Source organism: Musa acuminata, chromosome BXJ3-10 (genome assembly GCF_036884655.1).
Source record: "Musa acuminata AAA Group cultivar baxijiao chromosome BXJ3-10, Cavendish_Baxijiao_AAA, whole genome shotgun sequence".
NCBI classification, from domain to species: Eukaryota; Viridiplantae; Streptophyta; class Magnoliopsida; order Zingiberales; family Musaceae; genus Musa; species Musa acuminata.
Window position 1 is genome coordinate 30,304,714 of NC_088358.1, and position 110,850 is coordinate 30,415,563.

The window sequence follows — 110,850 nt, forward strand, 5'->3', positions numbered from 1 at the left end:
GAGAGAAGCTGAAACAGCGGTGGCAGGTTGGTGAAAAGTGGTGGAGAGGGGGGAGGAAGAAAGATGGTTTAGTCGTTTTGGATTAAACTTGTTCGCAGTTCCCTCACGATCTGAGATGATTCTTGTCCTTTTGGAGTTGAATAGTAAATGTGAATGAGGCGAAACAGTTCCACGGTAAATAAAAATGTAAGGAGTTTACACGAAAAAGGAAAAACCCTAAAATAAAGGCAGAAAGTAAAGTGTATGGCATGCCGAAAGGTGAAGGACATTGTCCTCGAAAGGAGCCTGTAGGAATGGTCATTTGTCTTTCACACTTATTGCAACCTATCTCTGTCCCTCTCCAACTGTGCACGCGATGTGCACTGCTTTGATCCAAGGATCACGTCCTGTGTCTTGCCGTTGTTGCTTGTGTTTGGCGTTGCAAGTTTTACTTGGAGCTCCGACGAGGAGCGGCAGAATTTTAGGTGGATTAATTTGTCTCTCAAAATAAATAACTACACAAGTAAAACCAGTATGTTATCACCTTAAATATGATTCAAGAAGAAAACAAATTAAAGATTAATTAATATTTGCACAATATAGTTGTGGGATATCAAGGCATGCATGCTTGTTATTGTAGGTAACCGAAAGAAAAATATGAGAGACGATTTGTCATTCGACATCAAAGTAATATTATTAATTCGTGAGTACTTTGGATTATTAACGATCACCTCTCGGATTACCGACATCATTTCCAGGTGCTGTAAAATTTATTTTTCCATGACCATAACATCATATCAAACGCATATTCTGATGATTCATTTATCACATGCATGTTTCTCAGCGCTGCACTGCATGAAATAAATGATAGGAACAAAAATAGTCGGAACACAAAACCAAAGAAAAATGAAAAGGTACCTTTACCCATTCTTCAATTGACTTTTCACTCTTAGATAAACTTTCTAGTCAATTGTGCGTGTGCGTGTGCGTGTGTGTGTATATATATATGTATATATATATATATGTATATATATATATATGTATATATATATGTATATATATATGTATATATGTATATATATATATATATGTATATATAACATTTTTTCAGTTGGAGGAGAATTCTAATTATTTCAAAAGGAGTACATAACAGAGATTATTACAGAGCTAAAGGTCGACACTTGGATATGACACAACAAATTAAGAGAGGCAGTGCAATTCTAATCTTAGGAGAATTGACCACAGATATTGACAGAAGGCGGAGACTGGATGAACAATATATAGAATTACCATACTACATTTCCGGGAGTAGCTGTCCGTGGCATGGCTTCTTGCTTTGTCGGTGCTGCTCATAGGAGGAGGAGCCCAAGCAAGGATCAAACGCTGTCAAGTCGAGTATGTCCCTTTCGGGAAAGGGTTTCAGTCCCAAGAAGTCTCTGGTCATCCCATCGTTCCCACCGCTGCCACCACCTCCTTCCTCAACCATTCCGTGGCTTCTTGCAAAGCCCCCCATGCTGTTATTACTTGCTTCCCCCTTTGATTCCAGCATCCCCCTGAATGCATCTTCGAAAGGCCCATCGAAACCTGGAGTCGAGGAGAGAGAGGGCGTAACCATGTCGTGAAGAAGGAGAGGAGGCGATTCTGGCCCAAAGCCACCAATTACACCGCCTCCCCTCCCTCCACTAGCATCACCATCGCCGGAACAATTACCCATTTCTTGGTGCGAAGACAGGCCTAAAGCAAAGCTGGCAGTGTTGTTGGGCGGAACAGCAGAACTCGTAGCGTGAGCTGCTATCAGACCTAGGTGTTTAGGTCTACTCATGGTTGCACCCATCTCGGCTGCTTTCTGGAGTAATGCCGTAGCTGACATGTGAGGAGACGAGGCCGAGGCTTGGAAGGCTGGAGGAATAGGAGGCCGGTGAACTTGGGGGTTCCCACGTGAGCACTCCTGTTGCAACCTTACGGAGTAGACAGAAGAAGAAGAAGAAGAAGAAGGGAAGTCCAAGTGGTTCAGGGAGGTGGCTATGGGTCCCTGGCAAGTTAGCCATGGCGGGATATTCGATCTCATGTCGAACTGTCGAGGCTGGTGTTCTCTTTCCGGTGAGAGCTCCCCTTGCATCCCATGGCCGCTGACGATGCTGGTGTTGGCCTCATTGGCTCTCATCATGTCAGGGAACTGGCTCCGGAGTATGGTTGGTTGGACTTGGACGGTGGAGGTCTCACAGGAAGCTGTAGGTTGTGAGAATAGGTGATTGGCAAACGGGCTTGCTGCCATAGCCCTCGCACTTTCTTCCGCCAATGCGTCACAAAAGGCTCTGTGTGTGATAAAGCTATCCCTCCTGCGATCAGCAGCCAACATGAGAACACAGAAGAACAAACTTACACGGAGACCGGACAGCAATAACTAAGAAAGGCACTAAACTTCCATCAGGAAACACAGGAGAGGAAAAAAGATGAACGATGAAAACAACATAAAGCCAAGGGTTATATGCATTATGATTTCTGAGTCTCTCTCTCTCTCTCTCTCTCTCTCTCTCTCTCTCTCTCTCTTCTTTGAGACTCGCATAAATGGCAGATGGGTTTCGGGCAGTGTTATTTTAATGGAGCCTAGTTCGGATAACATTCTTCGTCTATTCTGATGCTAATATCGTCTGGAATTGGATAATCGAATGAGTGGTGGTGCTACCTCGAGAATAGCGTGCCACAATCGCATCTGTATTCCCTGGTGCCGCAGATTTTGGAGTGGGCTTTCCAGTCGGATTGAACAGCATACTTCTTGGAACACTTGTAGCACTTCCACTTCTTCTCTCCATGCTTCCTGCTGAAGTGCTTCTTGATCCCAGTAAGGTCGCCGAGTGCCCTTGAAGGGTCATGATGCACACACGTCGCCTCTGGGCATACGTAAACCTTCTTCCTCACCTCCTTGCTGCTTCTTTGCTTCAGCTTCCATGGGAGGTTGTGGCCCCTCCGGTGGAGCTGCAGGTTCTGGTCTCTCTGGAATCCCTTGTTGCAGATCTCGCACGCAAACCTATTGGTCGCCATCAGCGTCTTGGGGGACAATGCTATCACCTCGGCATCCGGGTCTAATCAAGGTGCACGAGACCAGAATTAACGAAACAAGTAAAAGACGATCTCCTCAGGACAACACAAGTATTGAGCAGACAACAGCAAAGATCAGAAGAAAGCATAGCAAGAAACCATAATTTGGAAGAGAAGGCGATGCTGATCTGAATGCAAAACCTGGATTTCCCGGCAGGTTCCTCTTTTTCTTTGGTGGATTTGGGTTTGGGGAGGCGAAGGTAGACTGGTGGTTGGAAGAGACGCTTGCTTCCCCGGAGGCAGAGGTAAGATTCGACATGTTCTCATCCACCAGTTGGTGTTGGTGTATTAGCATCCCTTCGATCGTCTCCCAAGATGCTGTACAGTGCGTTGGTTTGTTCTGGAACGAGAGGAAACGATCAGAGGCTAGCTAGGGCTGATGACACAGCACCGATCAGTCCGAAGAAAGCGAGCAGATCTATAGATGCGTAGCACATCTGCAAAAAGAAAGCACTGAGGATGGCGAAGCTATGGTAAAAGAGACATCATCACTCCATGTCCTGACACGCATCTGCAAGGGATATCCCACAAAAACATACACACAAAAAAACAGGTGGTCCTGATGCAACAACACATCTCTGGGATTTTTGTGTGCAGGAAAACCTGGATACTGAGGAAGATTTCAGATCCTTGAGATCGAAACCAGGAAAATAAAAACAAGGGAGCAATTCAAGTGGAAAGGATAAGAACAAGATGTCACCTGCAAAGGACTATACAGAATTGCTTGTCAAGAGAAAGACAAAGCCACAAAAACCTAGTAAAAATTTTGAGGTAAATCCAAAAGCTAACCGATACACAAAATTGAAAAAGACGGACAAACGCCGTGGGAAGAAGAAAAGGAAAGCAGTCCTCCAGAGAGAGAGAGAGAGAGAGAGAGAGAGAGAGAGAGATCTATCGCAGATGATGAGATGAGGCCTGAGGGAAGGCAGCGAATGTGCAACCCTTGAACACCCACAACATGGAGCCAACCCTGACGTCCTACTCCCTGTCTTTTCCTTTGCTCCTACGCATATCTACAAATTCCTTCCACCTATTTAATCTCGTGTGCGCAGTAAAAGCAGTGGTCTTTTATCATCTCGCCTCTGCGGTGATCAGCGTGTGCACAGTAGCATGGGAAGAATATTGCAGTGAGTGTGAGTCACTCGTCTGGTGGAGTCTCAGTACTGCTCATCTTTTCATCTGCATTACACACAGATCAAAGTGGTAGGCCACAAACCCCCCATACGTTGTATTGGACAAGATTCCTTGGTGATTTGGTTTCGGTGTCTCCACGAACGTACCGGCTTTTGGGTGGGTATTAGATTAGTGCCAATATCTCTGTCCTCAAAAGGGAAAAAGCGAGAAGAAAGGCGAGTATGATTTCAGAAGAATGATGGGCGATTGATTTATTATTTGTCACTGCGAAAGGGTTGCGAGGAGTGTGGGAAAGAAAGCAAGTCATGCACCAGCTTTTTATACTATGCCTCTAGAATGATTGGAGCATTGATTGGAATTTACACTGCCATGCCTCATGTCTTTTCTACCCTTCTCCTCATCCCCCTGCAACCCATCATTTATTATATTATTTCTGTGCCTTTTTCTTTTCTTTTTTGCTCAATGCAAATAAATTGATATTTCAAAGTTTCCTCTGAAAGAAAGAAGAAAGAGAATTGTCGATGTCAATCAAACACCTAAACGAATAAATCGTATGGAACGACGATGCGACAGAAATGTCGTTGCCTTGTAATCGAAGGGAAGAATAAAGTAATTTTACGTGTTCTTTTGTCATTATCTGCCACCTTCTTGTTGGATTTCCTATAATTTAACGCCATAATATGCCTGGCAATTTGCGATCACAGCTCATCCGAATCCTTTGGCGAATACGGTACACAATAAAACTCCATAATATATACGATCGACCTATTGATGTTCATGCAGGAAAGAACCAACTTAGTACTGTTTCTTGGGAAGAAGCTTCTCGGAATCCAAAGACGAAATTTCTTTTGAGTGTGTGATGAGATGTGCAGTGAAAGAGAAGTAGCACTTGAAATTAATGTACAATGTATATACAATGATAATAATAATAATGTATTACAATGTTTTGGATCCTTTTTATAGATTTAAGTATCAAATTATAATCGTATCAAATCAAATGTATAGTATATTTCCTCCTAAGAAAGTAATAATTCTGATTCGATTTGAAAATTAATCTTTCATGATATTCTCGATCGATAAACTTGATAAATCTTCAACCAACAATCAAGAACTAATCATATATATATATATATATATATATATCATTGAATAAATGTTGTCACATGACAACTTATTATATATGCAAAACATTTTTAAATTTATTTTATTAATAAATCAACTAAACTTGTTGCCTTAAATATGCATATCCACAAGTCTTAATGAACAGACATCCAATGACATCCAAGTGTCGTTCAACTAACGCACGCCTATGTTTCTCAATCAAATTCTTCATCCTCAGCAGGGATGCACAAGGTACAACAGGCTCACAATCTCAGGGATGCACAAGGCACACAACCAGTCCAAGACACAAAGCACACACCCACATCAGCAGTTGTATCAAGATGAATTAGCTCGCAAACCAATTGATTTGATAATTTTCTCCATTTCACACACATACCATGCATACCACAACCAAACAAATCAGCACATAGGAGCTTATTAACTCGGGGACACAGTCACTTCCATATGACAAAGCAAATGTAAGTGCATTACAAGGAAACACTTTAAAAAAAATGAAATGCTTCACTGAGGACAAGAAATGTATGTATATACTTCGATTATTTCCATGGCGCTTTGAGTCAAAAATGTTTATTTATGATACAGATGATAGCCTATGAATCATTCTTGAAGAACAACAACAGATGAATTAGTGAAGAAGAAAAATCAAGAACCAAAAAAATTACATAGCAGAAGAAAGTCCACTGGCTAGGGCTTTAAACATCTTATGACTGAGCTTGGACATTCACTGATGAGACTTTCCTCTGAAACTTTTCTCTTAGCTGTCTGATCTTGGCGTCCACTCTTGCTGTAAAACCAATTTTGGTCTTCTGCCTTGCTTTGGACCTCTCCCTCTTCCACATATGCTGGTCCTCCACATCCTTCTTATAGTATTTGATCTCTTGAATCACATGATGATCAAGTGGATTTAAGGCTCTCTGGAAGGAGATATGTGCCAGATAAGGAATGTTGCAGGCAAGAGTCACTAAAAGTGTTGCAGCCCAATATACAGGAGCAGGGCCGAGGGCTTCCAAGAGTATCTGGTAGGCATTTCCAGATATCAACGGCGAGGATATTCCATAAGCGACCAGAAAGAGGTACCATGTGGCCACACTGCCCCAGACAAAGAGGTGCTGGATCCATGTTAAGTGGCTCATTGTTAAGGCAATTTGCAAGTTCACAGCCCAAATAATGCAGGTGAACATGGTTGTTCCAACAGCAGCCATGTCTGCCGTCTGACCCTCAGTGCGAAATGCCTGATTGTAGAAAATGTGGATGTTTAGGAAATATATGACAAGGGATGAGTAGAGACCATTGCCCATCCAACCAAAAATCCTATACCAATCGAAGAAAAGATTCCTCGGCCCTTGCTGGTATAATGCTGGGAACTGCAGATGAAACAGTCATGACAATGAAGGTTTGAAATTGAAAGTGAATTTGCATAACTAGAAATTATGATAATTGTCCTGAAAGAATGTAACAGGAGGCATAATATGGATTACATATGATAAATTGCTTGTGAAAAAGAGCAACAAATATTTTGGATATCAGAAACTTATGGATCTGAATGGAGGTCTCACAAAGAACACACTGCCACTTATACACTGCTGTATGACAAGCATACCTGTAAGCATACTTCAGAAGAAACATCTTGTTCGAAGACTCCCAACGATATCACGGGTAATGAGGTTAGAATGACATTGAATAGTAGCATATACCAGTCATCATACACCGACTGCCCAGAGAAGCCAGTATATGCCTCAAAATAGAAAATCGTGAGGCCAAAGGCTATGTTTTTGTAGAAGAAATAACAGACCTGAATGCAGTAGTGAAATTGATTCAGATAATGACATGAATGCAAAGATGTCGTGAAATTGTTACCAACACTCACCATCTGTGCTATCCTCTTATAGCACCAGTGGCCATGGACAACAAGGAGCCGTTCAAGGAAACGGAACTGGGAAATGGAGAAATCACTAGCCATCACAGCCTGCAGAAGTTCAATAATTACGAGCATGTTAGCAACTTATGTCTGCTCCCATCTGCCTTAGATGATTCTGAATTCCTATGGAAGAGTAGGCATTTAAGGTGCAGAAGGCATCCTGATATAACACAACAAACCTGCATGCCCTCTACCCCACTAATTCCAACACCAACATCTGCCTCCTGAATCATGCCCACATCATTAGCACCATCGCCAACCGCCAAAGTAGTCTTACCTGTTCCTTCTTTCACCAACCGAGTCACCTAAACCAAGAATAAGCATCACTAACTAAAACTAATATTTTCATTTAACATTACTCTTTGATTATTATGAAAGAAAAAACATGTAAAATATTAAATACTACCAATGCTTTCTGTTTTGGGGAGACCCGGCAGCATATGACGGAAGAACAATCAACTGCTAGACTCAAAAATTGATTCTTCAAGTCATCCTCCAGAGCATATGTTAAAGTTTTACCATCAATTATCAAAGCAAATGCTGCATTAGGATCTTTCTCTAGCTTGATCATTTGAGAGGCATTAGTTATTTGCGTCAAGATATTCTCCTTTGCAACCTGAGCAGTTATTAAACACAAACACAAAGATGCATGAAATCAACATATAGCAGCGAACCAGACTCAGTGCAGTAATTGGAAAGATATGGTTGGTGAAATCATGAACCTTTTTTGTGTCTTGTGACAATATGCCAGTGCTCTCGATGGATAAACAAATGTGTCTCATGCCTTGTCTCAATAAACTGCAAGCAAACCTGCAATCGATATTGGAGCTTTATTGGAGGCCTGGGAAAGATATTGACACCATTTCTAGCGATCGTTTTCTTTATATGTGAGTTACTAGAGACACATACCCTATATTTATTGCAGTCTCCATCTTATCACCTGTAAGAACCCAGATCTTGAGACCAGCTTGTGCTAACTTATCTATGCATTGAGAAACCTGTTAAGAGAGAGTATGGTCAAAGAGCATAAAGAAGCAAAAGTTGGTAGTAAAAGTAAATAACAACGCATACGCCTTTTTGTAATTTGTCTTCTACGGCAGTTGCACCAACAAGAATCAAATCCCTCTCGATCATGTCAGAGACTTGCTCAAGCTCTGTTTCTCTGTCAGGTCCAATTGTAGTTTTTGCTTTAAGAAACTTGGTGTTCCAATCAGAATACTCTGATTCCCCAAGTACCCTGTAAGCCAGTGCCATAGTCCGCAAGCCTGCTTCCCCATATTCATTTAGATGTTTAATTGTCTCTCTCTCATATATTCTGCCGTTTTTTGATAGTTTATCCAAAATGATGCTGCTCGGTATGAAAAATAAAGAAAGGTTTCTTTAGGCACTGAAGCTATGAACTCCTATAGATATAAACTTGATAAAATGGGTCTTATGTGCACTATGATATGCATGACATGATTTTAAGATAAATGAACTTAAAACAATAGGTAAGATATCCCAAACGTCAAAAGTAGTTGATGACATTACAAGAGTTATTTGATTTTACCTGTCAGCACCTTTGCATAAAAGAAGAATCTGCCCAGTCTCATCACGCACGATAACCGACATTCTCTTCCTTTTGCTGTTGAACTCCAAGAGATTCAGAACCTTGAACTCCCTAAAAGAAAAAAAGACAAAAAAAGAGGGGGAAAACTCACTGAAAAACATTGCAAGAATCGACGATCATTAGACTGATCAAACCATTAAGATTCAGCTCTAACCTTTCTAGAGGATCCTCAAAAGGAGAATATCTCTCTCTGATGAAGACACTTGATTGAGTCCTCTTACAGAACTCAAACCCAAATTCTCTGGCTGCAATAAGAAATGCTCCTTCATCCGGTGATTCCGCTTCATATGTGAAACCACCAGTTTTTTCATTTGGCTCAGGTATCGCAGCATGACAGAGAGCAAGTGTCCTGAAGAACAAAAGAATGGTACCTGCATTAGGTTCTTTTTTCCAATTTCCATGCGTAAGGCGATCATCCTCAAAGCTGAAACTCTTTTTTGCAGGCTTTTGTGGCTTCTCGACCATGCAAGCATTCCCATTTTCAAATTCAATTTCTGATGAGACAAAACGACCCCCGCTATCCTCCCAAAAATCTTGAGTGCTGCTATGCTGCTCAGATGTGCCTGATGCTTCTGATGCAAAATGCTTCACAGCGGCAATTTCAACTTCACTAGAACCAACACCATATGAAACACCAGCAATTGAACACTTCAAAAAATCCATTTCGTTGCAAGTTAAGGTGCCAGTTTTATCTGACAATATCGTATCAACTTGCCCAAGCTCCTCATTCAAATTTGATGTCCGTGCTTGTGCTGGATTCCCTGTCTCCCCATCGCACATGTGAAGATCTTGGTTTATGAATGTTGCTTGCAAGACTTTGACAACCTCAATTGAAACATAAAGTGAAATGGGTATCAGGTATCCATAAAGAATAAGAGCAGTGACAAGATGGAAGAAACCAGATAAAGTAGGATTTGAGGCATTGTAGATGTATGAAGTCTCATCAGGGTGCAAATACCACCAGTGTGGCATCCCAAACTTTGTCATCACAGCATAGCCTATCGAGCTGATTAATGAAATCAATACGAGAAAGGTAAAAAGAATGTATATAATCTTATCCATCTTCTTCTCAATTCGACTTCTCTTAGATGGTGACTGGGTAGCATTCTGCATGACTTTGTTGTCATGACCAGTGAAGATAACCACTCCGTATACATATGTAGTATTCCTAAGCTTTGAATCTCTAAGTAGAATCTGACTTGGGTCAAGTGCATAAACCTGCTGTTCATACTCAAAGTTACCTATGAAACTGTAGAGATTAGGGTTCGGGTCCTCACATCGAATGGTGGCTGTGAAGTTCCTGAAAGCTACATCATCATCCAGTGTTAAAGTTACCTCCAAAGATCTCTTGACCTTCAAATTCGTTTCTCCATCCAAATTCATAGTCTCAACATAGCATATGCCATCCTCATAACTCGAGGACAACAGAAGCAAGTCAGCAGGGAAGAACTGATCTTTCTCCACCTTCACAATGTCCCCAACACGAATCTTCTGCCAATGTTTATAACCAAAGCACCCCTCTCCCTTATGGACGCTAACCTTACGGCTATTAACCTTCACATCCTGCATGAACCTCTGCCAATCTTCCAGTGCCTCCTTAGCCATACTTAGTCCAACAACAAATGCGAGAGGGGCAATCATGCTCATAGCGGAGAACGGAGCCACAGGGGTGAGGGAGAGGGAAGCGGCAAGAAGAAAGTATAGATTGGCGACACGGCGGAATTGCTCAAAGATGGCTTTCGGGAGGAAAGTAATGATGTTGTACTTGGTGGTGCTGACAAAGTTGGTGGGGTAATTGAGGGGCTTCTTGCGGTGTAATCCGGGCTGGTTGCAATGGACGATGCGGGAGTATCCGGGACCTTGGAGGGTATGCGGTTGCTCGTCGTCTAACAACACAGTGGGGCGGGTGCATGCAAAAGTGTAGAGCTTGCTCCATCGGAGCCGCTCCTGACTACCTCCTCCTCGTGCCATCTGTTCCTGGTTAGCTCAAATCAAACACCACTGTTCCTCATCATTTGGAATTGGATCTTTTTTCTCAAACTATTTCCCACAAGAACGAGCAGTGATTCACTTTGCAAAGTGATTGAGGAAATCAATAACAAGCACTTCAATATTGTACCGACGGGATGCAGAGATTCATCTGAAATTTCTCGGTAAAGAAGGCATTCATTATGGATATAGAAGATGACCAATGGCGGATATAATGAGCCAAATGCTTTCGATACAATGGCAAACACAGGAAGGCTTCCAGGAACGCCGACGTAGTGCAAAACTAATTCTGGGCTCAATGATTAGGGGAAAAAAGAGGGAAAATAACCAAACCTTGCAGCTCGAATTTAAATTTTTTGATCTGAAGACAGGGGATTCCGCAGAAATTCCTAAGAATTAACTCCCCATCCGTAGGTTGGGTCGGGTCATAGCACTTCCGACGGAAACAGATCGAGATCTCAGGCAGAAGAGATACAAAAGGCTTCCGCTCCGCATCAAGAGTTTCCCACTGAACCCAGATAACAACGCAAAGAAAAGAGCAAGCAGTAGAGAAAGGGCAAAAGGGTTCACGAACCAAATCAATACCACAACGAACGGAACCGATAAAAAATATCCGGATTCAGCTCCGGCGGAAAGGGAGAGGAAACCGCACCAGGAATGGAGCGCCAGACTCCGGAAACGAAAGACTCGAGGAGAAGGACCGTTCGCCAAGGAATCTGCCCCAGGGTCTAACAATGAGAATAGGGACACGAAGGTAGAGATCGGAGTCGAGCGAGGGTTCCTCCCGCACACCCTCAGAGCGCACCACCGCCGACGCCAAGGGCTAGAGAGTTGACGGCCTCGCTGATCGCGGTTAATTCTTGGCTTTTCTCTGCATTTTTTTTTTTTATCGTGCATATAAAACAAATAAAATGAGATATCGTGAGGAGGAGGCCCCCTAATTTTAAAGTTTTATTGCGAATCCGACTGACGGGGCGAGGAGATAATTACGCGGTGGGTGAGCTGGATCTCGCGAGGCGCCTTTCCGAGCCCAGACATGATCCAGCCCCGGTGGCCTCGCATTTCAATTCGCCGAGCCAGGTGTTTCCGTGTCAGCGGACACTTAATCGTGACGATGTTTTGAGGCAAGTATCCGATCCGACTTCATGTGGGAGTCAAAGACTGGTCCACCGCCGGTGCGAAGGGAACCGGATCCTCTGCGGGTACGGAAGCCCCGTCCTCATTCCCCATGCGTACTCCACGTCCATCTGGCTTTGGTGCTTTGTGATGCACGTGCAATCTCATTTACCTGGTGAGGCTTATAAAAAGCTTATCGAAGAATCTATGATTTCTTCTTGCCGTGTTCGCTTCCTCGCTTCATCCGAAGACGATAAATAAATGTACTTGCACCAAATTCTTGGCCAATGGTCTCTTCCCATCAGAATGTTTCTGAAGGATGGCAGGTCGAGGAAAACATAGTACGATAAATAATGATTACGCAGCTCCCACATGGCAACATTCTAATTGTGTGTTCGAATCCAAAGTAGCAACGAGTTACCTGCTGGCTTAGGCCTTGGCAATGTTACGTCGGAGGGAGGGAGGCTTTGTTTACTTCGAGTTAAAGGCGAAAAAGGGAGGCTGTGTGAATAGATTACCTCGATCGGGTTGGTGTGGAATCAAATCAGCAATACCAGTCATGGACCATATGAAATGACATCCCAACCTTGTCCATTATGATGCCGTCATGTCCACTCGCTACCTCCCTCGCCATATTGCTTTTGCCGTCTACGATAAATACGAGCGAATGCCATTCCGCTGCAAGTAATCGCACGAAGGTGACGGTCCTCGTTAATTTGTATTACTTGCTATGATGACGAGATTGCTATTCCAGCATACGACTCGGAAATAAATACATACTGTCACAGATGCATTGAGATGAGTGCGTCAGAAGAAAAAGAACAGAGAAGAAGGAACTCATGGCTCGAGTGATTTCCAATATACCTGTACGCCTTTTGCAAGCATGGCTGTTGCTTTCGAACCTCGGCCGCCCGTGCCTTTTTGTTGTTTACGGATTCCCCCGGTAGATCTTTTGAACAGTGGAAAGGGTTGCAGAAGCAACGGGAAGACTGAAACCATGCATGCACATCGGGTGCGTGTCTTGTGTACCGAAATGACTGTGGAAACTAAAGCTCCAGTCTCGGCTTGCTTAGGTCTCGGAAAGTGAATGGTCCTACCGGGCGACATCATCATTACGAGCTTGAACATTGGGTGTCCAAGAGCATCAATGCAGACAAAGTTGGCTGAAGTCTTCCTGTCGTACTCTTCATGAGTGAAGTCAGATTCCCGCGCCACTTTAATCCCCACGAGAAAGAAGCATCTCTTTCTAAGAGGAGACAAAAGGAACCATGAGATCAAACTACACAGGATAGACTAGGCATTTAGTGCGAGTCGCATTTGCTTGTGACATATTTAAATGCTGTACTGTGATTGCAAACATGGGTGGAGTTCTTTTACAGCCTTGGGTACGTACAGTAAGCACAGGCATGCAGTAACATCTGACAGAAAAGGTGAAGCTTAAATATGAATCAGCTGAGTCAAGATGAAGGATCAAGTATAGACTTAATAAACAAAATGGTTAATATGACAAGAACATACAAATCCTAAAAGAGAAGCATAGACGCGAATAGACTTAAAAAACAATTAAGAAATATAAATTTAAAACAAATTTTAAGTGCTAAATAAAGCAAGGGATGTTCTGAAAAGTTGGGAGGGGTGATTGGCATTTGCCTGGAGTCAATTGGGTTGGGCTAGGGCAGAAAACACCGATGCATTCGGTCAAAGCATTAATGTCACCTCTGGGTGTCAGTCCTTCGGCCTTATCAATCATGTTGTCATACGTAACATTGGCTGGTACAACCATGCACGATTTACTCCGTTCTGAGAATAGCTAACCATGGTTCATGTTACTTTTCTGAGTTGTATATTCCCATAGCGATTGCCATATGTTCAGGAAGTGCACCTGCTGCATAATGGAGTTCCACATCTAAAAGTTGCAGAAGAATATGAAAAACGAATACGTTCTCTATAAACAATGCAATCACAACCTGAGAAAGCATGGTAGATGGCTGAGAACATCACTGATGCTTGATTATTTTGGAGAAACTTGAGATGGTTTATGTTAAAGAGAGAGATTGATTATTCCTAAGAAGACATCGTAATAAGTGGTAGCTTGTTCTTGCAGGTTGATCCACTGATATCCTTTAATTGCTTCTCTACGTCGAGGACCATACCATATCCGGTCTCAAATCTGCCCAAACAGCAGTATTCTACAGGAAGGGTCAAATGAGGTGGACAAGACTGTATGACAAGACGCAAATCCACTGTACAGAAAATATCTCCTCACTGGGGAGGGCCATATCAAAAGCATCACTTTACCTCCGCACTGCACTTTAAGCACACGCGAAGGTTGATGCTACTCAAAATCATTTAAGAATATCTGTCCTCTTTCATGCCAAAGAAAACGAAAGCAAACGTCTGTATGGGTGTTTGCATAGTGTTGGTAAAGAATTAATTTTGCATGTCTTTTATCAACATGGTTTTACAAAAATATATTTTCTATTTAAGAAAGAGGATGATTGTTTTACCGATAAAGGCAACAAGTTCATATAGAGGCCCTTCAGTCAAATTAATATGAGGTGTACAACATGGAGTGAGATGAGCTCAATGAAACTCTTATTAGAACAACTCGTAGGAAGAAGTCGGTGAACTATGGCCGCTGCTAACTTGCTTTCGTGGACTCAACCACCAGACGAAAAAGTATGTGTTATGTGAATCCAAATCACGCAGCAAACATCTCACGACTGAGGACAACCGAAGTCACACAAAGCAGCAAATCAACACCACCGGATATGAATCCGACAAAGGACTCTCGTCCGACTCGAAGTTAGCGAATCAAACCATCAATTACACTATAAACAAGTCAATAATTACACCAACCAAACCAATTCTTAATTACAAACACCACCACCATTGACGTAAACGCGACGGCCTACGCCCGCTTCTTACGACATCAGACAAGGCGTTTCCCGCGTTCTTATCCTCCACCCAATTCCAACCGGCCATGGCTTTCGCTCGCTCGTGAGGGTTGCAGTAGAAGACAACCAAGACCAGTGGAAGGAAGGGTTAAAACGCATAGAACAAAGATCCACTCATCACCATGCAGTACAAAGGACCCGTGCTTCTTCTCTTTTAGCCCTTTTGGTTTCCTCTTTCCTGATACGCTCCCTATTTACGGTGGAGACATGCATCCTTCCCCGGGAGGCAAGGATGAAGAAGAACTCTTACTCGATCCCCACAGATTACTTTTAGAAAGTTACAGAGAAGGGAGAAACAAAGAGATGGGAGGAGAACTACGGCATTACCCTGCGTCGGGTCCACCACCGGACTGGGACACGCGTCAGATGCGGAGGGCGCCGGCTTCGCGGAGCATGGGGACGAGACCACCGCGGAGGTGGAGGCCCATGAGGCCCTCGAGGCCGCCCACGGCAACGCCGCCGACGAAGAGGGCGGGAAGCCCGCCGTCCCCGGCCACGGCAGCGGCAGCCTCTTCGTCGGCCTCCTGCAGCTCGATGGCCGCTGGGTGGGCGCCCACCACCGCCAGCAGCCGCTTCATGACGTGGCTCATGCAGCACTCCCGCCGGTTGAAGATGACCGCGGGGTTCTCCCTGATCAGCCGCGCCACCCGCTCCTCCGGCGCCTCATCCTCCCCGTCGATGGACAGCACAGCTGTCCCCCTCTTCTTCCCCCTCGCCACCGCTGCCGCCACCGCAGCCATCAGATCGTCTTTCTTCGTCCTCCCCTTTTGGTTTTTCGTTCTCGGAGATCGACGAATCGATCAATGCAAAAGACACAAACATCGCGTATTTATAAAGCAAACAACGCTCGGAGAGGCTGACGTCATCGAAACGGCGATCGTAACGGTGTTGTCAGCACCCCCACAACAACTCGCGCCCGATGTTACTCGGCACACGGCCACGGTGAACCGGCAGCTGACGTCATAACCTCATCGGATAGCGATCGCTCGTCGTAAAATTGGGTGGGCCCGGTAGCTGGCTGCACGTGGACGCCTCAGTTGCCGCAGACGCGAATCGGTGGCCTGACGTGAGGGAAGTCAGTGGCCGCCGAAGATAAGGCCACTTTTTATGGGCGCGACGTCACCTCCTCGCGAGAAGGCCATTGCTCGACGGAGGCCCACTCTCAGCGACGGCTACGATCTTATGGGTCGCGTTGATGCGGAGCACCGCGTGCTTCTCCACCCGGTTATCGTCTCACCCACCTCGCCTCTGCTTCTCCACCACGCGGGTTACATATATAATTCTGCACCCAAAGCGTGAATCAGAAGTAGCAAAAGGAACAAGTTGGTACTGTCACAGTGATCCCACAGGTAACGTACCGAGAGAGAGAGAGAGAGAGAGAGAGAGAGAGAGAGAGAGAGAGAGAGAGGCAGAAGATGGCGCATGTGATGGATGACGTGCGTTGACTCGGATGCAACGAAGCCATTGGGTAAGAGTGCTAAAGCGGTGTCTGCCACGTCCTACGGAAGAGCTCTGCAGCTCCTCCCAAAGTGCGTGCGAGAATTGAGGTGCACAAATCCGGTGCCAGAAGGACTAATGGCTTCCAGTGATGGAGTCAAATCGGAAAGCTTGCCAACGAAATGGAGAGAGATCGTGGTTCACAGCCCACACAGCAAATGATGTTGTGTCTCGTGTCTCTGACTGGGTTATGTGCACTGAATTCTGAGACAAAACCAGTATAGTATTCTTTTCTAAAAGAAAAGTTGTTTCGAGAACGAAGAGAGTTCATGATCGGAGTTTATGTGGGTTAAGATGGCCAACACGTCTAATATCGATAATATTTTTTTTTTATAAATAGGAGAGGAATGTGTTAATATATTCAAACTAAATTTCTTTTAATAAAACTGTTCGAATGTCGGAAGCAAAACTAAATTTCTTTTAATAAAACTGTTCGAATGTCGGAAGCAAAGATACTTCCCTCTTGTCTCTAAGATTTCTCGGGTATTGTTCAACGTGGAAGAAGAAATAAGTGAAGGCCAAGGCGATGCAACTGCATACATGCATCATCGACCAATTCCCTTTACGTGATGTTAGCGGATCAGATATCTACATAAAATCTAACTACATTCAAGCTAAGATTCGAGAGAATTTAGTTTCATAAACATGAAATGTAATGTGACTCATACTATAATTTTAATGATGATTTAATAAATGACTAAGAAGACGAACAATTGTAAAGATGCGATTCTTCCATAAATGTTTAGATATTAGTTCTGAATTAATAAAAATTTAAATCTGATTTGAATTATCGTATGCTTTTATAATAGATCGATACTCTGAATCAATGTTTTAATGGAAGTAATCGTTTCTATCTACTCTCCACCGTTACCATATTTTCATTGATAATCTATGTCAAAAAAAAGAAAAAAATAAAGAAGAAAAACTAGAATTTTATTTATGGTTTTTCTTTTCTTCAGAAAATTCAGGTTTTTTAAAGATCCCTTAAGCCATCTATCGATGGATCAAAATATAAGTTTTATATTATGCACGATAATATTTTTATTTGTGCATGAATTTAAGTTTTTACCCATAATACATTGGTTAGATCATCACATGGAAGGCTTCGGATCTTCGAATGACACGAAGCTTGACGCCATGCTTGAAGTTGAGGACGACGCCATATTGGAATTCCAAGGGAGATTCCATGCTTGAGGAGTGTCTGAAAACATAATGGCGGTAGAGATGTATGACCGCCAACTTGATCTCCTGCAACGAGAACTTCTGCCCGATGCATGCCCTGGGTCCGATTCCGAAGGGGATGTGCGCATACGGATGCCTCTGCTTCTCTTCGTCGCACGCCGGATCAAACCTCTCGGGCCGGAACAAGTGGGGCTCCGGGAAGTGCTTTGGGTCCTTGGCCAAGACTCCCGGTGCCAGCCAAACCCATGTACCCTGCAATCGTTTCACAGATATATATAGATCGATCCTATACATATATTCCTCTGATGTTTTTGATTAGGGAAAAGAAACAGCATCGCAGTCGTGAATCTTCGGTTCTGAGCAATCGTGCGTCGCTCGCACCATACCATACCTTGGGGAGGAGAAAGCCTCCGACCTCGACAGGCTGAGATGTTTCTCTCGCGACGAGCGGAGACACCGTGTAGAATCTCATCGCCTCTTTTATGACCTGCAACCGAAAGATTGAAGCGCACTTTCACGAGTATAATTAACGAGCATCGTAGTAAGCTCGCAGACAGAGTAAATGCAAGTTTCTAAGCTGATCCAACATGAAGGAGTGGGTGAGAAAAAGGTCCCAGTTTGCGGAGGTGAAACCTGATCGAGGTAGGGGAACTCGTGCTGCAGGTCATCAAAAGTCGGAATCAGATCACTCGGGCCGAATCCATCGATCTCCCGTAGCAGTTTTTGCTCGACTTCCGGATGCTCGGAGACGAGGTAAAGGACCGACGACAGCGTGAAGGAAGTGGTGGCTGAGCCGGCGAGGAGGTGCTCGTAAGCGAGCGCGCTGATGTAATCGGACGTGAAGAGCTTCCTCGATGCTCCATCGGAGTCCCTGGCGTTCAGGATTGCCGACAAGAAGTCCTTGGAGCCTCTGGCCCGCTCGGATGCCCTCTTGGCGACGATCTCCTCCAGTCTCTTGCTCAGCTTTTGGTTCGTCTGGTGTATCTTCCAGTCGGCTGTGCCAGGAATTCTTTTCAGGAGCTGCCGGACTGGCTCTTGGAGTACAGGAACGAGGAGGCCCAGCACGATGGAGAAGGAGCCGGATAGATCCATCTTGAGGGAGGTGGTGGAGTATATATGCTCTTTGATGAACTCAGAGACTTCGCCATCTTTGCTACGCTCGCCATCAGGTGGGCTTCCTCCGGAGAGGCCAAAGTCGACGCCAAAGGCGGCTTCACCGATGACATCGGTGGCGAGTCTGAGGGACAGGTCGGAGAAGGTCACGTCGTCTTTTTGGGTCGAGGAAAGGTGTCGTGTTGCGGAGTCGATGTAGGATTGCATGGTGGGGATCAGGCCGGCCAGGTGCGTGGGTTGGTAGAGGGAGATGATGGTGTTTCTCATAGCAGACCACCTTGAATCCCTGCAGTCAAGGCAGTTCAACTATTTTGAGTGGCTCGGTGGTGGCGGAATAGCTTGGATGGTGGCTGCTGCCTACTACCTTGTGAAGAAAAGGCCCTTCTGGTGGAGAGGCGATCCAGAGATGGGAGTAGGCAGGCTTCGATTGGGGACGCTCTTGAACTTTTTGATGCCAACATGTTTGCACAGTTCTGGGTCAGCAACGATCACCATCGGCTGCCTCCCCATATGGAACCTTTCACAAAGCAAAACATGTGAGAGAGTTCGATCAGATTAGGCGCCATTCCACAACTCCGATCTTAACTCGCATAGGACCTCATCATCTACTCCCGCAAGCATATATGGATCTCCGAAACGTAGTAAAATCACAAAACAACGACAGAGGAGCAGCCCACACACCTGAAGACGGGACCGTAGGTCTGAGCAAGAACGCTGAACACGTCCGGTCCATGCTTTGCGAGCAAGGGAAGGTGGCCGAGGAGGGGGATCGTCGGAGGCCCGGGCACCTTCCTCACTCCCCAGGACGGTGCATACAAGTACATCAAGAACCCAACCAGCAAGGCCACCAAGGTGAAGGTGTACTCCGCCCATCCAAGCGTAATAGTAGTACTACCCATCTCCATGTCACAATCGACAACCGAGCTGGAGAGAACTCTCTTACACGATGCTCTCTGGCGTCACAAACAAGCTCTAGCTCTCAGAACATCGAGTTGTTCATCAAGACTGATTGGTGCACTGCAATGCAGGACCAGGATCCCAAACATGGAGGTGGAGAAATCATCACGACATGGAAACCGAGAAAAGGTTAGAAGCACCACTAGTCATCGTCTTGTACCGAGATGATGTTCTCCGTTGAAATTAGTAGGGGGGAAGATGCTGGGTATCATCGAAAGCAGAAGATACCTTGGCATCGATTCTGTCGTCATTCACCTCGGATCACTTTCGGAGACAAATGTTTAAGATATAATATGTCGTGTAGTGGCAGCATCCACCGAGGAGTAGCTTTCAACTTGCATCTGCGTGCGGCCATAAAAAATTCTTGATGTTAAACATTATTAATATCACGCGACGTATGCTAAATGTTTCGTAAGATTGTTTCTGAGAGGACATCGGGGTCGGCCGGGGTGGTGACCCATCGAACACCAACCGACAACCTACCCGTTGACTTGGGTGCTTCCCTAACCATTGACCGAGTAACAGGCGATCGCCCACTGATAAATGATAACATTGCATCGAAGGTTAAGAGGGCGTGATAAAAAAGAGCAGCACAATAACTACCGATCGATCATGTGCGGCACAAGAGCTTGGGTTTCACAAAAATCATGTCAACAGTGGAGTATGTGTCTAACACTTTCAATAATGTTCTATACAAAAGGGTATAAGATCTTTAAATCGACCGCCTTCGCAAAGGATATCTAGTAAAACTACATGTGCCGAGTCAGGTATAAACTTTTCTTCCAAGAACTCTAGGTGTTCACTTTCCTGTTCATCACGTCATGGTAGTACAAGAGGACACACATTGGTTGTCCAAGAATGCAGAAGAAGAACCAAAATATCATGTTCCCAACCTGCCAATTTTCGATATATGTAAAAGTAGTCAGTCTTTTTTTTTTTTGTTTCCCTTCTTTTCTTCTGTTCGTTCTTACCTTTGCTTGCAAAAAAAGATTCAAACAAAAACGAGAAAATGGCACGGATCATCTCTAAGATTTTAAAGTGGAAACACATGATGAAAAACCATGAAAGTAAACATACCATTGTACTCTTGAATTTATTCTGGAGGTAGTTTGTCAGGATGACTAACGGGATCTGCCCAAAAGAAGAAAAAAAACAATAGAAAGCATTTAGTGAAAGATAGCATCATTCATTCTTCAAGTATTAGGCAAAAGTCACCCATCTTTGACCGGTCATACCGAGCAGTTTGTTGGATGTTTTCTATAGAAAAAAGCAAGTACTATACTCTTCCGGTTTGCGTGTGAGGGGCAATATATAGTGTCACGTTAGAGAAACAGAACCTAAATCATCAATATTGGGTCAAGATAATTAAAGAGTTAATACATTGCCCCTCTTTCACTAGATGCATTTATTTAATTCATTGTTTTTATTTTTATCTAAAAATAAGAATAAAACAAGTGAAAAAGGAACAAGGATGCACACATGAAAGGGCCAAGTCATTACTCTAAACCCACCATCCATTGCTATTGGTGCCATGTACAAATTGTGCTGTGCCAGTCGATACACCCTTGTTCTAACCAACATGGCTCGACAAGGCAATCCTTGTACAAAGTGACTTTCCTTCAGCATTGTTCTACAATAGTGTTGTACTGAGAGCAAATGACAAGACTAAGAAGCTACCTTCTACTATATGCCAATTGCCTCAACCTTCATGTGGAAGCCACTGTGTGAGTGTTGCTAATGCTAATAAACATTTTAGGAATGAACTTCAAAAAAGTGGAAACAAATACAAATACTCAAAGATAAACTTATAATGGTTATCAGACTATTGCCACAGTAAACCATATATCCATCCCTGCTGGGGCTTGATAGAGATATTATTTTTGCTAAAGCATATCAATGGCAGCCTGTAAATAATCTTATCTTGCACAATTTTTCAGATTTAATATTATGCAAAAGCATGGAATCACAGCACTTGGTTTTGAAAGATGGAGAGCGTGCTAATTGTAGTTCACCCTATTATAACAGAATCGGAATTCATCTCAACACTAAAGGCAAATAATTTCCATGACTTTTTTTCGTCATGATTTCATTATCAAACAGGAAATCAGATTGCAACAGTGCAACAACATCAAGAAGAAGCCATAATGTCCCAACTATTTGGTTGGCTACATGAAAGTTTTGTCACTGAGCTAAATTGGATTCCAATAATGCATTAGTAACCACAAAAAATCACTCACAAATAAAGCACAAGTTTAATAGATTTCTAGGATAAGTAAACACCATTTTGATAATTTTGTACCTGAAACATTATTCCTATAAATGCCCAAAACTTGAATATGTGGCATGGAACAGAACCACACAGCTGCAAAAGTCAAATTGTTTCACAGATAATTAAGATAATGGTAGAGCAAATAACTAATCAACTCTGAAACTTTCAAGACAATTTAAGCAGGAGATAGTGGCAAAAGCAAAAGCAAAAGATAAGATTTCTCAAAAAGATGCTACTGCACAACCATAGAGGTGAGATAACAATTAAACATCAGAACACTGCTCAAAACACTCAATAAGAGACATGTGCTAAATAAGAGCACATCTAGGTGCTACGCAAGGATTGCCATACCAATCAGCATCTGCCAAACCACGTCACATGTTGAATGGTGATATTATGCCATGCATAGTTAGGCAAACTTTTGACCTTTGTTGACTAGCACAATACGGTACTTAACCTTCCCTGCCATGAGAAGGCAATCCTCTATCATGGATAGGCCTAGGGCTGAGGATTCCACATGAAATCACGAAGCAGATGACCAAACATGACACCGGACACAGTGAATGAGTAAATTTTCTGAAAAACTAAATGCTTGATGCTGTAGCATCGCCGCAACATCATCCTTCAAAGCTGGTTGAACCCATATGGATACAATTTGATCGCATATATGGTAGTGCATTCTTATAGTGTATTATCTAGGCACTACCATATATGCGATTAGATGACAGAATGGATGATGTGCCATGACAACTCAACACTACTAAACAAATGCTTCAAAAAGTTAAAATTACAATACCAATGGGAAACCATACAAAATCTTAATGTCCAATGTTAAATGAACCATGTCGGAGCAATTTTATGAATGAAGTCTAATTCATCCTTCTTTTTTCCACTGTTTTTATACTGATTTCAAAAGAACCAAATAAACTGGCAAACAGCTCAATATTGGCAGTTCCTTCTCTTAGCTTGCCCTTCAGGCAAATACCAGATCTTACATTCCCAGGTCAAATGTAGTTCAACACGTAAACACCATCTTATCCGATAATAGAATCTGTGCAAGCATACTGAATAAATTTACTTATGGGTCCAACCCTAAATTTACTGAAGTCAGACCTCAATTCTGGAGATCTGACAAGAAACACATACGGCATGCTAGTATTGGCGCTGACCATAGCCATCTATAGTTCTCCAACCTATATGGAGACATTTACTAATTTCAAGAATCAAGTGCACATTCATGTGTAAATTCAAAGGTGTTTCTGCAGCAATAAAGACGTGTGAATTTTGAACTGAACTTGGGTAAAAACATAACAGAATAAACTGAACTTGTTGAGCTAAAAGCTTTCACCACTAGGATATCTAATCATAAAACAGTGAAATATATTAAAGAACAAATAAAACGAAAGAAGAAAATTCACTCAGTAGTTCAGAAAAGCAAATGCAGTACCTCATGAAATACAGCAGAGACGAAGAAGGAAATGAAAACAGCAACTCCCTGGGATGAAATATTACAAATACAAAAATCACAAATTAAAAAGAAAAGAATGACTTGGTTTCAACAAATCTTGTACCAGATCAAACTTGATAGCTGAAGACAATAAAGAATATAACTACTCCACATATTCTGCATTAAGGCATCAATTCCTCAAAAAAGTTATCCACAAGCAAGATCCAATGCAAGTCAAATTTTCACATCATCAGTCCTTTTAGAGGAAAATAATTTAACATTTTCACTTACTGTATGTCAGTTGAATATAAGCCATGTAGCCAATTATCTGTCGATACTTTAGATATAGAGGGACAGGAATCATAGTAGAGAGATGGGAGGGGGGAAGTGTTCTTTACCAATCTCCTAGGATTTTGGTCTAATTTTCAGATATCATCTCCATTTGCCAAAAGATAGTCTCAAACAAGACAAAAAAAAGAGTAGCTACACTAGAAGCATAATTAATCTATGTTTATTAAATTTCCTTCGCAAGAATTAAGCAAGCATGTGTTGATGGATCATAATAGAGAAAATAAGGCAACTAAACCAAGACTAGGAGTCATTATCTGAAAGCAACATCAGAAACATTACCTTTGGTAAGCCATTGCGTACGCAGGGAAGGTATATATGGCGAATCATCCATTTATGGACAGGCTGTATATGATCAGAAAATGATTATTTAGAGCAGCATTACTACAAATACTAGCAAGTATCATGTTTATGAAAGATATAAGCGACATAAAGGCATCAAATTCCAGACAATACCAAAAAGTAAAAAATATGCCTGTGAATAAGAAAATCGCTTTATAATATCTGATTGCTTTTTCTAGTCAATATATCTAAATTCAAAAACCACTACAAAAAAAAAGGTGAATACAAACAAAAACTGTCCACTGTAATTGATGGAAAACCTCATAGCTTTGAACTTGGCAAACCTCATTAACAATAATATGACAAGTTGTTCATTATTGTCTCAAAGGACAACACTGCACACAAGATGAATACTATAAGAAGTGTCTGTTTAATTTTATACATGTAGTAACTGTAACAAGAATAAAGAAAATTCTATTATTTTATTTTAGCAACAGTAACATGATGTCTTCAATTGAATTGATTCATGGAACTACAGAATTGCTATTGGAACTTATTCTGTAGGTCTTCAACAAATGTGATTAAAATAAAGCCAAAAAAATTTCAACATGTCTGCATGAAAGATGAGAACATAGGAAGCCAGTATGTAACCTAGCAGAAGACCCTATTGTCCATAGATACAAAACAAATAACAATGTAACTCTTAAAATGCAAAGTCTGTCTTCTATCATGAAGGACAAGTAAAATTATGCTCTCAAAAGAAACATTTTTTCAACTTATTTGTAGCTAAGGTATGAACTAGCATGTATGTAACTTAAAGGCAAGAGATGTACCATGTTCCACATTCTCCAATACTGGTGCAGTCCCAATAAAGTGCATGCAAATAACAGACAAAAAGAAGGGATTAAAAATTGTTGATACTAGTTTATTCTACTCTACGATCTGTAAAAGGGTAAAATTAGTACACATCATAACGTACCTCTTCAACTGTTTTTGCATTCCACCAATCTTTGTAGAACTCACGATCACCAAAACAGAGGAGCTCAGCAAGAATATTTAGCCTGCATAGGGAAGACAGCCCTTTTTCTAGTTCAAGATGTAACTATTTCAACTCATGTAATCTTGAACAGTTTCTATATAGAAAAAAAAACACACACTAAAAAATGAATTCATTAGTAATTTATAAGATTTATCTGAATGTTTTGTCCATTGGTCCACAATCAATTACAAAAACAAGGAGATTTTACATTAAATAAGAAACATGTTTATAAAGTAGATTTTTCATGTTTTATCTGTCAACATTTTTTCTAAGGCAATTTTATTTGAAAAGTAAGAAAAATATTTTATAATATCATAAAATCCAACTTACCATAGATGAAAAAAGCAATAGAACATGCAAAGCCACACGTACAAAGTTGGCACCGACAACTTCAACACTCTTTCTATAGCAGACAGAAGATTCCCTTTCAAAGGGTGTTCAGAATTCTTGACGATTGGGTTGATGTACTGCAAAAAGAAAAGAAAAATCTACTCATCGAATGTAATGTATTAGAAGAAATTATGTAGAATAAATATATATAAGAACACTTACTTGCTCGATAATGAAGCCCATTAAACCTGTACAGATCACCAATTTAACAAGCTGACGGATCACCCAACCCTTTCTAATGCACATTGTACGAGGATAATTTTGCTACATAATATGCGAATTATCAAATTCTGTATCAGAGGAGCTGCTTACTAATCAAGCTTTGTGCTCAATGGAATTAATAGATCAAGCCAAAAGATTGCCTGTCAGATGTATATGCAGACGACATAATACTGATCTAGTAGCAAGCAAGCTTAAACAAAAAAGTCAGGAAATACTATCATACAGATAGAAAGCGAACAAGAAAATTTTGGGAATCTATCTGGACTGCTCAAATAATGTTGACCAAGTAATGAAATTTGAGACATATAGGATGAAATATTGTATGTATACAACAACTAAAAATCTAATTCCCAACAATCTGGGGTCACATAACATCTTCTCTTCTTTTTCTTCCTCTTCTAAGGTCTCTAAACTGAAGTAATTCACCTTTCTTATCCAAGTACATAGTACTTCGATCTACCTATGATCCTAAATTTATGCTTAATGGAAGCCACCTCTAACATATTGCAAATGCAATTATTCTGAAAGAAAATTTGCTTACAGCATGTATGCAGTGTGTATATCCCTAATATAACATACAACAATCACTATAATGAAAACACCAAATAATCTACGGAAACCCTTTTCAGTTGTATTGTTGTAGGATCAAGCTAAGCATAGCACAAACTGTAAATAAAATTCTGGAAAAAATCAATCAATTAGATATTCACAAAATTAGGAGGTAAACTAAAGTGCAGGTTCAATTCTTATCAAATAATATGTAATATGGGATTACTCTTGAAGGAACTTCTATTCTTAGAAGACTGATATCTTCTTTTCCGGTCATTCAGACTTACAACTAAAAGAGAAGGAAACTCTCATCTAAAGTATCCCATTCTCTTTGATTTCCTGTTGCAAGACTTACACCTTAAGTACCCACCCATTATGTGTGGTTTGTTTAGCTAAGGCCATCATCAGTCTAAATTTTCTGACTATCCAACCAATCATTTGCTTACAAAACTAAGAACACATGATCTATGTGAAAGAGTATCTTCCACAGATCCATCATAATCCATGATCACTATCTCAGTCTCATTCTGATGAGAAAGGGAAATATTTTGCCTTTTTCTTCTACTTATATCCATATAAAGATTCTTCGTCGAAATAAGGTTCTTGATATGGTATGAAATTATGAATCACAATTTGGTTTATTTTCATCACACGCTTCCACTTGTATGATATAAAACAGTTATAACAGATTTTTAAGGAAACAGAAAATAGGTGACTAATTCAAAGTTTGCACAAAAGAATAAACAATATAGATCTCATGGAAAAGGGAAAATAGAACTAGTTGTACCCAAAATAGAACTAGTAACCAGATTAACAAAGCAGAAAAAGTGCCCAATTGGAATACCTGATAGCAAAGTGTGGGAGCTACCATGAAGTCCACTAATTGTTTGAAGCTAACACCTTTCTCAAAATCATGGCCTGAGAAGTTGAAAGATGCATCCTCCTAAAAATAAGAGAAAATTCTTGATATGCACCAAGGGAAATGTTAACAAGCTGAGCCCATGTTTCATCACATGCTATCAAATAAAGATGCAGCAAGAAAACAAAAACAACAAAAAGAAAATGCTGAACATTAATTCAAACCAAGAAACAGAGAAAAAAAGGAACCATATCATTTCTCAAAAAATAAAAAAAGATACATATTCTTAACTAAGAGTAGAGGCATCCTAATCAACCCAGGAAAGAGCAAATCAAAATAATATACAACAATAAAAATGTACCTCACTCCCACAAATTTTGGACTCTTGCAACATAGATCTTTTCATACCAGTAAGATCAAGAAAAGCTTGCACAAAGAAAACTAAGATGAGTGTCGCAATGGAGCTTCATATTATCACCAAGTAGCATAAGCAAATATCCTCACCAACAACAGGAAGTCATATTTTGGTCTCACAAGTCATTGATCCATCAACTGAACTCCATATTATTACCAAGGAAGTTTGATCCCTCGATTTACAGCTCTTATTCACACACACCCTCTTCCCTCACCAACAAGCTCTGCTCCGCCACCCTATGTAACCTCTTCCTCTGGTCCTTCCCCACACATACAGAAAAACAATTCTAGAACCTTCACGATGATTATCTAAATATTTTCTCATCAAATAAGGTTACCAAACAAGGACAAACCATAATCAAGAAGGCATTCTGGAAGATTTGGCATAATGTACAACTGGCTGTCGACACTCAAAACTGAGAAAGCATATGGAAGATTTGGTAAATTCGTATTACCAGCTAACAACCTGACATCAGCCCATCAAAGTTAGTGCCAAATCCACAAGCCAAGGTGAAACAAAGCAACAAAAGGCACTAAAGGAACTATATCGCGAGAAAATTGACATCTCAAAATGGCCTTTCTTTTATACTATAGGCAATTATTTTAGAAATGTAATTAGAACGATCATTATCAGGGAAACAAATATTCTCTGATTAGGATCTCCTTCCTAATGAAAATAAGTTACATCAGTTTAACCCTCTGATTAGGATTTTACTTTGAGCAAAATTAATAAACCTGAACGGCTGAACCATAGGCTAGACTCATACTGGACATAAGAGGTATTGCGTCACAACGAAATACTTGTTAAGTTCTTGTAGTTATTCAAACAAAATTGTTTTGTCCAAAATACAAATGAAACGCCCAAATCAAGTTGTCCTTAAAGGTGATTACTTCGCATGTTCTCTCACAAGAACACCATAGCTAATAACATGAACCAACAATCAGCTGCATTAAGCAGCAATAAGACTTAAGAGTATCTTGCTAATTTAACAACTGAAATGCAATTTTATGTTTAAAGATGATAAGTTACCTTATCAGAAGATTTGACAATTGTTCGCATATCATAATTTGTATGCGCGAAGGACACAAGCTTTAACCAAACTATGCATGCAAAGAACATCAATGTGAAGCCAGATAAAACTGCAGAATCACACCTGCAGATTATTCGCATCAGGTATAAGAAAAAAATCAGACAAATCATTGATGAACTAGGAAACAGTTACCAATATTATGACTATTTAATTACTTTGCTGATATATTAAGATATATGTATAGATATTTTGAAATTTCTGAAAAAATCAAATCAGACTAAAAGAAGTATAGAACTACTACAACCACATAATATATAATGCTCAAGGGACTATATGTAAAAGAGCAAACAATACAATATTGAAAAATTTTTAAAAATACAACAAGTCAACAATATTAAACTATCAAAGTAGAGGTATTGTATCTGCAAGTAACATGTGGTTTGTAAGTTTTACATAGAATACATAATATTTGTTTTGTAAAACAAAGTTGCCTGGCTTGCAGATTATCATATCAATAGCAGATATATGAGCATGCTTTCTTCACTCCTCAAAAATTAGCTTCAGAACCTTGCAAGATGACTTAAAAACAAAAATAATTTGCACAAGAGAATGGGAAGGTGAGAACCCTTACCTAAGAATTACATAAACTGGATAAGAAATTGCAGTGGTTGTGCACGTCACATGAAGAGAGATAGCTAACTGCATATAATCAAGGAGAGGATAATAAGAAAAACAAACGGAAATATACATCGAAATACATAAACTTGATCACACTTCAATTTCAAAGGTCCAACAATTGATCCTGATAAAGCAAATAAAAAAAGGGGAGTCATATCAGAACCTACTTACTGGTTCTGTAATAAACTTGTGCCATGCTAGTTTTTCAATCAGGAATGCACCAAGAGAGAAAAGGGGCAGCGTAAGGCTGGAAATTTAATGACGTCAGATACAATTTACAGTTGTACTAGGAAGTAGTAGCGGTGGCTAGTTAAAAGAATTACCAGCACATCAAAAGTGGCCAATCTCTCAGTGATTTCGAACTGAACCAAAACCCAGCCCTTATAAGAAGACCATACTGCAAAAGGAGAATTACATCAAAACTTTCTATGAACTCTTGGATCTTGTACAAATATAGATATGCTCACAAAAAGGGGAAAAACACATAAGGCACACACAATAAGATCATAGCTACAAGTATAAAATCTAGAAAAAAGAGAATAAGTTGAATAGTGGTTCTATTAAGCTAAAAGGTAGAACAAGAACCAACCTTCATCAAGTTCTCAATGATAAGCCTTCCATTAACTGCGATCAGCACTACTATACAGAGGTTAAAAAGACCTGCATGGCTCTGTCATGAAACAGAGACGTATTTTGAATAAAAGCCAAGTGTAACAATGCAAATTAAGAATATAATCTCATCAAGCGCCACAAAAAGACAAGATCTATTTCCATATTCAGAAATCATCGAGTCAAATTCATTCAAATTACTAAAAATATCACAGTATACCAGCATGCAACATGAACCACACGATATGTATCATTAATAACACATCATTCTGTAAAAATGGGGATTCATGTGAGACTTGGAGACAATAAGCATGGTGAAATAGACCACAGAACAAGATATCAGACATAATTTAATACAAGATATCCCCACTAAAGGAAGGACTAAAGTACAAGGTAGTTCTAAAATTTGTCAGTTGTGCTCTTTTTAGATTGCATATGAACCTATACACTGAAATTTGAGCTAAAAAAGGAATAACTACATAACTAATTTCAGAAAAGGCGCTTCATGGATACTACTGACATTCTAGATTGTAGAGTTTCTTTTATGATTTAAATCACTAACAAGTACTTTTGCAAAATAATGATTTGGAAGAACGCTCAGCTTCCCAACAAACTAGGACGGAACCAAAACCATAGCTGAAGAGGGGCCAAGTTTAGACGAATAATCAGATAATATCAAATATTATATGATAAAGAAGTATTAAATAAATTATCTAAGAAAAAAAGTAAGTAAAAGGACTACACAGAGCATGGAACTACAATTGTCTATAAATTGTTTCTTTAAATTATATACCTGAATCTAAAGATGTTGGTATCAACGATTATCGAGATAATCCACCTTTTATTTTTCAGCTTGATCGTATGGTAAAAGAGCTCACATAGCTACCGTGAAACGTGAAAGGTGTGGGACTCTCTATAGCTTGTAAGAATTAACCTACAATTAATATTCCGAGGTACAGACACCAGCCACTCAACTGCATCATATATCCGCACTCTCAAAAATTTTACTGATGGCACCTCGGATTCATTCTCAGAAAAATTATGTCATACACAACGCGCTAGGGTTGGAAGTCCAGAACAACCAAATCTTCAAATGAAAAGCTTTCGAAAAGGTAAAGAATGAACGAAAACTCAGAACCAGAAGTTCAAAAGCACACAAACAGAAACACGCAAGAATTGTTAATAGCAAAACATAATGTTGCGACTACATGACAGCATGAATGTCGGAGACTGGATCTTGAACGAAAAGCTAATAACACACGTCTACCCAACTTTCTCGAATCGGCGCCAAGGACTTGATCGCGGCCAAATCCAACGGAAACCCAATCAAGAACAAGGCTTACCTGCCTGAAGATCGCATCCGAACTCAAAGGACTCTCCTTCACTTTTACGTGCGCCGGCGAGGACGCCCGATACAAGAACTGCGGCGGAACCGTACCTCCCACTCCCAGCCCCTCGCTCCTGCGACCACCATCCACGTCCTTTTTGCCCGTCGACATCGCTGGCCTCACGTTCTCCTCTCCGTCCTCGCCACCAGTCACCCGGTGGTACTCATCCGCATCGGAACTGGTCTCGACGCCGGACTCCTCTCCGGAATCGACGGTCGAGGCCTCGAAGGCGGGAAAGCTCGTCGTCGAGGAGTAGTCGGCGGTGGCAGGGGCGGGGGAGGAGGTGCGGCGGCGGCGGCGGAGGTCCGAGGATGGCGGCGAGGGCTCGCTCGATCGGCCGAAGGTTTGGGTTTCTCCATCCCCTGAAATCGCCATCGGGGATAGAAAGAGGAATCGGCTTACACGTCCCTCTCTAGCCGACGGCCTTCGCAGGGTTTAGAACATATGGAGGGAGAGCGCGAGAGAGAGGATGGAAGATCCCCGGAGACGGAAATAGATTATTGCATTACGTCGTCCCCCCCGATTTGGTAGATTAGTACGTGACGAAAACTCGGTGGCTCAGAATCGAAAGATTAAATAGAATTACATTTCCAGTCAAAATATAAAAATATTTAAGTATAATGCTTAATTTACCATTGAGAATAGGTAGCGTCCGTGCATAGGGGTAGATATAAAATTCACGGACTTGGGAGGGGTATATATGCATTTTCGGAAATACGATGAAATCTTCGCATACCAAAAATTTCCCTCCACAGCCTACCGTGTGGGTCCCCTGCCAGAGATTTTTCGTTGACGCGTCGCGGTAGAATTCCGAGGATGTGACGCCGACTCTCATGTTGAGCGCCCGTGAGGAGGCTATCGACCGGTGACCCGTCGACTTCGGATGGAGACGTGGCCGCGACATGTTTTGATGGGAATAATTTAATATATTAAATATATTAAATTTAAATTATTACTATTAAAATAATTAAATCTTTATATGAATGTTACATGATCGATCGATCAAAATGAAGCCATTCCACCACCTACCTACGATCACGTACGAAGAATTCAACCCACCCCTCCCCACGCGTAACCATAAAATTGATGTATCGGTGGGTGTACAATTGTGTTCCGTGGGTGGGATCGAGATCCATCTGATCGATGGGAGTCGTTTGAGATGGGGTTATTTCCACGTACTTTGATGCAATTCACATCAGGACTTTCCAGTCCACCGGAGTCGCAAAGTCCAACATATTTTTGTGTGCTTTTTATCGTGGAGTGGGAACGATTTATTGAAGAGTCCAGAAATCAATATGGGTTTTTGCGATGTTGTGGGCCCAGGTGTCATTGTTCGGTGTTGTAGAAATGGGGACGTCTGTTGGAGTATCTGAAACCCTTCACCTCGAAGCAATCTTTTGGTAAGTAATTGTTTACTATATACTTTTGATCGCAGTCTTTTTGCAAGTAATTATTTAATCGTAATATCAGTCAACCATCGTCGAGATAGTGGACGACGGTATATTTTGTTGGGTGAATCGGGAGATATCTCCATCTTTATTTTTGGTCAAAAGATATCTCATGTTCCGCATAATCCTAAAATATTAATTCTACATTGTATAAGATTTATATTGTTATTTATATATCTTATTGGCACCTCCAATAAAGTATTGTAAGTCTATTTAAATACGTGTAAATAAATTCAAAAATGCTATATGTTAGTGAATAAAAGTATCGTGGCCGATGAGTTAACACGGTTAGGTCCGTGGATCGATGTTGGGAGTTTCTTCCGGAGTGAGTGGGATGATGAGGTGGCCATGCTCTCGGGAATGAATGTTGGTCGGCATTGGTCGGGATCCGGGCCGGCTCACTGCTCTCTCTTGTGCGATCGAAGGTATCTCTTTGGGTCGAAACGCTCGTCGCACGGGGGTGGCCGTTTTGGAGCGACTCGGGCAAGAGTCGGGCTGGCGGAGTTGATTGGGCCCTCGTGAGAGGATGTTGTTCAGCATTTCTCGGTTTGCCGACCCAAGCACCGTTTGTGGTGGGACACGTCTTTTCGACTCCAGGATGAATGGCAGCGCGTCCTTGTATACGGATGGCAATTCCCGGGTTGAGACGCTCGTCGTTCCGGGGTGTCTGCCTTCCTACAAAATGGTCTTCGTCGGGTGTTTCCCGACTTTGGCCCCTTCGACGAGCAAGTCAGTGGAGTATTTCTATATCGAGTTTTTTTCTCTCCCCCTGGTCGGGCGTCGGCCAAGGGTTTATATTCTATTGTGTGATGATTGGTTGTGCCTCGGTTCGGTGTGGCCGCTGACCCTTGTGGGACGAGACGACTTTTCTGATGAGCTGGCGTCTTAGGGGATGCTTGAGCGACGTCAAACGATACCGCCCTGAGCCCTTATGATAGTTGTGTCGCATAGTGTCTCGATACGAAACCTAGCTTGACGTGCGTCACGAGGTTTTGATGGTGTGCGACGCCAGATTCTGACATTGGTTGAGACTTGACATGTGACATCGATGGTGACTCAACTAGAGGACCAAAATATGCCTTATCACCATGCTTCAAATAAATAAACTTAAAATGTAATAGAAACTATCTCATACTAAAAAAAATAGGAATTTAGATGGGAGTGAGATCCCTTTCAAAAGTATATCTTTATTGGTTTATCATACCAAATATAAAAACTTATATCGATTATATTATTTTTCAATACGCTTATGATGTTTTTGGTAATGACATTTATTGTGGGATGAATCTTCTATCATATATTTAAAATAAATTTGATTGATTTATAAGTTACTTTACATATGTCATAAATTGTCACATAATAAAATGGATTTAATTGGAATTGACTGAGTTGTGAGGGACTTGAGGTGCAGATAGAAAAATAAAACAAAAACCTAATATTTTAGAAGACAAATAAATAGTTATAAGCCATAAACAACTTCTCATCGAGCGTTTCTTGTCAGTTGTATACTTTACTGAAGGAGCATAAAATGAAAAAAAAAAAAGAATTACTATTTAATAAATAATCCTCATAGAAGATTTTAGAAAGATTAACCACTAAGATGAAAGCTTATTAATTCATAATATTATTCGAAGACATAATATATATTATTAAATTGATATAATTATGTATTTTTATTATTTTAACCTATAAAGAAGGATTAGAATATGGTAATATATCGAAAAAATAAATAAGTAGATAAAATTTATTTTCTCACATTGTCTATTAGTAGGGCGAGCTAAAGACTGTAAGATGCGAGACCTTTATCATAATAAGAGTATTTCTACAATTCTGATAGTTATATTTTATTCTCTTTCTACATTACTACTTCAATTGTCTGAGAGATATTTCAGGAATTACAATTAAATGGGAGCGGAAATATGAAAAAAAAGGAAAAAACTAAAAAAAATGAATTTTTCCATTCGGGATTAGGTCACCCAAATCGGTTTCTTATTCGGGTGACGAATTAGGCCGGGAACCGAAACCGGATCCGGATCCGGATTCGGATTGGACCCGTGTTCGGACCCCGGACCTTTTCCTTCTCGCTGCTGGTTCCATCCGAGGACCCAAGACGGTGAGCGAGCGTGAACGGAAGGTTGGGGGGGGGTCGATGCTTATGGAGGGCGGGCCGGCGACTGCCGCAATACCTCTACGATCCACCGCAACGGTTGCTCCTCCTCGGTATTCGCTGCCGCCATGTCGGTTCTACGGCGAGGACGTGCTCTTCTGCGTGGACGTGGACGTGGAGTCCAAGGCCGAGATGGCGAAGGGCCGCGCCATCACCCGCCTCGACGCCATCAAGCAGGCCCTTCTCCTCTTCGTCCATACCAAGCTCTCCATGAACCCTGACCACCGCTTCGCTTTCTCCATCCTCGCCCAGTCCGTCTCCTGGGTTCGTCCTTTCTCTCCTCCTCCCACTTTGCCCCTTTCCCCTTTCTCTTTGTTTGGTTGATGCCGATGTTTCTTTTCCCTTCCGTTTACGGGGACGACTCTCTTGTATGTGTCTGTGTTCGTAATTTTTTATTATTGGCGCCGATTTGGTGTAAGATCATGGGAATTAGGACTTATTTTTTGGTCGGGGTGGGGGGAGTAATTGATGGAGGAAAGTGATTATTTTGGAGAGGGAGAGTGAAGATTGGCCACAGTTTCGTGATCGACAAGGCAAATTTAGGCAAGAGTGGGATCTTTTTTTTGCAGTTAAAGCAAGCACAACTATTATAAATGAAACTTCCCGATGCATGAACAATGTACCCTTATTTCTTCTGTTTAAGTATGTGAGTGTTGCTAAGATACATGATCAAACTCTACTTTTTCAGTTGATAGTTTAATATATCATGCTCCAAAATCTTTCCTTTGGTTTGCTAGATGCAATTATGGACCTCCATTGTCTCATTGCGAATGAATATCGTGAATTACAGTTCATATTTTGATATCGACATTATGACGTGTTCCTATATCTCTTGCTTACAACTCTTCTTTTCTCTTTATTGCTTCACTTGGATGAATGATATATTCTCCTTTTCATATTCAATTTATGACTTGGAAAAAATTCATGGACCTATGTGAAGATCAAGAACTTTCGTGTTGTTCATGGAAAATGATGTGACCCAATTGTTTGGAGAAATGCCAAGTTATTCTGTATGCCAGGGTAAAGTGGAATCTGTTACCATTGATTTTCTATCACCGAGAAGCAGAAACTGGCCTTATTTTATATCTTTTCCTCTTGCTAATCCACACCTTTCTTTCAGATTGTCATTGCTACTAAGGACCTCATTGCTACTGACCATGTATTATATTTTTTCCTCTTGCTACTCCACACCTTTCTTTCAGACAGTCGCCCATTTTTTATTGCCTTAAGAAAGGTAGAGAAGGGAGTAATTAATTCATTTATATACAATATAAGAATTTCTCAAAAATTAAAGTGGAAGAAACAGATGAGACTTGTTGGAAACTTTATGCATGGTTTACTATATGGTGGTTGGAAAGTTTGGATTACTTGATTTGCTTTGTGTGATTATCATTTAAATAAATATTACCTTAATGATAGGAAATTGATGGTTTCTGAATCCTGATTGTGTTAAAGGTCCACTCCTTCCCTTCCATGGGCCTATCCTGATTTCACTTCACTGTTCTCTTTGACTGCTGATGCGATTTTTCTTGTCTTCCTTTTGAACAAGGAAAAATTATTGATATAAAGAGTGCATTAGGTGATAACTTTCTTTATGTTCAACTTATATTATAGAATGCTCAGGAGGAAATTCTCTTCCTTTTCATTTGGTCATAAATCAGTAAAATTTTCCTCAAGTTAGTGCAGATTTTGCAATAGAATATCATAGAGTAAGTTTTGTTTCAGAAAACGTTGCCTTTTTTTTTTTGCTTCATGGAAGAATGCTATGATGCTACTTGAGTTTTCTTTACAACTTTACATTTTGTTAGGATTCAATGTATCATTAATTAATAAGCAGGTTGGTGAAATTGTTGCTTGCTATGGTTAGGAGGATTATATTGTATAGAAGAGTTACTCATTTCCATCAATAAATCATGAATTATCATTGTTGGATTGTGCAGTGAATTACTGATACTAAATCTTGACTGTTTTGTGATGTTTGAAAGCTCCGAAAGGAATTTAGCAGTGAGGTTGATTCTGCTCTGTCAGCAGTTCGAGCAATAACTGCCGCTGACTCATCATATGGCCTTGCTGATATCACACAACTTTTTCGCATAGCAGCCCATGAAGCTAAAAAATCTCGTGCCCAGGGTCGTCTCTTCAGAGTGGTAAATCTGATTTTCTAAAGTCTGTTGTTTTTACATATATGCATAAGGTTATTGTCATAGCATGTGTTACACGAATTGATGATCTCTATTTTGTGGCCGTCTCTCTCTGTCTCTCTCTCTCTCTCTCAGGTTATTTTTTATGCCTCTGAGTTTCTTCTTGATGTCTCCAGGCTTTCAGCGTAACCTTTAAGGACAAGAGTTCATATGAGAATGCATATTTAACTCCTATATTATTATCAATTTGTCGAGTTTATTTTTTAAGAGAAGTAATATATAGAATCCATCAGATACGTCTATCGCTTCTCAGTTTCTTGGTGATGCTTCTTAGCTTCACATCATTTGTGACGTTATTATTTTAACAAGAATCTGGCTCTATGCATATGCCAACTTTCTACTTAAGAGATATACTGTGTACTGCTGAATTAGGCTACTTAATAATTAATATACAGTTCCAAGCCAAGGGATGAAGAATATTTATTTCAGCAGTGTTTCTGCACATTTTTTACCTGATCTTGTCCTTAACTTTTAAGTGGTTTTTTAGTTAGATAAATTAAGTGATGAGCGCATATATATTAATTACACTTGGTTACACAATGTTTAGAATCCAAAGCTTTTGGCCTTTTCATAAGTGGAGTAGTGATGCTAAGAGTGGTGAGGACATGGAGGAAATAGATACCTGATAGAAAACAAAGAGTGAAGTTCTTAGTATTTGAATAGGAACTAAACATGGTCATTCATGTTGGGATCAGTTTTGGCATTGCTATCCCACTTATATGCAACCATACATGTTCATGCATTCATATGCTTGTAGCCATGAAAGCAGTTGTTCATGTTTGTGCTTTTTCTTAAAAAAATTCTACTTTATCATTATATCCTTTCCAAGTCCTTCTGAAGTGTCTCTATATCATCTAAATGTATTCCGGTCACTTTGTACCTCCATTTTCTGTGTCAATCCATCAGACTCTTCCCTATACTGCCAACAACTAAGTCATGTGTAATTGTTTTTTTTTTCTTCCTTCACAGTGATATCTCATTTTAATCTACTTTATTTTACATACCTCAGCGTCAGGTTGTGTTCAAATAACAAATTTATTGCTTGTTATAATTTCATTTATGTTGTTGATTTTCTTTAAATTACATATTCATTTTTCCTTAAACTGTTTGGTATAAAATACAATAAATAATTTGTATAGTTATCCAAGAAGATAAGATTTTCTTTTCTGTACAGAAATTGTGTTTCTTCATGCAGGTATTCTCTTGGTCACCAACTCTCCAATCTGAGCTTTATGTCTATGATCTTTGTTTTTTGAATTGCAGATACTCATTTACTGCAGATCATCGTCGTGTCCCCAGCATCAATGGCCTGTTAGCCAGAAGCTTTTCACCATGGATGTTATTTATCTCCATGACAAGCCTAGCTCCGAGAACTGTCCACAGAAGGTATATGATGCCTTAGTCGATGCCCTTGAACACGTAAGTGAATATGAAGGCTACATCTTCGAGAGCGGGCAGGGCCTCACTCGCGTCCTCTTCCGGCAGATGTGTATGCTCCTTTCGCACCCCCAGCAAAGGTGTGTGCAAGATGATCTCGACTTTCCCAAGTCCCTTGTGAGGAAGTCGCCAACTCAAACCGATGCTGCAGTAAGTGAAGATAGCATGCCCGTCTCCAGCCAGTAGAACAATCGTCTAGGCCAATGGTTTGTTAGATGCAACTGTAGGGTGGAGTGCAATTGGAAACATGTAAAACATAACTTCCTGGATTCTTAAACAAATCTTTGGGATGTGCAATCTCTGTCTCTCTCATGGTAATTGAATTGACTAAATATTCATGCTCATACTTGTGAACGCATTGTTGTCAAACTTGAGACTCGTTAGATTACGATGTCATATTGTTTGCATTTCGAAATGCTCTCGACATGTAGTGAAAAATTATATGTTTTGATCATTGCAGAGAAGAAGAAGTCATCTTTAGTGGAACTTAAGATGAATCGCATGGGGTTATTTGCAACTCGGATATTCTAAACTTCATTTGATTGTGAGAGACTCTCAGCTTTTACACGAATTATTATTATTAATTTGATTAAAAAAAAAGCAAGACGTTTTAAACTTTTGACTTTGAATCGAAGGGGAGGGAGTGAGAACGATGGGACACGGTTCGGCAATTTTAGCCGGCTCAATCCAAGATTCCGGTCCAGGGTATTGCTCCACGTCGCTCGTTCATCACCCGCTCGATAAAAAAGGCGGGATTGTGTCCACCATCCGCTGTTTAGGGTTTTGGTGGAAGGGGGACGGTGGACGAATTGATCGAAGCCGCGCTATATATATCGTAGTTGGAAAGCAAAAGGGGGAAGGGAGGCGGGGCAATAGAGGGCGCGTGTTCTAAGTACGTTCTTCTTCTCTTTATTCTATTCGACTGTTGTACTGATGTGATCCTAGTGTGGTTCTCACTCATTCACGATAGTTTGCCCCATCGGCGATATTGGGACCTGTTGTGCTTCACATGGTTTTCATTTCGAGATTTGCTTTGGAACAATTTCATTGTTGTCGCGTGTTTCTTTTACTTGGTTGTATTTTGGTACTAAATTCTTTCTGGAATTAGCAATCTTTCTTTTTGATGCTTGTCGTGGCACGGGATATATAAAGTTTTGTTCTTAAGAGATAAAAATTGCCTTTTTAATTGGGCTCTTGGATTATACCTGTTCCTTTGGTGTTTCGTGTTGTTCTTGAAAGAACAATATTGCTAGTTTAACGGGAGAAAGGAAGCAGATACGGTTCCCCGACGAAGTATTATGGTCATCACACATCGCTAGATAATTCGTTCTTCTTCCTACCAAAATATTGTATGAATCAACCCATTCATGTTAGGGGTGAGAAAAGCCCCTAAACTGTAACTTTATGGAAAAAACACATATCTTGGGCATTTAATTCAATCACGTTAGAAGAATACTTCTTTTGCATGTAAACATTGCTTGCTCCAATCATTTTCTTTTCTTTTTAGGGATATACTAGTCAAACAAATGAATTTTACTGGGAACTATGAACAATTTTTCATAAGAACTGTTAATTTTTATCCAGTTAGTGATTCATGGTAACTGACCTAAATTTATATTTTTTGTTAGGGAAAAATTGTATAGTGCTGTAAAGGAAGATGTCTGCTTCCAGTGGAGTTGTATCAGGCTCTTTTCATCAGACCCTTGGGATCAAGGGTTCTAACTTATATCTTAAGCACCATGTGGCAAACAGATATCCGGATAATACTAGGTTCAACAATAGGAGATCTTGCAAGGCTTTTAGTATCCAAGGAAGCCTAGTCACTGGAAGACCATCTTCATCTGTATCTGTCTCCGATGCTGAGATGGGAGGTATGCTTATTTTTATTCTTTTGACAGATGATTATAAAGAGGATGGATTAGTCTTTGTAGCTTAAACAACAAGTTCTAGTTTTGTGATCATTCCCTTGAACTCTTTCTAGTTTGTTCTTGGTGAATATTCTCCGGAGGCTTTCTACCTTCAGTCCTTGTTGGATGAAAAAGATTTTTGTATCCTCATGGAATGCCATCAGTAAGGCACACTCACTGCATTTGGTATTCTTGGACTAATTGGGTTCTCAGCAAATACTTCATGACCATCAGTATTCAACAAGAAACAACAGCTTGAAACAAAAGTAAAACAGAAAGCTCTGAATAAGTTGCTTAGAGGTTTTGCTTATGCAGTTGAAGTCATCCTTTTAAGATGCTGTTATGTAGTGTCTTTTAATTATCAGCCACCAAGTAGATTGTTCGGTTTTTCTCATTGTTCACAGCTTGTATATTTTAGACTTTCTTCACGAGTACTTGTAGCTAAGGCATGTATAATGAGTAATGTTTTATTCATTAGAGCTGACTGGTAAATAGATAGTTCTTGCACAGTGCTTACTTTTTTGCTTAAAATTGCACATGTTCTTAATCAGGAAGCATAGACACTTTAAAGGACTACTCACTGAAAGTAGCAGATCCTGAGCTCCATGCTCTCATTGAAAAAGAGAAGCAGCGTCAATTCAACTGCTTAGAGCTCATAGCTTCTGAAAACTTTACATCTCGGGCTGTGATGGAAGCATCTGGTTCCTGTCTAACAAACAAGTATTCAGAAGGTTTACCTGGTAAAAGGTGATTTTTAGAAATCTAAATGAAAGAACATGATGCTTAATTTGCTTCCAAGGATTGTAAAACTTGAGGTGTCCTTGATCTGTTTCCAATTCAGATACTATGGAGGTAATGAGTATATTGATCAGGTTGAGACACTTTGTCAACAAAGAGCTCTTGAAGCATTTCACTTAGATAAACATAAGTGGGGTGTAAATGTGCAACCACTTTCTGGATCTCCTGCTAATTTTGAAGTTTATACTGCACTTCTTAGCCCTCATGACCGAATAATGGTAACTTCATGTCATTATTGGATAATTTTAGCTTTTTATTTGGTTGTATTCTTGCCATGTTAATATATATCTTGTGAGTTTGATTGTATTGCCACTGAATTAGGGGCTAGACCTTCCTCATGGAGGCCACCTGTCTCATGGTTTTATGACACCTAAAAGACGAGTTTCAGGCACCTCTATATTTTTTGAATCTATGCCTTACCGGCTTGATGAATCCACAGGTTAAACATTCTCTTTTTTTCTTAAGCTAAAGATGACATCTTCATGAAATTATATAAGCAAGTTTCTTCATGCTATTAAGCCTTTTAGTTTCTCCAATAGGCTTTGTGGATTATGATATGCTTGAGAAAACAGCACTTCTCTTCCGACCAAAGCTCATAATTGCTGGTGCAAGTGCATACCCTAGAGACTTTGATTACCCTTGCATGAGGAAGGTAATTATTTTGACAAATCTTTTGCATGCTTCCAGAGAAAGATTGTTGCAAAATTCTTAATGCTATTTGGTTCTATCTTATTCTGTAATTTTAGATAGCAGATGCTGTTGGTGCATTTCTTATGATGGACATGGCTCACATCAGTGGACTTGTTGCTGCTGAAGTAGCTGCTGATCCCTTTGAGTATTGTGATGTGGTTACCACCACCACACACAAGGTGTGCATTAATTAATATTTTCCATTGTCTACTGCCATGTTCTTGTCTCTCTTACTTGCTAAGGTTCCGACAATTGTTTTGACATCCATAGTTACTGCTCCTCTGTTGCTACAATAAATACACTAAATGTGGCTGCTGCCCTATTGGGTGACTGGTTAAGGGAGACATATTATCAGACAGATCTAAGATTGTCCAACTTATGTTATAGCTGTAAACAAGATTAAATCCTAGGATGTGAAACCACTGCTCCGATGTGAAGGAAATTTAACTGGCAAGATGAACTAAGTCACCTACCACAATAAAAGTAGAAGCAATCCTCAGGAAGTTCACATTTTTCCTGCCAACAGGGGCCAAACAAACCTGATCCTAACAAGAGAACATACTGACAGATTTCTTCTTTTGAAATTCTTTTTACAAAATCTAAATAAGGGTGTGTGCGCTCTTGCTGCAGCTTTTTTTGCTTGACATGTACCGCCACTTCCTTATGCGAGAGGGTACTTCCCCAAAGACTAGTTTCTCTTAAGGAACTCGTGTTGTATATCTGAGATATTCTTGGTTATGTTAAATTTTGATCAATATTAAGAATAAAACTGAAAAGTCTTCTCTCAGCTGTTATGAAGCTTGTGTCATATCATGTAATTTCTCCGACTACTGTATACTGCAGTCGCATGAAAAACAAAACTGAAAAGTCCTCTCAATTTTGTCATTGATATATTTTCTGTTTGTTCTCAGTATTTCATGTTATATTTTTCTACAATGTCATATCAGAACTTTTATTTTGTATTTGAATTTTTTATTCTGTAGGCTTTGTTTTTTTTACTTCATAACAACTTGTCAGTCCTTGCGAGGTCCTCGAGGTGGCATGATCTTTTACAAGAAGGATCTGGTTTTAGGTGTTGATCTAGAATCTGCTATAAGTAATGCTGTATTTCCAGGCTTGCAGGTATGTGATGTATCTAATCTTTTTTATTTTCCAAAAAGAAAAGACAACGTGATGTATCTAATCTGAACCTTGCTGTTTCTACTGTTGAATTGTAGCCAAATTAACTGATAACGTTTATTTTCTGATTCACAATGTTTATGCAAGTTATAGTTACTGGAATATAACGAGTGAAGTTTCTGCAGGGTGGCCCTCATAACCATACAATTGCTGCTCTTGCTGTGTGTTTAAAGCATGCTCAATCACGTGAGTTTAAGGCTTATCAGTCTCAGGTAAAATCCAAAATTTGAAACTTACTGGAATTTAACCAGTAAAGATTCGGCAGTGTGATCCTCATTATCATTCACTTGCTGCTCCTGCTGTGTTTTTAAATGATTAAAATATAAGGCATATCATTTTTCTCCGTTTGTGCCTGATTTGCTGGTTTTTATAGGTTATATCTAATTGCAAAACTCTTGCCACCCGACTGGTGGAACTGGGTTACAAGCTGGTTTCTGGAGGAACCGATAACCACCTTGTTCTGGTGGATTTGCGACCACAGGTATGTTCATGGTCGCTCGTTGCTTTGCCTCTTCTTACTTGCCTATTTGAATCTTCTTCAGTCTATGTCTGACTGTTTGGGTATTCAATCATTCTGGACCAGAATTGATCTCCTAGAACATGTTTTTCTGAAATGCCACTCTGCGTGCAAAGTAAAGTGGTTATCGGTAACTGTTGGTCTTCAATTCATCGTCTCTATGGCCTCCTCCCCTTTGTTAACTCTGCTACTGTGGCATATAATAAATGTCCAACCAGGTAGCTTGCAGGACAGATGTGTGAGTTAAGATGTAATTATGTGGATCAAGATACCACACTTTAAGATGATGCTATTGTTAAACCAGTGTGTAGGAACATTTCTTGTTTCATGCGTCTTTTTTACTCGAGTATCGGAGCTGCTATTCATTTGTATTAGAGATTATCGAAGTAAGACATCTAAAACACAACTAGGACAATTTAGAGAAAGGTATTTGTTTTAAATGGGACACTAAGATGCAAATATTGTTGTTTTTTGGCTTTTGATTTGTGGGCTTATTTTGTCGTACCTTGTGAAGAAGTTTATCATGATGATTAGGGATGTACTCAAAGCAGATCAATAGGTCAGTTGCGTTGTGTTTTTCTGAGGACACATTGCATGAATGGATTCTGTTGCCAGTTTGAGATGATTCATGGTTGATTATTGGCCCTCCTGCATTTATCTAGGAACAACTAAGCCTTTTCTCAAATGATTCTGATGCATTTTCTGAAATGGGTCCAATGCAGTTAGTTTGTCTGATTAATATTTTGGTGGTTACAATGAAGTGGATATATAAAAAATCCTTTCAATACCCCATCTTGTCTTATATATTCATCTGGTGATGATAGAAAATCATGTCGATTCATCCTGTTTTACTTTTTTCAAAAATTATAACTGAAACTTATGAACTGTTTCTGATGCTGTAAATTCGCCGAGAGTCACCATTCCATATCTCTTTTTATTTCTAATTCTGTTACAATGTGTTCTACAACAGGGCATCGATGGAGCTCGGGTTGAGAAAATCCTGGACATCAGTTCAATCACACTCAACAAGAACTCCGTGCCAGGTCAGTCCATTATCCGTTCGAACTCGTAGCTTGCGGGCTCACTCTGTAATGCTCACTCTCATTCTTGTTTGAATCCTGATGCTGTGAAGGTGATAAAAGTGCTATGGTCCCGGGGGGTATCCGCATCGGAACACCTGCAATGACTACCAGAGGCCTCAAGGAGAAGGATTTCGAGGCTGTCGCAGACTTCATCCATGAGGGGGTCCAAATTGCGCTGAAAGCCAAGGCGTGCATGAAGGGAACGAAGCTCAAAGACTTCATCGACTATGTGGAATCTCCGGATTTCTCCCTCAAGGAATCTGTATCAGAACTCAAGAAAAAGGTTGAAGCTCTCACAAACCAGTTTCCCATGCCTGGAGTATAAAAATTGGCCTTCGGATCTGACCATCATATCAGAATGCATAGTCACCTTACAATGAGGTGTAGACCTTATTGGAAAAAGAGTTTTCGTAAATGTAATCTGAAATTTGGAGAATAAAATAAAGCAAACATTGTTACATTATTATTCCCCCAAAAATTAAATATGTAATTGCGGGGACTTGTATGGAAAAGAATTCCGGTCCTTTTTTTTTTGCTGATAATACTTTGTTTTTGCCATTATCTCCAGAAATGCAATGATGACATGCGTGGGAGGGCCACATGTTAGACACGGGGGATGGACCACTAAGAATTCGTGTCACGCGTGCGAGCTGTGCCGTGTCACCGGATTAGATCGGACCCACGTACGTAACATCATCTCACTATCTCTCCATCTCACCTGCATGTTGATGGGCTCTTACCATCATTTTCGATCCCTCTCCCCCTGTACATTGTCGATGTTGATGAGGTTGCCCGTGCTGGTGGAGCAACGACAGAGGGGCACAGTACACACCACCGCCGTGTACCATCGCTGGTGGACCTCCGTCCCGCTTAACCCGAGGTCACGGGGACGACACTGGCTGCCCGTATGATCTTAATCATACGGTCTCGATGGACGCTGGCTACCCGTATGATCTTAGTCGAACAATAAAGCGAGGATCATGTGATACCATAATTAAGAGTTCAAAATCTTTAGTCATAAGGCTATAAAAGTAAGTAGGAACATGCTTCTACTGTGTGCCACCGACTTATCTTAATAGTAATCGCACTGTCTCAATTCCAATACGAACATCGTTAATTACTTTCTCTGTGGACGGAACTCACGCGTTTAGCTACCTTTTTATTGGACTAGAATCTGGGGCCCACATATAAGTACTTGTCGGCCCACATATACGTAATATGTTCGGGTAGGATTCGTCGGTATGATCTTTTGCCATGAGTAAGAGGAAGAACGTGTCCCCGACTGGACACGCGAACGAACGTCTGTCGGAGTCATCTGATTCCTCCACGTGTCCTCCGCCATCTCATTCACGCTCCGCTCCGTTATCCCCGACGCTGCTACGCCAGGAAAACCAAAGGATTTGACGTTTCGTTCGGTCACCGCCTCAACATGCAGAAACGCCGTCAGTTACAGACAGATATTTGGAAACCGCGGTTTGCTTATAACCCAACCCCGGTCACCCATTCCCATTTATGTGCCATGCTGCGCCGAGGAAGCCACTGCGGAAGGAAAGCGAAGAAGAATAGCTACGGTGGGTGAGACGATGATGATGATCGGACGAGATATCAGCCATCTCAATCCCACGGTGCACGTCCCGCCATGGCCCCCTTTCGATGATCCAACGGCAGTGACCACCTCATCGTCCCACTACCCCGTCTGCGGCATCGCCACCGGCGACGGCGTTCTGGACGAGGACACGGTCGCGGCGATGCAGCTCTATCTCGGCCTCCAGGAGGGCGCTGGGGAGGACGCGCCACCTGTGGTGGACGCGTACGCGTCGGATGAGTTCCGGATGTACGAGTTCAAGGTTCGGCGGTGCTCCCGAGGTCGCGCTCACGACTGGACCGAGTGCCCCTTCGCGCACCCGGGGGAGAAGGCCCGCCGCCGTGACCCGCGGAAGCACCGCTACTCCGGCGCACCATGTCCGGACTTCCGCAAGGCCGGTGGGTGCAAGCGCGGCGACGCCTGCGATCTCGCGCACGGTGTGTTCGAGTGCTGGCTCCATCCGGAGCGCTACCGCACCCAGCCTTGCAAGGACGGCACCACGTGCCGTCGCCGCGTCTGCTTCTTTGCCCACACACCCGACCAGCTCCGCTTAGTGCCACCGCAACCCCAGCAGAGCTCTACATCCCCGGTTGCTGCCTCCGCCGAGTCCTACGACGGGTCGCCTCTTCGCCAGCAGCCCGCCTCGCAGTCTTATCTTTCCAAGAATCTCGTCTCCCCGCCGGCTTCGACGCTGATCTCCCCTCCCACGTCCCCGCCAGCGAAGTCTCCGCCGATTTCACCCAACGGCGTGAAGCTGCGGCGGGATTCTTGGCAGCAAAGCTCCTCGGTGAACGAAATCGTAGCGTCGCTGAGGCAGCTGCAGCTTAGCAGGGGAAAGTCGGTGCCAAGTTCGTGGAGTTTGCAAACTGTAAATGGTGGGTTTGCGTCGCCAAGGGGGACTCTTGCTGGGTTCAACACTGCTTTCTGTAGCCTGCCGTCGACTCCAACGGTCGCTACTGCCGGCTGGCTGGAGGAAGTGGAGCCGGCGGAGAGGGTGGAGTCCGGGAGGGCGCTGAGGGCGAAGATGTTCGAGAGGCTGAGCAAAGACCACGTTTTTGACAAGGCAGAAGCGACGCCGGACGTTGGGTGGGTTTCTGACTTGCTAAAATAGCAAAAATCTTCAGACGGCGAGAAACGAAGGATAGAAAGCGATGAAGAAATTGAAGGAATAAAAAGGGTGGATTATAAATGCCATCGTCTCATTGTTTCTTCTGCGGTTGTGACTCTTGCAGTCGCAACGCCAAAAAAAACGTTCTTTGTTGTTCCATGTAGAAGCCATCAACACTGTCCCAAGAAGTGTCAGAAGGCAGCTGAAGTCTACCAGAGGAAGCAGCGGTCTCTGCAAACGACTGAGTTGGATTCTCTTCCATTGTTCATCCCATCATCCTTTTCCGTGGTTAATGCTGGATGTCCAATCGAAACGTTGGACCTGTATTTATCCATGTTAGCGTATTCCTTCTGTCATGTCGACATTGTAAAAACGTCAACTTGCCATCCAATATATTTCTGATGCTTAGCAAAGATCTCACCCTTTTTTCCTTCACAAACTGTTGTTTGCGTGCTTTGTAAGTATGAGATAGGTTCCGAGATGGGGTCGGATTATTGCGCACCTCACGACTGGGACATCAGATAATGACCTTTGCTTCCAGTTTTGCAGTTCATAATTTTGCCAGTCGATGCCGAGGAGATTAGATGGTGACATGAATTAATCTCTGAAGTGCGCAGGAATAAATCCTCCCCGTTGTCGCTGTCTATGATACACGCTTGGTGCGCTCGCTTATTGTGCTCCAGTTTCAAGTCGCTTGCTTGGCCGAGAGAGAGAGAAGGTTCTTCTTTTTCTGCACGATGGAAGGACAGGCATGTGATAAAGCTGAGTGCCATCCTGTGGAAATAGGAGCAGTGGATACACGGTGTTTCGAGGTAACCATATCATGCAATGTCTCACTGTCAAGTGGTGATGTCTAGTCAAAGAGACACACAGGAGATCTTCTCTTATTCCCTCTTTCATCCCTTCTTTCGAGGGCAGAGCCAAATCGTGTCACCTCATGATGCGTTTGGTTGTCTGCCATAAAAAATGTTCGCGGTTTAGCATAATCAAAATTGCACTCATTTATGTGGATTAACGGCTATTCCTGGCTGCAGATCAACCATGCAGATTTCTGGCGTCGTCTTCACGGATGGAAACGGGTGGTGGGGAAAATAAGGATAGGATAAGAGTCAGCTTCACTCCTGGAGCTAGAAAACGATATCCCAGATCGATTCGATCCATCTGACTATTTTATTATTGGGACATCGCTGTCCATCATGTCGACATTATCCACCCCGACGTGGAACGTCCCTGTGTGGTACTCGGCATTATCCCCAAGTCCGTCGGCGGCGGTAGGGTAGAATACTATTGTTGTGGTTATACGGGCCAATGCTCGGATACATTTCTCCCGGCAGTAGTTTCTATACCAGGTGGTGGGCACCGTTATCTCTGCTTTCCGACAAGCTTATCCACACCGCCGAGTCAACGAATCCAAAGTTCGAAGCTAAAATATTATAACATGGGTCGTAGATTCACGTATATCAAAGCAGATCCTTGTATGTCCTATGTCGAACAGGTGACACTGCGGCAAGCGGCAGCCCTGGGATTCATAATGCCTAGATGTTGCCTGAAACGAACAGCGGAGAGATTCTTATGGTTTGTCGTTGCTGCTGGCGGTGTGCGGAGGTAGACGTGGTGAAAGCAGGCAGATGCAGAGCGTCTCAGAAACACAGAGTATCGGTGCCCGAGTCATTTATTATACTTTAATTTCAGGGTGGCGGAGATTAATCTAAAACTTGTCTGTCAATTCTTAGGATCTTATCTCTAACAGGAGCGGCGCAAGATTCATCCACCAGTCGCTATCTATCTCGAGTGACAGGGCACCAGTGTCCTCCTCTGGATGTCCAAATTCACGATCACGTTCGGCAAAGCAGTCAAAAAGTCGACAGAAGCGAGCAGGAAAAAGTCGAACTTTGTGAATCGACCTGCTTGCCGATTGGCAGACTCGGATGAGAACCTGCGGAATTGGGGTGATTTGGTAGTTCATCTTGAAGGGGCATATATTCATGAAGTTTCTGAATATTTTGCAGATCAAAGTTAAAGAGGAACGTATTCATGCACCAAAATCTTACGTTGGAGCCTGACAGCAACGCAATCTCGAACAAGGTTGAAGCCTTTGGTTATGAAGCAGAAGATCGCATCACAAGCCAAACGAGAAGGTTCGTATGGCAATTCTTAGGCTACCAGCAGAAGGTCGTACATGAGACAGTTCTGTAGGTTCATAATTACTGTACACAACCACAAAAGAGAGCGAGAGAGACTATTTTTCTGCCAGGCATTTCTGCCATTTGTACAGATCTCCACAGTAGAGATAGGACAATCTATCATCGAGCTTTGACATCATCTGCAGTGCTGTGAAACCGCGGTACTTGTTTTCATATGACGAGACGCAGATGTCGACGACGTTCTTTGACATTCTGTCCCCCTGATGATATGGCTGCGCTAGGAATTCGTCAAGCGGCATCCACTGTAGCATAAGCATCACCAGTAGCTCATCAAGAATGGAGGTCGACTTTACATACTAAACTACTTATAGGAGAGAGGATTGTTGTTACCTTGGCTGCTGCTATCTCACGCTCATCAATGGTGATCTCGGATGTCAATGGCTTGAGCATGCATATGAAGAACAAGTCGGATTTCTCGAAGGTGACTCGGTGAGCATGCCTGTGGATTGCAGAGTGGAACGAAATGTCAAACCATATTGGGTTAGACTTAAAGAGAAGAAAAGGAACTCAATATATAGACTTGCTTATATATATATATATATATATATATATATATTATATTCATCGATGTTCACAATGGATATATCGGTGCATGGCACCAGTAGAAAGTAAGATTCGTGGTACCTGAAGGCAAGCACTTCTAAGAAGGTAGTCTCTATCTGCAAGGAAACAGAATAGATCATGTAAACCAGAAGATGACCATGAATCTAGAAATCATTGAGCAAGCTGAACTGCCATATGACAACATACGAATCTCCTTACCCCAGTTTCTTCTTTGACTTCTCTTACTGCTCCAGAAAATATTTCTTCAGACTGACCAATTAAAATAAGATCACATTGATCATTGACCGATTAAGGAATCCAACAGCATATATACAGAAGGATGCATACCTTATTGATGAAACCAGTCGGCAACTTCCATATGCCTGAGCACCTCAAAGGACACTTCTTTTCTTTCACGACAAGCACCTAAACAATGGAAGACAGGGCAACCAGAGATTTCGGAGAGTGAGTTCCCCAGACCAAAAGCTGAAGAAGAACGCGACTACTGCATAATGACGATAAGAAGCACATATCCCTAGCTTCTTGGTAATTCCAAACTTGTAAGAAATAATCACCTCTCTGTTATCATTGATGACAAATCCTCCTACGCCAATCTGATGAGTTGCTGTGGATGGAAGCATGCAAGGCTCCTCAGGAATCCAGTATGTTAACATCACATATCCTGGATCTGCATGGTGGTATCCGAAACCTTCCTGCCAAATAATATGGACAATTGATAGCAGACGTAAGAATGCCAGGTAATCTGCAATTGCATCGTCTCATTTTGCAGATCGTAAAACAGCACTTTTAGCCTGAAGACTACTTCTTTCTCGTCACTACAAAATGGAGTGACTTCCACAAACTTCACCATGTTAAAAGATTGAATTCTTGCATATGTCAGTTCTAACAAGGATAAATAAACATGATTGTGACTATAAATTCGTTCGTTGTTACTCCCAATAGGAAAAAAAGGCTAACCTTCAGCGCAATCGGCACAAGTTCTGCTTGCTCTTCTAGTATCTTCAGCCAAATCCCTTTCTTTCCCTGTATTGGATACACAACGAGCAATGTCTGAAACTTGGAAGTATCATCATGTAGCGGATCATCTGCAGAGATGGAATGCGTCGTTAACCTTTAGCTTCCAATAAGAAAGCGAGGAGCGAAGGATGGCTGCAAATGCGTTCGCACTGGTCGGCAAGCACTGTGGGTTGATGATGACCCCATCATAATCATCTTCGCAGGCATCCAACGAATCAACAGTTGTACTCTGTGTCGTGCTCAGGGTGGCATGGTTGATCATTTTCCTCTTGTTTCCGTAGCCAATGTTAAGTAATGAATCCAACTTCGGTCTTCCGTTTGGAATGTTCAAGCATTGTGGCTTGAATGCCAAATCTGCAATTCGTATTAGGATTACAAAAAAACAAGGCTTATGGTAAGATTTCATATGTATGCTTCTGAAGAAACTCAAAACTTGGAATATGCATAATTCTTGCAATTCCGAACATCATGTCTGACGTATACTTTTGGATCCTCGTTGCAAAATAAGCTGGGAAATTAGACTCTTAAAAGATTCATGCTGAAAATTTTCTTACCTTCTACCTTCCTGCTGACATAAAGATGGGTCATTCTAAAAGATCTGTTCTCGAGATATGAAATCTGAGCTTTGATCAGAGCCATTATGTGTGTTTTCGATGCCGCAAGCTATCTGAGTAGGCATCAATGAGGAGCCTCGCTTCAAATATATACCTCCATGAAGCTGCTGCATATGGCCTTACAAATGGAGAAGCATCTCATATGCCATTCCTATTGCAAGTAGAAGCTTCTAATGGCCGAGTTACATGAACTCGCAGTCATGTGGTTCGTACTGGGACTACAAGTTTCCCCCACCATCACAAGAAATCTCATCATATTCCTGTCTGAAAAAGGAGAATGTCAAGAACCATTCAAGTTCATCCAAGACCTTGACATAAAGATGAGAATGTTGTCGTCGATTTTGAGGCCTTACATTATACATTTTTGTTCTTCCAGCATTCTGACATGCGATTATACTGTCGGAATGTTCTTTTGTTTGGATCCAAGTAACTATCTCTTTAGCATCATGCCCTGTAGCATCTAATTCTTCCAAATGTGAAAATATATTCTGCCTGTTCTTGTTGGAAGCCAGGCCATAAAGACCTTTTACCATCAAACCTTTGTCTCTTGCCCTTCGACACTACTAAAGATGAGTTTGCACTAAATTTTTTACTTGACCAAATGCAGCCTGCTGGGTTTGATTGCAAAAAAAGTTGCTACAACTAAATCAAAGTGGAAATATGTTTGTGAATTTTGAGATCTTAATAGTCCCTAAATACATTAATGCAGGGATGCTCATCTTCAGCATATTTTCCTCTTTTTTTGGTGCGTTTTGGCCTTCCAGTTTGAAGGGCAACATGCAGGATTCCTTTCACAGATTTGCAAGCACAAACAGTTGAGCCACATGCAGAAACATTCTTGATAAGATCCTGCCAACTTGAATGCATGTCCTGTAGCTTTAAACAGCATCAAGCATCCCATTGCATCCACCAAAGGAGAGGTTCTTTATCTTCTTGGTTCGTCTAATTTCGACCCCTTGTTTGTTAGAAGCTCCGGATCCTGCAACACTTGCAGAACCTCAGGCAGGATATGCTTTCTTCTGTTCTGATTCAATCACAATGGAATAAGGAACATTACATCATTCTCCACTCACTTGTATGGCTTGAGATGATCTTGACTTGAGGAATCACAATGATCAGTTAACTAGCATGGTAAATCAAAATTTGCAGGTCTATTGAGTGCATTATTAGAGACTGATGATAGGAACTGAAATAGACCGATTAGTATCACAAGTTGCCGTGTTTGAAGTATGAATTCCTCTTTTATAAAATTAAATTACTATAATTAATGTTTTACTTTATTTTAATTATTTATTTCCTTGTTTGTGTTGTATGATTAAGAAATTAATTAAAATCTGATTTCTTGATGTCGGCCTGCGTCTGGACTCGGTCAGCCCAACCGCATGCGCTTGGGTCCGGTCCGAGTCCAGGTCTGCTCAGTCCGCGGCTGGGTCCGGCGGGGACGAGGAGCCTGCGGCGCAGAAGGGAGGGCCCAACTCGGTAGAGCAGTGGAGGATGGATGCAGCCTGAGGCCTCCAAGGCTTCGACCCATGGGACTGGAGCGGGCTAGCACTTACGGGTCCAGCCCGGACCTTCTTCATCATCAGAGCGGACGGTAAAGCCCAACCAGTGAGGGCCAGTTACCGCCCGGCTGCAAAGACCGGTCCGCAGCCCAGAGTCATCTTAACACGTGCACCGCACGTGAGCAAGGTCCTGGCTCATCACCGTGGGCCGTACTAAAGCCAAGCCTGGCTCCTTTCTTAGCCTAGGACTAGCGAATAAAGTCCAGCTTCAGAGGTCCACGAACAGCCCAGCTTCAGGGGCTACTCCGAGTCCCTCGAGAACACGTGTATTTGCTTCAGATAGGCCTTTGTCGCCCTATCTGAGCCTGACCCATCGGTGTGGTTTGTACTTGAAGCCCAGCCCGTCTCCTTTTCAATCCGTTCCGGACGTGCGACGCAGGTGACTCTGACCCAGAGCCGCTGTGGCCTAGTCTAAATCCAGCTCACGTCGCCTGTATGGAACTGGGGCCAGGCAAAGCTGTCCTCGGATTCCCCTGTCCCATTAGCAGGCCAGCCTTGCCCATGATGGCCCGTCTTACAGCCCATTGCGTCTCCTCATCGATCACGTGGCACGTGCGTCTCACCTTAAATTGAGACAGGCCGATGTGGGCCTGTTCGAGCCTGGCTCATTACCGCGCGATGGACAGGAGCCCAGCACACCGCTCCTTTGTGCCGCACGTGCGAAGCAGGTGACTCTGGCCCTAGCCTCCCCGGGACACGGTCCAGATCCGATTGAATTGATACTTGTAATAGCTCAATTTGAGCCAGGCCAGCGGACCGCCGGGGATCAACTCAGGCCGGCGGTCCAGATCCGTTCAGGCCGGTGAACCGATGTTGACCGGTTCAATCCTGTCTGATCTATGAGGCACCAAACCCAAATAATGTCAGAGTTTGTCAAAAGAGCTTGATATCAATGAGGCACCAAACTCATATGCTCCAAAGGAGCAAAAGAAGAGAGAAAAATAACATATCTTCGAGCTGATCACAAGGAACCTAATCCAGTAAAATACATGGGTTCTCATCCTGAACATGTGAGAGAGGAGTGCCTTGTCGGTGGTTCTCATGTCGGAGGTTTTCTGCTACGTAAAGGGTTACTGCTACTGCTCCTTGCTAGCAAGGAGGCGCATGGACCCCTGGAAGCTTTCTTTGCTAGAGCCTTGCGACGAGGCCTCGGTGTGAAGCATGGCTTCTGTGCTGCATCCAGACCTGCTGCATAGCTCCTGCATGTCTTCATCCTCTTTCCGTAAGGAGTCTCCTTTTTGGCAAGATCCTCTATGCATCTGACATCATACAGGGATGTGAAAGACTGGGACTTCCCTTGAAAGTACCTCGACAGCCCTCTTCTGCAGACACACACACACACACACTGCAGTTAACCCCAGAAATGATTGATTGGAATTGCAGATTGCAAATGAGCAAATCACGTAATCAAAAGTGTACACGGCAAATCTTTGTATATTCTATCAACAATTTGTATCTGGACAGAGAGATCAAGTGCTACGTGATAAACCAGAGTGATGTGCTTGTGATGTATGAACCAAGTCATCCTATTGTCTACTTCACATACTTCATCACCGTCTAAAACCAGAGAACAGAGCTATCGAAGGCTTAGTTGTGTACTCACTTAATAGGGAGCTGAGTCATGAGAGAAGACAGTTCGAACGGAGGCCCTTGTGAATCCAGCCGCAGGGCACCGGATGATGCTGAAGAAGTAGCATCATCGACAGCATTCGACGACACGGAGTCATCAGAATCACCACAGAAGGATGAAGATTCACATAGGTCGTTGCCATCGTCCGAGACTCTGGGCAATGTGGCTCCATGAGACCTGTCCCTGAGACCTTCATCCATGACTTCAGGAGTGAAGGCAGCTCCACCGGACTCCACTGGTCCTTGCATGGATGGCTAAATACAGTGACACATCCATCCAACCTGATGCTCGAGGCACATTTCCGTGGGCGGCTGGGTATTTTAGTGCGTTAAGATGCTCTGAACACCAAGCAGCGACAACTTGGTCTCCAATCATCCAGCTCAATTTAGTGGATTTGCATGAAATGGCTCCACATATGGTGGTAAGGAAGGACGAGGAAGGAAGGGATGGGATACGGGGGGGGTGGAGACATGGGATAAGGCTCACGTCGGTCATCCATATCATATCCTATTTAGTACTTGCCAACTTTTTCCACCACGACCAACGCACTTTTCCAACAGTTGGATCAAATAATTCAATGGACTCGAGGAATCCATGGGCAGAGGCAAATCCCGAGGCCATGGTTTTGTGGAGGGGAAGGTATGCCCAAGCCTCGGAGACGACCTTGGTGGATCGGTCGTGTGATCCTTCTTTCTAGCTTTGCGAGATGCAGTGATTGGGACCGACTCTTTACTGTTTTTGGCCAGAGGGGATATATTCAAGAAAAAGAAAGAACATCTAATTAGTTTTAATTTGGTTAAAAAAAGATTATTAATTTGTACACAGACATGCCTCCATGGTAAATGTTCCCAAGTGGTGTGGTATGTCCATGTTATGTGAACGATGCTGGAGCATTCCCCACATCAGTCTCCTGGTCATGGAAAACGAAAAGATGATGTGATGATCTGATGTTTTAGCACCAGTATGAATGAAATCATTATTTTTTATCCTTGTTTTTCCATGGTTTTCTGCAAAAGTTGATGGTTTGCTCTTCCTATAGTACTTTTGGTCTCAGCAGAAGCTGATAGCCGCACAAGTCACTCTCTGAGTGGCCTAACTCATGGCACCACCTGAGCTCATAGGCCATTCTGAATTAGACACCTTGTTCTTGAACATTGACAACACACATGCAACTCTCACATGAAAACCGGTTCACAGAGAGGAAAGACAAGGAGCTTGATGGTGCCAAAGAAGTCCTAGCTTTTCTTCTGTGAATCGTCAGTTAACGTTTAGCATCGACAAGATGATCATCCTTATCTGTTGTTTCAACTCTTCCTCTGATTGTTACTGAACATTCTGCATGATTGAGGTGGTCATCATCCTCATCACTATTTGAGATGTTCCTCGGATGCTCACTGAACAACCAGCATACTTAAGGTGATAATCCTTATCCCGAGTTGCAATCACACGCAAAGACAAAAGGAAAAAAGGAAAAAAAGAAAAAGAATGATCAGATGCAAGGCAGCTAAGAAGCCTACAATAATTTCACTCGGAAACAATTTAGCTTTGCATTTTAGTGCCCATCTCATTGTAATTTCTATGACCCTCTTCTTTCTTGATATTGAAAACTCAGCTTTTCCATGTAGAGAACATAAGCAAAATTGGTCTCGTGTCTGGTTTTGAGTCCGAGTACTTCTTAACTAAGCAACCGAGTTGACTGCTTTATGCACATATGAATCTCTTATCATGTAAAATGCCCCAACCATCCTCTGCTTTACTAATATTTGAGCTGAGGTTTAAATTTTTCCAGAGAAACTTAAGAAAATATAATTATATATATATATATATATATATATATATATATATATATATATATACATACATACATACATATATATATATATATATATATATGTATGTATATATATATATATACATACATATATATATATATACATACATATATATATATATATACATACATATATATATACATACATATATATATACATACATATATATATATATACATACATATATATATATATACATACATATATATATACATACATATATATATACATACATATATATATATATATATATATATATACATACATATATATATATATATATATATATATATATACATACATATATATATATATATATATATATATATATATATATATATATATATTGATATGTTATCATTTCATATTAATTACATGTATTTATATATCTTTCATAAGTATTAAAGATTATTTTTATATTTTTTCAGATATTTTTATTAGCATATGTGATTGTTGATATGTTTTTATGTTACATTTATTTTTAGAATAATATACTATTTTGTAAGGAATCTTAGTCTCGGAAGAGGTAGACTTTTTTGTTACTTTTAATCCTACTAAGAATATTAAAATTTTTTTTATAAATTATAAATAATAAAATAATTTACTTTTAAAAGGAAAAGCAGTATTGATCTTCACAAATTATAAAGACTGATCGGAATGATATGTACAGATCAGTATTCGGCTGAGAGTCGGGAAAGCCCATTAGATCATACTCCGGAATGCCACTGTTCATGCAAAAACTTGAGGAGGATCGACACCTTCACCTGGTGCTCACTGGGACTGGGACTCATGACAAGAAGATTTTAATTCCCTAGATGGAACCAGAACTATTCGACGTCGAACTCCGTACCAGCTCGATCTCTCTGTCGCCAACTTCAAACTTGGCCAAGAAGACGATGATGATTACTGACTCGGTCGTGATGCCAGGTACTCCCCGATAGACGTTAGTTCATGGTAGGTAACTATCCATCCATCACTAAGAGAACCAATATGTTTCGTTTAGTAAATTATTAGATCCCAGTTGAAGAAAAAGGAGGTCGTCAGGTGTTAGCCTTGATGCAAAGAACATGGAACACGGTCCATGATAGAAGAAACACAAACAGGAAGAAGAGATGATCTCCATGTTCCTCCCTCTTATTCAGCGATTTATTGGTGCTTACTCCATTGCGTTACCTCCTCCTCTGCAAACGGACTTCCCGCTCTGCTTCCTGACAACCTGCCGGTCCTCCGCTCTATTCAAGTTGAAATCATCTCGAACTTGGAAGCAGGACTCGTGCATTCCAACACCAACTAAATTCGCTCCGCCCAGAGGTTGCCTCTTTATTGGTGCTTCGATGCACATCGAGGCCGCAGTCTTGCCTTGGATGACTGCGCGTTTGCGATATAGTTTGAGGAGCTCCATTGGTTCACATGTTGCCCGAGAACTCCCTCGGCATCCCACGCGCTCTTTGCTGGAGTCACGGCCATGTTGCCGGATGAGTTTGTGTGTCTGGGCGTGCCGTGTGCGGTGGCTGAGAGCCAGCATTTCTCGCCATTGATGCACCGGTCGTCCTCGAGCAAGTTCCCGCGGCCGGGAATGGAGATCCGTGCTGGAACTTGGTACACAATCGGAGAGGAGAACGCATGCAGTGGCAAGTCGTGCGCTGGATCCAAAGCAGAGGCACTGGTTCGACGAAAAGATCTCGACTTGATCGGTTGGCACGTATCGATCTCCACGATCTTTGGGCTCCCGTCGATGGTAGCACCAGCAAGACTTGTTGAGCTTCTCCGTCTTGAGAACCCTGATATGTGCTCGCTTCGAGTATCGCCGAACCGCTCCTGCGATCAACCAACAGAGAAATGGAAGCTGGGTCGAAGAACCATCAACCTCTGAATATCTTATTAGGATATGTAACGTACGAATGATCTGCGATGGCGGACTTCTGGTTGAGGATTTCCATCACCACGGGAAAGGCAGCCAGATCTTTGATGAGCTCGAACAGTGGCCTGAGCTCTTACCAGGGCTTGCATGCTGCGAAAAGTTGCGGCGGCTCGCTTACGAACGAGGAACCCTTTAACCAAAGCTTGTGTTTTCACCAATGCTCTCAGAGCTCGCAGTGCTTTCCTTGCCTTCAGAGAATACTACAGCTTCAGCGAAACCAACAAGAACAGGAGGACTTTTCCATACAAGGAATGAAGAATCAAAAGACCAAGTGTCGAGAAAACCAGAAAGATCATACAGAATTAAAACAGGACAAATGCTCGTCGTTCCCCTCTCGAAAACATCTATAATAATAATAAAATCATAAGTCTCAATTATTGAGGATCGATCATATGGATCTTTCGCCGCCATTACCGCCTCGAAGAAGACATCTACTGATGCAAAACATCGACCGAACCAACAAGGAAAGTTGAAGAAAGTAGAAGAAAAAAGCAAGCAAGCAACAGAGGAGCAAATGGGAGCTTGGTTACCAAGTGACCCCTGTATGCTGCTTGGATCTTCACTGCCGCCAGCCACTCCTCGGCGCAGCTTCCCCTTCTCTGGCCAGTGAGACGCACGGCCGCTACCGCTGCCTGCGCAGCTGCGACCGCCGCGTCGGCCGCAGCAGCCGTGGCCGTCGCCACGGCGATGGCATGCTTGCTCTGTTCCCTCTCGCTTACGGCGTAGAAGGACCTGAACCACGCTGCCTCCATGGCGGCCGCCGTGGATGCATTCTGCCCCAACACTGCGTCGCTGGAGTTCCTTGACTTCCAAAAGCTCCTCCTTTTCTTCTCCATCCTCTCCTCGCCGCCGTAACCGGAAGAGTCCTTCCGCTCCTGTTTCTCCTTGTTACCACCCCACAGCTTCCACAGCCACCGCGTTGCCCGACCCATATCCTGGTCACCTGAATCTAATCAATTCCTCGACGAAGCTTACAGCCTTCAGGTCCTACAAAGACAGAACAACAAGGGGGAATGGGGGCGTGAATGAAATGCTTAATGAAGTAGAGAAAGAAACAAAATTGACATGGTAAAAGTTCAGAAGCAGAGAAGATATAGAGACAAAAGGAACTGGAATTCGTGATGAAGAAAAGCAAGTGCGAAGAACGGAGAGGGAAGAGGTCAATAGGAATAGGAAGTGATAGGTGAATGATCTCAACACTATAACGAAGATAGAAGTGGATTAGAGTTTGGCCATTCATTTGTTATATGCAGCTGATTCAGAAGTAACAAAAGAAGGCGACGCAGGAAAAGAAACTGCCGACATTTCCAAATATCCTCAACCAAACGACAGGGAGAAATCAAAGAAGAAAAGAAACCATGTCAAACATTGGCGAAAGGCGGATTTTTCCTGCTCTCGTTTGTAACGCACCAACAGGACAAGAAGGCAGCGAGAGGGAGATGATCTCCACGCTCTCTATAAGCCTATACTACGTGACATACCCCAAAACCACGGCCGTCACACGATGAAGAAGGAAAGAGACGGGATACACACAGAACAAAGGGAACTGCCTGCAGACCTCGATAGTTCAAAAAGCTCACATCTTTATCCGACAAAACCTTCAAAAACCAATGCCGAACATCCCAACCTCACAATTACGTTTCCATGTTTTTGTGATATCTCATCTATGGAAGCTGGCGGTCTCGTCTATCAACCCTGAACTCTACATCGATCGCACATGCAGATACTCCCCCATTAACTTTTGCTTCGGTATACGCTGCTGCTACAGCTCGCAAGACCTCCGTCCGACGAATTCTTAGATGAACTCCATTAAAGAAGCAAAGAGATGGGCTCAGCCTTCTCTGCTGTGGCACACGGCGCCACGCCTTTGATTCACTGAGAAGAAAACAACACTAACGAAGCTTACTCTTTTCTCGCGGCTCGCTGGATCGATGCTTTCTCCACCACTGATGATTGCAGCCTGGCAGTACGACTTCATAATGGAGTCAATCGATCGGCGACATGAGAATGTTAACGAGCACAACAAGCAGACGGGTTTGCAGATTTGAAAAGCGAATCTTTTGGGTGAAAGTTGCCACGATTCGCTGTTCTTCAAGTCTCCTTAACTGAAATCCGACATTTACGGCGGATATTATACTTATAATATGCGTCTGCTTGAGCTGCGGCGTAAAATGGCTGGGTTACACGTGTCCTTTTTGCTACCTAATAGGCCCCGAAAGATCATTTATTTACAAACCAAACCGCTTAAGGCAAAGCTTAGCCGCAGGGGCGTATCGGAAATTTGAAGCGGATCGAATCGATGGATGACGTCACCAAGATTAAAAGTATATAATTATATGTATATATGAACCGAAAAAGAAGAGAAAAAAAACCTTACCATAATTAAGAGATCATAGCGCTAAAATACGAATCTTTTCGAAGTACTACACCACGTCTTAAGGTAACGGATGATTTTGACTGGATAGGAGTCGACGAATAATTCGCCCCGTTTTGCTCTTACTGCATGGATTTGAAATGAAAAAGGAAATATATTATCTGTTCGATAAAATAGCTGCTATAAACAGGTTGGTTATTATTATTATTATTATTATTATTATTATTCGAAGTCAGGTATGTGAGATCTGTATCACCAGGAGGCCCTCTCGACTCATCAACAGTGTTTCCGCTGCCGCACACTGTGCGCCTGTTCATTGCGACCATAACTGCAGCATTCGTGCACCTTCAAGAAGCTTCAGTAGGTGGCCACACAGACGTGCATACGGAGAAGTCTCAAGATCTAGATTATGGACGTAAGCCGGACATGGTTTGTCGTAAATCAACAAATAAGGAGATCTCTCGGAGTTGCTACTGATGCATGCGACGGCTGGCCAAACATTCCGGCTGGTGTTTCAGCTCCACTTATCGACGTGCATGTGTTAGAGTTCCCATCGTAGAAGGAATACTGAACTCTCTCGGACTGATCATACAAGTTCCACGACCATCATAAGCTATCACGGTTTGTGTCGATGCTGCATTCATTTGCTGGGTTGAGATGACCCATCAGAGCAAACGGCACTGGCGAAGATGGACATGCCATGCGCAGCAAGCTATGCCAACGCAGCGGAGCAGGAGGAGGAGGAGGAGAAGGAAGATGTCCTATCATCCATTGGTGCCTCCGCCAGCTTCAATACCACCATTGATTTGGAGGTGAGTCGTTTACTGATGCAAACAATTACCATCTTGTATTACTGGCACATTCACCCAGCAATTAATAGCAGTGCAGCTTCCATGGTGATCCAGATACACAATATGCACTGCTCAGGAGGATTCGGGTCAACCAAGTGAAGCTGATAGATATGCATTTGTCTTGTTTATTTGGTCGATTGATTGTGCCAACTTCCATGTCACCCAAACAAGTCAAAATTGTGTACCGAAGTGCGCCTTGATTGATCATGGCAACAAGTGCCAGCCCTACAAGGCTTGCAATAATAAGCATCATAATATATATCTGTGCAGTGGGAAAAAGAGTCTCACCAGTGTACGCCACTCCTCATTAAAAGGAGAGGGAGTAGAAACAAGAACGAGAGAACACAATAAATAGACAAGCCGGACTCTTTTCCCACGTCGTCTCCAAAACTGCCACCTTCCCGTCTTCCCTCTTCGCATTCCCCTGCACGAATGGCGACGGCAGCCTCCGGCCTCCGCCCGATGCGCCGGAGGCTGCTGCCACTGTCTCTAACAGCAGATGATCTCTGATCCCATGGAAGGGTCCCCTTCTTCGTCGTCGTAAAGGCTCTCATCTCTATATATACATGGCACGCAGGGTTGAAGCCAGGCAAACAACGCAATAATTCTTTGCGGAAGTCTTAGACACTTGCAACTCTATTTTCTTCTCTGTCGCCCATCTCATGCTTCGTTTTCGAAAGATTATTCTCGATGATGTATTGATTTTCTGGTTAAGATATTTGAGTATTTGGTTGGTAATTTCAATATGATGCTATGTGGGTTTGGCTGATGCGAGTGTGTGGCCGTTGTTCGATTGGAAATAAGAAATATTTCGTTTAGTATATTTGGTTGTAGGAGTCTGATTTGTGTTCTTTTGGAAATTAGGAGTCATTTTTATCTATCATTTGTATTTTTTAAGATTTAAATCATATGCATAAGTATGATTGGTGCTATCCAATGTTGGTCTTCCATGACTATTTTTCTTGTATTACTACTGATCAAATGGATTTTTCGAACTGGAGTTTCAGCATTCCCAACATTTAGCCTCGGATGTACTAATATATAGTCTCTTCTGTAAGCTTTGATTCCTTCACGTTCATGACTGCTCTCTGCCATTATCCCTCCCTCCAAGAGAGAAAGAACAAGACCCACCAAGGTCCGTCGTATCGTACCGTACCGACGTTTCGACCCAGGCTCGATACCGTACTGAGCGGTACACTCAGGATGTACCGAGCGGTACACTCAGGGTACCGAATACTATAGTATTGCTATAGTGTTACAATGCACTGCTACATTACTCGATACGATACAGGATGATCCGCGTACCGTTGATCTATCGGACCGGTACGTACCGCCCGTACCGGACGATACGGCAGACCTTGCTAGAAGTCAGTTTCCCATGGTGAGCTCCAGCTTCATTTTGTAGGTTCAAGGAAACATCTGAGAGTGAAAGCATACGAGTGAAGTGAATGTTCCCATCACGAAATGACCATAATAGAATATGGTACATATATATAGAAAAAACTGCTCACAATTTCAACGAATCGATTCTTTTTTTTTTTTGTATGATACGACATAAAAACTGTAATGCAAACCCTTAATAAATGACAATAGAAAAATCTCGCTTATAAATACAAATGAATACGGTGCACAAAATAAAATGAACATAATACCGAAAACCCATCCAGCAGAGAAGGCCGACATTAGATATAGAACATGTGCAGGTAACAAAGCGCTCACATCGTCAGTTAAAACATAATTAGGAGACAAAAACTCAACCTAAATATTTATTGCAAACAATGTCTTAAAAAGCACAAACGTGACAATATGTTAAGCATCTAAAACACATAAGTGCAAGACTTTAAATAGATAAAAAGTTCTAAAGTAACCACAAGAAAAATGGGATGCAGGCTGGAAAGTCCTGCAGAGAGGTCCCAAGGCAACTGATGCAACAACAAAGAGCAACCTGACATTTTCTTAATACTAGGACACCTTAAAGCTTGTCTTCAAATTCAGAGAGAGGGGTCATCTGTTCCTTGAGGCCCTTGCGCTTTCTGATATCACTCACAAGCTGCCCTGCCTGAGAACCTGGCTCCAACGGGTCAGACGACATCATGTCCCAGTGATCAAAAACACACTGAGGGAATGCCTGCCCCGATGTTGCCGCCCTCAGAGTGCTTGAGAAACCAAAAGACTCGATAACCGGAAGATATGCCTTGATGTTGTACAGGGGAGTTCCTGGCCTCTGCATCTCCTCAAAGACATGGCCTCTCTTCTGGTTGAGGACACCATAGATGCCACCCAGTGCCTGCTCTGGAGCCTGGATCTCGACCAAGTACACTGGTTCAAGGAGTCTTGGCTTAGCTGTCAATTGAGCTGCATATATGACCCTCCTGGCTGTTGGAATAATCTGTCCACCACCTCTGTGAATAGCATCAGCATGCAGGACAACATCACACACCTCAAAACATATAGCACGCATGTTTTCCTCAGCCACTGCTCCTTCCTTTGAAGCCCACTGGAAACCAGCCACAACAGAATCCTTGATCTCATTAAGATACTGAACTCCCTTGCACATATCAACCACCATGTTTGGACCTGTCGTCTCGGGCCCAAAGCACCAGATCTTCTTGGCAAGATCCTTGTCCCACCCAAACTCTTCAGAGAGAATCTTCGAACGAGCTTTGGGATCATCCCTTGGGCCAATACGTCCATCATCAATCGCCTCAGCAAGTCCTTCTTCCATGGGCCGTGCTTCCATGTAAAGCCTATTATGCTTGTTTGGAGACTTGCTCATGACAGTCCTACATGATTTCTCCAACACAGTTTCACGGAAAGAAACCACAGGATCAGAGACTATAATCTCTGCTCCTCCCATGAAATCTTCCTGCAAATCTTTCAAGCATATTTCAAGGTGTAGTTCACCTGCACCAGCAACAATGTGCTCACCAGATTCCTCTATTGTACACACCACCATGGGATCTGATTTTGCTAATCGTTTCAAGCCTTCTACAAGTTTTGGAAGATCAGAAGCAACCTTGCATTGCACAGCGACACGAACAACAGGAGACACTGAAAACTTCATCGCTCTAATAGGATGGGCATCTGTTTCTTTCTCATTAGTTAACGTTGCATTCTTGGTAATAAACTGGTCTAAACCAACCATAGCAACCGTATTTCCACAAGGCACATCCTCCACAGACTCTTGTTTCTTACCCATCCAAATAACAGTTCTCTGCACACTCTTGACATACAAATCCTTCTTTTGGCCAGGGACATAGTTTGGCCCCATAATTCGAACCTTCAAACCTGTGGAAACCTTACCAGAGAAAACTCGACCAAATGCAAAAAACCTACCCTTGTCAGAAGCTGGAATCATTTTTGACACATACAACATAAGGGGGCCCTCCGGATCACAATTTCTAATGGCATTTGCATAAATATCATCAAGAGGACCTTCATACAGGTTCTCCACACGATACTTCTGCGCCTTGGCAGGAGATGGAAGGTGGAAGATCATCATCTCAAGAAGGGCACTGCTAGCAGGCAACCAAGTCTGCATAACCCTTTTCATCAAAGCTTTCCCAATCAGCTCCTTCTCATCAGATTTCATGGTCACACCAAGTTTCTGGAGCATGGGCCACAACTTGTCCTTTTGGTCATTCATACATGTGCTTATGATCTGCCTTATTGGTTCATAACAAAACTGGACAAAGCCACGTTTGCAAGTTGGCGAACCAGTACTCTTGGTAGTCCATTTCTTTGTAGCAGGGTCGAAGTAATTCTCACCCCACAGCCTCTCCATCATCTTTGCCTCATCAACTCCAAATTTAGCAGCATACATCTTAGCAAAGTTGGTCAATGTGAAAGCCCAACCATGCAAACCAGCAGAAAAGGCAACAGTTCCTTTCTCCGGGTAAACTTGAACATCTCCAAGAAGGACATCCTCATAAGTAGCCATGATCACATTTGCATTCTCAATGACTCTCTGAAAAGTCTGATATGCCTCTTCTCCATCAACTTGAAGCTCCAGAAAGCAGCGGTCCATCTTATTAACAGTCAAGACAGGCCTGATTCTTTCTCCCAAGGCTTGTCGAAGGACTGTTTCGGTCTGCACACATACACCCTCGACACAGTCAACAACAACCAAAGCACCATCAGTAATACGTAAAGCAGCTGTGACCTCAGACGAAAAATCCACATGCCCAGGTGAGTCAATCAGATTAATTAGGTATTCATTCCCAACCCTTTCACCTTTGTAGTTCTTCAAAGATTCATCAGTCATCTCATAATAAAGGGAAATCCCAGTGGATTTAATAGTGATACCACGTTCGGCTTCATCTTGTCGGGTGTCTGTCATCCTAACATCTCCTGCAACTTCCTGTGCAATAATGCCAGCAGCTGCCACTAGAGAATCTGTCAGAGTAGACTTCCCTGCAAATCCATAGAATTAGTTTAAATGCATTTCATTGGACTCCGCAAAGCAAGAAAATTACAAGGACATGTTATTAAATGCAACATGCATATCATGCAATAGTGCTGTCAATAGGATAAAATCAAAGTCACCTAAACTATAATGAAGAGAATGAATGGCTTAATTAATGAAGAGAATGAATGGCTTAATTAGGATCTAAGTAAATGATAAAAACAGGTTTTGTGTTTCTTTATGAAGTACAAAGATAACATATACTGTAGCTGTGGAATTATATTATGAACTATGTAAACTAAGATCATAGAATTCAGAAGAATCATTCACTGACAGAACTAATTGCTGCCTAAAACCATGTTGCAGAAGAGTATTCCAAATTCCAATGCTCGGATAGGATATTCAAATCAATGATCAATAAATAAAAAAATTATGAATACCATATCAAAGTTCATGTTCTCGAAAATCAAAGCACCACAGCATTTCAATGACATTGGCATGCATGCATAAATGAACTATCATCATAAGTAAATAAACCAATGGCTCAGTGGAGATTGCTCTCCATGTAAGGAAAAGCTAGAGAAGTAAATAATAAAGGAAGTTGATGACATAAACAAAAAAAAGTCTCCACCATGATCCACATGTGCAATGACAGACATATTTCGGATGTTATGCTTCAGGTCCATAATCTTGCGGAGCTCTTCCGCCGTGAACTTCACCATCCTGACTGCTCTTAAAGATCAGGCAATAACTATTCTGGTTCGGACCTGCAGAAGCAATCATATTAATTACAAAACACCAATAACACCATTCCAGCATAATGTAAAAAGCACAACAATAAGTTGCTCCCACACGGACAGCTACCTTGTGCAGTAATAAGGGCTAAAGCAGCAATACAAATTAATATCAAACACTGCTTGATGATCATGCATGCACGCCAACAAGGCTGGATACATATTCTTCAGGTATAAATTGGAGATGATACAAGTTGTAACATCAGAAATCATTGTGTATTGCAATTGCACCCAAAAATATACAACTTATTATTACAATATTTGAATAGGGCAGTCATTATAATGAGACACAACTCTCTGTAGTCGAGCATCAAGCAATACATACACACTGCAACTAAACATAACTTTTGCAACATGAGTGCATAAAAACACATCAACAATTAACATGAGAATCCTAATAAAGTAATAAATATTAAGATATAAATTGTCCCCGAACATATATTTCTTGTGATTAATCTTCAATAATTGACTCAGATGTCTCCTAAAATATGGCTTATGGTAACTTTCATTGAATACTAACCTTTTTTTGGATCTTAACCAATATATTAACATTCAAGGCAATAAAAACATTATAAGCAAGCCAATATTTATGACGCACTCAATCATTTAGTTACAAAATTAAAGAGGTTTATTAAAGAAAACGTTCATTTAATGCAACCCTTATTGAGCTCTAGACCAACATATTAACGTGCAGCACTATAATAACATGAAACAAAGGCAATATTTATAATGCACTCAATCACGATGGTACAGAATTACAGAGATCTAATAAAGTACACTTTGAGATTTTAAATAGAGAACAAGGAATCAAGACATTAAAATAAGGACTGGGCAAGCAACTTGTCTAGTGAAGGTTCCTTATATGGGTCAGTAGGTCTTATAAATGAAGCTACTAAACTTATATTGTCAGTATTGGCACAAGTCATCATGGTATAACAATTAAAACACATCACGCATTTATGTGACTAAAGCTTAGAACTCTACAAACTACAGCTAAAAATAGAAAGACTTATTCTAGAAATAACTAGCAATTTAGTTGATCTTGCAGACAAAGCAAACAAGCAACGAACATGGGAGATCTGAACAGATCTGGAACCACAATACTCTTTCCAAAGAGCTTATGCCTATTCCAATCCCTAAATCCAACCGTTCCGAACAAAGTATTCTTACTAAAATTATTTAAAAGGACAAAAATCCAGTGAAATCGCTCAGACTTCTTCCTTCCTCTCTAGATCTCATTCTTCGCCCCTCTACACATCACATATCGTGTATCTGATAACGATCAGCAATATTTCGACCGTGTAAACTCACGACATGACAAAAAGCAACTAAGATAAACGCTATACGAAATTTAGAAGACACTTAATAGATCAGAACATGAAATCAGATCAACAATTCAAATATACAGAATCATGGACCTCAGAAACCATCTTTCGAGTCGATAGAACTATATCGGATAACAAGAACGAAAGATCCAGCACGAAACCATCTTTCGAGTCGACAGAACTAGATCGAACAACAAGAACGAAATATACAGCAACAAACCGCATGGAAGACGATGAATTAAAACCTAGACAACGAAGAAATCTAGAGGACACAGACGGAGCCGGAGGCAAAGGTCTTTACCTCCGGATGAGAGAAGCACGGCGGCAAGCGATGCTCCTGAAACCCTAATCCTCTCTCCATTTATATAGAAGAAGACGCGTGGCTATGTGGGATTAATCACGCCGTCAACGATATAAAACGTGCCCTCAATAATGAGCGAACGGCTGTGATCGAAGAATTTTACGCTATGATGTAATTATGGCGGTAAATACGACGGGCCCATTCGGGCCTCGATCCAAGATATTTTGGTTATATATGCTAAATTTACTAAAACGGTGTCTATCGTTGTCCAAAATTGGGTTCGGGGCACGGCATATTCTGTGCTTCCGCCAAGATGCTCATTCTCTACAAATGGGCTTTCACACGGCCCACCAATCACTTGGGTCAGGCTCGGGTGGCGTCGAATAGCCATTAAATTGGATCCAATAAATTTTAATTTAGCCCAGATATTTAACCACAATATATTCTTTTTATTCATATATATATATATATATATATATATATATGATACATCTTGTTATTGAACAAAATGGAAATGATAGTGAAATATCTCATGTCAGATTATGTCGAAAGAGAAGTCATGAAATTAGTCCATACTTACGCATATCAAATAAACTAGTTTGTAGAGTACCTGAAGTCATGTCAGATTATGCCAAAGAGAGCTTCTCATAGCTATCATAAGCTTTAGGGTCTATTTTTCTTCCTACTGGAATGCCGTTCATGTTAATCGTCACAAACGAGCTCTTCTTGTCATTCTCAAGCTTTTTAAGCCTCTGAGCTCCCACCGGGAGATTCAGCAGAGGCTTTGACAACACCAGCAAGATTCTTTCTGAAAGATCGGATAGGAGGCCAGCCAACAGCAGGCGCAGAGGCAGCTCTGCTTTCATAAACACAAGTAATGAGAGTTCAAGAACCTCCAGAAGGACAGCGAGGAACATAATTGTTCCTCTTAACATCAAGAACTTCCTAACATTACACGTTGAGCCAGCATAATTGTTCCTCTGACATCTTTGAGTACATAGAACAAGACAGACGAACATAAATTCTCTTCACAATCTACGAGTTCAGCATGGATTGCAGGAGGACTATTACGACCACTACCTTGACTGGGAGCCGCTGCTGCTACGGCTGCATGAAGCTCGCAGCCCACAGCCGTTCTCCTCGAGGCTCTGCCGCTCAGCGCTCCCACCTGTCCTCTGTACGCAGTCCTATCCTTTTGCCTGCAACTGGAGGAACCCAAATTGCTGCTGTTGCTGTTGCTGGAAAGCTGAAATAAGCGACAGATTGATGGTGAAGAAGGTACGTATTATGGAAAGCTCCGGATGAAAGAAACAAAAAATAGAACAGGCATAACTCGTTTTATCTGTTTGTGTTCCATCTGTTTTCGACTCATCGGCACCCGAGAACCCTTTTTTGGATCCAGAGGAACCATTAACGTTGGTGGTTTCAGGAGCCTTAGGGATGTGCCGAAGAGACAGGGCAGACTCAGCACGGTGTTCTCTCTTCTCCTGCGCTGCTGACCAATCTTCTTCTCCTGGGAGTCAAACCTTAAGTTCCAGATTTCTCTCCTCCGTAGTTTCGTAGTTACTTTTCCCACTGCTACTTTCCTGAACGCTCCATTGATCGAGCAACTGAGGCCGACCTTTGCATCCTCTAGATTCCTCCGCCATGTCTTGAACGGGAAGGGAAGTTAAAGGAGAAAAACGCGACCTGTAGTAGCTCAGCTTTGGTTCAAAGTAGAAGAACAAGATGGCATCTTTCTCCTCGTGCACCCTCCAAAGAGGAAGGAAGAACACGCAATTCAGCAATAATACTACAGCAAAATATCCAGAAAGACCGCAAACGCTACTGAAGCAGCAAGAATTCTGAGAAAGTCTTCAGCTTCAAGAGAGGGGCAGGAGCCTTCTCAAACAACGACTTGATGCAAGAGAGACCCTCCAAAACGACAAAAAAAAGGGCACCGAACCAAAGCAGGGACAAGTATCGTTCTTTTGCTTTCCCACAAACCAAAGCTTGCTCAATCTTGATCTCACATGTGGAACCACCGCTAGTGACCATCAGAATCCTCAAGATGAGATGCCAGTGACAGGGGAGAGAAGAAAGGCCTTCTACTTTTCGATCTCTCTGCTTAGGACTGTGTTCACCGTGGACTCCTTCCCCTCCACAGAGTTTGTGATCAGAAAGGGAATGAGAACACAGGAACCGCATGGTATCCATGGCTGAAACAAGGCCGGAAAAGGGGAAGGAGAGTCGCTCGCGCAAAGCGTCAAACATCGGGAGAAAGGCGTGCTCAGATGACAACAGCACGCTTGTCAAAGCTCAAGATAGAAAGCGTCGTCTTGCAAACGCACTCTCCCGCCCTCCATCTCTCTTACCTCTGCCTCTGGCCCCGTGATTGGGTTGGCAAATGTTGCTTGGTTGGCCCACTTGTCTAGATTTACTGCTTGGATTTAGATGCCTTTGAATCAAATCTATTAGGATGCAATTCGTGGAAACCACATTCATCATTAGGATGCAATTCGTGGGAGCCCATGGATACATCTTCTTCCTGCTCGATGAGAACAGCTGAAACGTAGGGATTTGGTTGCTGCAAACGAGTCAAAAGCAGGCGTTCGTTCGATCCCATCGTTTCTCCCTTTCCCACCTAACGAAAATTGTGCGTGCCATGGCCTTCTGACGTCCAAATTCTTCGCTTGAGGAAGAGAAAGCTGTTCATCTATGTCTCCTCCCTTTATTCGGTCTCATGCAACCAAGCAACGACTTCTTTTGGTACAACGTCATTTTTAATTGGCTTATGAGCCAGTCCCCAAGGAGCACCGTGTCTTCACCTCCTAATTCCGCTCTACAGGGGAGGAGAAAGGCTTGGGAACGAAGCAGTCCACCGTCCTACTCTCTGCTTCGCCATGCTCTCCCTCTTCGTCAACAGCAGCAGCTTCAACGTTCTGGTACAAATCCTTCCTTTCCTGCCGCCGCCACACCAGCCCCCTCTCTAGAATCAAGAAACAAGAAAAAGAACTCTCCTTTTAAATTTTTTCTGTGATTTGGTTCACACTGGTTTGACATGCCACTGGTTTCATAGCTGCCTGCACCTTCGCGTGTGACCGCGTGGGTCTCCTCGATCGGCCGCCTTCGATGCGTAGATTAGACCATCACAAATTAGACTCATAGTTTTATCATCAACGTTGACCCCCGCGAACCTTTCCTTGCTCACATATTCCTACGAATAGTTTAGCCCCAAAACCATCTTCCCTTTGCGATGGTTGGGCATAAAAGGGCCGGTTGAGGAGGTATTCGTTGCGTTGCTTCACAAGAACGAGTGTCTGTATCTATCACTAGCTTTACTGCCGCGGGTTGTGCTGGTCGCAGAGGAGAGCGGCAGCGGTGCAGTTCGGAGGGAGTAGAAGGGTGGTTATAGCGAGAGGAGGAAGAGAGGGGAGGGCGGTGATGGAGAACGCGCGCCAGGTGGAGGAGTACATGGACCCCACGGCGACGGTGGGCGGTGGAGCCGAGGACGCCTACGGCGAGGATCGCGCTACCGAGGAGCAGCTCGTCACTCCCTGGACCTTCTCCGTCGCTAGGTCCAATTTCGTCGCCTTTTCATCTCTGCCTTCCTTTCCTGCTCGTAGAACGACATTTTTTCTTGTTTTTTCCCTTAAAAATGTCAACTTTTTTACATCATTTCTGATCACCTTGTGTTTTTCGATCAGATCCCTATCGCGTTCATTCATATTGCACAATGATTAATTGACATTCTATGAACAACTTGTACTTTGGAGATAAGTCCATGGTTGATTATAACTTGCAAAGGGGAATCACATCTCCTCTGGCTAAGTCCTTTCAACTCACCTCTCACAAGCAAAATGTGCATTTTCTTCTTCTTTTTGTGATAAACTTTCCTTGATCCTCAGTGGGTATAGTCTACTAAGAGATCCACACCACAACAAAGGGCTTGCCTTTACTGAAATTGAGAGAGATGCTCACTACTTGCGAGGCCTATTGCCTCCAGTTGTCCTAACTCAAGAGCTGCAGGTTAGTATTCATTTCTAATCTGAAGTATTCTGGTCACTCTGTGGTGAGCTCATTCTGTGTCTTGTTATGCTTATCGCCATTCCTCAGGAGAAAAAGCTGCTGCACAATCTTCGCAAATATGAAGTTCCCCTGCAGCGTTACATGTCAATGATGGACCTGCAGGTAAACTGTCTTACTATCTTTTCCTCATTTTTTTCATTCTCACGATTTTCTCATAGTTTTTATCTTTGGATTTCAGAGCTTTGAGTAACGTACGTAACAATCATTGCATTAACATTTATACTTCATTGATCTTCAGGAGAGGAACGAGAGGCTTTTCTACAAGCTTCTGATTGACAATGTTGAGGAATTACTTCCGGTTGTATACACACCAACAGTTGGCGAGGCCTGCCAAAAGTATGGGAGCATCTTTCGGCGTCCACAGGGTCTATATATCAGTCTGAAAGAGAAGTATGTTATTTGGTTTGTTGCATTATCTACTATTATTATTTACTATATAAACTCAAGGATTATCATCTTTGCCAGAGGGAAAATTCTTGAGGTGCTAAAGAACTGGCCTGAGAAGACCATTCAAGTTATCGTGGTCACTGATGGTGAGCGCATTTTGGGTCTAGGAGACCTTGGGTGTCAGGTAAAACTGTTATAAATGTTTGAGCACAATTAAGTGTGTTATATCTGTCTCATGATTGATAACAGTTAATTGTCATTTGGCTTAGGGAATGGGAATTCCTGTTGGCAAACTTGCTCTTTATACAGCCCTTGGAGGACTCCGTCCATCTGCAGTAAGCACTTTTTACTAATGATGCTGTGCACATATATTGTCTTTCTAGGATCTAGGCTTGCGTCCTTTTTGTTTTCAAATTTGATGATATAATTAATTAGTGCTTCTATCTTTCGTGCTGCTACTTCCTTTTAGTTGTAAGGGTTGTCTAAACAGCTATTAATTTGCTTACAGTGCTTACCCATAACAATTGATGTGGGCACAAACAATGAGCAATTGCTGAATGATGACTTTTATATTGGTCTAAGACAAAAACGAGCTAGAGGCCAGGTACTTTTTATCTATTGGAAATTGTACAGAAAGCTTTTACAGACTACTTACTGCTTAATGCTGACCTTTATCACGCATGTGCTGTGTTAGGAATATGAGGATCTTCTCCATGAGTTCATGTGTGCTGTCAAGCAACAATATGGTGAGAAAGTCCTAATTCAGGTCTGTGAACATGTGGAAATCTATTGGTGATAGACATGAATTGAAAATCCCCTGTTATTTAATATTTAAAGTTATATCATAGTTCTATTTTCATTTGGTTCCAGTTCGAAGACTTTGCCAATCATCATGCATTCGATTTGCTTGCAAAATATAGCAAGACACATCTTGTCTTTAATGATGACATCCAGGTAAATTAATTGATGCTTTTCCTGTGCAGCTTATGCATCAATTGTTTTTGTCTAGTCTATTATTTGCATCTAACTTAGTTGCAACGTGTTGATTCTTTAAGTTAATAATTTGTAATAACTGCAGGGAACAGCTTCCGTGGTCCTTGCTGGACTTGTTGCTGCACTGAAGTTGGTTGGAGGGACCTTAGCGGACCATACTTACTTGTTCCTTGGTGCTGGTGAGGTAATTACCTAGTGATTTTCTACTATTTCATTGGTCTCGTGCCTACTGCTCAAATCACAAACTTGATTCATTATATCTCATCAATGGATCTGTGAGAAAAGCACCATGCTTGTTTTATTTTTCAGAGGACGAGTGCAGACAAACTTTTTGCTAATACATTCATATAAAACTAGATCCATGTTGTTAATTAATCCTCTAGATCAATTATATACAAACAGATGGTTTAGACTGACAAGGGTTTCAATCTTTGGTGAAACAAAGCCAACTTAAGATGCATTCATATGGTAAATGTGATTATCGATATAGAGATCGATGCGGAAGTATTTGGTTCTTGCAAGTTGAAGGTCTTTTGATACACTTTATATCAACTTGCTCTATATCATTTTTTCCTCCAGACTCTGAGCCACTTTCCAACATCAAATATGGTATTGACAGGCTGGCACTGGTATTGCTGAGCTCATTGCTCTTGAGATGTCAAGACAGGTACACATATTCAGATTCAACGTCTTTACTTTCTTTCTGCTGTTGAGACTAACTATCATCCTTTTCTCACAACATTGGTTTTCTTTTTCTGCAAGTATCTCAGATGGGTACCCCAATCGAAAATAATCGTGAAAAGATTTGGCTTGTTGACTCAAAGGTAGGGAAGTGCATGAGTAGATCTCTTGCTGTTTTATACTGATAGTAGTTTGTGGTATTTTATTTGTTATCATACATCCTTGTGAACTTGCTGTGCTCCTTAAATGTACAGGGATTGATTGTTAGTTCCCGGATGGAATCTCTACAACACTTCAAGAAACCTTGGGCACATGACCATGAACCTGTTAACAACCTTTTAGATGCTGTGAAGGTGTGAAACTTCTCAAGATTGATTTTGTAATTCAACCCTTTCATCTGTAAAGCCTGCAATCATTTGTTTGCTTCTTTTTTTTCATTAGTGGTAGTAGTCCATTCTTATGCAGGATATTAGAATCGTAACCTACAAATAGTTGGGGGGTTAATCTCTTTTGGAGTCTATTAGATTTGGGATAATTGAGTTCTAACTGGATATTATAATAGATCTACTTTTTTCACTTGTATGATTGCTAATCCTCATTGTTGGTACATATATTTAGGTTCCTATTTGAGTCAAAATCACTTGCCGATAGAGGAAGTTGCTGTGTTTTCTTTTTTCTTTTATGAAGAATCAATTTTCCTATATGTCACAAATGACCTCTTTTTTTTATATGTTGTCATTCTCGCTTTCCCTCTTTGCTGAATAAATTTTATTTCTGCCAATTGAATGTTAATTAAGTGAATGTTTTTTGGTTTCTCCTAGGCCATCAAGCCAACTGTGTTGATAGGAACCTCTGGAGTAGGGAAGACTTTTACACAAGATGTAGTTGAGGCCATGGCTTCATTTAATGAGGTACATCATGTTCTCCATATCTCCATTTCTTAGGTTGTTCTACTCGTTGCGTTCAAGGATGAAAACTAACACTACTTACATTGCAAAAATGCAGAAACCTGTCATTCTTGCTCTGTCAAATCCCACAACACAATCAGAATGTACTGCCGAGGAAACATATACTTGGAGTAAGGTGAGAACCTGTTTGCCATGTGCTCGCTCAACCCGTAATCGTTTTATCATATCTGTAAGTTCTATAATTATCTTTAATTTGTAGGGTTGTGCAATTTTTGCGAGCGGGAGCCCATTTGATCCTGTTGAATATGAGGGGAAGATTTTTGTACCTGGCCAGGTCTTGAACTTGGTCCTCCCCTATCATCAAGAATTTGACATGACTCTTAGCGAGAACTGAACTGATTGATGATGGGTTTACAAAAGCATGCGATAACTGAACTCATTTTGTACATTTTCAGGCAAATAATGCTTACATATTTCCTGGTTTCGGTCTTGGCTTGGTGATATCTGGTGCCATACGTGTGCACGATGAAATGCTTCTTGCAGCCTGTAAGTAGAAGTTAAATGTAGCTTCTGCATCTATCCAGGAATTGCTTGTAGCTTTATATAATAGATTTTCATGTGTCAGTTGGCAAAATTGCAAAGCATATAAGCATCAGCCAAATACCATTCTGAAAGACTGAATGATGTTATTAGAAGTATATATACTGTTGCAGCATGACGTAGATGGTCTCAACATGGTTGGGACCAGAAATTACTTGGTTACTGTTCTTTTGTTCCAGATTGCATTTATTTAGGTATGAATTAAATGTTCATCATGTAGCAAGTTCAATTAACTATTCTAAAAATTATTACAAACATAAAAGGATAAAAAAATGTTCTCTACTCCGTTCTTTTTTAAATTGTTCACTACGCAATTGCTTTAGTTTGAGGGTTTACATTGGTGTTTGGAACAGCGGAAGCTTTAGCCCAGCAAGTGACACAAGAGAATTTTGACAAAGGACTGATCTATCCTCCCTTCAAAAATATCCGAAAGATATCTGCGCATATTGCCGCTAATGTGGCTGCAAAAGTATATGAACTTGGTTCGTTCTCTGATCGTCAATGCCATAATATTATATCATGCTTCCTTGTTCAATCAATTTACGACCTTTCTGTTTTTGTAGGTTTGGCTACTCGTCTTCCTCGCCCGGACAACCTGGTGAAATATGCAGAGAGTTGCATGTACACCCCGGCATATCGCAATTACCGTTGAATAGGCAAAACAGAATCTATCAATTTTGTAGCAGTCGCATGGTCATTACACATTTGAAAACTATTGTTCCTTCTATGATTGTTGTCTCAAAAGTGGTTTTAGTTCCCGGGCTATCGACAATAAATTAGTAGTTTAGGTGGATGGAAATAAATGTTGCCATGGAAGCAACGTAATCTGCACTCATTGTTCTTTCTTATATAGAAGCTTCACATCTGTGTTATGTTACTTATCTTGTGTGTGTTGATAGACTGAATATTGGCACAGAGTGATCGACCCATTATTTTTCTTTTTTGTTGTTCTAAATATATGTCACCTTATTCTTTTCTTTTTATTGTTCTAATGTTCTTTAGTCATCCTTTGAACCAATGGACATGAGGGACTGATAACAACTGCATCTGCTGGATCTCAGCTCCAAGTAACAAGACAAAGCATTACCCCAGACACCCCAAATATGGTCGCATTACAATAAACTGGAAGATCTGACGAACATAAACATTCTTGTCATTCGATTAATCAACATTACAAATTTTCCTTCAGTATGTCCAACAGTAACTCGATCTTCAATATTTTAGGAACACATGGAATAATCAAAATATTTCATGAACAGCTGCATCCCTCAGCTTCAGCAACCAAAGCAGACTGAAAGCAGCAGAGAAGCTCCGAACAAGGTAGGCTCACGTGCTTCTCTCTCTACAGGATCTCATTATTCGCAGCGGCCAAGCTCCATGAGAGCCACATCAGGCCGGCTTGCGGCGGCTGCGGTACTGGTACTCCGGTGTCGCCGGGACGCTCTGCTGGAGACGAAGCTTCTCGTAGAACCTCTTGATGAACTCCTCTGCCTCCCGGTCGACGCGGCCATCGGCCTCCCCGTCCCCATCCATCATCGGGAACGGCGAGTCTGTTACCCTCAGCTGCCGCACCGCTGCCGGGCTCTTACCGACGCTCCACATCGGCGCAGGCGACGGCGACGGCGACGCCGACGCCATGGCCGACGACTCGGCTTCAGATATCTCCGTGCTCAGCATTTCAAGCTGCTGGGCTAGTGCGGTGACGTCGATGTCGTAGCAGCCGTGGCGTTGGCGGTTCTTCCGCTTGGCAGTGAGGAAGAAGGATGGGTAGGAGGGGGTGTTGCTGCAGCTGAACTCTATCTCCTTGTTGTTGTAGAAGGAGAAGTCGGGGTCCATGGACCGGCACGAGCAGGCCGGGTACGCATCGGAGCCAGTGTGGCGGTCATGGTGGTGATGGAAGGTGACGAAGTTTCCGATGGCTTTCCCGGCGAGCTTGCCGCGCTTGAGGAGGAGGTGGAGATCCATCATGAGCTTGTGCCTGCAGAAACCCTTACGTAGCATGTAGCAAGCAGCTCTGATCATGTGCCACAGCCGCTTGGCCAGGGAAGGATCCATTTGGGTGTACTCGAGGGAGCTATTCTTGGAGAAGCGAAGGGAAGATGGTGGAAACCAGAGCGCTCTGCTTGTGTTTAGGGTCTGCACGATCGAGAGAGGGGGAAGCAAGCGGTGGTATTTATAGAAAGAAACACCGAGCGAAGGGAAACTTGCACCAAAATAAGTGTAAATGGCCTGACCTGACTCCCATGATTGTAGCCAAAGAAAGCATGAGGTTTTGGTGGCAATTGGACTTCACTTTCAAGAAAGCATTACGTATAAACTTGGCATTCAAGTTTAGATATGCAAACTTGGCTTAAAACGCTCCGATTAGCTTTTACTTTTTTCCGACATTGTAATGCTTTTACTATACTAATCAAACTTTTGAGGAAAGAAGAAGACACAAGTGTCCATCCACTTTGTTGTAACTTAGTGGCCAAGAACTTTGTCCCCTTTTTCCCACCTGCGTTTGTTGAGCTTTCCAAAGGCTGTTGTTCACCAAACAGATGGCGGCCATGGCTGAGTTGACGGGATGCCCAACATGATTCATGTGGGTAACCGTGAACGAGAGTTAAAACTCCTTCTCGAGCACCTCTCCGTACCTCTTCAGAAACTTCGAATGGAGGCTCATTCTACTCTCTTCACACTTGGCAGTGTGGATTCAGTGATATTTTTGTATGCGCCAGATGTTGCAATGGTATTAAGGTTTCGACATCCGACAAGGGACTGAATCAACCTAAGTTGCTGGTGGAGCACAGTTGTGAGCAAGTGGGTCGGTGCACGGAACATGTGGCCCCACCGGTGGCAGTAGAAAGCAAAAGCGAAACAAAAGGCGCACACCACAGTCCACAGGTCGTTCTCTTTTTGACACAATCCCGCATCTTCTTCCTCCCTTCCAGTCCTACAGGTTGTACGACTCAGTACATGGATTCTCAGCAAGCAACCTCAATGCTCGTATGAGATCCACCGTGCACACAGATCTATTTTCTTGCCAAGGGAGAAGAGATACCGATAGACTTGGTGCGGGCCTTCTTCCTTCGGCTCTCTTCACGTGCTACTCACAAGAAACTCTAAATGCTAGCTAATCTGTGCTGTAGGAATCTGCTCCATCGCTGCAATCTTATCCATGAAGAAGGCCAAACCAGAAACGAAGGACCCTATGCACTGTATGATCCCTTCTCTTTTTCTGAACAAAGGCAAAGGAAAAGGAAAAGAACACGTTAGCGTACCCGAACTGGTACCAAAGTGCACCGGAGAGCTCTCTTTTAGGACTTGGCCATGGAGCCTCTATACCTTGATAGCGCCATGTTTTAGAGGATAGGTTGATCATAATCTCTCACTTTAGGAGGTTGATTGCCACAACAGATCAATTTTCTTCTCTTAAATGCTAAATTTAGAACATTAGAAACCTTTATCAAACCTTCGGAGTACAAATCATTTCAAGTGCATTGTTATCTTAAATCACGGGTCCAAACAACTCTTTTGATCCTCCTCATTACTACTTAGCGAACAGAAATATAATCAGATGTAGGTCATAAATGTAGATATAATCCTTGTTTTCTTCTGAAGTGTTAATAACATATGCTATGAATCACATTACCGACAATGAAGAGGAGCTGAAGAACAAGGGTCGCTAAAGGTAACTGCATCAAATCTATATATCAAACAAGGGTCACTGGAATAGGGTTCTTTACATAACCAATCTCATAATGCGTCTTAAAGCAAATAAACTTCATTTTACCCCCAACCAAAGATGTCTGGTATAGCTGTAGAACAAGAAAAGCTGCCCGAGTCAGCATCAAGAAGCACTCTCGCATATCACATGAAATTATTTCTATTTAATAATTCTAGGATGATAGGCCCAGCAAACCTCCTGTCTTGCTTTTCTCCAAAACTCCAATCTACTATTCGCAGGAACTGTTGTATCAGATTCGATAACATACTCTACACTGGTGTGGATTTCATTTCCGAATAGAATCCCAATCCACGGCAGGGCTCCATCCTTTTGAGTTCGCCACTAGCAATATTTTTCTGTAACCATCGTGCAGTAGTGCTTTGTCCAGAACACACACACAGAGACGCAGAGGGTCATATGAGACTATATTACTCTGGGAAAGAAACAACATTAAATTTGAATCCTGCTGTGTGATTGTAGATAAATATATTGAATCCTGGCATTGCAGGCATCGCTTAGGGCAGTTGAGCAACATAAAAGTGACTAAAGTGAACTGTCTTTAATGAGGCCAGGCTTGTTGGTCCCTCCTCCATCTTGCACCACTGCATCCCCCATTCAGAGATCAGCTCAATTATTATAGACATTTGATTCTATCTTTCTCTAATCTTTGTACTTGTGGACAGATAAGTTAGACGTACATGAGTATTTATCTTTTCATGTTTTCATTACAAAGCAAAGATTTATCTCTTCTCTTCCCATTCTTAGTTCATTTGTCCTCATTTGCCAGAATGTCTCGAGTTCACTCTACGCTGTACTGTATCACTGCACTGATGACTCTTATCTGGCCAAAGGTTGGTGAGTTCACAACGTGATCTCCAGCGAAGCAAGCACGAACAAAGCCATGGCGTCACTACAAAGGCTACATACATTTCATGAAAGCTCGCAGTGAAGTTGCAGGCTGATGTACTAAACATAGGCTACGGTGACAGTGGTCATGCCCTAACATTTACAGCTGATCTTTCTGAAAGTAGGTCACTCTACAAGAAAACATCGGAAGCGTCCTTCGAGGTGCGTAGTATGCATATAGTGAAATCCCGTGGAAGAAAGCTAGTGAAGAAAGTACAAGGGAAGCCAATCGAACAGGTTGCGCTGAAGAGCCAGAATCCAGTGGCGATCCAAAGCATATGATGTATGAAGCTCGACTAGCTTAGCATTTCGAATCAGTCAAAATGTCAACAATAGTCTCATGGATTCTTACTGGATAAAACCAATAGAACATGCTAAGTATTAACACGTACCTCTGAGGATGGGGGTTTTGGTAAATGAGAAGTGCACCGTGACAAGTGTACCAGAAGGTTATTAGATTCACCACGCGAAGAGGTTTCACTTTGGGTTCTGCCGGGCCTGTATTTTAATCACGTGACCTGGCCCATTTAGCCCAACACGATCCGTTAATACTAGCGAACATACGAACGGGTCGGGTCCGGGTCCAGATCTAGTATCCACAATCATCTCCGGCTTCATCGAAGCAAACAAGGACGTTCGACACCGCCATCCGCCTCTCATTTAATTGCAGATAGCTTGTGGGTTCCACCTGTCACGGAATAGTGTGAATCGTCAAATTCCATCACGTGATGTGGGGGCTCTTCCGCCGTTGGATCTATGTAACGAACGGATATCAACGCGTAGCGGCTTCCTACGACAACCTCCAGCGTCTCCAATTGAAGGGTCCTTTCGGAGTTCTCGAAGCATCCCCCCCGTCGGATCTTCCGGAGTCGAGAAATGGGAGAATCCAACGGCCGATGATGCAGTAAATCGCAGAATCCTCGGACGAGCATCAATTCCATCCCGTCGGTGATTTGAAATCGACCGACAGGACACTGGCGGCGGTCTCGTAACCAATATCGATCTTAATTGGAGTTTTGCTTCCGAAAATTGGTAGTTGGAGTGACCTTTTTCGTCGTGGAGCCAGCGGTATCCGATTCCCAGTCCGATCTACTGCGCCCTAAGGTTCGATCCCCGCTGTTCTTCTCCATTTCGGCTTCTTTTGTCATAGCGAATATCTTCAATTCCTGAAAATTTCTGTTCTTTTTTCCTTATTTTGTGGGTTTTGAGGTATCTGATCTCTTTTAAAAGGGTTTGGGTTTGCTTTTCGAAAGACGGTTTCTTTTTCATCAAAAGAACCGTTCTTGATAGGATAAATCTCGTCGGATCTGGATTCAAATAGTCAGTTCTTGATGATGCTTGTTCTGAACCATCATAATTTGGGGAAAGAATCAGACTGCCTTTGTGAATCATCATAATTTGATCTCGACATTTCAATTTGACAGATTTGAGCTGCATTTCGACTTTTTCTTAATGTATATGCTTTTATTCCTGAGTGAGTGAGTGGTTTTCAAGTGGAAACTGTGCTACCTAGATTGATTGTTTTTGAATGCGAGACAATTTTATTTGTGAAGCCGTATGAAGAGCATACTGAAAGAATACATTGTTCTTTTGAGGATCTTATGGAAGAAATAGCTCAAGGATTACTTTTCATTGGTAAATTTGTGGGATCTGGATATGCTTCTCAAATAGATCTCAGCTAACAACAAACACTATGGTAGACATCTGATGACTGGGGATTTCTCAATCTTGTTATGCCAATGCTTCTTGAAAAGGAAATCAGTGTGTTTCTGGTGTTTAGTTAGATACTATGACTTGAAAACCAAATGAAGGCACGAAATTTTTCTATGCTTATTCTTGATGAATTGGCAACGTTCAAAAAAGTGTAGTACATTGTTGCGCACTGATAGGTCTCCGGTTCGAGTCCACGTGTGAGCGTGATGTATGTCATTTGATGTATCACTTGTTCTTCATGCGCAATGTAATTCATGTGTTGCAGGGTGTAGTTGCAATGTTAACTGCCCGTGTGGAAGAAACACTAATTTTTCTTTTCCAGCAAAAGTAATAATTTGTAGTTATGGTAAAGCATTTGATCCATTCCGACTTGAATTTTTCTGAAGTGAATGATAAATCAGGCTCGAAAGATAAGCTCGATCTAAAATAGTTCATATATTCTAGCTTTCGGTAATTTCTTACTCGGAATCATTGGCAAGTAAAAAGTTGTTTGTCGCTTGACATATTGATTTCTGTAAGGAACAAATAACTCTTTTTTATTTTTGAGTTTATAACCACAGTATGGATCAAATGAAACATGTTCTACATGATTCCTCCAACTCCTGGTGATGTGTGAGCATATGTTCTTTATTACCAGAACATATGTCAGAATGACGAAGGGAGACAAAACTTTCCATTTTGCCTTGTGATTAATCTGATAGATAGACAGACTCTGTTTGTCCATGTAACATTTATCGTGGCATATGAACCTTGTACTGCTCCAGCTTGACTAGACATGGTCAGTTGTCTAACCTACAGATTGGTTGTTACCTTTGCAGAAGTTGCTGAAAAGGAAGTGATGTTTCGGCAATCAAGTAATCGCAACTCGCTAGATAAAGGGTCCATGGTTAAGAGAGTACTCCAGATAGCATTGCTTTTGGCTGTTGTTGTCTGGTTGCTAAACCGTATCAACAAGAATGAATATGCTGGAGACCAAATCAACATCGATCAGGAATATGTAGATTTTGGTCGGAAAGGGAAAGCAGGATCCGAGAATGTTGTTGTCATAAATGGGCAGACGATAGATTTCGATGACATCTCCGAAACAAATGAAGCTGGAGGTCAAGCTGAGGCTTTTGGTCGGCACTCCGAAGAGAAGAATGAAGACGAGTCTTTTGGTAAAGAACAAGAGGAGTCTCATAAAAATATCTCAGATACTGACCAAACAGAAACTCAAGAAGAACAACTCGGCAATAAGGATGGGAACGACGACTCAAGCATCAGCAACAGAGATGTTACAGTGGGCAATGAAACGAGTACCAGCGAAATGGATGCTTTACGGCTTCCCAGTCAGAGGGACAGCGAAAACTCACAGGATCCAAATGAGGGGGAAAACCTTGGAGATGACTCCCTTCAACGAAATAAGCTAGTCACATTGGGTCGATCAAAAAATGATACCGAAGAAGAAATAACTTTTGACGAAGAGAGGATCTTCGGCTCCCAGAATCAATTAGAAGGTGATGGAAAAGTTGATGAAATTGAAAACAAGACAATTGATTCCAATGGAGGAGTCGAATCAGAGAATGAAATCAGTGGTGAAAATAGTTTTGAAGTTGAAAAGGAAACAACTGAGACCAATGGAGGAGGCAAATTCCAGACTGACGGTAGTGATAGTTTGGAAGATACCACGGCCAATCCAAGTTCAGATGATACCAGCTTCTCTCTCCCTAACAATGAGAACAATGAGGTGTCTATCAACAATGAGCCTTCTGATAAGATTACTCTTGATTCTCAAGGAGACATTAGTAGTACTCATTCTGAGGCTACCGAGTACCATACTATGCAAAATGTAAGCTCTGATACAAGAACCGTGGATGAAGCTACCGGTCTACCCAATACCACCGAAGAAAAAGTACCAGTGATACCAACTGATAGTGAAGTTCCAAAGAGGGAAGCAGTTGAATTTCAAGACACCAGCGTTACAAAAGCTGAAGTAACCGATGATGATGACCCTTCGGTAGAGGAGACTAATACAGAGTCGGATGACAAGCTCCCGGTCACATCTGTAGCTGATCATGCAGAGAATGTGGAATTGCCGGTCTTTGATAAGGCTCTGGAGAGGGATGCGGCTGATTCCAGTGGAGATAATGCTTCAGATTCTGGCAGAAATGATTTTAAAGAAGAAAAGATGGATTTGGAATCTAATAAAGAAGACGCCACATCTGAGCCTCAAAATGCTGGTGACAGTTTCAGCTTAGGAACAAACTCTGAGACAAGCTCAGCAAGTGAAGCTGGAAACTCATCCCATACCAATGAGAACATTTTACAGATTCCTACCAACGAGGTTCCGAAAGCTGATGCAGAAAATTCCCAAGTAGATGACTTCGCTAAGGGAGAAGAAAACTCTCGTAATATTTGAAGACACGACCGAACCAAATCCCAAAGAAGAAACCAACTCAGAATCGGGTAACAACGATGCCTCATCTGGTGGCGGCGACAATGCAGATTCATGGAAGGAGGGTGGTAAAGATTCAGAATAAAATTTCTGTGTTCGGATCGTGATAAGGATGAGTTTGAAGATCCACAGAATGCTTGCTTATGTACGATTAGAGTGGAGAGCAACGTTCATTAGAAAGATATGGGTATGAATCTGCTCTCTTTTGCTGCAATTATACAGCCTTTTAGTTTGTAAGTTCTTGTAGCTACGCCTTTGAGGAGGTACTCTTCCTACTACTTTTGTTTCCTGCGAAAAGGTTGAAACTTGAGAAAAATGTGTGTGATTGTGCTTATAATTAGAAAATGATTGATCCTCATGGTGGGTGGGTACTTTGTATGTGTTAAGCATTTCATGTTTTTTTATCAGCACTACCTTTTTGCGTTAATTGCAACACTTCAAACTGTCGCAGGAATGGTTTGTCAAAGACACCTAAATAGTATTTATCAACATCCAATATCAAATGATAAGAAATTACAGTACTCAGTCAATCAAACAGACAACAAATATAACTAGGAATCATAAACTATAAAATAATATATTTATAGTAGAGAACTGAAGATCGAGTAGTAGATGAGAATAGCTATTTAAACTTTGCAATTAGATTGATTTATGTGAAAACTTACACAACATTAATTGGCTAAAACAGAACTCAGTTCGTCATCTTTATAAACAAGGAAATCAAACATGCAGATCTAATTTCAGACTACAGTTGACCAAGCAATCTTTTGGCCAATTCTCCGTAATCAATAGCTTTCTTCAATGGATGTGTACATTCACATATTTTGAAGCTGCAACATCTTCAGCATCCAATTGATTATATCACCTCCAACTTCATCGCGCTCAGGTTCAAATAGAAGGTCGTGTAAGAAGCCTTCATAGAGCTTTATATCCTTGTGTCTCGAGGCAGCAACATTGTACAGATCTTGCGACGCCAATGGATCAGTGACCCTGTCAGCAGTCCCATGCAGTACGAAGAAAGGTACAGTGATGGACTTCATATTCTGCAGCAGGTAAGAAGAGATGCGTAGGATCTCATGGCCTGTGCGAACTCTTATAGGTCTAGTGTAAACCAGTGGATCTGAGTACTTAGCCGACATAGCAGCTGGGTCTCTTGACACAGGAATGCCCCTTTTATTAGCTCCCTTGAATTGGAACTTTGGCAGTACCAGTGAAAAAATTGGAGCCACAGCCTGCACAACCAAACGACTTGAGTGCTCTTGTAATTTTAGCAAGTAGGGAACTTATGCATCAATGATAGCCTGACCAAGCACAGGAATGATCAGTAATTGTTCTCCCTTAAAAGTACTTTTCTTTCTGTATGCAACAGTCTGACTTTATAGCACGTCATAAGAGATCACAAGAGAAGAATTACCCCAACTATTGGATGAGCTGGCTTTACACGCAGTGCTGGAGATGTTAGTATGATCCCTTCTACCATGGCTTTGATATGAGGATATGAAGCTGCCTGTTAGGCAACAAATTTATCGATGAGATCAGAATAGACCAATCTGAATAATCAAGATGGTAAAGGTTTTTCCAATTTTTATATAATGACATCACCTTTAAAACCACAGCTCCACCGGTGGAGTGACCGAAAAGGAAACAAGGCACACCAGGATTATCAGATTTAATTTTCTCCAGAAATTTTCCCTGCATACACGTAAATGAAAATTCGAATATACTTAAGACTAGAATTACTTGGATACAGTATACACAAGTTCAAAGAAAAAATAACAACAGAATCCACTCACAGTGTCCTCCACAACATAGTCCAATGAAGGTACATACCCATGCAGTCCATCACTACCACCATGCCCTGTCAAAAAATCACAAATAATTTGCTATACATTAGCTTTATTCAACTTGGTTTTTTCAAAAACACTTTGAAAGCTACCTGGATCTTAAGTAACTCAAACATTACTAGGGAACCTATTATGCATTGCCTAGTCATTTCTCAAAGATCCAACAGGAACCAAAAGATGGAAAGCATTAGGTGAACTCTGCTAGCATATTTAACAGATGTACACTTGCATTATTTGAGCTAGTTACTAAATACTTATGATTGCATCACGCATGATAATGCAAAGGAACAAATGCAACAAGTGTTTTTGAGAGGTCCTTCAGTCCTTGCACTAAGCAGCATTTGATCAGATTGCAGCAATCTTAAGGTCATGAGACGACAGTGCCATTAGAGAATTAGTGAAATGCAATAATTTCAAGATGTTGAAAAGAATATGTTACTTACTTATCCCTATTCATGCTGCATTTCATCCTCTTGGCATATAGACCACTTAAATCTACCAAAAGTAGGGCACAAGAATGTCCATCCGTTTACTGAAAAACAACTGTAACAAACAAAAAGACCAGCACAAACACATACACACCTATCCAATCCATCGCATATACTCCAAAGTTGCATTCCATCAGCTGCTTAGCAAAGTGCGAATATCTTCCGCTGAGTTAAAAATAAGACAGCAATTTTATCATAAAAAGATTCTACATATATTATGTAATACAATATGTGCACATTTAGCCATTGGCTAGTAATGTGATTAGAACACAGCCATCAACTTGATAGCTATCTTTGTTGATCAACGGTAGAGAATCCACCAGGACACCACCATCAAACATTCCATCTCACAGATGGAATAAGTTACAATACACACATACACACACATATATTACATGTATCCATGTGTATATGTATATAACTGCAAGTAAAAGAGAAACCAATTAGGCTCCACTTACCTGTGTTCATTGAGCCCATGTATTATCACCAGAATACCCCTGCAAGTTGCAGAAAAAACAACTCTTATTAGACACCATCAAATCACAAAGGAAACAACAATTCAAATATCGTACCCCTTGAATTAAAAAAGGGCATGTTAAGAGTATAAAATATGGAATAGAATACGTGTTCTTGAATTTTCAAGTCTTTTGAGGATTGAGGCTTAACCTTTCAAGTATAAAAGTTGATTCAACTAGTTTAGCCTCTAGGATATATTTCATCGATGTCCTCAATAGAACTCAATCATGGGAAGGAAACTTGCATCTAACTCACCTAGATGGGGAACGATTTCTAACTTTTGTTGTAGTAGTAGAAGTAGTAGTAGTAGTAGTAGTAGTAGTAGCGGTTGATCTCGCAGCTCCTCCATCTGCAGATCAAGCCAATCCAAACATTGAGTCAATAACTGACTCAAGAGACTGTAATCACCCTGTCCTATCTTCCTAAAACCAGGGGAAAGAGAAGACAGATTCTGACTTGAAAGCCGAATAGGAAAGAAGGACCAGTATGCTTCGGTCTGACCCCTCGATGCAGACCAAAGCGTAGTAAGATCAAAGAATCAGTGATTCGATCATCACGCGAAGGATCTCCGTCAACAAAAGGTGATGTCAAGTTAAAAATGACAGTTCCTTATAAGTAGGAACGGCACCCATCCGAATTGGCAAATGATATCATGTTATATTGACCTTCGACAAGGATATAATCCAACGATAAAATACTGTCCTTATAATCTAAATATATCCAAACGAAAAAAGATTCAATTTTTGATGCAGAAGACAAAGGAACGATAAAAGAATACTGATTCTCTGAACCAAATAAAACCCTCGCCTTGCAAGAATTAAAGGAAACAAACCCCTAATTCTTAACCGCAGCATCGGATCGAATCCTCACCTTAGATCTCCCGATGCCGGCAACCACGACCGGCAGTAGAGTGCCGTCCTCCTTGGTCCCAGAAACAAAAAGGTCCCGCAGCGGCATGCCACTTCCCCTCCGCCTTCCTCCGACAAAGGTACCATCTCCACCCGCTCGGCGAGGGCCCTACGCCGCAGCACGTCCTCCTCCTCCGCGGCCGCCGACCATGTCCCTACACCCGTCCTCCGTCGCGAGGAAGCCGAAGCCGCCATCGATCTCCAGGAAATCGGGCTGCGGCGGCGGATGAAGAGGAGGAACCACATGGCGAGGGCATGCAGGAAGAGAAGAAGGCGGAGGAGCGACGCCGGCGACGGCACGGACCTCCGTATGTTCCTGAAGACCGGGATGATCCGGCCGCTCGCACCGGAGGTCAGCTCCTCCACCGGCACACCCCTCTCCATTTCTCACCGCGTCTGCTCCCTTCTTTTTCTCCTCTCTCTGTTCTTCCTCTCTCTCTCTCTCTCTCTTCTTCTCCTCCTCTCTCTCTCTCTCTCTCCCCCTGCGGGATTTCCATTGTTCGTATATAAAGAGGAAGGAAGGATCGGCTTCTTTGTCTTTGACCTTTTCGGGGTTTTTCACCAAAACCATTAATTAATTAAATACACCGACGTCCATCATACGCAAGGTTTGGATGGTCCGTTATGTTCGCTTCTTACGTATTCGATACGATCGATACCGTCACCAACTAAACAAAACCACCCTTGCAGGGGTTTTCGCATACATTTGTGTTTGTATACCTGCCCGACAGACAATAACAAAAATACCCTTGCAAGATTGCCCCAAAGAGGGTGGGCGGGCATAAATCATTGCGTTGATCATTGGATCTAATCAATGATTATAATAATACTTTTACATTGTTTTACGTAAAAATATCTCACAAAATTATAGGCATAGAATAATGGTTTCCCAAAATGACTGATGTTTTAAGAATTCAATGATTTCGGAAAGAAACAACAGTTCGATTTGCTATCTGTAATTCGTTAATTTTACGATGGCCTAATAATATGCAAAAAGCCACATCATACGGTGCGCTGTTATTACGTAACGGGGGGACAGGGGTCCACCAGTGGACGATGATTGATGGCATCTGATGCCACGTAGGTGAGACTAGGCCGGCGTTTCCGTTGCCCGATCTCGTGGCGCGTATTGCGCGGCGTTCTTTAAGAGTAGTTGCCACTGCAATGCCGGTGGTCAGCCAACAAGCGTCAAACTGGGTGGGTTGGTTTCCAACCGAGAGGCAAAGGCGTCGAATCGACCTGAGCCGCTGATAGGAACTCGTACGGTGGTGATCTGAAAGGATTAGATTTTTGACTCGGTTGCGGCCTGCAGGTTATCGTGGCGAACATTGAGCACTGGCCCCACAGTCGTCACATCCTTCCTTTTCTAACAACAAGTCAAGCATGTTATAACCGAAGGCTTCGGTCAAAAATGAAACTGGGGGAATGGATGATAGGAATATGGTAACCGAGCGCTTCTTTATTCCGTTACCAAAAGGATGGGTGGGTTGGTTGCACGAATATATTCATGTCTTCGCTGTCCCAAAAGTGCATATCTATCCAATCCCAGTGGAAAAGATTCAGTTTGACGCCACTTGAAATTGTGGATAAGTCTCGCCACGAGGGAAAGCATCTCAAGGCCCATTAAAAAAACACAAACAAAAAGCTTTAGAATACAGATCGTTCAAGCCTCCCTGTGCTACCTACCAACTTTCTGGGAAAGCCTGTTACAGTCTCGTGGTCATGGATGAGGTTTCTGATAAGGCTAACACCGTAGCATCATAAAGAATAATAAACATAGGTGACAATTTTAGCATAAGTAGAGACACGCTCCCATCCAAAATTACGATATGGATTGACCATAAATTTTGACCGGCTCTCCGTCGGACGGTGGGCTCAGACGCGGTCCAATGGCTGTGCCCTGCCCGCCGCTTCAACCAAGACGTAGTCCACAGCGTGGACTACTGTATGCAGCTTTTTCTTACCCTGCGGATGGCAGAGAAAGAGCAAGTGCCATAATTCGTAGTGAGTCATACCGAGAAAGGAGACGAGAGCGTTAGCATCACCATTAAGTTTATGGTTTTCTGGACATATAACGAAGAGATCTAGCGGGGTAAGTTGGATAGGTGAACTGCTTGCATCTACTTTGACGCGGCAGACAACGCATTGCACGCGTTGTAGTTGCCGTGGGAATAATATGCTCGTCTACGTCGCAGCGTGCAGAAAGGCGTCGGTCACTTCAAAGGTGCTGTTCAAATTGGGCGTCTTGAAGGATAATTAATATACACCATCACAGCTTTCTTCTTTCGTAATAAAGGAAAAGAAAAAAAAAACGACTCAGAGAATATTATTTCAAGCAAAAAAAAAAATTCTTTATAAAAGAATTCTAGTGCTACGTAGTAAAAATATACATGGAAAGATACATCGACTATCACTGAAGATGCACGCTAGAGTAACAAAATTCATTATCTGATACAAGTTTCAAAATTTTGTTGCATAACATGTTATTCCGACACGTATTGGATCAGCCGTCTATCAAGCTCAAAATGTTGGCAAAGAAGTTTCTGCAATTGGAAATAAATAGGAAACAAAAATCAATATTCTCTGCACCTAAAAGTAAACCGGGGGCTAAAGAACTTTTAGGAGATCAATGCTATTGCTGCTATACAGCTTGTTTGTTGCATAGGATGACAAAACGGAGATATTCTACTTTCCAAGAGTGAATCATAATGTTCATTGTTACTTCATTCCTTGCAGTTTATTTGAAATTAGTTTCTCCGAAAATCAACAAATTATTTATCTAAAGGTCTTACTTTTCTTATTAAATGTCCAAAATAATATGCTCTCCAGTATATCCATCATGAAACATGAAAAGAGAATAATACCTTGCTAATTGTTGGGACAGAAGCTTCTGTATAGCTGAATTCAGGTAGTCTAGCAACTTCCACCGCATTTTCAAACAAAATATATGTAGGAATTTGACCTGTACGTCCAAACAACAAAACAAACCAAAACAAGATGAATACAGTCAATAAACTAATAACAAAGTCATCATTCCATGTGGAAATTAGAAAATGTGTTCGAATATGGATACAGGAATGGTATCATCCCGTATGTATTTAACAGTATTTGGCCAGTAAACAAAAAAGGGTGTGTGAGAACCCCAACAAGGTCCATTTCTACGATCTAGAATCTGAAATATCCAACATGATTAATTGCAGATATGAGAATCCATTACCACCAGACGAGATCAGGAAAACAAATTTTAGTTAAGCAATATATCTTTTAAAATAGATAAATATCTACCAGGTAAAGATATTCCAAACTTTTCTGCAGCATTTGGGAAGTGCCCAATATCAACTACTCCAAAAGAAATATTTTTGTTTGAGTATCTGCCAAAATAAATAAAAAAAACATTCCCAATGATAAGCTGAGAGAATAAAATTAGTAAATATAAAAATAGCTTGATATATGTACTCCGACATTCATGTGTCATCAACATCCAAAAGAAATAAAGACAATGAAGTGGCAATTTTTGGCTAGATTATTATGCAGAATGACCCTTGAGAACCACCCTGCACTCTGCTTACGTATGTCAGGGAGACATCAGAGGACTAATATTTTCTCCAAAAATTGCCACATGAGAAAACGATGATGGCAAGTATCTTACAGAAAAAAGTCGAAGCTGCCATACAGTTTGACACATCAATTGTTAGGCCCGTATTACAGGATAGAAAACTCACATTACGGAGAGATCAGGGAAAATACGACATTTTTGCACGCATGTTGAAGAGCATAAAGCCCGAAACTCAACCTGCCAAACACAACGCTCATCACCATGGAATTTTTAATCAAAAAAATAAAACAGACATCGTCAATTAAAGAATTTTGCTATGCTCAGGTCAGAAAATGAGATCAATTTATTGTCCAAACGGAAAAGATATTACAGCAAAAGTTGGGATGAGACTGAAGTTAAGAAGTCGGATACTCTCTTTTAAATGACACCACATGAATAATAGTAGTTGCCAAATATTAGCTACATCCAGCTTTAGTGATCGGTGATTGGGTTTCCAGAAGAAGCATCACAAGCTAGTCTATCAACACTTTATTAGGATGGCTGTTTGGAAGTAACAAGAACGTGGAAGCATTGATGATTTGATGCTCATTTATAGGCAATATATGGATGTTAGTGAGATTATTTTTGAGGTCAGTCAAACCTCATAGCTGGACTATATCACCAAAATGGCATTTCAGCCAAAAGCATTTTGAAAAAAAAAAGGGAAGAGCAGTAAATAAAAGAACAAGTTAAACAAAATTAAGGACTCATTGAGACAAAAATAATCTAGTCTATGGCACGAATGTCAAGGATTAGGGTATTCATGATCATTAGCCTATCCATTTCAATACCCAACTAACTACCCAAGTATCCAAACTCATCCCAAATAATTCTTTTACCCATCCCAGGTTTTCTACTTTGGTTTAAGCAGGTTGGATAGCATGGGTATCTAAAAAAAACTGACCCACTGTCATCCCTAGGCCATATAGTGGTAAGAAGTTTATATCACATGAGCTAGAAAAAAGAATATCATCCATGTAGATATTAAGATATGTAGATTATATTTAGAGTATAATAACAACAAACGCAAAAGCAAAGTACCCCCACAAATATAGGGCTTGAGGCCCAGTAAAGCAGAAGTCAAGTTTTCCTATGATTGGAGGGCTTTATAGCTGAAATCCTCTAAGCAAACATGCACGCACATGGAAACAACCAAAAGATATATGCATCAACCTAGATCATTTAGATTGCTCAGACCAAGCCAATCAGACAGCTGGATCAACTTGGAATGGCCAGATTGGCTGGCCTGTATTTGTTTCTTTTGAATCAGCCAATCCATCTTACATTTGGACATAAACCTATTCACCAAACTTTTTGAAAATTGAGAATATGTATCACTGGTGCAGATCAAATTAAGATCAGTGTATTATTAACAACTTAGACCAGAAGATTTATGATTGCACACTTGTATTTATGCAATTATCCTTTGCATTAAAAATAAATCAGGGCATCCACCATTATAAATTATAAAATAACAAATGCGAGAATAATCATGAACAACTGACCAGCCAAAACCTTGAGGTGCTTCCTTCAGTTAGTAAGCTTTCCAATTGCAAAGGGGTTAATTGACTACAATCACCTAAACACAAAAAGCAAAAAAAAAAAAAAAACTGCATCATTGTCTGATAATATTCTAAATAACCGATGCAACAGTTTCATTGATGAAAAAGTATATATTCTCATAGCTAATATATGTGCCAGAAAAAGTGACCTGTTACTTATAAATATCAGACATAAATAGCTACGAAAACTGGTTTATCCAAGAACGAACTTAAATTACTTCAGCTATTTGACCATTGGTTATCTAGTTTAAGCATGCATCTGTATATGCCTTTTTAGGATAGATTAAAACTAATAACAAGCATGCATGTTATAGTTTGACAGCAATAAGATCATAATTAATTAAATCCATTAACAATCTTCCAATCTCTTCTTATTAATCTTATTAATAACATTGTATTTACACTGTAACTAATTAGTTGAAAGTTAACTTTCATGATATATGGTTATAGAACCAAATAATAGTTGCAGTATTATGGTATATCATTTGCTGATATCTTGTCAACACATTGCATACCAATAAGCTCAGATCAGCATGGAAGGTGTGCCAGCTAGCATAAGAAGGTACTGCTAAAAAATACATGGTACTCATTATCAGTGTTATATGCTGTAATTTTTAATTTAATTTACTTATTTTTAGAGGTAAGAATATAATCGTGTACAATCAAAAAAACAAACATGATGAGCAGTCATAGCATAATGGGAAGTGGTGGCTTTAGCATACCATTGAGGAATCGGTGATCTAAAAGGAACATCCTGTCTTCTCATCTTCTTTCTCTAAGATCCTATTATGTGATGATAAAAATATAATGCTGGAGGGAATGAAAAGATTCAAGTTGGAGATAATCTCCCAAAGGATTGAGATAGGAGGCTCTATCTCTATCTTTTTATTTGAGTATGGTAAGAAGCTCTATCTAAATCATGCTAAATCCTAAAAGGATAGGGATAAAACCTCCTGCCAATATTCTTTAGGCAATGTTCTCCTCCTTACATCTTCTTCTTCTCCTTCAGCATTGCTCTCTATCATCACATAATTATTTCAGAGAATGAAGATGAGAAGGTGGAGCACTCCTCTTAAATCACTAACTCATCAACCATACATCATAACTGTCATCCCCATAATGCTATAACCACTCATCATGTTTGTCTTTTTAATTTTAATGGACACAATTACATTTTTAACACAAAGATAAGCAAAATTAAAATAAAAACTACAAGATGCTAGTTATAACAACTAGTTGGCATGGGGATAAGAAGGACAACATCTGCAATTCATGAACCGACATAATAACCTCATCAAAGGAAGCAGAAAAAAGGTAGCCTTGCATTGCAAGTAATACTTAAAAAACATTATTAAAAAAAAGAATTCATTCATTTTATCTTTTATGGAGCCTGTAGCAAAAAGTTTGCACCCCATGTAGCAGAACTATAACATGAATTGAAGCTGTTATATACAATATAGAATGAAGCATAAAAGAGAAAGGTCTACCTAGGCCATCATAAGGTGGTTGCTGAGTTATAATGGATATTACTGCAAGCGATAACAAAAATGGCAGGGAAAATAAGTGAGAAAGTTTCCAGAAAATAAAAGTGACATAAATATAAAACTAAAAGAACCAACAGTTTTGATATCACCAACATGGTACAACCGTACAAGTACCTAATTTATCGTTGCCTAACATCTGAAAGTAGGTAGATAAAAAATTAGAGTTTAGAAGAAAAAAAAAAAAAGTAATGACCAGGCCTAACTAGATAAATGAAACAACTTTCCACGCAAAATCCATATCTAATCATGCCTTAGTGATCCAAGGTAATCTGTGTTTTCCAGGTCTTCAAAGTCTTCAGCACTTTAGATGCCAGAACTTGACAACTTGTCCTCTTTTTTATAGAAGAATTATGACAATAATTTTTTAGAAAAAATATTCTTTTCTGCATATTCTCAAAATCATCCTTATAAAAAGGTTAATCAGTTACTAGTGTACATAATATAAAATGGATGTAACAAAATCCAGAAAATGATTCAATCTTTTTTAATCTTTATTTGTCTTATTTCTCTTCAACATTGCATGTTACACATCATAAAAAACAACTTGGTTCTCATGTTGCTATCGGCATAAGTTGATATGAAGTTTACATCAGCCAAACAGATAAAGCTATAAGAAAATGATTTATAGAAATCAGTAGTAACCCATTTATAAGCAGATAAAAGGTTCTTGAGCCCAAGAACATAAAAAAGGTAAAAGCATTCTTAAATTTCTTATAATACATATTTATGTTGAAATTAGAAAACAAAATATCTCTGAATATGATGAAAAAATGACACCTCCATATATTCATGACACCATAAAAAGCTATAAAGGGATCAAGGAAAAGGTAAGTACTTTTATCACAAGCTAATCATCGATCTTTAAAAGGATCTTTAAGAGGGATCACTGCTCATGCAAGTGGCTTCCATCTAGAGTTGCCATGCCTCAGCTTTTGACCATTTTAAAGCTTGAACATTAACAAGGAAGATAATTATATAAAATGATCAATTAGGGTGCAAATCCTCTGGACAGCAACATATTTTTGGTAAGTTCTTAACCTCCTCATGGAGAATTAAGGAGGTCAGAATGTCAGGCATATTATATCAAAGATATCTAGCTTTTCTGAAACTCCCAACATTTTGGTTACATAAGTTGGTATCTGGAGTTAATTCTTTCTCTACATGGTTTTGTTCGTTGTCATAAGACTCATAACTAAACTCAAGAATGGACAATAAACTACTGAACTAGAACATGTGTTTTAAACCTGCAAATTTCATGGATCCTAATAATTATAGCATCAATAGTGCAATAGCCGTCTAAAGAAAGCTATTTGGGTCAAGCGACCTTCTGAGAACCAACTAAAAGACAAAATGCAAAAAAAAGAGTTGGCGTGCATAAGCATTTTGATGGCTAATTGGCAAATGCTTTCTTCTCAGTAATGAAATTCATTGCAGTCTCGAACCTAATAGTAGCAGCAAATAACATCAACATTCTGTACTCTATGCAGGATGTCATTAGAATTTCAAAAGATAAAAAATGATTTCCCCAGTATTTCTAAACAATATTGACTTTATGTAGTCGTTAAAAGAAAACATAGCATAAGTTTACAAATGTCTTTTCCCAATACTGAAAGCACCCTGAGATAAACCAAGTGAAAAGCAACTGGCTAATGCATAAGCATAATTATGTTCCACAGATACCAATTGTCATTTCTCTCTTATGTCTAACAGTTCACATATCAGAATTTATTAACTTTCATGCCAAAAAGCCAAGTATGAAGATTGGTTACCTAGGAACCCCAATAAGTAACAAAGAGCCAAGTGATAATCAATTACTAAGGCGATTGCAAATAGGAATCCCTGGAAAGGAAAGAAAAAGGAGCTGAAAGGTTATATCTGCTGATAAATGGAAAACTGAAGCACAGACGTGAACTTTTAGCAAAGGTTCCATTCTATGACACTGTTGGTTCATAATATATTTCAAGCTAGCTATAATAGAATAAAAAGGTTTTGAAGCCAGAACCAGAATTAAATATATTTAGCTAGTTAATTTAGAAAATTATGGTTTTAACTACCTTGGCATAAAGCAGAGTATTAGCAACGAATGCCTCCCAGGTTTCCTCTTTCACCATCTGTTGCAATATCCATTGATCTGGTTCAGTAGCTAAATACCTCATTCATCAATAAAACAATGATTTAAATTGTTCGACAGAAGGGAGAATCATTTGAAGATAAAATTCTTATCCATGGATGTTGGCCTTGATCAACTATTTATTACAGCTGTTGTCAAAGAAGAGAAGTTAACAGGCAATGTGGTTACCTTAAATATCATTTACCCCCATGTAAAAGATGGAGTGCTCTAAATGCAGTGGCAAATCATTGGGTAATAAGCCAGGTCTGTCACGTATGTATAAAATGTTTGAAGTTTTAAACCAATTACCTTACAAAACTGTCAGTAGTCTGCAACAGCATCAGCAAATAATTTAACAAGAACTCAACCCACTTGATGTTACTTCCTCAGTGTGTGCACTTTTTGACAAACCATTAGCCATGTATTGACGAGTATCTTGATATTAAACTTTGGTTCCAAAGTTCCAAATATTAAACACGTCAGAGTAGAGCATAGTTTTCTAAGAACATGGTGGAGATCAGTTACCAAGGGTGCTGATGGCATATTTAAGATATTTATTATCTTCTCTCGATGTAATAGTGTGTCTTCTTAATCTAAAGTCATTTCAACTAAACAAATAGTCAATACACACAACAGTCTCATCAGATCATGCTGACTAAAAATTTCACAGAAGTGACAGACCTAAAATATACACAACAGAGGGTTTCACTTGATAGAACTATACCTTCTGAGTCTCATTATGCCCCCCAGAGAAAAATATAGCTCAAATCATATTCTACTACCTGCAGTTCTTTTAAGGAACCAGCTCCAAGGGCCTAATCTATTCATGCAACCCTTTTTCTTATTCTCAGAAACATCAGCAATTGGAAAATTCAACAATCTCTATTTGTTTGGAATGACCTATACCATACAGCATCAAATAATCTATTATGCTTGTCTGCATAAATATTTCTAATATACTCGTACATTGCTCATAGAGCTATTTCATCAGAGTAAGATTCGTGTTTAAACTGCACGAAACCCATAAAAGATCAAAGTTCTCGAAAAGGAAACCAAGTAAGGAGTCCCATGGCATCAAACCTTTACTGCCACCAGCACCAAGAACGCAAGAATCGCCTGAATCTCCTGCAGATCCAAAACCCAAAAGGACGAAAAGGAAAAGGATCACAACAATTAAATCACAAGAACGCGATAAGCTCACGAGATCCACACCAACGAAAATGAGAACATGAAAGAATCCGGGAAGAAAATTAAACCTAAAACGAGGGAAGGTACCCGACGGAAGAGGCGATCGACGAGATCGGCGGAGAGGGTTTGGGAGGCGGAGCTGCGGGCCCCGAGGTAGGAAAAGAAGAGAAGGAAGTGGAGTAGGTAGAAGGGCTCCGTCGCCATCAGATTCAGCCATGGGAACGGGTGGCGTCTCTTGTCCGCCGCCGGCGCCGCGCTCGCCGCCTCCATGTCTCCCTCCCCCTCCCGCTGCAGAGTCGCCGGAGATCCAAGAAATGGCACGAAGATACAATCCCTTGGGTTTCGGGGCGCACTTGATCGGCCTCCATCGCCTGTCGTCTATTTTACATATATTTTTATATTTCCGTAAATTTGACTCCCGTGCATTATTTACTGAACGAATATAAATCGTTGATAATATATAATAATATATTATTATTATATTCATGGCGCATATTGATATATTACAAGTCTTTATTTTAAAGATATGGTCAGCACCTTACACGTGGACTGTAAGATCTTGTGATTGGGAAATTACAGTTCAAAACGGACACGAGAGAGGCTCCGTTGATGTGATGCCATCGGAAATCTCATCATCAGTGCAAGGAAGATCCCATGATCCACTGCGAACTCCACTTCCCTCGCCTTCTCCCACAAGCTTCTCGAGTTGGTCTCTCTTTTCGATCTCCTTCCTCATTTGCTCTGCTGTCTTCACAGCCTTCTTGCCCTACAAGATGAAGAGGCTATTTAGTGGAACTTCGTTTCTATCAGTATGCATGCTGTGGAATGACCAGGAGCTGCAGTTGGCCTCCACGAGATTCACCTGGGTGAAGATAGTCGAAGCTTCCTTTGCGACCTTGGTTTGGATTATTTCAACTGCTGCTTCCTGACAACAATTCTCACGTTAGGAACTGATCATCTTCCTCCGTGGCTCGACTCGACAGTACTCTCGAGGACAGAAACCCCATTGAGGTCTTTGTTCTCGTATACTCGAGCTAATAAAGATAGTGACTGACGAGTAGAACCAAATCGGAAACAAAACGAAGACACGAGAGAAAACATAGGTATATTTACCCGGGCATTCCTCAGTTCTCCTTCGTTGAGCGTCTTGGGTTCCATTTCAATCGGGCAACCAAGCCGATCCATCTGTGGATGTCCCTGAGAAGTCACAGATTGCAAACTCTGTTCATACATAGAGAAGCGATCACGGGACGCGCTTGACTCTCTCCGGTAAAAGGAGCGGGAGGAGATGGTCGAGCACAAAGAGTGGTGATCCTTGTTTCCTTCCCGTGACAGCATTAATTGACTAGCACCCCAAAAGTCAAACATGAGTTGCTGGATTATATTGAACCTAGTTAGACCTATATATATATATATATATATATATATATATATATATATATATATATATATATATATGTGTGTGTTTTAGATTTATGGATATAATTGCTGTTCTTTAAAATTCTCTCTTTCTTTTCTTCGACAGCACCAATTTTCTTGCAGCAATCTTTTAAGTGATATGCTTTGAGCTTCAGCTTTCTGAGCTTGTTTTTGAAGTGTTGTTTTGCAGAATTCTCGCAGGTCTTGGTTTTCTGAGCACTAATATGATGCTTTGTAACCGAGCCCAAACTTGTCTTTCGACCAAAGTTACGTAGCGCCATCACTCTCCCCTATAAGCCGCCATCCTTTGTCCAAAACTGTAGCTCACTCAACGTATCATATCATACATCCTTCTTCCCTACAAAGCAGCGACCAACCCAAACACCCTGTCAATGGAGTCCGTAGGTTCCAACTCCCCACCAGCCGATCCCCATTCTGTTTACGCTGACCGATATAACCTGGCCCAACATGTAGCCGACCGGATCATCCGTGCCCTGCGCCACCCTCTCCGCCTCATCCACCGCTCCGATGCCGACTTCTTCGTCTTGGGTTCCACCGGCAATGTGTACAAGGTGACCCTCGCAGCCATCCCATCCTGCTCCTGCCCCGACCGCACCGTGCCCTGCAAGCACGTCCTGTTCGTCATCCTCCGTGTCCTCGGTTGCTCCTTGGACGACGCATGCGTCTGGAGGCGGACGCTGAGGCCGTGCCAGCTCGCGCGCCTCCTGAGCACGCCGATGGCCCCGGACGTCTTGGCCGGCGCCCGGGCGCGCGAGAGGTTTTACCAGCTGTTGCCGGGCGCCAACGGGACGGACCATCAGACGGCCATCGGGAGGGAGGACGACGGGGCCGTGTGCCCGATATGCTTGGAGGAGATGGAAGGCGAAGCGGGACTGGTGACCTGCGGCGCGTGCGGGAACTCGCTGCATGAGGAGTGCCTGGCGAGGTGGAAGAGGAGCCGAGGGAGGAGGGGAGTGAGGTGCGTGATGTGCAGGGCGCGGTGGAGGAAGAGGAGGGAGCGGGAGCTGTACGTGAACCTGGCAGCCTACGTCGGTGAGGACGACATGGTGGAGGATTCCGGGGCGTCATGCAACGGAGGTTAAGCTACGGGTTCCCGGCGGGGCTCCCATGGTTGTCCATCACTACCTTCGTCCTCAGGCCATTGTATTGTGTGGCAGCAGCTTATTGACAACAATATGGCCATGGCATTACATGATCTAGTTAGTGTACGGATGATAATATTTAGCCAGCAAAAGACAAATACTAAATCAAAATAATCAAATGGATGATCCAATGCCTGTCAGAGTTGGCAACCAAGAATCTATCTCCAAATTTCATTCGAATGTCATCCAATTTAAGCAGATCTGATATCGTAACACCTTACTCTTAGTTTCATCTATACTTTACATTTCAATTTTTATTACAATCTTAAGATTAAAATATATTAATTCATTAAGCAAAATGATAGGTTTCATGTAATATCTTTAACTTGTAATGTCAAGTTTCATCCATTTAAATTCAACCAAAGGGAATCAAATCAAGTCAAATCCAATTTATACGTATCAAATATATTCCCATTTATTAAGGAACAGATTCAAGATTGCAAAGCCTCTACAAACCCAAATCACAGAGGGATTAAAATTGGGCTTTTGAATTGGGCTGCACTAGATAAGGAAGTGTATATCTGAAAGCATTCATATGTTTTCGCACATCAACCGCACAGCCTTCGCTTGCAGCTAAACGCGTAATAATAGTAGAGACGATGGATGTATTCTCTCTTTTGCGCGTTACAACAGCAGCGTTTTCCGTGGATGATCTTTGCTGTCTTCCTGCTTCTCTGTCCATATCCACTATACTGTGAGAACGATGATGAGACAACCAACTTCATGAGCAGCACAGACCATTGGATAACAAAATCACAGGTCAGGTCAGTTCTTCTCTCGCCTTCAAGTGTTTGCTATCAACCTATTCTGTTCATTCCATGTCCACCCAGACCCAGACAGCTAATGGATAAAGCTTTGATTTTGATGGGCGGATTTCGATTGGGATCCACCGAAGATTGTGGGTCGAGAAGGCCTAGATGCTGTCTATGTCCAAATAGATTACTGCCATCAGCAGCAACCCATGCGTTGTTGACTACCGCCCTCCTTGGTTTGTCCACTACGTAAGATAACTCCAATGCCATCACTGTTCCATGGATAGAAGAAATGGCTTGATGGGACCAAAACCTTTCTAGTAAACCACCATGGAGTTTGACATCCTTAGGTTGATCTTACTTTTGGTACATGGATTTATATATCGATCGCGAAGATCTTCCTGCCATCCTTTGAAGCCAACTTGCGGTTTTTAATCAGTAGAGAAGCCTCAGCAGCTTCGTCGGTGTCTTTGCTTTCCAGTAGGCAAATCGATTCTGCTCATTGTAAGTCATAAATATGTTTCTTCTAGCATTGATTTGTTTATGAAAATATACTCGTTAAACAAAATCAATCTTGTGAGGATCTTCTAAAACATGGATATCACCTCTGATAACGATGCTTGACTAGTTTTTCCTATTGAAGGAATAGGAAGCTCGGGGAGCATGATCTGCTTAAACATACAAGACAGCACAAGCTAGCTCGGCCGGTGGTGGGGTTTGTCTTCTCCAGTTGCTATGCACGAAAAAAGACAGCAAGTGACGTGCCTTCGTTGGACGAGCAACGTACGTAGGAAAACCATACTTGTGCACTGACTGATCTAAACGGCAAGAAAAGCTTTTGAGTCCGTAGCTTTAGGCGGTGATTCATTCAATCACAGAGATGACAGATGAAGGGGGTTCTTTCGACTTGTGCCACACTGTTGGTCGCACCACAAGTTATCCGTCTCTGTTGTCCATGGAAACCCATAACGAGTGAGAACTCATGCCCTATTTCTTCTCTCCTGATGTTAAACGTGGCACGAATATGAAATATGTTGATGAACCTATATTTGCTTTGGTGGGTCCTCAATACACCATACATTTGTTTCCTACGTGATATCACGTACATGATCCTGTGGATGACCTCGATTAATTATGTAGCATAAGGTACGTGATTCTGATTCTCGATGTTGAAATCGACGAGTGGCTACCCGCATCTTTTCATCGAGGAAACTTTACAAGACAATGATTAAGAATCTTTTCCGAGAAAAAGACAATGACTAAGACTCCACTTTCTTGATTTGACTATGCCGTGGATCTTTCCAGGATTAGTAGAGGAGAAGAAGAATGTACGAAGGGAATGCAACGATGATATACCTACACTTCAGGTGATATCTGTGGGAAGAGAAAAGGAACAGAGTGAACAACGGAGGAGACTGACAGTATCTGCAAGCAGAAGACAATGCAGAAGAAATATTACTACCATCTTCGCAACTGCAATGCAATCTACGGAGTTCAATCCCTGCATCCATTAATGATCCGTGAGATGTGGTAAGAGCTAAGATAGTGGGATCCCAAGTGGAAGAGGAAGAGGAGGCGAAGGTTGGTGAGCGCCTCATCTCGTCCCTCGCAGTGGCTGCGTCATCGATCGACCACTCCCGCGGAGAATCTAGAAAAAGCGAAGGTTAACTTTTTCGAGGGAGGCAAGGTGGGTCCAGCCACCGACTCCCCTCAGATTGACCACCGGCCGACACGTGTAACGCGGTGGGTGTGCCGACAGTCGCTTTCGAGTCCAGGTTCGATGTCCCTCGGCCGGGCCTTCTCCGTCGGACAGCCGACGGATCTGCCCCGACTCCGCACACCATCTCCTCCTCTCCGGTCGTTTATCAACGTTCAATGAGCGCCACGTACAAACGCCGAGGACGTGTAGCGATAGTCGCCATCCAAATTTCGTTGTGGAAGCAATCAATCCTCGAGCAATCCTTTCGAATCCAACTCGAGGTTGGTGAGAAGGCTTTAAGAATTCGAGTCCGGTTAGTTTCAAGATTGGAACCCATCAATGGATCCGTCTCGATCGAGCCACGTATTTATCGACGACCGATGATTTCGGCTCGGAATTTGATGTCATCACTGTTAACTCGTCTCTTGTCCAACGTCGTACTACTGATCGATGTAGTCGGATATGTGGGCGAGCACGTAAGGATGAAAGATTGGATTCGGATCAGACTCATACATCCGCACTATTCTATCTCAACCCGATCGGCACAGTGTATGGCCTACACGGAAGTAACAGTTCCCTTTTAACAAAGGGAAATGTCACAATCTCACAGGATCCCATCATTGAGGCAAAATCTGAGAGATCTTTGTAGGGTCTCTTCCAGCTTTTGACACTCTCCTTTTCTCCGTCTTTCTCGATCAGGAATGTGTTGGCTTCATCCAATTACAAGCAAGAGTTAAGGGTTAAAGATATAGGTAGATCCACCCTGTAATAGTTGTGCGTGGCCTCAGGACTTCACTGTCGAGGCTAGCGAGGAGGGGTGAGACAAGCAGCATCAGCCTGTCAAGTTGACGATGGAAAGATCGCACGAAACTTGAAGCTTGATATCAGTCTCCTGTTTTTCTTCACCCAGCCAGATCCATGTCTCGTGCAGGGAAAAGGGACGACAAAGTAATTGCCTCCTCGCGCTAAGCATCGGAGTAAAAGAGTGCAAACAACTCGGCAGCTCACATTAATGGTCAGGAGCAGCGTTTTCCCTGAGCTTTATTTCTTAGTAGGCAAAGCCATCGACTCGGCAGCCGTAAATTGCTGGTGGATTCGATTTAGAACGAACACAAACACTGGAACCCATCGGAACTCGATCAATAATACATTGATGCAGATATATGAGTGAGAAAGCTGATGTGATGGGCTACGGAGATAGGAGCAGCGGGGTACAGATCGAGCTGGAATTTAAAGGACGGGATGGAAAGAAAGGAGAAGGCAGCTGATATGAACACTCCGACGTACAAACCATGCCAACTAAATGCGGCGGTAAACGAAGCTGCAATCCAAAGTAACAGTAACACGCGACCGCCGATCACAATTTTCTCCTTTATATCTTAGGAAAGCATAATATAGAGAACACAAAGGAGTCTCGTGTATTATCATCTCATTATTAATTATATTTTCTTTTTGTTTTTCCCTTCTACTTAGGTTACGTATTGAGACAAGCCAATTCGTAGAGTAGGCTTGTGAGTCACACCAATGGACATCCCTTGGAAGCATTATAGTACAATATTGTTATTACGTTGGGTCGGTGTTGACCCTCCAAATTGTCATGTTGTCATAATGGATTGCTACAATACACGATAACATAAAAGAAACAAAAGGCAATCGGTCGGCATTGTACGTAATACTGGAAAACCAATCATTTCCATCACGTCACACATCGTTGTCATTCAAAATTCAACAAAATATTATTTTAATTTTTGATCGAATATTATGATCAGAGATGAGATTCTATAGCGTAATGCATACTAACAGATAATTGTATTCATTCTGTTCTCCGGCATAAGGAGGAGGTGCTGCAATTAATGGAGGTTCTAATCCTGCCTTTCCCATGAGAAACATAAAGCTAGCTAGAAGAAGAAGATGGAAACCCTAATTTTCTTAGCATCATCACTGGTGGCCAGCATGGATCTCGATACCATAAGAGTCAACAGAGAGAAGATAGAAAGATTCTCTTGGCGACAAAATGGCTCCTCATGCGAGTGCCCAGTATTCCATATCCAACAAGTAAATTATAAGAGACGCATGCGGAAGTTTGGCCATTCCCAGGAACAAGCCACTCCTAGCAGCTCCGGCGATCTCCATGAAACCTCCTCAAATTTGGATGCGAACATGCGTGACGCAAGAGGATATTACGGAAGCAATTGTCATACTAGCCTACACCGTATCCTTCGTCTTTGGTCATGCCCTTCTACACTTGACAAAGATGACAAAGGTTGCGATGAGGTGGAGTGGGAAGATTTTTCCGAGGGACAGCGAGTAAGCTGTCGCTGTTGTGATGCAAACACACTGTTTTGCCTGTTTCCGGGCGCTCCAAAAGCTGACAGCATGGTTTCCGCCCTCTCCAATGGGTAAAAGCCCCCACTCGGTAACTTCTTTTGCGGTGCTGTACGCAGCTGATCCATGCAAGAGAAGACCGGTTTACTGTTGTGCAAGTCCAGCTTTTCTGATCGGAGAATTCTCTGAACTAGGTATTTTCGTTGTTTCACGCATCATTCTTCTCCGGAAAAGGAAACCGCACACGAAGATTATCCTGGGTATAAAATCATCGTGTCATGTACTTTCATCATACGGTACATGTTGGTGAGCGAGGATCGAAAGGACAACCGGTCAATTCATGTACGTAAAGTATGTATGCTGCAGAATTAGTAGTATGTCACCGCACGCAGGATGACTCAGATTCGAGTGTTATCCAGTTAGGTGAAACTTACCTTCGTGGCAAATGCAGATGGTGCGGTCTAATACTTCACGCCACAAACGGGCTTGAACGAGTAAGAAAGGTTGATGTAATGTGACCAATGCGACTTAGATTGGTTTGGTCCTAATTATCTCAATCAATGGTTGGCATCTTTGGCCAGAGCAGTGGTGAAGATAACATCGTCGTTGTCGGCCTCATTTAATTATCTCCCATACCTCCTGGCTTTCCTGAAGCTAATCAAACTTATCTTCTGAATGTAATGTATATACATTAAAAGAAGTGTTGAGTTTTTAGAAGAAAAAGAAACATTTTCTCTTTCTTTCTTCAAAGTACAGAACAAGAGGGTGACACAGAAGTGGTTCAGATGGAGGGCATCACCCTCTGTCCTTTTCCTGGTGAGCAGCGGGAAGCAACAGGCAAGTTGAAGCTGAGCTCAGGCCTCATCCAATGATCAAAGAAGAATTCCATCCAGTGATCACAACGACATAGATAGCACAAAGTTATTACATGCACACAAACCATGCAAGAGACTCATGCTCTTCTTCTCCGGCACTTCCCCAGAAAACTGTACAACATTGACTGGGGAGATTTGGAGTCATGAGGATTCTGTTCTGTCGACTTCAATGTACAATGGGAGGCAACCCCGAGAAACAGCACACACGCTGAAGAAGAAGGGAGGGAAGGGTGCAAGCCAGAATAGAGAAGAGAAGGAAGCCCTTGAGCCCTGATGAAAAATTGAAGGGCATGAGAAAGAAAGGAGGGAGATTAATATGGATTAGAAGAAGAGAACCTTGAACTTCGTTCCTAGTCTTAGAGAAGAGTTCCGAAGCTGGTCGGAAAAATTGCGTCCGACCCGGCCCACAGCAGATCCGCGCTCTCCACCCACGGCAACGGGTGCGCCCACGAGTCAACTGGGTCGTCGAACAGGAACTCGCTCCGGGTTTCGTCCGAGTCGAGGAAGCAGCACACGTCGTCCAGCCGCGGCAGCTCCACGATCTCCTCGAGCTCGTCGGAGTCCCCCGGGGCCGCCGCTGGGGGCTCCGTCTGGGCTTCCGGGTCCATCGCGGCGGCCTTGGCTGCCGCGGCCTGGACGTCGCGGGGCGAGAGGGTGGCCGGGCGGGGAAGGGAGCCGGCGAGCTCCGGGAAGTTGAGCACCGCGGCGGCGCCCTTGATGCTGAGGGCAGCCACGTCGTGGGCGCGCGCCGCCATCTCCGGCGTCGTGAACGTCCCCAGCCAGATGCGTGACTTCTTGCGCGGCTCTCGGATCTCCGAGACCCACTTGCCCCAGTTCCGCATCCGGACGCCGCGGTACACGGGGTGCTTGCTCTGGTCCCGCAGCCGCTTTGCGGAGCCGCCGCCGCTACTTTCCTCGTTTCTCGAGGCCGTCGCGGTCAGGTTACATGTGCCCATTTTCCGCTCTTGAAGAGTTTGGGAAAGAGTAAGGGACGAAGACGAGGAAGCCGAGGAGAGGGAGGACACTGAACTGACACTGCTTTCCGGCACAGAATTGTTCGTAGGATCCGCCATTGACGCCAAAAAACTTTCTTTTTTATTTTCCTTCCGCTCCTTGTCCCACTCTGATGCTCGAGGCCAAAAAGCTAGCTAACTGATGGATACAGACACCGCAGTTCCTAATTGGTGGACAGAAGAAGCTAAGAACAGAGAGGGACCATCAAGCATGGGAAGACCATTCACCGCACACAAGTAAAATTAGCTGTTTTCTGGCCTTGTTTAGCTGCATGTAACTTGCATGCGAAGAAACAGAGCAATGGGATACTGACATTGGCGGCTTCGATAGACGATCCGAAGTCTTTCATGAGAGAACAGAGAAATGCTTTGAACATTCTATTTTGCTTCGATGGAAGAGTTGTACGAGCACCTGCGTACATGTTCAGACTGAGAAGAGAATAAAGGTTCAAACTTCGTCACAGAGAAACTCGCAACAAATACCGAAATCGGCTACAAGAGGAAGAAGAAGAAGACATGAGCTGGTCTGGTGGTCAGGTGTGAAAGAGAGAACAACATAAAACTAGAGCATTAGAGTTTTGTGGAAAAGAAAGCTTCAGAGAAAGAGGAATAGAGAGAGGGAGATGGGAGGGAGAGGTGAAGGGAAGGGGATTTAGTAGAGGAGGAGATGATGATGGAATGGTGCAAAGGCGACCCACAAAGACTTCTCGTGTCATTATTTCCTAATGAGAACGGCCCCCACTCCGCCTCTCGTACATAGTAATAATAATAACGATGAGCCATTCCCAGTAATCCACTGCTCCTCCGTCTTCCTCTCTTCTTTCAGCTCCCGCCCCCTCCACGCCTCAGAATCAGATCTCCTCTCTCTCTCTCCTTGCTATGTACTATTCTGGAACCCACCCTCCCAATTGTCTCCATGTATGATGGTTCCTGTAAGAAGGACCATTTAGCCAGCTTGAGTTACCTCGATCGTTTGATATATGAGGAGCTCATGAGTCTTCTTTTCACGACTTTTTGTGCACTCTGATGATGTTTCTGATGCCTTCTATTAGGATTGTTAATTGCAGTAGGAATCCTCTGGAGATCAGAGGAGGAGAGCCAATAGCTTGTTGGGAGGGGTCCTCTCAGGATCCTATGTGTAATATAAGCTCTATTTAGGTTGGTGATTCTGCAATTGGATCAAAATCTAGTACGCTCATTTAATGCTCGCGGAGAGGACGGTAGCGTTGTCGTCTTCGGTCATCTTTTCTGATGGTGATTTGATCACATGGGAGACCAACAAAAGAAGGGCAAGCTCAGCTTTGGTAGATGTAGTCATATCTCAGTAGCGAAGCTGCTCCACAGCTTTGGTGAATATAGCCATGAACTGAGCCATGTTACTAAGGAGAATTGTGTGTGTGTGGCTGTGCGTGTTAGAGAGAGAGAGAGAGAGAGAGATGTTATCAGGATGCCATCATTGATACAATGTAGGGCTCCAGTGTACACCATGATGTTTCCTGCATATGAGAAATTGTGTGAGATCCATGTTTTGTGCCACTAAATCTAACCATGGGTCATCATAAAGGCAAAAGAATCAAGGACAGTTCTATCAGTGTACCTCCCATGATCTCATTCACAAGAAGTTCATGACGTCGCAGTACAGGAAGAAAGCTTGTGGTGGAAATTTACACGTTAAAGCTGCAACGATGAGAAGCTTAAGACGACATCAAAAGTTGTGTTGGTACCTCGTTGGGATGGAGCTGTCTATAAGCACACCGATCTCAGGATTCCAGTGCGGTCAATATCAACGCATGCAGGAAAAAATGGTGGCGTTAACCGACTCCCGCACAGTAGGAATCCTTCTCTCTTGTGGTGAATCATCCCTGACACGCACGCAGATCGTGCATGAGGACGACGATGCCGACGTGCGGTTTTCGTCATAGCTCTTGTACAGACACCCTGTTCCATTGATAGATACTACACAGTGCCGAAAGCTAGTCTGCAACTTTGTCTTCTCTAGCCTTCGTCTACTTCGGCATTATGGATCACAAACAAATCCAAAGAAACAGAGACCAAATGCAGAGAAAAATGGACAGCCTGTCTGTTTTCTTCCCATCGAGCATCAAAGCTATGCTCTGTTTTCTTCGAGCAACAAAGAAAATACATGCATATATGCCACGAACTCTTTCGACCTTAAGATCGTACATTGGTTCCTGCAGGCTCTCCGAACCATTTGGACCACTCTGCAGCGCACTCATCACGCATGAACTGAAATCAATTTTGTCCTGTGATCTTGGTGAAAACTCTTGTTCAAACCTATATTGGTGGGTGGACGGGGCAAAACAAGCCTGCCACTTCAGTGGCTCTCTGTGTGTTCCTCCACAACTATCGAAGGGAGCACTGAACTTTTAATCCCTGCCGAGTTAGCATATGAGACATGATTTAATCATTTATATTCGGTACTTGTAGTGGAAAGAAAGAACTATCAAATGACGGAAAGATTTGGAACCAACGGAGCTCTGTTATGTGTTGTACACTCTGTTTCAGAAGAGGAAACTTGATAACAGAACAAGCTTTGACTGTTTCGAATTGTGTTTTGAAACAAGTTACAGAAAACAAAATTAAAATAAAAGATTTATGGTGTTTTTGATTCTGAAAACATTAAAAGTGCGAGATCTTAGGATACTTCATCCCGTTATTATCGAAGTAGCACCACCGAAATGTGGCGTTACAATACCCAAATAACGGAACGTTCTCGCCC

General features: G+C 41.9%; 18 protein-coding genes, 1 long non-coding RNA gene and 1 pseudogene across 29 annotated transcripts; 6 read left to right on the plus strand and 14 right to left on the minus strand.

Annotated features, from left to right (window-relative positions):
- Nucleotides 1–1,090: 1,090 nt before the first annotated feature.
- LOC135650586 (protein indeterminate-domain 7-like) lies at nt 1,091–4,396 on the minus strand. Of its 2 annotated transcripts, none has more exons than XM_065170065.1 (3): nt 3,178–4,396; nt 2,666–3,062; nt 1,091–2,318 (listed from the first exon to the last, which is right to left on the minus strand). In XM_065170065.1, exons 1-3 carry the CDS (start codon nt 3,371–3,373, stop codon nt 1,274–1,276), a joined length of 1,638 nt encoding a protein of 545 aa, XP_065026137.1. In that variant the 5' UTR covers nt 3,374–4,396; the 3' UTR covers nt 1,091–1,273. The 2 variants fall into 2 exon arrangements, with proteins under 2 accessions (XP_065026137.1, XP_065026138.1); XM_065170066.1 differs by having other exon boundaries at nt 3,220–4,376.
- A 1,443-nt stretch (nt 4,397–5,839) lies between these two features.
- On the minus strand, nt 5,840–11,731 carry LOC135584649 (probable phospholipid-transporting ATPase 4). 5 transcript variants are annotated; one of them, XM_065170913.1, is made up of 11 exons: nt 11,503–11,731; nt 9,016–11,337; nt 8,802–8,912; nt 8,324–8,600; nt 8,162–8,250; nt 7,975–8,062; nt 7,659–7,868; nt 7,432–7,557; nt 7,202–7,300; nt 6,935–7,126; nt 5,840–6,698 (listed from the first exon to the last, which is right to left on the minus strand). In XM_065170913.1, exons 2-11 carry the CDS (start codon nt 10,830–10,832, stop codon nt 6,036–6,038), a joined length of 3,672 nt encoding a protein of 1,223 aa, XP_065026985.1. In that variant the 5' UTR covers nt 10,833–11,337; nt 11,503–11,731; the 3' UTR covers nt 5,840–6,035. The 5 variants fall into 5 exon arrangements, with proteins under 5 accessions (XP_065026985.1, XP_065026983.1, XP_065026984.1 ...); XM_065170911.1 differs by having other exon boundaries at nt 9,016–11,358; XM_065170912.1 differs by having other exon boundaries at nt 11,425–11,731.
- Nucleotides 11,732–14,738: 3,007 nt separating this feature from the next.
- LOC135650433 (monothiol glutaredoxin-S2-like) lies at nt 14,739–15,730 on the minus strand. The gene has a single exon (XM_065169750.1). The coding sequence runs from the start codon at nt 15,661–15,663 to the stop codon at nt 15,286–15,288; it is 378 nt and encodes a 125-aa protein (XP_065025822.1). The 5' UTR covers nt 15,664–15,730; the 3' UTR covers nt 14,739–15,285.
- Nucleotides 15,731–17,420: 1,690 nt separating this feature from the next.
- LOC103968846 (cytochrome P450 711A1) lies at nt 17,421–19,888 on the minus strand. Its single transcript, XM_009382179.3, has 5 exons — nt 19,397–19,888; nt 19,080–19,232; nt 18,236–19,001; nt 17,994–18,089; nt 17,421–17,854 (listed from the first exon to the last, which is right to left on the minus strand). The coding sequence occupies exons 1-5, from the start codon at nt 19,618–19,620 to the stop codon at nt 17,504–17,506; spliced, it is 1,590 nt and encodes a 529-aa protein (XP_009380454.2). The 5' UTR covers nt 19,621–19,888; the 3' UTR covers nt 17,421–17,503.
- A 399-nt stretch (nt 19,889–20,287) lies between these two features.
- Nucleotides 20,288–31,746, minus strand: LOC135651205 (diacylglycerol O-acyltransferase 1-2-like). Its single transcript, XM_065171106.1, has 16 exons — nt 31,153–31,746; nt 29,790–29,870; nt 29,524–29,597; nt 29,372–29,447; nt 29,154–29,221; nt 28,522–28,645; nt 27,063–27,161; nt 25,610–25,711; nt 25,388–25,524; nt 24,998–25,079; nt 24,852–24,872; nt 24,019–24,081; nt 23,389–23,436; nt 21,972–22,034; nt 20,750–20,803; nt 20,288–20,565 (listed from the first exon to the last, which is right to left on the minus strand). The coding sequence occupies exons 1-16, from the start codon at nt 31,570–31,572 to the stop codon at nt 20,464–20,466; spliced, it is 1,614 nt and encodes a 537-aa protein (XP_065027178.1). The 5' UTR covers nt 31,573–31,746; the 3' UTR covers nt 20,288–20,463.
- Nucleotides 31,747–34,741: 2,995 nt separating this feature from the next.
- LOC103968847 (uncharacterized) lies at nt 34,742–38,794 on the plus strand. Its single transcript, XM_065171108.1, has 3 exons — nt 34,742–35,076; nt 36,798–36,959; nt 38,277–38,794. The coding sequence occupies exons 1-3, from the start codon at nt 34,795–34,797 to the stop codon at nt 38,634–38,636; spliced, it is 804 nt and encodes a 267-aa protein (XP_065027180.1). The 5' UTR covers nt 34,742–34,794; the 3' UTR covers nt 38,637–38,794.
- Nucleotides 38,795–39,174: 380 nt separating this feature from the next.
- LOC103968848 (serine hydroxymethyltransferase 3, chloroplastic) lies at nt 39,175–45,165 on the plus strand. Its single transcript, XM_065171107.1, has 12 exons — nt 39,175–39,342; nt 40,079–40,321; nt 40,909–41,104; nt 41,199–41,373; nt 41,477–41,594; nt 41,695–41,807; nt 41,902–42,024; nt 42,863–42,967; nt 43,150–43,236; nt 43,398–43,505; nt 44,512–44,584; nt 44,674–45,165. The coding sequence occupies exons 2-12, from the start codon at nt 40,108–40,110 to the stop codon at nt 44,946–44,948; spliced, it is 1,587 nt and encodes a 528-aa protein (XP_065027179.1). The 5' UTR covers nt 39,175–39,342; nt 40,079–40,107; the 3' UTR covers nt 44,949–45,165.
- Nucleotides 45,166–45,851: 686 nt separating this feature from the next.
- On the plus strand, nt 45,852–47,736 carry LOC103968851 (zinc finger CCCH domain-containing protein 35-like). The gene has a single exon (XM_009382185.3). It carries the CDS (start codon nt 46,207–46,209, stop codon nt 47,317–47,319), a length of 1,113 nt encoding a protein of 370 aa, XP_009380460.2. The 5' UTR covers nt 45,852–46,206; the 3' UTR covers nt 47,320–47,736.
- A 1,696-nt stretch (nt 47,737–49,432) lies between these two features.
- LOC135650410 (nudix hydrolase 8-like) lies at nt 49,433–51,814 on the minus strand. The gene is made up of 9 exons (XM_065169715.1): nt 51,656–51,814; nt 51,196–51,455; nt 51,042–51,107; nt 50,639–50,776; nt 50,412–50,489; nt 50,283–50,333; nt 50,145–50,179; nt 49,851–49,959; nt 49,433–49,762 (listed from the first exon to the last, which is right to left on the minus strand). Exons 1-9 carry the CDS (start codon nt 51,738–51,740, stop codon nt 49,556–49,558), a joined length of 1,029 nt encoding a protein of 342 aa, XP_065025787.1. The 5' UTR covers nt 51,741–51,814; the 3' UTR covers nt 49,433–49,555.
- A 2,372-nt stretch (nt 51,815–54,186) lies between these two features.
- LOC135650367 (protein OXIDATIVE STRESS 3-like) lies at nt 54,187–55,299 on the minus strand. Its single transcript, XM_065169604.1, has 2 exons — nt 54,881–55,299; nt 54,187–54,599 (listed from the first exon to the last, which is right to left on the minus strand). The coding sequence occupies exons 1-2, from the start codon at nt 55,153–55,155 to the stop codon at nt 54,317–54,319; spliced, it is 558 nt and encodes a 185-aa protein (XP_065025676.1). The 5' UTR covers nt 55,156–55,299; the 3' UTR covers nt 54,187–54,316.
- Nucleotides 55,300–57,716: 2,417 nt separating this feature from the next.
- Nucleotides 57,717–59,851, minus strand: LOC135651000 (protein IQ-domain 26-like; annotated as a pseudogene).
- A 3,772-nt stretch (nt 59,852–63,623) lies between these two features.
- LOC135651778 (elongation factor 2-like) lies at nt 63,624–68,838 on the minus strand. Its single transcript, XM_065172198.1, has 3 exons — nt 68,711–68,838; nt 66,922–67,057; nt 63,624–66,298 (listed from the first exon to the last, which is right to left on the minus strand). Exons 2-3 carry the CDS (start codon nt 67,010–67,012, stop codon nt 63,858–63,860), a joined length of 2,532 nt encoding a protein of 843 aa, XP_065028270.1. The 5' UTR covers nt 67,013–67,057; nt 68,711–68,838; the 3' UTR covers nt 63,624–63,857.
- A 581-nt stretch (nt 68,839–69,419) lies between these two features.
- Nucleotides 69,420–70,929, minus strand: LOC135651871 (uncharacterized). Its single transcript, XR_010501970.1, has 2 exons — nt 70,044–70,929; nt 69,420–69,956 (listed from the first exon to the last, which is right to left on the minus strand). It is a non-coding gene; the product is annotated as an uncharacterized LOC135651871 (long non-coding RNA).
- Nucleotides 70,930–71,178: 249 nt separating this feature from the next.
- Nucleotides 71,179–77,285, plus strand: LOC135585777 (NADP-dependent malic enzyme-like). 4 transcript variants are annotated; one of them, XM_065172426.1, is made up of 21 exons: nt 71,179–71,458; nt 71,538–71,634; nt 72,056–72,267; nt 72,598–72,718; nt 72,806–72,880; nt 73,017–73,168; nt 73,244–73,349; nt 73,435–73,500; nt 73,674–73,769; nt 73,860–73,931; nt 74,036–74,119; nt 74,244–74,342; nt 74,778–74,825; nt 74,929–74,982; nt 75,094–75,192; nt 75,661–75,750; nt 75,845–75,922; nt 76,007–76,081; nt 76,203–76,293; nt 76,701–76,829; nt 76,911–77,285. In XM_065172426.1, exons 1-21 carry the CDS (start codon nt 71,433–71,435, stop codon nt 76,997–76,999), a joined length of 1,959 nt encoding a protein of 652 aa, XP_065028498.1. In that variant the 5' UTR covers nt 71,179–71,432; the 3' UTR covers nt 77,000–77,285. The 4 variants fall into 4 exon arrangements, with proteins under 4 accessions (XP_065028498.1, XP_065028499.1, XP_065028501.1 ...); XM_065172427.1 differs by having other exon boundaries at nt 71,221–71,634; nt 71,769–72,267; XM_065172429.1 differs by lacking the exon at nt 72,056–72,267 and having other exon boundaries at nt 71,221–71,634.
- A 155-nt stretch (nt 77,286–77,440) lies between these two features.
- Nucleotides 77,441–78,627, minus strand: LOC103968858 (uncharacterized). The gene has a single exon (XM_009382192.3). The coding sequence runs from the start codon at nt 78,400–78,402 to the stop codon at nt 77,737–77,739; it is 666 nt and encodes a 221-aa protein (XP_009380467.2). The 5' UTR covers nt 78,403–78,627; the 3' UTR covers nt 77,441–77,736.
- Nucleotides 78,628–81,782: 3,155 nt separating this feature from the next.
- On the plus strand, nt 81,783–85,467 carry LOC135651092 (uncharacterized). Its single transcript, XM_065170883.1, has 2 exons — nt 81,783–82,066; nt 83,494–85,467. The coding sequence occupies exon 2, from the start codon at nt 83,514–83,516 to the stop codon at nt 85,071–85,073; it is 1,560 nt and encodes a 519-aa protein (XP_065026955.1). The 5' UTR covers nt 81,783–82,066; nt 83,494–83,513; the 3' UTR covers nt 85,074–85,467.
- A 251-nt stretch (nt 85,468–85,718) lies between these two features.
- Nucleotides 85,719–89,347, minus strand: LOC135650695 (uncharacterized). Its single transcript, XM_065170231.1, has 7 exons — nt 88,828–89,347; nt 87,900–87,938; nt 87,536–87,606; nt 86,903–86,967; nt 86,712–86,801; nt 86,524–86,616; nt 85,719–86,341 (listed from the first exon to the last, which is right to left on the minus strand). The coding sequence occupies exons 1-7, from the start codon at nt 89,247–89,249 to the stop codon at nt 85,925–85,927; spliced, it is 1,197 nt and encodes a 398-aa protein (XP_065026303.1). The 5' UTR covers nt 89,250–89,347; the 3' UTR covers nt 85,719–85,924.
- A 1,819-nt stretch (nt 89,348–91,166) lies between these two features.
- LOC135651821 (uncharacterized) lies at nt 91,167–99,541 on the minus strand. Of its 3 annotated transcripts, XM_065172293.1 has the most exons (11): nt 99,402–99,541; nt 98,952–99,242; nt 98,757–98,801; nt 97,621–97,677; nt 97,336–97,405; nt 95,510–95,551; nt 93,966–94,039; nt 92,588–92,658; nt 92,151–92,236; nt 91,730–91,827; nt 91,167–91,408 (listed from the first exon to the last, which is right to left on the minus strand). In XM_065172293.1, exons 2-11 carry the CDS (start codon nt 99,132–99,134, stop codon nt 91,349–91,351), a joined length of 786 nt encoding a protein of 261 aa, XP_065028365.1. In that variant the 5' UTR covers nt 99,135–99,242; nt 99,402–99,541; the 3' UTR covers nt 91,167–91,348. The 3 variants fall into 3 exon arrangements, with proteins under 3 accessions (XP_065028365.1, XP_065028366.1, XP_065028367.1); XM_065172294.1 differs by lacking the exon at nt 98,757–98,801; XM_065172295.1 differs by lacking the exons at nt 97,336–97,405; nt 97,621–97,677 and having other exon boundaries at nt 98,933–99,242.
- A 1,037-nt stretch (nt 99,542–100,578) lies between these two features.
- On the plus strand, nt 100,579–101,709 carry LOC135650794 (uncharacterized). The gene has a single exon (XM_065170392.1). The coding sequence runs from the start codon at nt 100,676–100,678 to the stop codon at nt 101,384–101,386; it is 711 nt and encodes a 236-aa protein (XP_065026464.1). The 5' UTR covers nt 100,579–100,675; the 3' UTR covers nt 101,387–101,709.
- A 5,406-nt stretch (nt 101,710–107,115) lies between these two features.
- Nucleotides 107,116–108,943, minus strand: LOC103968864 (ethylene-responsive transcription factor TINY). Its single transcript, XM_009382199.3, has 2 exons — nt 108,594–108,943; nt 107,116–108,522 (listed from the first exon to the last, which is right to left on the minus strand). Exon 2 carries the CDS (start codon nt 108,168–108,170, stop codon nt 107,454–107,456), a length of 717 nt encoding a protein of 238 aa, XP_009380474.2. The 5' UTR covers nt 108,171–108,522; nt 108,594–108,943; the 3' UTR covers nt 107,116–107,453.
- Nucleotides 108,944–110,850: the final 1,907 nt, after the last annotated feature.

Excerpts from the sequence above, each read along its gene's own strand:
- LOC135650586 (XM_065170065.1), bottom strand. The coding sequence starts at position 3,373 with ATGCTAATACACCAACACCAACTGGTGGATGAGAACATGTCGAATCTT. Across the intron at positions 3,063-3,177 it reads GCCTTCTCTTCCAAATTATG|ACCCGGATGCCGAGGTGATA; the intron begins GTTTCTTGCTAT and ends CACCTTGATTAG. Across the intron at positions 2,319-2,665 it reads TGTGGCACGCTATTCTCGAG|GAGGGATAGCTTTATCACAC; the intron begins GTAGCACCACCA and ends TGCTGATCGCAG.
- LOC135584649 (XM_065170913.1), bottom strand. The coding sequence starts at position 10,832 with ATGGCACGAGGAGGAGGTAGTCAGGAGCGGCTCCGATGGAGCAAGCTC. Across the intron at positions 7,869-7,974 it reads TGTCACAAGACACAAAAAAG|GTTGCAAAGGAGAATATCTT; the intron begins GTTCATGATTTC and ends ATAACTGCTCAG. Across the intron at positions 7,127-7,201 it reads ATAAGAGGATAGCACAGATG|GTCTGTTATTTCTTCTACAA; the intron begins GTGAGTGTTGGT and ends TACTGCATTCAG.
- LOC135650433 (XM_065169750.1), bottom strand. The coding sequence starts at position 15,663 with ATGGCTGCGGTGGCGGCAGCGGTGGCGAGGGGGAAGAAGAGGGGGACA.
- LOC103968846 (XM_009382179.3), bottom strand. The coding sequence starts at position 19,620 with ATGGAGATGGGTAGTACTACTATTACGCTTGGATGGGCGGAGTACACC. Across the intron at positions 18,090-18,235 it reads AGTTCCCCTACCTCGATCAG|GTCATAAAAGAGGCGATGAG; the intron begins GTTTCACCTCCG and ends TTTCGGTTGCAG. Across the intron at positions 17,855-17,993 it reads GAGGCTTTCTCCTCCCCAAG|GGTACATGGGTTTGGCTGGC; the intron begins GTATGGTATGGT and ends AAACGATTGCAG.
- LOC135651205 (XM_065171106.1), bottom strand. The coding sequence starts at position 31,572 with ATGGCGATTTCAGGGGATGGAGAAACCCAAACCTTCGGCCGATCGAGC. Across the intron at positions 28,646-29,153 it reads CCAGTTTATGTAATTCTTAG|GTGTGATTCTGCAGTTTTAT; the intron begins GTAAGGGTTCTC and ends AATAATCTGCAG. Across the intron at positions 25,525-25,609 it reads TGGGCTTCATTATCGAGCAA|TACATCAACCCAATCGTCAA; the intron begins GTAAGTGTTCTT and ends TTCTTTTTGCAG.
- LOC103968847 (XM_065171108.1), top strand. The coding sequence starts at position 34,795 with ATGCTTATGGAGGGCGGGCCGGCGACTGCCGCAATACCTCTACGATCC. Across the intron at positions 35,077-36,797 it reads TCGCCCAGTCCGTCTCCTGG|CTCCGAAAGGAATTTAGCAG; the intron begins GTTCGTCCTTTC and ends GATGTTTGAAAG. Across the intron at positions 36,960-38,276 it reads AGGGTCGTCTCTTCAGAGTG|ATACTCATTTACTGCAGATC; the intron begins GTAAATCTGATT and ends TTTGAATTGCAG.
- LOC103968848 (XM_065171107.1), top strand. The coding sequence starts at position 40,108 with ATGTCTGCTTCCAGTGGAGTTGTATCAGGCTCTTTTCATCAGACCCTT. Across the intron at positions 42,968-43,149 it reads CTGTATTTCCAGGCTTGCAG|GGTGGCCCTCATAACCATAC; the intron begins GTATGTGATGTA and ends AAGTTTCTGCAG. Across the intron at positions 44,585-44,673 it reads CAACAAGAACTCCGTGCCAG|GTGATAAAAGTGCTATGGTC; the intron begins GTCAGTCCATTA and ends GATGCTGTGAAG.
- LOC103968851 (XM_009382185.3), top strand. The coding sequence starts at position 46,207 with ATGATGATGATCGGACGAGATATCAGCCATCTCAATCCCACGGTGCAC.
- LOC135650410 (XM_065169715.1), bottom strand. The coding sequence starts at position 51,740 with ATGGCTCTGATCAAAGCTCAGATTTCATATCTCGAGAACAGATCTTTT. Across the intron at positions 50,777-51,041 it reads TTGTGCCGATTGCGCTGAAG|GAAGGTTTCGGATACCACCA; the intron begins GTTAGCCTTTTT and ends ATTATTTGGCAG. Across the intron at positions 49,763-49,850 it reads GTGAGATAGCAGCAGCCAAG|TGGATGCCGCTTGACGAATT; the intron begins GTAACAACAATC and ends CTTATGCTACAG.
- LOC135650367 (XM_065169604.1), bottom strand. The coding sequence starts at position 55,155 with ATGCAAGGACCAGTGGAGTCCGGTGGAGCTGCCTTCACTCCTGAAGTC. Across the intron at positions 54,600-54,880 it reads ATGACTCAGCTCCCTATTAA|AAGAGGGCTGTCGAGGTACT; the intron begins GTGAGTACACAA and ends GTGTGTCTGCAG.
- LOC135651778 (XM_065172198.1), bottom strand. The coding sequence starts at position 67,012 with ATGGTGAAGTTCACGGCGGAAGAGCTCCGCAAGATTATGGACCTGAAG. Across the intron at positions 66,299-66,921 it reads CATTGCACATGTGGATCATG|GGAAGTCTACTCTGACAGAT; the intron begins GTGGAGACTTTT and ends ATGGATTTGCAG.
- LOC135585777 (XM_065172426.1), top strand. The coding sequence starts at position 71,433 with ATGCAACCAAGCAACGACTTCTTTTG. Across the intron at positions 71,459-71,537 it reads CCAAGCAACGACTTCTTTTG|GGGAGGAGAAAGGCTTGGGA; the intron begins GTACAACGTCAT and ends TCCGCTCTACAG. Across the intron at positions 76,082-76,202 it reads AGATTTTTGTACCTGGCCAG|GCAAATAATGCTTACATATT; the intron begins GTCTTGAACTTG and ends GTACATTTTCAG.
- LOC103968858 (XM_009382192.3), bottom strand. The coding sequence starts at position 78,402 with ATGGATCCTTCCCTGGCCAAGCGGCTGTGGCACATGATCAGAGCTGCT.
- LOC135651092 (XM_065170883.1), top strand. The coding sequence starts at position 83,514 with ATGTTTCGGCAATCAAGTAATCGCAACTCGCTAGATAAAGGGTCCATG.
- LOC135650695 (XM_065170231.1), bottom strand. The coding sequence starts at position 89,249 with ATGGAGAGGGGTGTGCCGGTGGAGGAGCTGACCTCCGGTGCGAGCGGC. Across the intron at positions 86,968-87,535 it reads ATATGCGATGGATTGGATAG|GGCATGGTGGTAGTGATGGA; the intron begins GTGTGTATGTGT and ends ATTTTTTGACAG. Across the intron at positions 86,617-86,711 it reads GTGGAGCTGTGGTTTTAAAG|GCAGCTTCATATCCTCATAT; the intron begins GTGATGTCATTA and ends GTTGCCTAACAG.
- LOC135651821 (XM_065172293.1), bottom strand. The coding sequence starts at position 99,134 with ATGGAGGCGGCGAGCGCGGCGCCGGCGGCGGACAAGAGACGCCACCCG. Across the intron at positions 97,678-98,756 it reads TGGTGCTGGTGGCAGTAAAG|ATGGTGAAAGAGGAAACCTG; the intron begins GTTTGATGCCAT and ends ATATTGCAACAG. Across the intron at positions 94,040-95,509 it reads ACCACCTTATGATGGCCTAG|GTGATTGTAGTCAATTAACC; the intron begins GTAGACCTTTCT and ends TTTTGTGTTTAG.
- LOC135650794 (XM_065170392.1), top strand. The coding sequence starts at position 100,676 with ATGGAGTCCGTAGGTTCCAACTCCCCACCAGCCGATCCCCATTCTGTT.
- LOC103968864 (XM_009382199.3), bottom strand. The coding sequence starts at position 108,170 with ATGGCGGATCCTACGAACAATTCTGTGCCGGAAAGCAGTGTCAGTTCA.